The 141,938-nt window shown below is 46.4% G+C and overlaps 3 protein-coding genes and 1 non-coding gene across 5 annotated transcripts; 2 read left to right on the forward strand and 2 right to left on the reverse strand.

The window, feature by feature from the left end:
• The first annotated feature begins 2,420 nt into the window (after positions 1-2,420).
• LOC119925276 (transcription factor A, mitochondrial-like) lies at positions 2,421-23,714 on the forward strand. The gene is made up of 7 exons (XM_038743379.1): positions 2,421-2,521; positions 7,686-7,807; positions 10,417-10,487; positions 11,341-11,490; positions 15,066-15,161; positions 21,512-21,568; positions 22,390-23,714. The coding sequence occupies exons 1-7, from the start codon at positions 2,421-2,423 to the stop codon at positions 22,543-22,545; spliced, it is 753 nt and encodes a 250-aa protein (XP_038599307.1). The 3' UTR covers positions 22,546-23,714.
• Positions 23,715-34,405: 10,691 nt separating this feature from the next.
• TRNAS-UGA lies at positions 34,406-34,497 on the reverse strand. Its single transcript has one exon. It is a non-coding gene; the product is annotated as a tRNA-Ser (tRNA).
• Positions 34,498-50,877: 16,380 nt separating this feature from the next.
• On the forward strand, positions 50,878-86,508 carry HMGCS1 (3-hydroxy-3-methylglutaryl-CoA synthase 1). 2 transcript variants are annotated; one of them, XM_038743749.1, is made up of 10 exons: positions 50,878-50,952; positions 70,754-71,211; positions 71,531-71,656; positions 71,925-72,089; positions 74,997-75,165; positions 75,780-75,950; positions 77,879-77,985; positions 80,588-80,713; positions 81,197-81,360; positions 84,826-86,508. In XM_038743749.1, the coding sequence occupies exons 2-10, from the start codon at positions 70,764-70,766 to the stop codon at positions 84,910-84,912; spliced, it is 1,563 nt and encodes a 520-aa protein (XP_038599677.1). In that variant the 5' UTR covers positions 50,878-50,952; positions 70,754-70,763; the 3' UTR covers positions 84,913-86,508. The 2 variants fall into 2 exon arrangements, with proteins under 2 accessions (XP_038599677.1, XP_038599678.1); XM_038743750.1 differs by lacking the exon at positions 50,878-50,952 and adding an exon at positions 65,371-65,413.
• A 6,654-nt stretch (positions 86,509-93,162) lies between these two features.
• Positions 93,163-104,704, reverse strand: NIM1K (NIM1 serine/threonine protein kinase). The gene is given in 4 exon segments (XM_038744269.1): positions 93,163-93,813; positions 93,815-93,952; positions 99,770-100,038; positions 104,280-104,704. Coding segments are annotated over 4 exon segments (1,311 nt in total). The 5' UTR covers positions 104,572-104,704; the 3' UTR covers positions 93,163-93,201.
• Between the last annotated feature and the right edge of the window lie 37,234 nt (positions 104,705-141,938).

Genomic DNA, 141,938 nt, shown 5'->3' on the forward strand with positions numbered 1-141,938 from the left:
CCTTTGCGCGGGGCCCGTGAGGAGAGGGCGAGGGGCGCCCTCTTCAGCCCCGCCCTATGCACGAGGCCCGTAAGAAGAGAGTGAGGGGCGCCCTCCTCAACCCCGCCCTTTGCGCGAGGCCCGTGAGGAGAGGGCGAGGGGCGCATGCGCCCTCCTCAGCCCCGCCCTTCTCCTGGGGCCCGTGAGGAGAGGGCGAAGGGCGCCCTGTTCAGCCCCGCCTTCTACGCGGGGCCCAGGAGGAGAAAGCGATGGGCGCATGCGCCCTCCTCAGCCCCGCCCTTTCCGCGGGGCCTCTGAGGAGAGAGCGGGGGTCGCCCTCCTCAGCGCCGCCTTCTGCGCGGGGCCCGTGAGGAGAGGGCGCGGGGCGCATGCGCCCTTCTCAGCCCCGCCCCTTGCGCGGGGCCCGTGAGGAGACCGAGGGGCGCATGCGCTCTCCTCAGCTCCGCCCTTTGCGTGGGGCCTGTGAGGAAAGAGCGAGGGGCGTCCTCCTCGGCCCCGCCCTCTGCGCGGGGCCCGTGAAGAGAGAGCGAGTGGCGCATGCGCCCTACTCAGCCCCGCCCTTTGCGCGGGGCCCGTGAGGAGAGAGCGAGGGGCGCCCTCCTCAGCCCCGCCCTTTGCGCGGGGACCGTGAGGAGAGGGCGAGGGGCGCATGCGCCCTTCTCAGCCCCGCTCTTTGCGCGGGGCCTGTGGGGAGAGGGAGAGGGGCGCCCTCCTCAGCCCCGCCCTTTGCGCGGGGCCTGTGAGGCGAGAGCGAGGCGGGGCCTGTGAGGAGAGAGCGAGGGGCGTCCTCCTCAGCCCCGCCCTTTGCGCGGGGCCTGTGGGGAGAGGGCGAGGGGTGCCTGCGCCCTCCTCAGCCCCGCCCTTCTCGTGGGGCCCGTGAGGAGAAAGAGAGGGGCGCATGCGCCCATCTCAGCCCCGCCCTTTGCGCGGGGCCCGTGAGGAGAGATCGAGGGGCGCCCTCCTCAGCCCCGCCCTTTGCGCAGGGCCCGTGAAGACAGGGCAAGGGGCGCATGCGCCCTACTCAGCCCCGCCCTTTGCGCGAGGCCCGTGAGGAGAGGGCGAGGGGCGCATGCGCAGTTCTCAGCCCCGCCCTTCGCGCGGGGCCTGTGAGGAGAAAGACAGGGGCGCATGCGCCCTTCTCAGCCCCGCCGTTCACGCGGGTCCTGCGAGGAGAGAGCGAGGGGCGTCCTCCTCAGCTCCGCCTTCTGCGCGGGGCCCGTGAGGAGAGGACGAGAGGCGCATGCGCCCTCCTCAGCCCCACCCTTCGCACGGGGCCCGTGAGGAGAGAGCGAGGGGCGCCCTCCTCAGCCCCGCCCTTCGCGCGGGGCTTGTGAGGAGAGAGCGAGGAGCGCATGCGCCCTCCTCAGCCCCGCCCTTTGCGCGGGGCCCGTAAGGAGAGAGTGAGGGGCGCCCTCTTCAGCCCCGCCCTATGCACGAGGCCCGTAAGAAGAGAGTGAGGGGCGCCCTCCTCAACCCCGCCCTTTGCGCGAGGCCCGTGAGGAGAGGGCGAGGGGCGCATGCGCCCTCCTCAGCCCCGCCCTTCTCCTGGGGCCCGTGAGGAGAGGGCGAGGGGCGCATGCGCCCTCCTCAGCCCCGCCCTTTGCGCTGGGCCCGTGAGGAGGGAGCGAGGGGCGCCCTCCTCAGCCCCGCCCTTTGCGCGGGGCCCGTGAGAGGGCGAGGGGCGCATGCGCCTTCTTCAGCCCCGCCCTTCTTGTGGGGTCCGTGAGGAGAGGGCGAGGGGCGCATGCGCCCTCCTCAGCCCCGCCCTTAGCGCTGGGCCCTTGAGGAGGGAGCGAGGGGCGTCCTCCTCAGCCCCACCCTTTGCGCGGGGCCCATGAGGAGAGAGCGAGGGGCGTCCTCCTCAGCCCCGCCTTCTGCGCGAGGCCCGTGAGGAGAGAGCGAGGTGCGCATGCGCCCTTCTCAGCCCCGCCCTTTGCGCGGGTCCCGTGAGGAGAGAGCGGGGGCCGCCCTCCTCAGCCCCGCTCTTTGCGCGGGGCCCGTGAGGAGAGAGCGAGGGGCACCGTCCTCAGCCCCGCCCTTCGCGCGGGGCTTGTGAGGAGAGAGCGAGGAGCGCATGCGCCCTCCTCAGCCCCGCCCTTTGCGCGGGGCCCGTAAGGAGAGAGTGAGGGGCGTCCTTCTCAGCCCCGCCCTTTGCGCGAGGCCCGTGAGGAGAAAGCCAGGGGCGCATGCGCTCTCCTCAGCGCCCCCCTCAGCCCCGCCCTTTGCTCGGGGCCAGTGAGGAGGGAGCGAGGGGCGCCCTCAGTCCATTCTTTTGCGCGGGGCCAGTGCGGAGGGGGCGAGGGGCGTCCTCCTCAGCCCCGCCGTGTGCGCGGGGCCCGTGAGGAGAGGGCGAGGGGCGTCCTCCTCAGCCCCGCCGTGTGCGCGGGCCCCGTGAGGAGAGGGCGAGGGTCTGCGCGGCCATGGCGGCCGTGGCGTCGCTGAGCGGCTGGGCCCGGGGAGCCCGAGCCGCCGCCGGGTCCGTCTGGGCCGGACGCCTGTGCCGGCCGCCGCGGGCACTGAGGTGAGGGAGCGGCGCCGGACGAGGGAGGCCCGGGGGGGGCCCTCATCATCTTCATCATCATCATCATCATCAATCGTATTTATTGAGCGCTTACTGTGTGCAGAGCGCCGTACTAAGCGCTTGGGAAGTACACGTTGGCAGCATATAGAGACAGTCCCTACCCAACAGTGGGCTGCTCACAGTCGAAAAGGGGGAGACAGAGAACAAAACCAAACATACTAACAAAGTAAAATAAATAGAATAGATATGTACAAGTAAAATAAATAGAGTAATAAATATGTGCAAACATATATACAGGTATATATATATACCTGTATATATATATATATCGGTATATACATATACCTGTATATATATATATATATATATATATATACCCCTGAGAGGATCACGGTCTTGGGGGTCAGAGGTCATTCGCTCATTCAGCCGTCTTTATTGAGCGCTTACTCTGTGCAGAGCACTGGACTAAGCGCTTGGGAAAAGCGGCCCAGTGGAATGAGCGCGGGCTTTGGAGTCAGAGGTCATGGGTTCTAATAATAATAATAATAATGGCATTTGTTAAGCGCTTACTATGTGCAAAGCACTGTTCTAAGCGCCGGGGAGGTTACAAGGTTGATCGGGTTGTCCCACGGGGGGCTCACAGTCCTCATCCCCATTTTACAGATGAGGAAACTGAGGCCCAGAGAAGTGACTTGCCCAAAGTCTGACACAGCTGACACTTGGCGGAGCCGGGATTCGAACCCATGACCTCTCACTCCAATGCCCGTGCTCTTTCCACTGAGCCACGCTGCTTCTCTATCCCGGCTCCGCCACTTAATAATAAGTGATGGCATTTATTGAGCACTTACTACATGTAAAGCACTGTTCTAAGCACCAGGGAGGTTACAACGTGATCAGGTTGTCCCACCGTGGGCTCACAGCCTTAATCCCCATTTTATAGATGAGGAAACTGAGGCCCAGAAAAGTGAAGTGACTTGCCCAAAGTCTGACACAGCTGACACTTGGCGGAGCCGGGATTCGAACCCATGACCTCTCACTCCAATGCCCGTGCTCTTTCCACTGAGCCACGCTGCTTCTCTATCCCGGCTCCGCCACTTAATAATAATAATGATGATGATGGCATTTATTAAGCGCTTACTACGTGCAAAGCACTGTTCTAAGCGCTGGGGAGGTTACAGGGTGATCAGGTTGTCCCACGGGGGGCTCACAGTCCTCATCCCCATTTTACAGATGCGGAAACTGAGGCCCAGAGAAGTGAAGTGACTTGCCCAAAGTCTGACACAGCTGACACTTGGCGGAGCCGAGATTCGAACCCATGACCTCTCACTCCAATGACCGTGCTCTTTCCACTGAGCCACGCTGCTTCTCTATCCCGGCTCCGCCACTTAATAATAAGTGATGGCATTTATTAAGCGCTTACTATGTGCAAAGCACTGTTCTAAGCGCCGGGGAGGTTACAAGGTGATCGGGTTGTCCCACGGGGGGGGGGGCTCAGTCTTCATCCCCATATTACAGATGAGGGAACTGAGACACAGAGAAGTTAAGTGACTAGCCCAAAGTCACACAGCTGACACTTGGCGGAGCTGGGATTCGAACCCATGACCTCTGACTCCAAAGCCCGGGCTCTTTCCACTGAGCCACGCTGCTTCTCCAAGACCACAGGCTTGGGAGTCGGAGGTCATTCATTCATTCGTTCAATTGTATTTATTGAGCGCTTACTATGTGCAGAGCACTGGACTAAGCGCTTGGGAAGTCCAAGTTGGTAACAGCGAGAGACGGTCCCTACCCAACAACGGGCTCACAGTCTAGAAGGGGGAGACAGACGGCAACACAAAGCATGGAGACAGGTGTCAAAATCGTCCAAACAAATACAATTATAGCTGTATGCACATCATTAACAAAATAAATAGAATAGTAAATATGTACAAGTAAAATGAATAGACTAATAAATCTGTACAAATATATACACAAGTGCTGTGGATAGGGGAAGGAGGTAGGGCAGAACGGGGGATGGGGAGAAGGAGAGGAAAAATGGGGCTCAGTCTGGGAAGGCCTCTAATCCCGCCACCGCCACTTTGTCTCCTGGGTGACCTTGGGCAAGCCGCTTCACTTCTTGGGGCCTCAGTTCCCTCATCTGGAAAACGGGGATGACGACTGTGAGCCCCGCGTGGGACAACCTCATTACCTCGCATCTCCCCCAGCACTTAGTGCTGGACACAGAGTAAGCGCTTAACAAATGCTATCGTTATGATTATTAAGCAGCGTGGCTCAAGAGCCCGGTCTCGGGAGGCAGAGGTCACGGGTTCTACTCCCGGCCCTGCCACTTAGCGGCTGTGTGACTTTGGGCAATTCACTTGACTTCTCTGGGCCTCAGTTACCTCACCTGTAAAATGGGGATTAAGATTGTGAGCCCTACATGGGACAACCTGATTACCTTGTATCTATCCCAGTGCTTAGAACAGTGCTTGGCATGTAGTAAGCGCTTAACAAATACCATAATTATGATTATTATCAGGGCCCAGAGCCCCGCGCGAACCCCGGCTTTGTCAGGGGCCCCTGCCCGTTGAAGCTGCTGGAAGTGATGACGGTATTTGTTAAGCTCTTACTATGTTCAAAGCACTGTAGTAAACGCTGGGGAGATCCAAGGTGATCAGGTTGTCCCACGTGGGGCTCACAATCTTCAACCCCATTTTACAGATGAGGGAACTGAGGCACCGAGAAGTGAAATGCCTTGCCTAAAGTCACCCAGCTGACAATGGTGGAGGAGGGATTAGAACCCACGACCTCTTGGCTGCCAAGCCCGTGCTCTTTCCAATGAGCCACGCTGGATTTCCCCACACCTGGAAAAGCCGCTGCGGAACCCACAGCTCCTTAGCACGATGTGGAAGGGTTCAACTCACCCTTCAGCTGGGCATTGGCATTGGGTGGGCTTATTTGTCTTACCATCCTAACGTTTTGGGGGCCTCTCCTTGAGGACTACTGCAGACCAGACTGGCCCGACAGCTGCACTTGCCCCCTACCAGTCTGCAGTTACGTTGTGAAAAGCATTTTTCCCTGAGTGGCGCCTTTCCGTTCACCGTATACTATCTGCTTGAATATCCTATCATCAGTTTTCCAAGTACCCCTAGCAGAAAAAAGCTACTTAGAGCATTGCCTCCACACTGGTGAGCTGACCGTATTCCAGGATTTTGCTCACAGGGAACTCGACCTTCCCTTGATGTTGAATGTGACTCGTAGACGTTCCCTGAAATAGATAAGCTGGATTGATCATTATTTGCCTGTTGATAGGTCCGGGTCTCAGGCCTTATGAGTTTTATCGACTTTCAGTGTCCTACGTAGCTTGGTGCCCCGTTGTCCCAGCATTTGACTTTCTGCCCCTATAGCTTGTTTCTGGATGCATGCCAGCCTTCATGATTTGACCCAGCTGGTGACAATTTTTGGATGGAGATGGCATCTCTAGTGCATCATCATCAATCGTATTTATTGAGCGCTTACTATGTGCAGAGCACTGTACTAAGCGCTTGGGAAGTACAAATTGGCAACATATAGAGACAGTCCCTACCCAACAGTGGGCTCACAGTCTAAAAGGGGATCATCACCTTGTGCATCACCTTGCTATCTTCTCATACCGTATGGGGTTCCAAAACCATCTTCATCCCTTCCCGTCTGTACTGGTGGCATTTGGCAGGCACACATACTCGCCCACGAGTGACTGGCAACAATAAGCTTGTTTAGATAAAAGAGTTTCTGAGGAATTGAAGCCTAGTCTAATACTAACTTCCAGGCCTTTTGTTAAATCCTTAAGCATTACATCCTGTAATTGACTGGGCAAGACTGAACCTACCACTTAGGTTTACTTTATTTTCTTGATGGTGGGGAGAGGGATGGGTGAAATCACCTTCAACTCTAAAATGACCAGTCACATCGTCGTGGAGTAGTTTGGGGATTTTTGAGAAGAGGTAATGACCAAATCTTAATCAGTAGAATGTACTGAGCACCTGCCAAGTACTTGGGAGAATACAAGTAGGATTAGTAAATAGGGTCCCTACCTTTAAGGATTTTACAATCTAGAATCCAGGAGTGTTATAGAGTCCAAGTGAGATGTTATTAACAGTGTTGGAGATTTGGTTAGTGTTCCCCACACTAATTGACAAACTGGACTGTCCCTGATTGAGGCCAGTATAGCTAATTGCCATGAGTACTGCACTTTTTAGCCTCTACTGCTCCTGCATGAGGTGGCAGGGAGAGCCAAAGTGAGTCAGAAGCCCAGATAATAATAATAATAATAATAATAATGGCATTTATTAAGCGCTTACTATGTGCAAAGCACTGTCCCAAGTGCTGGGGATTTACAAAGTGATCAGGTTGTCCCACGGGGGGCTCACAGTCTTAATCCCCATTTTACAGATGAGGTAACCGAGGCCCGGAGAAGTGAAGTGACTTGCCCAAAGTCACACAGCTGACAAGTGGCGCAGTTGGGATTTGAACCCATGACCTCTGACTCCAAAGCCCGTGCTCTTTCCACGGAGCCATGCTGCTTCGTAACTCTTCTCTGCCGTGCTGTGAAGGAGCGTGGGGTGAGGCAGGAGGAGGGGAGTTAAGAGCACAAGTTAAGCCTTTTAATTTTTCACCATCTCCTGTGAACTAAAGGGGCTACACAACAGACTAATTAATTGCCCTAGGCTGTGCTTTCACCCTTAGATTGACCATATAAGCATGCAGAAAAGATGATATTGACATCTAAATCCTAATGATTCTAGAAGTGTGTAACCACTGGTCCAAAGGGCTTTGGCACGAATTTCAAACAAAGATGCTGTCAGTAGCACCACTGACCAGAAAGAAAGGTGTAAAGGCAAACTCTGGAAATCCATACCATCTCAATGGTCTCCACTGTAGGACGATCCTCAAAGTTAATTTGTTATGCATTGCATATAATGCAACTCTCTGCACTTCAAAATTAAGGCTCCTTATGAGGCCAAGTGTTTCAGTATATTCTGTTTTTTAAAATCCAGACTGAGAATAATGGGGGCTGGGATTATTATTTTTCAAAATCTAAGAACCATGGCTTGCTACACTTAGCCAAGGAATTGTTTGTTAAATTGTCATTTAAAGAACTACATAGTGTAATACAGTTAACGTATCATTAATACTTTGCTTTTACTAGGTGCATATTGTCAAAGTCATTTTCAAAAGGATCCTCTGTGGCAAAACGGCCGCAACGTCCCTTGACTGCGTACCTGCGGTTTTTAGCCCAGCAGCGTTCTATATTTAAAAAGCAAACTCCAGGTAAGCAGTTGTTTTTACAGGTTTACTTTTCACAGAAAAGTTCCACACTGTGGTTCTACATTCACAGGGTGATCTTGTGGCTGTGCCATTGACTATGTAATCAGGGACAAATCATTTATTTCCAGTATGCTTTATCATTCCTTAGCAGGATGTTGTCAGGTTAGATGACATTAAATAAGCATAAGAAGCAGTGACTGTGGCCTAGTGGAAAAAGCACAGGCCCTGGGGTCAGGAGACCTGGATTCAAACCCAGGCTCCGCCTCTTGCCGGCTGGTTGGCTTGGGGCGAGCCACTTAACTTCCCTGTGCCTCAGGTACCTCATCTGCAGAATGGGAATTCGGCGCTTGTTCTCCCCTTCTGTTAGACTGTGAGCTCTGTGTGGGATGGGGCAGTGTCCGATCTGATGATACTGGTATTGTAGTATTGTAGCTATCCCAGCGCTTAATACTGTGCTTGGCATGTAGTAAATGCTTAACGTGCACCATTATTATTATTAGCACTTTCAGCATTGAAGAAAAAATGATGTCGATGAAACATAATAGCCTTGGCAATAAACATTCATCATGGGCTAACTAAAATTGGTCTTAAGTGGGTCAGAGGGACCCACAGAAGGGTTCAGTGCCAGCTGCCTCCTCATTACAAGCATTTAAGTGTCATTTGTGTAGAGCACTGTAAGAAACTCGGAGGATAGCATGAAGAAGGGAAGAAAACATTTTCCCTTGTTCTCAAGGACTGGGAGGAGGATGACTTAGTGAGAAATTCGACAGTTTATAGGATAACAGTTGCTACCTGAAGTTCCAGGCCCAAGTAATCCCCACTACTCTCCCATTCCCACTTCTGCACAAATCAACTAGGAGCCCCTTGTTCTCAATTTTGGCACCCACGGAGGTTGATGGAAGAGGGGAACTGAGGCTCCAGGAGTTCCAGGGGGAAAGGAGCTCCCCTGGGCATTAAGCATTGCAAAGGCAGCGTTCAGCCAAAACTGCTCCAGTTAAGGAGCGTATTCTGCATATTCTTGTAATATTTGATTCTGTGATTGAATGGGGATTGAGGTTTCAGCCAGAAAAGGGAGCAGTGAGTCTGGGATTTGGCTGTAACCTTGGCATAAGTAACTGTAACTAATCCACAGTTTTGATGTTCATAATAATAATAATAATGGTATTTGTTAAGCGCTTATTATGTGCAAAGCACTGTTCTAAGTGCTGGGGAGGTTACAAGGTGATCAGGTTGTCCCGGGGGGCTCACAGTTTCAATCCCCATTTTACAGATGAGGGAACTGAGGCACAGAGAAGTAACTTGCCCAAAGCCACACAGCTGACAGTTGGCGGAGCCGGGATTTGAACCCATGATCTCTGACTCCGAAGCCCGGGCTCTTTCCACTGAGCCACGCTGTTCATATTGCCTTCTCACTTATGCTTAACGTAGCGGTGGCTCTGCCAGAAATCTCAAATCTACAATGCATGTAGGTTAGGAAAATATTAGTTGTAATAGTAGTGGCATTTTTTAAGCACTGTGTACAGAATACTGAATGATGCTACATTCGATTTGTTGCTGAATTGTACCTTCGAAGCCCTCAGTATAGTGTTTTGCACACAGTAAGCACTCAATAAATACGACTGAATGAGTGAATACTACTAGAAATTAAATGCTGGGAAAAAATAATCAGGCAATACATTAAACGTCTCTGGACCTCATGAGGCTCACAATCTAGGAAGAAAGGATGGTTGATAGACATTAGAAAGGATGAGACAATAAGAATAATATAGAAAACAAAGATGCTACATATAAGGAAAGGGATAGGGCACTCTGGTTAGAGGATCAGCGTTTCAGGTTACTTGCTGCTCAGAGTCCAATGTCTGCACCACATTTCTGCCGCTTTGGCATAGTATAAAGAATTCTACTTGTCTTTACCTAATGACAGCTGCTTTTTTTTGGTTGATTTTTATTTCCCATATGTACTGAGGAGCAATCACCTATTTATTTGACTCTATTTATCCTCTATCAGCTAAAGACTACAGGAGTCATTCCAGGCAGGCACCTCAAGAGCTTCATTTCTGATAGTTCAGCCACTCCCCTGTAGAGATCCACCATTTGTTCCTGCAGGGAAGTGGCGGGGCGAGCGCAAACGAAATTCCCTCTGGTCTTCCAAAACTGCCATTTGAGATTTGTGGGGTTGGTAGGTGAGTTTCTGAGTTATATATTTCTAAGATTGAAATGCAAGGTACTTTCTGAATTGGAGAGCCTACTGAGGGCTGGCAATAAAAGTACCAAGGTTCTTTTTGGTATGAGTTTCAGGAGACAGCGATTAATCTTCCTTAAGCCAGCTGTTTGTAATTTTTGGACGGACTATAACTAATGGTTTGTAGGGTTCCCCTGTAGTCCTTGCTAGTAATTGTTTTAAAGTATGGGAGTGATCTCTATAAAGCAAGAGAAGAAGTGGAAGGCATTAAATAAGGAAAGAAATCCATTTTAATTGTAACAAGGAAAAGTTAAACTTGTTCCTTTTATTAGCGTAACGATCTCTATTAGTTAGGTTTTGGTCTTCATAATAAGTTGCAGACTAGTTGGTGATGTATCTTAATAGTCTCCTTAAATTAATCACTCTTCAGATATGAAAAATGAAGAAATAGTAAAAAAATCTGGTGAAATGTGGAGGGAACTTCCTGAAGTAGAGAAGCAGGTAAGCATGGTTTCCCCATTGTGCTATTAAAAATGCATACCTGAAATTGGGGCTATCGTCATGAACTTGTGGTCATGTACATGTGTTATTCTTTGTAACTTTTTGAGCCCCTCTTAGAGTTCCCTGTGCCAAGTAAATTCATTCATTCATTCATTCATTCATATATATTGAGTACTTACTGTGTGCAGAGCATCATCATCATCATCATCAATCGTATTTATTGAGCGCTTACTGTGTGCAGAGCACTGTACTAAGCGCTTGGGAAGTACAAATTGGCAACATATAGAGACAGTCCCTACCCAACAGTGGGCTCACAGTCTAAAAGGGGGCTCACAGTCTAAAAGGGCACTGTACAAAGCGCTTATGTAAATGCTAAGTACAGTTGTGAGAGGATGGTGGCGGGGACCTATGTTTATGATCAGTCCTGCGGTTTATGGGGAAGGACAGAAAAGCCCTGGTAATAGTCAGTAGTTCATAGCACGACTACTTCCTGTTGTATTTGAAACAGACCAGTACAACTTCCATCTCACTCATACTCTTGCGTATGCTGCTGCTTGGCCCAGAGTATGGAGAAATGTAAAACAGTCCTCAGTCCCCTTCTCCTCTTTGGACTCCCTTGATCTGATCTCATGAAACTGATTTGTGCCTTTTATTGTTGGATTTTAGTAGCCAGCGTGACCTTTTTTGGCCACTTTTTGTCTTTCTCGGGGTATACTCCATTCTCCTAAAACACTGACTTTGCACTCTTGCAAAACCTTGCGCTAAAGTGCCGTAGTTCTCACCTGGACGGATACCATGGCACACCATAAGCGAAGTTACTTTATGTCAAAACAGGGTGCATCTGTATTTGTAGGTGTACAAAAACGCTGCAAATGAAGACTGGGAAGCATACAGAGAAGAGATGGCTAAATATCAAGCACAGCTAACTCCACTTCAGAGAAAAGCTATGGAGAGTGAAAAGATAGAAAAACAGGCAAAAAGGCGAGCATCCAAAAAGAAGAGAGTAAGTATTTAAATTTGGTTTCCTCTTCCTCTGCAGGACAAGTGAAGCTTATTGTATATAAATGTAAAGAGATTGGTACTTCCTCTTTAGGCACTCAGTCTATCATTCATTCATTCAATCGTATTTATTGAGCGCTTACTGTGTGCAGAGCACTGTACTAAGCGCTTGGGAAGTACAAGTCGGTAACATATAGAGACGGTACATACCCAACCACAGGCTCACAGTCTAGAAGGGGGAGACAGACAACAAAACAAAACATGTAGACAGGTGTCAAAATCGTCAGAACAAATAGAATTGAAGCTATATGCACATCATTAACAAAATAAATAGTAAATATGTACAATAGAGTAATAAATCTGTACAAATATATATATATACAGGTGCTGTGGGGAGGGGAAGAGGAAAAAGGGGGCTCGGTGTGGGAAGGCCTCCTGGAGGATGTGAGCTCTCAGTAGGGCTTTGAAGGGAGGAAGAGAGCTAGCTTGGTGGATTCTTTTTTTTTTTTTCTTTAAAAAAGGCATCTGTTAAGCACTTATTATGTGCCAGGCACTGTACTAAGCACTGGGGTAGACACAAGCTAATCAGGTTGGCCGCGGTCCCTGTCCCACAGTGGGCTTACAGTCTTACAGATGAGGTAACTAAGGCACTGAAGAAGTGAAGTGACTTGCCCAAGGTCACCCTGCAGACAAGTGACAAACCCAGGTTCTCTGACTCCAGGCCAATGCCACTCTGTTTCTCTGTGTTTCTAAATAAAGGGAATCTGACTGTCTAGATAGCAGTCACTCATTTGGGACTACTCATTGGGATTAAAAGCTATATGATAGGTAGCACTGAAGAGTGCTTATTGGAGATAATGGAACTCCACTGCCCAAACATTTCTATTATATAATATTTACACAAAGATATTTCCTGAGGACATGGGTTCCAGCAGAAATAGGAAGATGTTGCTATTGTCAGTCTCGCCAAGGAACTGACTGAAACTCAAGAATAAGAGACAGATGTCAGGAAGTGTAAAAGTGTAGACATAAATGATGTGTTTCCTATAAGGAAGAACAGCTTCCAGTATTGCTCAGGAATGACACTACTCACCGTTTAAAAGGAAAAAAGAAAAATCCAAATACTGAAATAACACCTCTTGGCAGATGGGATGTCCGTGAATGTGGAACAGGAAATAAAATGGGCAAATGACTTTTCTCAAGGCAAAGTCCTCCCACCCCTGTGCTACTCTAGCTTGTGAAAGTGGATGGGCCACTTAACGAGTTTCAATCAGTGGTATCGAGTGTTTGCTTTATGCAGCGTACTCTACTAAGAACTTGGGGAAGTACAGTACAATAGAGTTGGTAGACATGATCCCTGCCCACAAGGAGTTTATAGTCTACGGGGGAGACAGGCATTAAAATAAATTACAGAGAGGGGAAATAAGTGCTGTGGGCCTGGGATGAGAAAGTGCTTAAGGGGTACACAGTCAAGTGCATGGAAAACCCAGAGGGAAGAGTGGATAGGGGAAATTAGGATATAGTCAGGGAAGACCTCTTGGAGGAGATGTGATTTTAGTAAGGTTTGGAAGGTGAGGGAAGTCGGAGATGAAGGGGGAGGGCATTCCAGGCCCCAGGGAGAAAGTGAGCGAGGGATCAGCTATGGGATAGATAAAATCAGGGATAATAATAATAATGATGATGATGATGGCATTTATTAAGTGCTTACTATGTGCAAAGCACCGTTCTAAGCGCTGGGGAGGTTACAAGGTGATCAGGTTGTTCCACAGGGGGCTCACAGTTCTTCATCCCCATTTTACAGATGAGGGAACTGAGGCACAGAGAAGTGAAGTGACTTGCCCAGAGTCACACAGCTGACATTTGGCGGAGCAGGGATGTTAGAAAGTGCAGAGTCTGCAGGTTGGGTTGTGTGCGGGCTGGGTTGTCCTAGGAAATCTGCGAGGTAAGTTAGGAGGGGGGAGCTGATTGAGTGTTTTAAAGCTGACGGTAAGGAGTTTCTGTGTGATGCAGAGGTGGATGGACACCCTGACTCTTTCGCACCTTCAAAGCCTTATTAAAAGCACATTTCCTCCAAGAGGCCTTCTCTGACTTAAGCCCTCGTTTGCCCTACTCCCTCTCCCTTCTGCATCACCAATGGATCTGTTCTCTTTAAGCACCCCACCCTCAGCACTTTGTACAGATCTGTAATTTATTTTGTCTGTCTCCCACTCTCGACTAAGCTCCTGGTGGGCAAGGAACATGCCGTACTAACACTTTTGTGTTGTACTCTCCCAAGCATTGAGTCCAGTGCTCTCCACGCACTAAGCACTCAATAAATACTTTCAATTGACTGATTATTTGACTCTGACTTAAAACCTCCGAATTCAGAACTCCAGATCAGAGCTGTGTGAACTCCAAATGTATTTAAGACCCCAAAATTTGCTCTGGTCATGTAATTGTATCCAGATGAATTTTAGAACCCTTTATGTAATAATAATAATAACTATTATTATATAATTATTATATAATTATACGATAATAAGTGATAATAATTGTATTTCTTAAATGCTTACTCTGTGGCAAGCACTGTACTGAGTGCTAGGGCTAGATACAAGATAATCAGGTCCCACATAGGGCTCACTGTCTAAGTAGGAGGAAGAAAAGCTCACAGCTTTTAGACTGTGAGCCCACTGTTGGGTAGGGACTGTCGCTATATGTTGCCAATTTGTACTTCCCAAGCGCTTAGTACAGTGCTCTGCACATAGTAAGCGCTCAATAAATACGATTGATGATGAAGAACAGGTAGATGAGGGAGCTGAGACCCAGGGAAGCTAAGTGACTTGCCCAAGGTCACACCACAGCTGAGTGGCAGAGCAGGGATTAGAACCCAGGTCTCCCAGGCCTGTGCTCCTTCCATTAGGCTCTGCTGCTGCATTTGTAATATTAAATGGGAACTGAATTTAAGGTGCATTGCGTATTGAACACAAAAACAGTAATCTCTAAAGGTTTTGGAAATTTAAGTTCAAATTTCACTAGGCAATCCTTTAAGTGAAAACGCATGGCACAACAACAGCGATGGTAATTCATCCACATTAAAATAATAACCTCAGTAATAATAGTATTTATTAAGTGCTTATTGTATGCAGAGCCCTCTACTCAGGAAAAATAATCCTGGATATATTTTTATATACCTATCTCCCTCATTAGATTTCATGTTCCTTATGGTCAGCAAATGTGCATTTCTCATCTGTGGGCCTTTCCCAAGCACTTTAGTATAGCGCTTTGTATTCAGTAGGTGTCCCAAAAATACTGTTGATTGATGAAGTATAGCATTTCTCCGGTGAGAAAATAGGCTCCATCTACAGTGGTTCAAATTAGGATGCGTTTGGCCCTAACTACTCGGGTCAAAGTCCGAAAACTTGTTTAATGGGAAACGTTTTGCAGAGGACGATCTGGCAAGATTTAGCAGTGGATTGCATTTTGTAACCTGGGCGTTGTTTTTCGATTATTGAAGAATGCTTTTAGTTTTGGTTTGCTAATCTTATTTACCAAGTTGATTATAGTAAGTTGGAATCCTTTCTTCTGTTCATCCATCTATAGGAGCTAACCGTGTTTGGAAAACCCAAAGAAACTCGCTTACCTCAGAACATTTTTGTGTCGGAACATTACCAGGGCGCCAAGGGGGATTCTTGGCAGGTAAAACCTCTAGTACTTTGTATTTGGGTCCTTTGATACTATGCCTGTGAGTTACTGTTATATCTTCAGTGGAAGGTGGTTCCGAACCTCTTCTGAAGTTTTCCAGAAATAACTTGGTCACTTCTCAAATAGTGAAGATAAAAGTTGGAGCTTCAGGGACAGGTTCTTTTTGCCTTTTTCCCTTGGAACCTGGGTTCCATCTTCATCTGAGTGTGGGGGTGAACTTGGAGTTGGAGCATTAGAGGTCCTGCTTTGTCCATTCTACCTTCACAACATTTCTAGAGTCAGCTGTTTCCTCTGCATCCAAACTGTAACTGCGCTGGTCCAGTTTATGTTTATGTTTATAACATAACGTATGTTATGTTAACAGTTAACACTATGTTGACAGTTTATGTTGCCAATTTGTACTTCCCAAGTGCTTAGTACAGTGCTCTGCACATAGTAAGCGCTCAATAAATACGATTGATGGTGGTCCAAACACTCATATCTTGCTTTGAGAACTCAGCCTATTTTCTGGCCTTTTCATTCATTCATTCATTCATTCAGTCGTATTTATTGAGCGCTTAATGTGTGCAGAGCACTGTGCTAAGCGTTTGGGAAGTACAAGTCGGCAACATTATAGAGACGGTCCCTACCCAACAATGGGCTCACAGTCTAGAAGGGGGAGGCAGACAACAAAACAAAACATGTGGACAGGTGTCAAGCATCAGAACAAATAGAATTAAAGCTAAATGCACATCATTAACAAAATAAATATGTGCAATAAAAAATAGAGTAATAAATCTGTACAAACATATATACAGGTGCTGTACAGACCTTCCTGTCTCTCCAGGCTATACCTCACTCTGCTGCCCAGATCATTTTTCTAAAAGAAAGTTCAGTCCATAACTTCCAGTGCTTTGCACATAGTAAGCGCTTAATAAATGCCATCATTATTATTATTACTCCTCCAGTAGTTGCCCACCAATCACCCAATCAATCAGTGGTATTTATTGAGCACTCACTATGTGCCGATCGCCGTACTAAGGGCTGTAAGTGTACAATTCAACAGCATTAGCAGGCAGAGACGAGCCAGAGACTCCTTGCCGTCGGCTTCGAGGCAGCCAGTCATTATTATTATCACTCCTCCAGTAGTTGCCCACCAATCACGCAATCAACCAGTGGTATTTATTGAGCACTTACTATGTGCCGATCGCCGTACTAAGGGCTGGAAGTGTACAATTCAACATTATTAGCAGGCAAAGACGAGCCAGAAACTCCTTGCCGTCGGCTTCGAGGCAGCCAGTCAGCTCTCTCCCCATTCCTACTGTACCTCACCAATCTGTTCCTATATCCCAGCCCGCACACTTCAGTCCGCCAGCACCGACCTCCTCACTGTGCCTTGATCTTGTTTTCCTGGCTGCTAACCCCTTGCCACGTCCTCCCCCTGGCCCGGAATTTCCTCCCTCCTCCTTCACAAAGCCTTCCCTTATTAAGCTTTCCCTCCCCACCCCATTCACCCACCCTTCTCCAGTGCCTGTGCCCGTGGATCTCTACCTGTAAAGTATTTCGATATGCATCCCACCTCCATCGCATTTACAGACATATCCCTTTATTCTGCCCCTTCCTCTACCTGTAATCTTAGTGGCTGTCCCTCCCTCTTGACTGCAAATTTGTCAGCAGGGAACATGCCTATCCACTCTGTTGTAATGTACTGTCCGAGCGCTTAGTCCTGTGCTCTGAACACACTAACCACTCAGTAAATACCATCGATTGACTGACTGAAAAGAGAGGAAGAGAAGAGGTTGTGAGCCCCACGTGGGACAACCTGATCACTTTGTATCCCCCCCCAGCACTTAGAACAGTGCTTTGCACATAGTAAGCGCTTAACAAATGCCAACATTATTATTATTAAGAGTGGGACAACCTGATCACTTTGTATCCCCCCCAGCACTTAGAACAGTGCTTTGCACATAGTAAGCACTTAACAAATGCCAACATTATTATTATTATTATTATTATTATTATTAAGAGGGAGGAGGGAGAACTAGGAAGGGGTAGGGGACGAGGGAAAAATTATTACATTTCCATGCCACTGCTCGTCTTCCTCTCCACTCCTGCTTTTCGAATTTTCACTGGGGCCAAGTGAGAGTGGCTTCTCCTGCCCAGCCCCCAAATCGCGCAAGGAGGGGTTTCCCTCTTGCCCCACCAGACAGCCTGGCGACGGGCTGGGCTCGCTGCCGCCCGGGCACCTCACGGGCCCGCTCACGCGCTGCCCGCCGGGGCCAGGATCGGCAGGCTCAGAAACGGAGCTGGGCTCCTTCATTCGGTCGTATTTATTGAGCGCTCACTGTGTGCAGAGCCCTCTACTAAGCGTTTAGCTGTGGCATCCACGGCCACAGTCGTAGATGCCAGCGCAAGAGCGGCAGCCCTGTCACCCTGACGTGCAGGGTGGCCTCAGGGACAAACTGCCTCTTCCCGGAACAGAGGGCATCTGGAACGTGTCAGTGGCGGCATCCTCTTCATCCTCCCGTGGCAAGGGGCCAACGGCGGTGCTGTCGTCAGGCCGCTACCACCGCTGAAGCGGCATGGCTCAGTGGAAAGAGCCCGGGCATTGGAGTCTATCCTATTTATTTTATTTTGTTGGTATGTTTGGTTCTGTTCTCTGTCTCCCCCTTTTAGACTGTGAGCCCACTGTTGGGTAGGGACTGTCTCTATGTGTTGCCAATTTGTACTTCCCAAGCGCTTAGTACAGTGCTCTGCACATAGTAAGCGCTCAATAAATACGATTGATTGATTGATTGATTGGAGTCCGAGGTCTTTTAGACTGTGAGCCCACTGTTGGGTAGGGACCGTCTCTATATGTTGCCAACTTGGACTTCCCAAGCGCCTAGTACAGTGCTCTGCACACAGTAAGCGCTCAATAAATACGATTGATGATGAGGTCATGGGTTCAAATACCGGCTCTGCCAATTGCCAGCCGGGTGACTTCGGGCAAGTCACTTCACTTCTCTGGGCCTCAGTTACCTCATCTGTAAAAGGGGGATTAAGACTGGGAGCCCCCCCGTGGGACAACCTGATCACCTTGTAACCTCCCCAGCACTGAGAACAGTGCTTTGCACATAGTAAGCGCTTAATAAATGCCACCGTCATCACTGCCGCCGCCTCTTACGGTCTCTTCCATCTTGGAGGAATGGGGAGTTAGGGGAGATGTGCTAGTTACAGCTGCCCACCCTGCCCAAAAAACGAATTCCATGGAAGGAACCACTTTTGGTTTTTTGGGGGTTTTTATGGTATTAAGTGCTTACTGTGAGTCAAGCACTGTTCTAAATGCTGGGGTAACTTGAACACAGTCCCTGTCCCCCAGGAGATTCACAGTCCAAGTCGGAGGGAGAAGGATTTAATCCATGTTTTGCAGATGCGGTAACCAAGTGACTTGCCCAAGCTCACACAGAAAGCAGTTGGCAGAGCCGGAATTAGAACCCAGTTCCTCGGACTCCCAAGGCCCCTGCTCTTTCTACTAGGCCCTCCAGACTAGTAATTCATTAGCAGTTAATTAATTAACAGTTAATTAATTAACTCCCAAGCGCTTAGTGCAGTGCTTTGCACACAGCACTCAATAAATGCAATTGATTGAATGAATGAATTCTAAATTCATCCATTTCCCAGCCAGCTGTGAGGTTGTGTTTACCGAGTGTTCCATTCACAGGTATATTTTGAACTTGCTAAAGAAGATAAAATTCGTTATGAACATGAGATGAAGATTTGGGAAAAGCAATTAATTAACAGTTGATTAATTAACTGTGGTATTTGTTAAGCACTTACTCTGTGCCAAGCACTGTTCTAAGCGAACTCGTTATGGGCAGGGAACACATCTGCCAATTCTGTTGTAGTGCCCCAAGCGCTTAGTACAGTTCTCTGCCCACAGTAAGAGCGGCGTGGCTCAGTGGAAAGAGCCCGGGCTTTGGAGTCAGAGGTCATGGGTTCAAATCCCGGCTCCACCACTTGTCAGCTGTGTGACTTTGGGCAAGTCACTTCACTTCTCTGGGCCTCAGTGACCTCACCTGTCAAATGGGGATGAAGACTGTGAGCCCCCCCCCCGCCGTGGGACAACCTGATCACCTTGTAACCTCCCCAGCGCTTAGAACAGTGCTTTGCACATAGTAAGCGCTTAATAAATGTCATTATTATTATTATAAGTGCTCAGTAAATGCCATTGATTGATCGGTCATGTTGCCCCTGGAGTAGGAAGGATCTATAGCCTGAAGGTCCCACTGCCTTGGAATTCCTTTCCAAATCAGTCAACCAATGGTATTTATTGAGCACTTACTATGTGCAGAGCACTGTACTGAGCGCTTGGGAGAGTACAATACAGCAGAATTATCAGACACGTTCCAGAGAACTTAAGGCTAATCTTTTCTCCCTTTACAGGGAGCAGTAGCAACATTGTTGGCAGTCCTTGCTATGTAACTGATTAGTATTCAGAGGTTTAATTTTTGCTGAACTCCCATCGGTATGAGAATATAAAAATGCCAAAAAGTGTGCTCTAGTGCCCATTACTGTACTATCTAAAAGATTTATGAAATACGCTATTTTATAGAGAAGCAAGGGGGAAGGGGGAATAGTATTCTGGGGCTTAAAATCCAGTGCTTGTTGAACCAAAATTAAAGGGGTTCATATAGACTCTTGGAATGACCTGATATTAGGACTTAGCTGAACCTAGAAAGTTTTGGTACCCTTTGTGATGCATTTGCATCTATTGATTCATCATGGTTAAATATTTCAGTCTAAAGTATAATAGTTTCAATAGGAACTTAAATATGGGAATAATAGTAACAGCATTTCTTGATTGCCTGTACATATCTATCCTATTTATTTTATTTTGTTAGTATGTTTGGTTTTGTTCTCTGTCTCCCCCTTTTAGACTGTGAGCCCACTGTTGGGTAGGGACTGTCTCCATGTGTTGCCAATTTGTACTTCCCAAGCGCTTAGTACAGTGCTCTGCACATAGTAAGCGCTCAATAAATACGATTGATGATGATGATGATGCAAAGCACTGTACTTAGCATTTGGGAAGTACGAAACAAAATCAGTCAGTTATTAATTCATTCATTCAACAGTATTTATTGAGCACTTACTGTGTGCAGAGCACTGCACTAAGCGCTTGGAAAGTACAGTTTGGCACTTGAGCGCTTACTGTGTGCAGACCACTGTGCTAAGCACTTGGGAGAGCACAGTATAACAATAAACAAATTCCTTGTCCACAGTGAGCTTACAGTCTAGAGGGGGAGACAGACATTATTAACATAAATAAATGTAAATTTCATTACAGTACACCTCTGCCCACAAAGGTCACAAAAGTACTTACAGAATAATCAACATAAATAATTTGAATAAATGCATGTCATAAGTGCTGGTTGATGGTTTATATGACTTAGGATGTTGGAAATTAATTGAGGAAGGCTTGTTGCAAAAGGTGGGGATTCAAGAGGGCTTTGCGTATGGGGAGGGCTGTAGAGACTGTGAGCCCGTTGTTGGGTAGGGATTGTCTCTGTTGCCGAATTGTACTTCCCAAGCGCTTAGTACAGTGCTCTGCACACAGTAAGCGCTCAATAAGTACTATTGAATGAATGAATGAGATAATTATGATAATTGAGGCATTTAAGCAGTTATTATGTGCCAAGCACAGTACTAAGGGCTGGGGTAGATGCAAGATGATGATGATGATGGCATTTGTTAAGCGCTTACTCTGTTCTAAGCGCTGAGGAGGTTACAAGGTGATCAGGTTGTCCCTCGGGGGGCTCAGGTTCCACATAGGGCTCACAGTCCCCCGTTTGTTAGGTCTTGAATTCCTCTAACGAGGATGATGTGATCAAAACATTACAGACTGTTTTAGGTATTGAATGCCCATTTTGCAGAAGAGGAAGCAGGCACAGAGAAGTTAAGTGACTGGTTCAAGGTAACACAGTAGCTGGGGATAAAACCTAGATCCTCTGATTCCCAGGCCTGTGCTCGTTCCACTAGGCCGTCTTGCTTCCCTGATCGGTTGGCGTTGGGTTGGGAAGGAATTTCAAGCCAGGAACCGTGTGAGCCATGGATCGGGAACAGAGGCAGGAGACTTGAGTGCGATACAATTAAAAGTTAGCGTGGGAGGAACAAGGAGAGTGGGTTGGACGGTAGTGGGTGGAGAGAACACGTATGTAAGGTGGGGTGACTTAGCGGCGTGTCTTAAAGCCAAAGGTTCAGGGTTTTTGCTTGCGGCAGAAGGCTTTTGTTTAAGTAAACACCTGAGTTCTTTGGAAGTGGAAAATAGGCAAAAAAAATTAAATTTGCTTTGCAGTACTGCTAATCTAAAAGATTTTATCTTGTAGGAAAAGATCAAGTCGTTATATGAAGCCTGGAAAAATATGCCTAGTTCTGAAAAGCAGGTATGTGGCAAAGACCTCAAGTGCCCAATTATAGCGTTCAGAGAAGATGGTCGTCAAGACTTATTTCATTATGCCATAAAAACATGCAGGTAAAACTTTCTGCAAGTGCATCTTTTTCTGGTACAGACTGCGATCGCTTCACCGAACTGCTCGATCGACAGTAAATTGTGATTTAAAATAAAAAGTTGGAAATGGTCACAATCTATTCCTCTCGGGCCTGATTCTATTGTATTTATTTTTTTTGAGGGACGACCAAAATTCTAAACTTTAAAACTACATTTTGCCTGCTGATGGAGGGTGTAAAATTTATCGGGTGAGAGTAGAAGAATGTCTTCATTATCTGGGCTCAACAAATACGTCTGAGTGAAAAACTAAGGTTGGGATGACCAATTCTTCTATGTGTGTAATTAGCTACCCAGCAACGGAGGTGATAAGTAATCAGACCAAACACACAAGTCAGAGAGAGGTAGAATTAACCAGTAATATTTGTCTCCTCAAGAAGCCTTCTCTCTTCTTCTTCCACTCCCTTCTGTGTCACCCTGACTTGCTCCCTTCGTTCATCTCCCTCCCTGCCCCAAAGCACTTGCGTATATATCTGTAATTAATTTATTTATGTATATAAATGATTTATTTATATATATTAACATCTGTCTCCCCCTCTAGACTTTGAGCTCAGCGTGGGCAGGGAATGTATCTGTTGTTATAGTCTCCCAAGTGCTTTGCATACAGCACTCAATAAATACGATTGATTGATTGAATGCTAAATTCATCCATTTCCCAGCCAGCTGTGAGGTTGTGTTTACCGAATGTTCCGTTCACAGGTATATTTTGAACTTGCTAAAGAAGATAAAATTCGTTATGAAAATGAGATGAAGATTTGGGAAAAGCAAATGATTGACCTTGGACGGATAGATCTGCTGTGTGTCAAAAGTAGAAGAAGCAAAATCAAAGGTGACAACAAGAAAAGCCCTGCATAACATCCTGCGACGAGTTTTGATCGCGTTGTCCTCGTTAGAGGGATTCGAGAAGCAAATTGGGTGTCACTACCTGGAACTATGACAAAGAGGAGATGATAGGTAAATTTTAAAATCAATAATTTGTCAACAGGTGGGATCCTCCATCTGTGCTTCACTTATCCCAGGGGAGGGGCCGGCACTTCAGAATACCCGCCTTGTTGCCAGTCTGCAGCCAGTGAACTCAATCAATCAATCAATCGTATTTATTGAGCGCTTACTGTGTGCAGAGCACTGTACTAAGCGCTTGGCAACAGATAGAGACGGTCCCTACCCTGCTCACCTGTCCGAAGGTCAGGGGGCAGAAGCCACAAGTTAAAACTCGTCCATTTTCAGGACTGCCGTGCTGTTGTCACAGACCTGGAGGGGATGCTGAGTGTGAAAAATGAGATAAAACCCCTTTCAGCCATTACTGGATTGAACAAATTGAGATCGCTTTGTTTCCCCTCTCTATCATTTGCCCCTAAAAGCTCTTTTACAAGGCTTCTCCCAGTGAGTTTCTACATTTTTAATGAGGACCATACCCTCTGGAGCAAAATTTAGGAGAGACTTTGTGGCAGGGAAGATTTTGATAGCCCCATTGGTAGAGTGTTGACCGACTTTACCTGATGTAAACTTGAACTTTGAATTGTTTTTGTTTCTGCATGTTCGGTAAAAATGACTCCAAAATGAAGCGGGAAGTATTTAGCCTTTTCAGAAACATTTTTTTATTACTAAGCCCCCAAATATCCAAGACATCGGGAAGCATTTCTGAGTGTGGAGAAATTAAAATGTAGTCCGTTTCAAATCAAATCAAAGGTTTTAATTAATACTTGCTAAAATACTTGGAGAAGGTTAGACCTATATGTAATTACTGACTTCAGTAGTTATTAATTCATTTATAATAGGTTGTCAACAGGATTGTGGGCAAACACCAATCTCAGGGGGAATTAAAGTCCTCCATTTCTTATTCTGGAGTCTGACGTGATCCTATTTCTTTTTATTTTTTTACATGGGCATTTGCAAGAGGGCTCCATCCCATCTCCCTTCCCCCCTCCTCAGCCTCCTGACTATATTTTTATTCCCACCCACCCCTAACCACCCCCAAAAGACGGCATATCAAACCTATGCATTCCATTGTTACATCGCATAGAATAAACCATTTTAATAAAGCTTCTTTGGGTATTATTTCTTTAGCTCTTTCGGCATATTTCCCAAATGAGATGCTTTAAGCCATTGTTAACTGTGAGAACTTCCCGTTTTGAATGAAGAAAAGTGTTGGGCATTGTCATCTGGACGTTTTATCCTGAATTTAATTTACACAAAATGGGCTTTGATGCGGTTTCAGAAGTTTATAAAGTGCAAATGTATTGCTTGCTTTAAGAAGTTATTCAGAGGGCTTGAATTGATTATTTTCTACGGTACTTTCTACGAGGGAAACAGTGTGGCCTAGTGAAAAGAGCCCTGGCCTGAGAACCAGAAGACCTGGGTTCTAATCCCAACTCCACCACTTGTCTACTGTGTGACCTTGGGCAAGTCACTTTTAGGTGCCTCAGTTTCCTAATCTAAGCAGCGTGGTTTAGTGGCAAGAGCACGGACTTGGGAGTCAGAGATCGCAGGTTCTAATCCCAGCTCCGCCACCTGTCAGCTGTGTGACCTTGGGCGAGTCCCTTAATTCCTCTGTGCCTCAGTTACCTCATCTGTAAAATGGAAATTAAGACCGTAAGCCGCACGTGGGACAACCTGATTACTTTGTGTCTACCCCAGCGCTTAGAACAGTGCTTAGCACATAAGTGCTTAACAAATACTATTATTATTATTATAAAATAGGGATTAAACACCTCTTTTCCCTCCCCCTTAAACAGTGAGTCCCATGTGGGACAAGGACTGTTTCTGACCTTATCACCGTGGGCTTACCCTAGTGTTTAGTACAGGGTTTGGCACAACACTTAATAAATGCCACTATTATTATTATTATTACCCTATTTCTGTGAGGTGCAAATAGAGTAAGTACTTGTAGTAGTCCAAATAAAGCTTTGATCAATTCCCCCCCGTTATGCTCCCACACTTGAGGGACCTAGGAAAAACATTCTCATGGAATAAAGAAGTATAACTTTGTATCAAGAGTTGATTGACAAACTCCTCCCTGGATGTATGGAACTGTAATCCTGCCGCACACGACCTACAATTTCAGACCGACAGCATGCGCGGATTAACCAGACAACCCTTTTCCAAATACTCAGTGCAGCAAGCAATTGTACCTTCATCATCATCATCATCAATTGTATTTATTGAGCGCTTACTATGTGCAGAGCACTGGACTAAGCGCTTGGGAAGTACAAATTGGCAACACGTTTTTGTATTTATTTATGTTCGAGAGTGGGGAATACCCACAACTAATCAGGAGGCAGAATCATCATCATCATCATCATCAATCGTATTTATTGAGCGCTTACTATGTGCAGAGCACTGTACTAAGCGCTTGGGAAGTGCAAATTGGCAACACGTTTTTGTATTTTTGTTTGAGAGTGGGGAATACCCACAACTAATCAGGAGGCAGAATCAGTGAGAAGCAGCGTGGCTCAGTGGAAAGAGCCTGGGCTTTGGAGTTAGAGGTCATGGGTTCAAATCCTGACTCCGCTAATTGTCAGCTGTGTGACTTTGGGCAGGTCACTTCACTTCTCTGTGCCTCAGTTATCTGTAAAATGGAGATAAAGACTGTGAGCCCCCCGTGGGACAACCTGATCACCTTGTAACCTCCCCAGTGCTTTGCACATAGTAAGCGCTTAATAAATGCCATCATTATTATTATTATTAGCATTGAGTTTGAAAGTGGTATGGCAAATAAGGGGGTTTAGACCTCTTCTGATATCTCACTGCTACACTACAGGCTTGCCATTACAAAAGAAAGGGGAGTGACCTCTGAAGGCATAGGTTGGCTTCAAGGATGCAGGTGTGTTCTACAATCAACTACGAACTATCTGGTGGGAACAGGTTACGGTAGCGGCTGATTGAAAGTATGGCTTAATGAATGAAAAGACAGAAAAAAATGGAAAAATCCTTAAAATAGCTCATCTGGACTGGTCAGAGGTCGTTGGTTTTGTTCTCTGCCTCCCCCTTTTAGACTGTGAGCCCACTGTCGGGTAGGGACTGTCTCTATTTGTTACCAATTTGTACTTCCCAAGCGCTTAGTACAGTGCTCTGCACATAGTAAGCGCTCAATAAATACGATTGATGATGATGATGATGATGATGATGACTGTCCCTATATGTTGCCAACTTGTACTTCCCAAGCGCTTAGTACGGTGCTCTGCACACAGTAAACGCTCAATAAATACGATTGATTTTTGGAGGGGACCTGGAAATCTAATCCTGCCTCTGTCTCTAGGCTCTGTGTGAACTTAGGCAGGCCACTTCTCTGTGCCTCAGTTACCTCATCTGTAAAGTGGGGATTAATGCTGTGAGCCCCATGTGGAACGTGTTCTGTGTCCAACCTAATTAGCCTGCATTTTCCTCAGCATTTAGTTCAGGACCTGACAGGCGGTAAGCAGTTAAATGCAATAACAATTACGGTATTTAAGTACTTACTATGTTTCAGGCAGCTCTCTTCCTCCCTTCAAGGCCCTGCTGAGAGCTCACCTCCTCCAGGAGGCCTTCCCAGACTGAGCCCCTTCCTTCCTCTCCCCCTCGTCCCCCTCTCCATCCCCCCATCTTACCTCCTTCCCTTCCCCACAGCACCTGTATATATGTATATATGGTTGTACATATTTATTACTCTATTTATTTATTTATTTTACTTGTACATTTCTATCCTATTTATTTAATTTTGTTGGTATGTTTGGTTCTGTTCTCTGTCTCCCCCTTTTAGACTGTGAGCCCACTGTTGGGTAGGGACTGTCTCTATGTGTTGCCAATTTGTACTTCCCAAGCGCTTAGTCCAGTGCTCTGCACATAGTAAGCGCTCAATAAATACGATTGATTGATTGATTGATTGATTTCAGGCACTGTACTAAGCACTGGGGTGGATACAAGCAAATGGTACTGGACACAGTCCCTGTCCCGCACAGGGCTCACAGTCTCCATCCCCGTTTTACAGATGAAGTAAGTGAGGCACAGAAAAGTGAAGTGACTCGCCCAAGGCCACACAACAGACAAGTGGCAGAGCTGGGATTAGAATCCATGACCTGACTCTTAGGCCCATGCTTTATCCACTATATGTTACTGCTGCTCAACACCATAAAAAAAAAGTCTTTGGCCTGACTCAGAAGAGAGGAAAGTATCTGGCTGTTGGATGATCATAAATTCCCGTGGGTTTTTATATTGGGTGTACATGAAAATGTACACCATATAGAGAAGCAGCGTGGCTCGGTGGAAAGAGCCTGGGCTTTGGAGTCAGAGGTCATGGGTTCAAATCCCGACTCTGCCACTTATCAGCTGTGTGACTTTGGGCAAGTCCCTTAACTTCTCTGGGCCTCAGTTCCCTCATCTGGAAAATGGGGATTAAGACTGTGAGCCCCCTGAGGGACAACCTGATCGCCTTGTAACCTCCCCAGCACTTAGAACAATGCCTTGCACGTAGTAAGTGCTTAATAAATGCCATTAAAAAAAAAATGCCTGTCAATTTGAAAAAAAAAAAAGCCTGTAATTTGGGTGCTCTTTCTGAGTAGAATCAGTTCGCTTTTCTTCAGGCACCTGTTCAACTCAGTTCGGTCTTTTGGTCAGCAATCAATGATGATGATGATGATGATGGCATTTATTAAGCGCTTACTATGTGCAAGGCACTGTTCTAAGCGCTGGGGAGGTTACAGGGTGATCAGGTTGTCCCACGGGGGGCTCACAGTCTTAATCCCCATTTTACAGATGAGGGAACTGAGGCTCAGAGAAGTGAAGTGACTTGCCCAAAGTCACACAGCTGACAAGTGGTGGAGCCGGGATTTGAACCCATGACCTCTGACTCCAAAGCCCGGGCTCTTTCCACTGAGCCACGCGGCTTCTCCACGTGGCATTTATGGTATTTATTGAGTGCTTACTGTGTACAGAACACTACTAGGTGCTTGGGAAAGCATGATACAAAAAGGGTTGATAGACACGATCACTACCCATAAGGAGCTTGCAGTTTAAAGGGGAAGATAGATATTCCCAAGTGCTTAGTACAGTGCTCTGCACACAGTAAGCGCTCAATAAATACGATTGAAGGAATGAATGAATATTAAATTACAAAGTATAAGGATATGTATGTAAGTACCTGGGGTTAACAGTGGGGTGAATATCAAGTGAGAAGCAGCGTGGCTCAGTGGAAAGAGCCCGGGCTTTGGAGTCAGAGGTCATGGGTTCGAATCCCAGCTCCACCACAAGTCTGCTGTGTGACCTTGGGCAAGTCACTTCACCTCTCAGAGCCTCAGTTACCTCATCTGTAAAATGGGGATTAAAACTATGAACCCCACGTGGGACAACTTGATCACCTTGTATCCCCCCCAGGCACTTAGAACAGTGCTTTGCACATAGTAAGCGCTTAGCAAAAGCCATTATTATTATTGGAGCAAGTCAGCGTGGCTCAGTGGAAAGAGCCCGGGCTTTGGAGTCAGAGGTCATGGGTTCGAATCCCAGCTCCACCACAAGTCTGCTGTGTGACCTTGGGCAAGTCACTTAACTTCTCTGAGCCTCAGTTACCTCATCTGTAAAAATGGGGATGAAGACTGTGAGCCCCACGTGGGACAACTTGATCACATTGTATCCCCCCCCAGCACTTAGAACAGTGTTTTGCACATAGTAAGTGCTTAAATGCCATTATTATTATTATTATCAAGTGCTTAATGGGTACAGATCTGAGTTCATAGGCTTTGCAGAGGGGATGGTGGGTCGGGAAAATGAGGGCCAAATCAGGGAGAAATGATGTGCTTGCCTGTCTGAACTGTGACTAAGTGAAAGGATTATGTGAAGCGCAGAGAAGAGGAAGACTTTGTGGGGGAAAATAAGCAGAATTATTTTAGAGGTGTGAAATGGAAGTGTTTTCACTCCAGTTTTGGATGAGTTCATGAAGGTAAATCACAGCAGCTCCATTTCCCCTCTACCATACTACTCCCTTAACAGTGCTCGGCACATAGTAAGCGCTTAGCAAATACCATCATCATTATTATTATTATTCAATGGGCCCATCCACTGCCTTTAGTCTAATCTTTAAGTGGGATGAGACCAGGGTGAAACCCACAAAAGCCCATCAGATTTACACTTCCGTCTTTTATCACCGGCCCTCCGTGGGGGAAGGAAAAACGTTTAGAAAGCGGCTCTGTCCCTGAAGGTCAGTAGTTAGTAGTGATGGTCAGGTCCTGGGCTGGCGTTGATTAGTGTTCATCATCATCATCATCAATCGTATTTATTGAGCGCTTACTATGTGCAGAGCGCTGTACTAAGCGCTTGGGAAGTACAAATTGGCAATATATGGAGACAGTCCCTACCCAACAGTGGGCTCGCAGTCTAAAAGGGGGAGACAGAGAACAAAACCAAACATACTAACAAAATAAAATAAATAGGATAGATATGTACAAATTAAATAAATAAATAAATAAATAGAGTAATAAATATCAATCAATCAATTGTATTTATTGAGCGCTTACTATGTGCAGAGCACTGTACTAAGCGCTTGGGAAGTACAGATTGGCAACATCTAGAGACAGTCCCTACCCAACAGTGGGCTCGCAGTCTAAAAGGGGGAGACAGAGAACAAAACCAAACATACTAACAAAATAAAATAAATAGGATAGATATGTACAAATTAAATAAATAAATAAATAGAGTAATAAATATCAATCAATCAATCAATCGTATTTATTGAGCGCTTACTATGTGCAGAGCACTGTACTAAGCGCTTGGGAAGTACAGATTGGCAACATCTAGAGACAGTCCCTACCCAACAGTGGGCTCGCAGTCTAAAAGGGGGAGACAGAACAAAACCAAACGTACTAACAAAATAAAATAAATAGGATAGATATGTACAAATTAAATAAATAAAGAGTAATAAATATGTACAAACATATATACAGGTGCTGTGGGGAAGGGATTGGATCGTGGGCCGGATTGCCGTGTAGCACTGTGAGACGGTAAGCTTGTTGTGGGTTGGGGAATGTGTCTGTTTATTGTATTGTACCCTCAATAAATACACACAGTAAGCACTCAGTAAATACAGTTGAATGAATGAATGAATGAATGAATGAATGAATGAATGAGTGCTGCTCTGAAACACTGTTAGAACTTTCTATCTCAATCAGGGTCATGAGTTTTATCACATATCTCCTGCTGTGCAAAGGGCAGGAGCCGTGAAATGAGTGGGGCCCAAAGTAGATGAGTTAGCGCTGTTTAAGATTATGCCACTGGCGATGCGACGGGAACTGGGAAGGGCTGAGTGTGCTTGAAATCATTGAGTTTTAAGGCTTCACCTTTGGGCATAATCTTATATACGTATATATGTTTGTACATCATCATCATCAATCGTATTTATTGAGCGCTTACTGTGTGCAGAGCACTGTACTAAGCGCTTGGGAAGTACAAATTGGCAACATATAGGACAGTCCCTACCCAACAGTGGGCTGCTCACAGTCTAAAAGGGGGAGACAGAGAACAAAACCAAACATACTAACAAAATAAAATAGAATATTTATTCTATTTGGTTTATATGTTTTGTTTTGTTGGCCGCCTCCCCCTTCTAGACTGTGAGCCCGCTGGTGGGTCGGGACAGTCTCTAGGTGTTGCCAACTTGTACTTCCCAAGCGCTTAGTACAGTGCTCTGCACACAGTAAGTGCTCAATAAATAGGATTGAATGAATGATTGAACAAACTGCTTCCTCTCCCCCTCCCCTTACCTCCTTCCCCTCCCCACAGCACCCGTATATACGTATATATGTTTGTACATATTTATTCTATTTGGTTTATATGTTTTGTTGTCTGCCTCCCCCTCCTAGACTGTGAGCCCGCTGTTGGGTAGGGACCGTCTCTAGGTGTTGCCAACTTGTCCTTCCCAAGCGCTTAGTACAGTGCTCTGCACACAGTAAGCGCTCAATAAATACGATTGAATGAATGAATGAATGCCAAGCACTGTTCTAAGCGCTAGAGAGGTTTGTACATATTTATTCTGTTTGGTTTATATGTTTTGTTGTCTGCCTCCCCCTTTTAGACTGTGAGCCCACTGTTGGGTAGGGACTGTCTCTATATGTTGCCAATTTGTACTTCCCAAGTGCTTAGTACAGTGCTCTGCACATAGTAAGCGCTCAATAAATACGATTGATGATGATAGAGGGGTTACAAGGCGATCCAGTTGTCCCACGTGGGGCTCTGGGACTTCATCCCCATTTTACAGATGAGGGAACTGAGGCACAGAGAAGTGACTTGCCCAAAGTCAGCCAGCTGACAACCGGCAGAGCGGGGATTTGAACCCGTGTTGTACTTCCCAAGCGCTTAGTACAGTGCTGTGCACACAGTAAGCGCTCAATAAATACGGTTGATGATGATGATGATGATGATTGAATGAATTTAAAGGAAAACATGGGAATTGATTTGTGTAATAATGATGATGGTATTTGTTCACCGCTTACTATGTGCAAAGCACTGTTCTAAGCACGGGGAGATACAGGGTGATCAGGTTGTCCCACATGGGGCTCACAGTCTTAATCCCCATTTTACAGATGAGGGAACTGAGGCGCAGATAAATTAAGTGGCTTGCCCAAGGGCACACAGCAGGCAAGGGGCGGAGCCGAATTCGAATTCGGGATTTTTTAGACTATGAGCCCACTGTTGGGTAGGGACTGTCTCTATGTGTTGCCAATTTGTACTTCCCAAGCGCTTAGTACAGTGCTCTGCACATAGTAAGCGCTCAATAAATACGATTGATTGATTGATTGAACCCGTGACCTCTGACTCCCAAGCCCTCACTCTGTCCACTGAACCACGTGTGTACCCATGCTATTCATCATTGATAAAGTCCAGTGCACCCTTTTTCCAGTTTATCCCATGTAACTCATCGCACATAATTCTCTGATTTTGAATGCTCACCCTTGCTACCGCAATTAGCACATAATGTCGTTAGCCATTGTATCTGAGTACTTATCTAAGAATACCATTTTCAAAGTTCTTTGAAGCTTAGTTAAGTATTCACAAAGCGCTATTTTTAAAATGCATGAATTGGGGACATTAGTCATTGCCATCTCAACTGAAATCAATATGAACTCACCCCATTCATTCATTCAGTCGTATTTATTGAGCGCTTACTGTGTGCAGAGCACTGTACTAAGCGTTTGGGAAGTACAAGTCGGCAACATATAGAGACGGTCCCTACCCAACAACAGGCTCACAGTCTAGAAGGGGGAGAAAGATAACAAAACACTCAGTTTTGTAACACGGGAATTGCGTTCTTAGCAAAATTTACATTGAAGAAAGTTCACGTTATCGCAAGCAAAGCTTTATTAGTGCTAAACACGCGTGTTAACTCCTTTTTCTGACACGGTATCAGATTGGGAAGAGCCTGGGATTGGTGTCCAGAGTCTTGGGTTCTAAACCCGTCTATTTCCACTGCATATTGTGTGGTTTAGAGAAGCAGTGTGGCTCAGTAGAAAAGATCCCGGGCTTTGGAGTCAGAGGTCGTGGGTTCAAATCCCGGCTCCGCCGGTTGTCAGCTGTGTGACTTTGGGCAAGTCACGTCTCTGTGCCTCAGTTACCTCGTCTGTAAAATGGGGATGAAGACTGTGAGCCCCGCGTGGGACAACCCGATCACCTTGTAACCTTCTTAGCTCTTAGAACAGTGGTTTGCACATAGTAAGCGCTTAATAAATGCCATCATTATGATTAAATGCCATCATTATTATTTAGAGAAAGTCATATAAGTTTTCTGAAAAGTGGGAATCAGTTACCTGTTTCTGTCCCCTTAATATCGTGTGCCTGTGTGTAACAGGGACTGTATTCGATCTGATTATCTTGTATCTAATTCCACTGTCAATTCTTGGCACCAAGTTAGCACTTCGTAATTACCGTTATCGTTACTATCATCATCATCGTCGTGGTTATTATTCCATTCTGTTCCGATAGCCAACCATTGTCATTCCCTGATTCCTGCAAGGAACCATACTCCAAGATTCCCATTCAGAGGTGAATTTTCTTTATTGAAAGCATCCCGCTGACCCTTGAGGATAATGCCCCATTATTAGCCATAATCCATAAGCCAACCAAGAAAATTCCTCTCAAATCCTACAAATTACTGTTATCCCTTCCTCTTATCCTATTTTGCGCCTCCCCACCTCCAACACACCATCCCATCCACCTTGCCTTGACAACCAAGCCCTATTATTTTTGAGGCTAGCCCGAGTTCAGCTTGCGGTTCTCTTTGTACACTTCTCCACTCCCATCCAAGTGGCAGCTTCGGTAAATTATATTTAAATCTCTTCCCACCCAGTGTTTCTCGCGAATGTTTCAGTGTTGCCCACCCAAATTTCCGTTGAGTGCGTCGTTCGCTCTGCCTGGCAGCAAAACTTTGTACAGCCTTTCGTTCAACTTTTTGGAAGCTATCCTGATCTGACTATGCAGGTAAAAGTGCAGGAGGCCAAAGGGACAATCAGTTCAGTGTGACGGTAGCGGGAGCAGGATTTATTGATTTGACTACTGTGCACAAAGCATTGTATTGAGCAATTGGGAACATAAACGTAGAGTTTATAGGCTAATGGGCAGAGGAGTGCGGTGGAACAGGAGAAAGGCGAAATAATTGAAGCCGAAGAACAAATGGAACAAACGTCAGCTCAACGGGGCATGAAGAAACAGGATATTCATTCGTTTCAAAATACTAGGGAGTAATTTTCTAGGATTTCAGTAAGCTGATAGCAGGGGTGGCAGAGGTGATGGCAGGAGGAATTTAGAGCCGCACAAGAAGGGGTGGCAGAGAATGTCACTGTTTATTGTACTTTCCCAAGCGCTTAATACAGTGCTCTGCGCTCAGTAAGTGTGAATGAATGAATGAGTGTGACTGGGTCAAAACAAGCTGATTTGCCACCATCTAGGACAAGGAAGCAGATCTGGGACTCAGTTGTCCGGCTCCCGGGATGTTGGAAACTTGTCATATTTTCTTGCCCCCTTTCTACTGGGAGCAGAGGTGGCGACACCCACCTGGAGTAGAAGATGAAAGACTGCATGGTTAAAATTAAAAAAAAAAAATATTGTGAAGGTGGGTAAGGGGGGAGCCGGGGAGACCGACAGGTTTGGGTTTAGGGTACATGGGGATCAAAAAAGTCCTTAGGAATAATGGAGGAGAAAGGTTGATGGGAGTGAGGCCAGGAGGGAGAGGGTGCACTTGACAGAATGCTTTTTAATTACCTGGAGTTGGTCCTACAACAGGAAACTAACAAGGTTATATTCAGATCTGAGTTGGTCCTACAACAGGAAACTAACAAGGTTATATTCAGATCTATGGGAAAAATATGTTCCGCATTGCTATGACTTACAATAAACCCATATTTTTGAGGAACATACTACATATAATAATAATAATAATAATAATGGCATTTATTAAGCACTTACTATGTGCAAAGCACTGTTCTAAGCGCTGGGGAGGTTACAAGGTGATCAGGTGGTCCCACATGGGGCTCACAGTCTCAATCCCCATTTTCCGGATGAGGTAACTGAGGCCCAGAGAAGTGAAGCGACTTGCCCAAAGTCACACAGCTGACAATTGGCGGAGCCGGGGTTTGAACCCATGAGCTCTGACTCCAAAGCCCGGGCTGTTCTCCACTGAGCCACGCTGCTTCAAAACGAATTAAAATGAAGGGAAATACAGATGAATAAAAGCCTAAAATGAGGGCTGCCCGCCCCGAAGCGCAGAGAGCAGGGTTCGAACCTGCGCGGGGAGACCCCATTGGATTTCAAGTCCAACGCCTTAACCGAGGCGTTATCCTGGGGTATGCCTGCTCTTTACGTAACCTCTACCTTAGGGAATAGACAGCACTTGATTTTAAGCTGAAATAAAAGTTATGAGTATCCAGAAGATTCTTTTCCTAAAGAAAATTTTCCAATTATTTAAAAATAAAAACAAAACCTAGATGTAAAACCTCTAAACCGCTTGTCCGGCTCCAAATTACAATGCCATCTTTGCTCATGTTTTTTCTGCTCTGTGTAATGAACAGCATTACAGTTGAAAAATGGAATATAAAATCATTGTATTAACTAGTTCCTCTTGCATCTTTCTTTGGAGAATAGTTTTGCTTTGTGTCCCTTTTTACTAAAAAATCAAATGATGCTGATCAACTCTGCAGTCTGATAGTTTTTCCTGAGTCCTTTGCCCAAAGGCTGGTCGTGGCAAAAGACATATGCTCTATAACCAAGATAATGAAACCCTCCAGTGAGTTCAAAAGTATTTCTAATTCTGAAATTCACCAATGCCCACCATCATACTGAAAAATAAAAATGTAATGAGCCACATGAGTTCCCTCTTAAGACTGTTGTCTTAGTGTCTTGTTTCTCCTCTTATGTATCTGACCCCAGTCCCCTCTCCCATTTTTATCTTTAGACGAGGACCCCCCTGAGGGATAGGAACCATGTCTTGGTGTCATCCTCGACTCCGCTCTCTCATTCACCCCCGACACCCAAGCCGTCACCAAAACCTGCCGGTCTCAGCTCCGCAACATCGCCAAGATCCGCCCTTTCCTCTCCATCCAAACTGCTACCCTGCTCATTCAAGCTCTCATCCTATCCCGTCTGGACTACTGCACCAGCCTTCTCTCTGATCTCCCATCCTCGTGTCTCTCTCCACTTCAATCCATACTTCATGCTGCTGCCCGGATTATCTTTGTCCAGAAACCCTCTGGACATATTACTCCCCTCCTCAAAAAACTTCAATGGCTACCGATCAATCTGCGCATCAGGCAGAAACTCCTCACCCTGGGCTTCAAGGCTGTCCATCACCTCGCCCCCTCCTCCCTCACCTCCCTTCTCTCCTTCTCCAGCCCAGCCCGCACCCTCCGCTCCTCCGCCGCTAATCTCCTCACCGGGCCTCGTTCTCGCCTGTCCCGCCATCGACCCCCGGCCCACGTCACCCCCCGGGCCTGGAATGGCCTCCCTCTGCCCCTCCGCCAAGCTAGCTCTCTTCCTCCCTTCAAGGCCCTGCTGAGAGCTCACCTCCTCCAGGAGGCCTTCCCAGACTGAGCCCCTTCTTTCCTCTCCCCCTCGTCCCCCTCTCCATCCCCCGCATCTTACCTCCTTCCCTTCCCCACAGCACCTGTATATATGTATATATGTTTGTACATATTTATTACTCTATTTATTTTACTTGTACATATCCTATTTATTTTATTTTGTTAGTGTGTTTGGTTTTGTTCTCTGTCTCCCCCTTTTAGACTGTGAGCCCACTGTTGGGTAGGGACTGTCTCTATATGTTGCCAACTTGTACTTCCCAAGCGCTTAGTACAGTGCTCTGCACACAGTAAGCGCTCAATAAATACGATTGATGAGGAGGAGGAGGAGGAGAGGAAAAAGGGGGCTCAGTCTGGGAAGGCCTCCTGGAGGAGGTGAGCTCTCAGTAGGGCTTTGAAGGGAGGAAGAGAGCTAGCTTGGCGGATGTGCAGAGGCAGGGCATTCCAGGCCAGGGGGAGGACGTGGGCCGGGGGCCGACGGCGGGGCAGGCGAGGACTCAAATCCCATCAACTTTCATAGCAGAAGTAGAAGTGAGAGTATTTATTAAGCACCTACCATGTGCAAAGCAATGTATTACTTGGTAATACAATATTATTGTGACTTTAATCTGAAGATGCTGAAAGATTTCCCGACCAGTATGGTGTAGATGGTTTTCAGAGCTGTCGCGGTTGCCAGCTCTTGGAAATTTGGAATTTAAATTGATGAGATAGTGCCCGATCTCGTTGAAGTGGAGTGATGTTTGGATTGCTCTGAAGGCTGACCTGGGCCAATCGTGTGGGTTCGTTTGAATACAGATGTGAATGAACTCCTGGGAGAGGCTAGAAGGAATGTGTGTATCCGAGGTCTGAGGGGCGAATGGTACTCAATTTTAAACCTGCCAATCGTGTTTTCTCCTCCCTCGATGGTGTGCGTAAGGTGAATCAATCAGTCCGTGGCGTTTATTGAGCATTTACTGTATGCCGAGCACCCTGTGTCCGGTATGGCACATTCTCTGTCCACAAGGAGCTTCCAATCTAGAGGTGGGGCTAGAAGAAGGAGAGGAAGGGTGGAGTGAGCAGGCAGAGAGGAAAGTGGATTTCAGCTGGCTCATTTTGCTCATCAGTGGCATTTCTGGGAGAGCATTTGGCAGAGATGGAGATAGGAGACATTGGAGACATAGGAGACATCTTTTAGACTGCGAGCCCACTGTTGGGTAGGGACTGTCTCTATATGTTGCCAATTTGCACTTCCCAACCGCTTAGTACAGTGCTCTGCACATAGTAAGTGCTCAATAAATACGATTGATGATGATGATGATGATGGTGGGCCAGCCCCGCCTTGGCACTACTGATGGCTGGCACCAATGTCTCCCAGCCCCGTCGCTACCCAGCGTACTCCAGAGAGGTGAAATTGCTAGCCCTGGCTGCGAAGAGAACCATTTTGCTTCAATCAAGCAATCAATCGTATTTATTGAGCGCTTACTGTGTGCAGAGCACTGTACTAAGCACTTGGGAAGTACAAGTTGGCAACATATAGTGACCGAGACTAGAAGCAGTCAGAAAGGACGAGGCTTAGAGTCGACAAGGGGAAACAGGTCAGCCTGCAGATGGCTAGCAGGAAGAGTGTGGTTTTATTTGAAGGTTGAGGTTTAGGGGATACTAAGTAGAATTGAAGAAGCTGGGTGATAATAATAATAATAATGATGGCATTTATTAAGCGCTTACTATGTGCAAAGCACTGTTCTAAGCGCTGGGGAGGTCACAAGGAGATCAGGTTGTCCCACGTGGGGCTCACAGTCTCAATCCCCATTTTACAGATGAGGTAACTGAGGCCCAGAGAAGTTAAGCGACTTGCCCAAAGTCACACAGCTGACAATTGGCGGAGCCGGGGTTTGAACCCATGACCTCTGACTCCAAAGCCCGGGCTCTTCTCCACTGAGCCACGCTGCTTCCCTGATGATGATATGATGATATGGTGATGATATGCAAAAATAGCGAATGTCACAATGCAACAAATGACGATCTTTACATGTGAACAGAAGCGAGGCCTTGTGGCACGGGCCTGAGAGCCAGAGACCCCGCCGTTTGCTTGCTGTGTGTCCTTGGGCAAGTCGCTTAACTTCTCAGTGCCTCAATTTCCTCCATTGCAAAATGGGAATTCAGTGCCTGTTGTCCTTCTAGTTAGACTGTGAGCTCCAGGAGGGGCAGGGATTTTGTATCTACCCCAGTGCTTAGAACAGTGCTTGGCACATAGTAAGCCCGTTGTTGGGTAGGGACCGCCTCTATATGTTGCCAACTTGTGCTTCCCAAGCGCTTAGTACAGTGCTCCGCACACAGTAAGTGCTCAATAAATACAACTGAATGAATGAATGAATGATGATCTGGTATCTACCGTGCCGGGGTTCCCTCCCTCAGGTGCAGTTCTAGGCCCCGGTGCACAGTGTGAGGGTGAGGAAGGGAGCGGTCTTTTCCCTCTGGGCAGTCTTGTACATATTTATTCTATTTATTTTATTTTGTTAATATGTTTTGTTTTGTTGTCTGTCTCCCCCTTCTAGACTGTGAGGCCGCTGTTGGGTGGGGACCGTCTCTATGTGTTGCCGACTTGTACTTCCCAAGCGCTTAGTCCAGTGCTCTGCACACAGTAAGCGCCCAATAAATAAATAAACACGATATGATACTGTATATATGTATATATGTTTGTACGTATTTATTACTCTATTTTATTTGTACATATTTATTCTATTTATTTTATTTTGTTACTATGTTTTGTTTCGTTGTCAGTCTCCCCCTTCTAGACTGTGAGCCCGCTGTTGGGGAGGGACCGTCTCTATGTGTCGCTGACTTGTACTTCCCAAGCGCTTAGTACAGTGCTCTGCACACAGTAAGCGCCCAATAAATAAATAAACACGATATGATACTGTATATATGTATATATGTTTGTACGTATTTATTACTCTGTTTTATTTGTACATATTTATTCTATTTATTTTATTTTGTTACTATGTTTTGTTTCGTTGTCAGTCTCCCCCTTCTAGACTGTGAGCCCGCTGTTGGGTAGGGACCGTCTCTATGTGTCGCCGACTTGTACTTCCCAAGCGCTTAGTACAGTGCTCTGCACACAGTAAGCGCTCAATAAATACGATTGAATGAGTGAATGAATGAATGGGGCTGTCGGGGTGACGACCCTTCCCTTCACCCAGTTTTCAGGCACCCCCATGCAGAGGGCAACCCTTCTCTGAAATTCTCCACAGTGGGGAAAAGGTCGGGGGAGAGAGAGGTGGAGGGGAGATCCTCACCTTGATTCAGTTCTTTCTGTGGCCTCCTTATAATAATAATAATTTTGGTATTTGTTAAGCGCTTACTATGTGCCGAGCACTGTTTTAAGCGCTGGGGTAGACACAAGGTGATCAGGTTGTCCCACGTGGGGCTCACAGTCTTCATCCCCATTTTCCAGAAGAGGCCCAGAGAAGTGAAGTGACTTGCCCGAAGTCACCCAGCTGACAAGTGGCGGAGGTGGGATTTGAACCCATGACCTCTGACTCCCAAGCCCGGGCTCTTTCCACTGAGCCACGCCGCCTCCCTGTTTCTGCTGAGTGGGAGTCAGGCTGGTCATGGCCCTTCGGTGTGGCATGATTCCCAGCCTCCCGGGGGAGGGGAGTGCAGGGGCATCATCATCATCATCAATAATCGTATTTATTGAGCGCTTACTATGTGCAGAGCACTGTACTAAGTGCTTGGGAAGTACAAATTGGCAACATAGAGAGACAGTCCCTACCCAACAGTGGGCTCACAGTCTAAAAGGGGGAGACAGAGAACAAAACCAAACCTACTAACAAAATAAAATAAATAGGATAGCTATGTACAAGTAAAATAAATAAATAAATAGAGTAATAAATATGTACAAACATATATACATATATACAGGGACAGGAGGGCTCAGGGTCCCTTCCTTCCATCTTAGTCCTTGACCCGCAGGTGGGGAAGGTGGGGAAGGGACCTTCTAGACCGTGAGCCCGCTGTTGGGTAGGGACCGTCTCTATGTGTTGCCGACTTGTACTTCCCAAGCGCTCAGTCCAGTGCTCTGCACACAGTAAGCGCTCAATAAATACGATTGATTGATTGATTGATGCAAGGGCAACGACCCTTCCCCTTTGTGTGTGGCTCTGGAGGGGTCGCCCCACCTCAGATCGCTGGCACCATCACTGCTGCCTCTCGGAGCCCTCTCTCAGTCCTGCTACCATCGCTGCCATTTGGGATCGAGGAAGTGGATAGAGTCGGGGCCTGGGAGCCGGAGGACCTGGGTTCTAATCCCAGCTCTATCACTAGCCTGCTGTGTGACCTTAGGTAAGTCACTTACCTTCTCTGTGTCTCAGTTTCCTCAACTGGAATATGGGATTCAATACCTATTGTTGTCCAAGACTGAACTCCTTATCTTCCCTCCCAAACCCTGCCCTCTCCCTGACTTTCCCGTCACTGTTGACGGCACTACCATCCTTCCCGTCTCACAAGCCCGCAACCTTGGTGTCATCCTCAACTCCGCTCTCTCGTTCACCCCTCACATCCAATCCGTCACCAAAACCTGCCGGTCTCACTTCCACAACATCGCCAAGATCCGCCCTTTCCTCTCCATCCAAACCGTTACCCTGCTGGTTCAATCTCCCATCTTATCCCGACTAAATTACTGCATCAGCCTCCTCTCTGATCTCCCATTCTCCTGTCTCTTCCCACTTCAGTCTATACTTCACGCCGCTGCCTGGATCATCTCTGTGCAGAAACTCTCTGGGCATGTTACTCCCCTCCTCAAAAATTTCCAGTGGCTGCCTGTCAACCTAAGCATCAAGCAAAAACTCCTCACTCTCGGCTTCAAGGCTGTCCATCAGTTCACCCCCTCCTACCTCACCTCCCTTCTCTCCTTCATTCATCCATTCAATCGTATTCATTCATTCATTCATTCAATCGTATTTATTGAGTGCTTACTGTGTGCAGAGCACTGTACTAAGTGCTTGGGAAATACAAGTTGGCAACATATAGAGATGGTCCCTACCCAACAGCGGGCTCACAGTCTAGAAGGGGGAGACAGACAACAAAACAAAACATGTTAACAAAATAAAATAAATAGAATAGTAAATATGGACAAGTGAAATAGAGTAATAAATCTGTACAAACATATATACAGGTGCTGTGGGGAGGGGAAGGAGGTACAGCAGGGGGAGGAGGAGGAGAGGAAGGAGGGGGCTCAGTCTGGGAAGGCCTCCTGGAGGAGGTGAGCTCTCAGTAGGGCTTTGAAGGGAAGAAGAGAGCTAGCTTGGCGGATGTGGGGAGGGAGGGCATTCCAGGCCCGGGGGAGGACGTGGACCGGGGGTCGACGGCGGGGCAGGCGAGAACGAGGCCTAACGGTGAGGAGGATAGCGGCAGTGGAGCGGAGGCTGCCCGGGCTGTAGAAGGAGAGAAGGGAGGTGAGGTAGGAGGGGGCGAGGTGATGGACAGACTTGAAGCTGAGAGTGAGGAGTTTTTGCCTGATGCGTAGGTTGATTGGTAGCCACTGGAGATTTTTGAGGAGGGGAGCAACATGCCCAGAGCGTTTCTGGACAAAGACGATCCGGGCAGTGGTGTGAAGTATAGATTGAAGTGGGGAGAGACAGGAGGATGGGAGATCAGAGAGGAGGCTGATGCAGTAATCCAGACGGGATAGGATGAGAGATTGAACGATCAGGGTAGCAGTTTGGATGGAGAGGAAAGGGCGGATCTTGGCGAAGTTGTGGAGGTGAGACCGACAGGTTTTGGTGACGGCTTGGATGTGAGGGGTGAACGAGAGAGCGGAGTCGAGGATGACACCAAGTTTGCGGGCTTGTGAGACGGGAAGGATGGTAGTGCCGTCAACAGAGATGGGAAAGTCAGGGAGAGGGCAGGGTTTGGGAGGGAAGACAAGGAGTTCAATCTTGGACATATTGAGTTTTAGATGGCGGGCAGACATCCAGACGGAGATGTCTTGAAGGCAGGAGGAGACACGAGCCTGAAGGGAGGGAGAGAGAGCAGGGGCAGGGATGTAGATTTGAATAATAATAATAATGATGGCATTTATTAAGTGCTTACTATGTGCAAAGCACTGTTCTAAGCATTGGGATACAAGGCGATCAGGTTGTCCCACGTGGGGCTCGCAGTCTTAATCCCCATTTTCAGATGAGGGAACTGAGGCCCAGAGAAGTTACTTAAGTAACTTACGTTAGTTAAGTAACTTACGTTACTTAGTTAAGTACCTAAGTTACTTAAGTAACCTACGCAACAGACTTGCCCCAAGTCACACAGCTGACAAGTGGCGGAGCTGGGATTTGAGCCTATGACTTCTGCCTCCAAAGCCCGTGCTCTTTCCACTGAGCCATGCTGTTGCTCCTACAGCCCAGCCCGCACCCTCCGCTCCTCTGCCGCTAACCTCCTCACTGTACCTCATTCTCGCCTGTCCTGCTGTCAACCCCCAGCCCACATCCTCCCCCTGGCCTGGAATGCCCTCCCTCCGCACATCCGCCAAGCTAGCTCTCTTCCTCCCTTCAAAGCCCTACTGAGAGCTCACCTCCTTCAGGAGACCTTCCCAGACTGAGCCCCCTTTTTCCTCTCCTCCTCCCCATCCCCCCAGCCCTACCTCCTTCCCCTCCCTACAGCACCTGTAAATATGTTAGTACAGATTTATTACTCTATTTTACTTGTACATAATTACGTTGCTGCTTTGGTTATTATTACTCTTAATTACTCTAATATTGTTACTCTATAATATTATATATTATTATTATTATCACTCTATTTTACTTGTACATATTCTATTTATTTTATTTTGTTAGTATGTTTTGTTCTGTTCTCTGTCTCCCCCTTCTAGACTGTGAGCCCGCTGTTGGGTAGGGACCGTCTCTATATGTTGCCAACTTGGACTTCCCAAGTGCTTAGTACAGTGCTCTGCACACAGTAAGTGCTCAATAAATACAATTGAATGAATGAATGAATGAATGAATACTATTCTATTTATTTTGTTAATGATGTGCATTTAGCTTTAATTCTATTTGTTCTGATGATTTGACACCTGTCCACGTTTCATTTTGTTGTCTATCTCCCCCTTCTAGGCTGTGAGCCCGTTGTTGCGTAGGGACCATCTCTATATGTTGCCAACTTGTTCTTCCCAAGTGCTTAGTACAGTGCTCTGCACACAGTAAGTGCTCAATAAATACAATTGAATGAATGAATGAATGAATACTATTCTATTTATTTTGTTAATGATGTGCATTTAGCTTTAATTCTATTTGTTCTGACGATTTGACACCTGTCCACATGTTTCGTTTTGTTGTCTATCTCCCCCTTCTAGACTGTGAGCCCGTTGTTGGGTAGGGACCATCTCTATATGTTGCCAACTTGTTCTTCCCAAGCGCTTAGTACAGCGCTTTGCACACAGTAAGTGCTCAATAAACACGACTGAATGAATATTCTTCCTCCTACTTAGCCTGTGAGCCTCGTGTGGGACAGGGACAGTCTTTGACCTGATTAACTTGTATATACTCCGGAGCTTAGAACAATGTGTTAAGCCCTCAGAACAGTCCTTGACACATAGTAAGTGCTTAACAAGTGCTTAAGTAACCGCTTAGAGAAGCAGCATGGCCCGGTGGAGAGAGCACAGGTCTGGAGTCATCATCAATCGTATTTATTGAGCGCTTACTATGTGCAGAGCACTGTACTCAGAAGAACCTGGGTTCTAGTCCCGGCCCTGCCGCTCGTCTCCTGTGTGACCTTGGGCAAGTCATTTAACTTCCCCGTGCCTCAGTTACCTCATCTGCAAAATGAGGATTAAAACTGTGAGCCCCACATGGGACTACCCCAGCATTTAGAACAGTGGCTGACACTCAGTAACTGCTTAACAAATACCATAAAAAACAACAACAGAAAATACCATGAAACAAAAAGGAACCTCCAGGGGTTGCCCATCAAACAGAAACTTCCTACCAACTTGTAGACTGTGAGCCCACCGTTGGGTAGGGACCGTCTCTATATGTTGCCAACTTGTACTTCCCAAGCGCTTAGTCCAGTGCTCTGCACACAGTAAGTGCTCAATAAATACGATGGATGATGATCAGCAGCGAGGCACTAAATCGGCCCTCCCCATCCACCTTATTTTATTGACCTACACAATCCATCCACTATCTACTCTCCGTACTTATATCTCGTCTATCTCCGTCAGTCAGTCAATCATACTTATTGAGCACTTACTGTTTGCGGAGGACTGTACTAGGCTCTTAGAAGAGTGCAATATAACAGACACGTCCCCTGTCCACAATGATCTTACGGTCTAGAGCCCCTTCCTTCCTCTCCCCCTCGTCCCCATCTTACCTCCTTCCCTTCCCCACAGCACCTGTACATATGTATATATGTTTGTACATATTTATTACTCTATTTATTTTACTTGTACATATCTATTCTATTGATTTTATTCTGTTAGTATGTTTGCTTTTGTTCTCTGTCTCCCCCTTTTAGACTGTGAGCCCACTGTTGGGTAGGGACCGTCTCTATATGTTGCCAACTTGTCCTTCCCAAGCGCTTAGTACAGTACGCTGCACACAGCAAGCGCTCAATAAATACGATTGATGATGATGATGATAGAGGGGGACGCAGACATTAATATAAATAAAATTACAGATGTGTCCACAAAGTGCTGTGGGGCTGTTGACCCCTTACGCACATCCTCCCTCCAGCCTGAAACTTCCTCTACCTTAATATAGGACAGACTGCCGCTTTCCCTATCTTCAAAGCCTTACTAAGGTGACGTCTCCTCCAAGAAGCCTTCCCCGACTAACCCCTGATTTCCCCTACTCCCTCTCCCTTTCTGCATCACCTATGCACTTGCATCTGTAACCTTTAAACTCTTTGGACTGTAAACCCCCTGTGGGCAGGGCACGTGTCTACCAGCTCTGCCGTATTGTACTCCCCCAATCAATCAATCATCAATCGTATTTATTGAGCGCTTACTGTGTGCAGAGCACTGGACTAAGCGCTTGGGAAGTACAAGTTGGCGACATATAGAGACAGTCCCTACCCAACAGTGGGCTCACAGTCTAAAAGGGGGAGACAGAGAACAAAACCAAACATATTAACAAAATAAATGCACACAGTAAGTGCTCAGTAATTATGATTGAATGAGTGAATGAAATATGATAGAATGATATTCACCTCACCCTCAGCCCCAGAGCATGCAATTACATAACCGTGATTTATTTTAATATCTGTCTCCCCATCTAGCCTTCAAGCTTATTATGGGCAAAGGGAGTGTCTATTTAACTCTGATATACTCTCCCAAGTGGTTAGTACAGTGCTCTGCCCACAGTAAGCATTCAATAATGCCCCTCTCCCCCTCCTCCCCCTCTCCATCCCCCCCACCTTACCTCCTTCCCTTCCCCACAGCACCTGTATATATGTATAAATGTTTGTACGTATTTATTACCCTATTTATTTATTTATTTTACTTGTACATATTTATTCTACTTATTTTATTTTGTTAATATGTTTGGTTTTATTCTCTGTCTCCCCCTTCTAGACTGTGAGCCCACTGTTGGGTAGGGACCGTCTCTATGTGTTGCCGACTTGTACTTTCCAAGCACTTAGTCCAGTGCTCTACACACAGTAAGCGCTCAATAAATATGATTGAATGAATGAATGAATGAATAAATAATAATAATAATGGCATTTATTAAATGCTTACTATGTGCCAAGCACTGCTGTAAGCGCTGGGGGGGGATACAAGGTGATCAGGTTGTCCCACGGGGGGCTCACAGTCTTCATCCCCATTTTACAGATGAGGGAACTGAGGCCCAGAGAAGTGAAGTGACTTGCCCAGAGTCACACAGCTGACAGTTGGCGGAGCCGGGATTTGAACCCATGACCTCTGACTCCAAAGCCCGGGCTCTTTTCCACTGAGCCACACTGCTTCTCTAAAATAAAAATAAATAAATGCCATTGATTATAATAATAATGATGATGGCATTTATTAAGTGCTTACTATGTGCAGAGCACTGTTCTAAGCGCTGGGGAGGTTACAAGGTGATCAGGTTGTCCCTCGTGGGGCTCACAGTCTTCATCCCCCATTTTACAGGTGAGGTAACTGAGGCCCAGAGAAGTGAAGTGACTTGCCCAAAGTCACGCAGCTGACAATTGGCGGAGCCGGGATTCGAACCCGTGACCTCTGACTCCAAAGCCCGGGCTCTTTCCACTGAGCCGCGCTGCTTCTCCACTTTCCACTCTACCGCTTGTCCGCTGTGTGACCTTGGTCGGGTCACTTAGAGAAGCAGCGTGGCTCAGTGGAAAGAGCACGGGCTTGGGAGTCAGAAGTCATGGGTTCAAATCCCGGCTCCTCCAATTGTCAGCTGTGTGACCTTGGGCAAGTCCCTTAGCTTCTCTGTGCCTCAGTTACCGCCTCTGTAAAATGGGGATTAGGACTGTGAGTCCCACGTGGGGCAACCCGATCACCTTGTGTCCTCCCCAGCGCTTAGAACAGTGCTTTGCACATAGTAAGCGCTTAACAAATGCCAATAATGATATAATAATAATGATAATTATTAAAACAATTATTAATAATCATTAATTATTTAAAATATCATTATTATTAATTTCTCTGTGTCTCGGTGACCTCATCCATAAAATGGGAATGTAGACTATGAGCCCCATGTGGGACAGGGACCGCGTCCAACCCGATTAGCTTGTATCTTCCCCTGCGCTTAGTACAGTGCCTGGCACTGTAAGCGCTTAACAAATACTATTTAAAAAAATCTCGCCGGACCATCCTTTTATCATAAAGCATATCCTACTAGTCAGAGCAAGGGGCTGGAAACTAGAGGGTGTGGATTCTCCTTCAGCTGTGCCACAGTCCTGCTGTGCAGTCTTGGGCCTGCTGTGCCTCTCTGGGCCTCAGTTCTAAGCGCATAAAAGAGTACACTATCATCAATCGTATTTATTGAGCGCTTACTGAGCACTATAACAGACACATTCCCTGCCCACAATGACCTTACAGTCTAGAGGGGGACACAGACATTAATATAAATAATGATGTGCATCTAGCTTTACCTGTATTTATTCTGATGACACCTGTCCACCTGTTTTGTTTTGTTGTCCGTCTCCCCCTTCTAGACTGTGAGCCCGCTGTTGGGCAGGGACCGTCTCTATATGTTGCCGACTTGTACTTCCCAAGCGCTTAGTCCAGCGCTCTGCACACGGGAAGCGCTGAATAAATACGATCGAATGAATGAATGAAAATAATATTACAGATATGTCCAAAAAGTGCTGTGGGGACAATAGAACGGAGATAATGGTAAAATAGGGCTAACGGTCCGGCCCACGGAGCCGTGGTATGGGGAAAGAACGAGAGAGCTGATGTTTGGTTTTGTTCTCTGTCTCCCCCTTTTAGACTGTGAGCCCACTGTTGGGTAGGGACCGTCTCTATACGTTGCCAATTTGGACTTCCCAAGCGCTTAGTCCAGTGCTCTGCACACAGTAAGCGCTCAATAAATACGATTGATGATGATGATGATGAAGAGTGTTTGGAGAAGCAGTGTGGCTCAGGGGAAAGAGCCCGGGCTTGGGAGTCAGAGGTTGTGGCTTCTAATCCCGGCTCTGCCACTCGTCAGCTGGGTGACTTTGGGCCAGTCAGTTAACTTCTCTGGGCCTCAGTTCTCTCATCTGTAAAATGGGGGTGAAGACTGGGAGCCCCACGTGGTACAACCTGATTACCTTGTATCCCCCCCCCGCCCCCCCTACCCCAGTGCTTGGCACCTAGTAAGCGCTTAACAAATACCGACATTATTATTTGGGGAAAGAGGGACTGTCTGCTACACGTTCCCGGTGTAAATGAAATGATACCGATGCAAAAGCGTCTAGTAGAATGCAAACGCAACTTGGACTCCATCTCTGGCAGAAAGCAAATACATCTTTGATTCCGTCCTGCCGAGAGCCCCGGGGGGCTCGACCCAGCTGGGGCTGCAGAGGGAATTGGGGAAAAGCTCTAGACTGTGAGTCTTCCAGACTGTGAGCCCGCTGTTGGGTAGGGACCGTCTCTATATGTTGTCAACTTGTACTTCCCAAGCGCTTCGTATTCATTCATTCATTCGGTCAATCGTATTTATTTATTTATTCATTCAATCGTATTTATTGAGCGCTTACTGTGTGCAGAGCACTGGACTAAGCGCTTGGGAACTACAAGTTGGCAACATATAGAGACGGTCCCTACCCAACAGTGGGCTCACAGTCTAGAAGGGGGAGACAGAGAACAAAACATATTAACAAAATAAAATAAATAGAATAAATATGTACAAATAAAATAGAGTAATAAATGCGTACAAACATATATACATATACACAGGTGCTGTGGGGAGGGGAAGGAGGTAAGGCAGGGGGATGGGGAGGGAGAGAGGAAGGAGGGGGCTCAATCTGGGAAGCCTCCTGGAGGAGGTGAGCTCTCAGTAGGGCCTTGAAGGGAGGAAGAGAGCTAGCTTGGCGGATGTGCGGAGGGAGGGCATTCCAGGCCAGGGGGAGGACGTGGGCCGGGGGTCGACGGCAAGACAGGCGAGAATGTGGCACGGTGAGGAGATTAGCAGCACAGGAGCGGAGGGTGTGGGCTGGGCTGGAGAAGGAGAGAAGGGAGGTGAGGTAGGAGGGGGCGAGGTGATGGACAGCCTTGAAGCCCAGGGTGAGGAGTTTCTGCCTGATGTGCAGATTGATTGGTAGCCACTGGAGATTTTTGAGGAGGGGAGCGATATGCCCAGAGCATTTCTGGACAAAGATAATCCGGGCTGCGGCGTGAAGTATGGATTGAAGTGGGGAGAGACACGAGGATGGGAGATCAGAGAGGAGGCTGATGCAGTAATCCAGATGGGGTAGGATGAAAGCTTGAACGAGCAGGGTAGCGGTTTGGATGGAGAGGAAAGGGTGGATCTTGGCTATGTTGCGGAGGTGAGACCGGCAGGTTTTGGTGACGGATTGGATGTGAGGGGTGAACGAGAGAGCGGAGTCGAGGATGACACCAAGGTTGCGGGCTTGTGAGACGGGAAGGATGGTAGCGCCGTCTACAGTGACGGGAAAGTCAGGGAGAGGGCAGGGTTTGGGAGGGAAGACAAGGAGCTCAGTCTCGGACATGTTGAGTTTTAGGTGGCGGGCAGACATCCAGATGGAGATGTCCTGAAGGCAGGAGGAGATGCGAGCCTGGAGGGAGGGAGAGAGAGCAGGGGCGGAGATGTAAATCTGGGTGTCATCAGCGTAGAGATGATAGCTGAAGCCGTGGGAGCGAATGAGGTCATCAAGGGAGTGAGTGTAGATCGAGAACAGAAGGGAACCAAGAACCGACCCTTGAGGAGCCCCCACAGTAAGGGGATGGGAGGGGGAGGAGGAGCCCGCAAAAGAGACCGAGAATGAACGGCCGGAGAGATAAGAGGAGAACCAGGAGAGGACGGAGTCTGCGAAGCCAAGGTCAGAAAGCGTGTTGAGGAGAAGGGGGTGATCCACAGTGTCGAAGGCCGCTGAGAGGTCGAGGAGGATTTGGATACAGTATGAGCCATTGGATTTGGCAAGCTGGAGGTCATTGGTGACCTTTGAGAGGGCAGTTTCCATGGAATGTAGGGGACGGAAGCCAGACTGGAGGGGGTCGAGGAGAGAGTTGGTGCTGAGGAATTTGAGGCAGTGCGTGTAGACAACTCGTTCAAGGAGTTTGGAAAGGAATGGTAGGAGGGAGATGGGGCGATAACTAGAAGGTGAGGTGGGGTCAAGAGAGGGCTTTTTTAAGGATGGGAGAGACGTGGGCACGTTTGAAGGCAGAGGGGAAGGAACCAGTGGAGAGTGAGCGGTTGAAGATGGAAGTTAAAGAGGGGAGAAGGGACGGAGTGAGAGATTTCATAAGATCATCATCATCAATCGTATTTATTGAGCGCTTACTGTGTGCAGAGCACTGTACTAAGCGCTTGGGAAGTACAAGTTGGCAACGTATATCAATCAATCAATCAATCAATCGTATTTATTGAGCACTTACTATGTGCAGAGCACTGTACTAAGCGCTTGGGAAGTACATATTGGCAACACATAGAGACAGTCCCTACCCAACAGTGGGCTCACAGTCTAAAAGAGGGAGACAGAGAACAGAACCAAACATACCAACAAAATAAAATAGGATAGAAATGTACAAGTATAGAGACAGTCCCTACCCAACAGTGGGCTCAGTCTAAAAGGGGGAGACAGAGAACAAAACCAAACATACTAACAAAATAAAATAAATAGATATGTACAAGTAAAATAAATAAATAAGCGGAGTAACAAATATGTACAAATATATATACACATATACAGGTGCTGTGGGGAAGGGAAGGAGGTAAGATGGGGGGATGGAGAGGGGCATGAGGGGGAGAGGAAGGAAGGGGCTCAGTGTGGGAAGGCCTCCTGGAGGAGGTGAGCTCTCAGTAGGGCCTTGAAGGGAGGAAGAGAGCGAGCTGAGAGGGATGAGAGGGAATGGGGTCAGAATAACAGGTGGCCGGAGTAGCACTTGAGGGGAGGGAGGAGAGCTCCTCTGAGGATACTGCTGGGAAGGATGGGAGAGAAGCGCAGAGCCCTGCACACAGTAAGCGCTCAATAAATACGATTGGTTTTGTTCTCTGTCTCCCCCTTCTAGACTGTGAGCCCACTGTTGGGTAGGGACTGTCTCTATATGTTGCCAATTTGTACTTCCCAAGCGCTTAGTCCAGCGCTCTGCACACAGTAAGCGCTCAATAAATACGATTGATGATGATGATTGAATGAGTGAGTGAAAGAAAAGCTCGCCGGCTCCGGTCGCTTAGCAACCGCCGTCCCCGGCCTCCCGCGGCTCTCCTGAGGAGTGTGCCGCCCGGCGGCCATTGGTTCCGGCCGGGCCGCGCCGGGCTCCCATTGGCCGGCTCCCCGGGGCCCTCGGCGCCCGTTGGCAGCCGGCGCCGGCCCGCGGGCTCCCATTGGCGGACGGGCTCTCGGGCCACGCGACGTCACGCGCTCACCCCACTGCCTCGGCGGCGCGGGGCGGGGAAAGGGCGGGCGTCCCGCGCCGCGATTGGCGGAGGCGGGGAGGGGGGCGGGGCCGGGCGGCGGGCTCCGGGGCTGCGATTGGCGGGCGGGGGTCCGAGGACGCCTATAAAAGGCGCGCGGGCGGGCGCCGCCCCTCACTCGCTTCCTGGCCGCCTGTCGTGCGGTCGTGCCGCGCCGCTCCGCTCCGCACCCGCCTCTGGTGAGTGACCGCGCCCGCGGGGGGACGCCCAGAAACCTGCAGCAGCACCGGGGCCCTGCAGTCAATCAATCGATCAATCGTATTTATTGGGCGCTTATTGAGTGCAGAGCACTGGACTGATCATCATTATTAGGATTCTTCTCTGGCCCTCAGTTCCCTCACCCGGAAAATGGGGATTAGGATGGTGTGAGCCGCACGTGGGACCCCCTGATGACCTTGTATCGCCCCCAGCGCTTAGAACAGTGCTTGGCACGTCGTAAGCGCTTACCGAATGGCATCATCATCACCGGCCTGCCTCCCCCGACACCGTTCGGGGCCTAGTGTGAGCATCATCACCGGCCTGCCTCCCCCGACACAGTTCGGGGCCTAGTGTGAGCCTTTTAGACAGTGAGCAGCCCACTGGTGGTTGGGTAGGGACCGTCTCTATCTGTTGCCAATTTGGCCTTCCCAAGCGCATAGTCCAGTGCTGTGCACACGGTAAGCGCTCAACGAATACGATTTGATCGATAAATGACACTTCCTAAGCGCTTACTATGTGCCAAGCACCGCTCTAAGCGCTGGGGGCGATACAAGGTGATCAGGTTTTCCCACGTGCGGCTCCCAATCCTAATCCCCATTTTCCAGATGAGGGAACTGAGGGCCAGAGAAGAATCGTAATAATGACGTATTTGTACATATTTATTACTCTATTTTACTCGTACATATCTATTCTATTTATCTTATTTTGTTACTATGCTTTGTTTTGTTCTCCGTCTCCCCCTTCTAGACTGTGAGCCCACTGTTGGGCAGGGATCGTCTCTATATGTTGCCAATTTGGCCTTCCCAAGCGCATAGTCCAGTGCTGTGCACACGGTAAGCGGTCAACGAATACGATTTGATCGATAAATGACACTTCCTGAGCGCTTACTATGTGCCAAGCACTGCTGTAAGCGCTGGGGGCGATACAAGGTGATCAGGTTGTCCCACGTGCGGCTCCCAATCCTAATCCCCATTTTCCAGATGAGGGAACTGAGGGCCAGAGAAGAATCATAATAATGACATATTTGTACATATTTATTACTCTATTTTACTCGTGCATATCTATTCCATTTATCTTATTTTGTTACTATGCTTTGTTTTGTTCTCTGTCTCCCCCTTCTAGACTGTGAGCCCACTGTTGGGCAGGGATCGTCTCTATATGTTGCCAATTTGTCCTTCCCAAGCGCTTAGTCCAGTGCTCTGCACACAGTAAGCGCTCAACAAATACGATTTGATTGATAAATGACACTTCCTAAGCGCTTACTATGTGCCAAGCACTGCTCTAAGCGCTGGGGGCGATACAAGGTGATCAGGTTGTCCCACGTACGGCTCACAATCCTAATCCCCATTTTCCAGATGAGGGAACTGAGGGCCAGAGAATAATCATAATAATGACATATTGATTTGTTCTCTGTCTCCCCCTTCTAGACTGTGAGCCCACTGTTGGGTAGGGACTGTCTCTATATGTTGCCAATTTGGACTTCCCAAGCGCTTAGTCCAGTGCTCTGCACACAGTAAGCGCTCAATAAATACGATTGATGATGATGATGATGATTTATTACTCTGTTTTACTCGCACATATCTATTCTATTTATCTTATTTTGTTACTATGCTTTGTTTTGTTCTCCGTCTCCCCCTTCTAGACTGTGAGCAGCCCACTGTTGGGCAGGGACTGTCTATATGTTGCCAGTTTGTCCTTCCCAAGCGCTTAGTCCAGTGCTCTGCACACAGTAAGCGCTCAATAAATACGATTGATTGATTAATGACACTTCCTAAGCGCTTACTATGTGCCAAGCACTGCTCTAAGCGCTGGGGGCGATACAAGGTGATCAGGGTGTCCCACGTGCGGCTCACAATCCTAATCCCCATTTTCCAGATGAGGGAACTGAGGGCCAGAAAATAATCATAGTAATGACATATTGATTTGTTCTCTGTCTCCCCCTCTTAGACTGTGAGCCCACTGTTGGGTAGGGACTGTCTCTATATGTTGCCAACTTGGACTTCCCAAGCGCTTAGTCCAGTGCTTTGCACACAGTAAGCGCTCAATAAATACGATTGATGATGATGATGATGATTTATTACTCTGTTTTACTCGCACATATCTATTCTATTTATCTTATTTTGTTACTATGCTTTGTTTTGTTCTCCGTCTACCCCTTCTAGACTGTGAGCAGCCCACTGTTGGGCAGGGACTGTCTATATGTTGCCAGTTTGTCCTTCCCAAGCGCTCAGTCCAGTGCTCTGCACACAGTAAGCGCTCAATAAATACGATTGATTGATTAATGACACTTCCTAAGCGCTTACTATGTGCCAAGCACTGCTCTAAGCGCTGGGGGCGATACAAGGTCATCAGGGGGTCCCACGTGCGGCTCACAATCCTGATCCCCATTTTCCAGTTGAGGGCACTGAGGCCCAGAGAATAATGACATTTGTTAAGCGCTTACTATGTGCCAAGCACTGTTCTAAGACCGTGAGCCCACAGTTGGGTAGGGGCCGTCTCTATATGTTGCCAACTTGTACTTCCCAAGCGCTTTGTACAGTGCTCTGCACACAGTAAGCGCTCAATAAATACGATTGAGGGATTGATTCTAAGCGCTGGGGGCGATACAAGGTGATCAGGGTGTCCCACGTGCGGCTCACAATCTTAATCCCCATTTTCCAGATGAGGGAACTGAGGGCCAGAGAAGAATCATAATAATGACATATTTGTACATATTTATTACTCTATTTTACTCGTACATATCTATTCTATTTATCTTATTTTGTTACTATGTTTTGTTTTGTTCTCTGTCTCCCCCTTCTAGACTGTGAGCCCACTGTTGGGTAGGGATCATCTCTATATGTTGCCAATTTTCCCTTCCCAAGTGCTTAGTCCAGTGCTCTGCACACAGTAAGCGCTCAATAAATATGATTGATTGATTAATGACACTTCCTAAGCACTTACTATGTGTCAAGCACTGTTCTAAGCGCTGGGGGGTATACAAGGTGATCAGGTTGTCCCTCATGCGGCTCACAGTCCTAATCCCCATTTTCCAGATGAGGGAACTGAGGCCCAGAGAATAATAATGACATTTGTTAAGCGCTTACTATGTGCCAAGCACTGTTCTAAGCGCTGAGGGGGGATACAAGGTGATCAGGTTGCCCCACGTGCGGCTCACAGTCTTAATCCCCATTTTCCAGATGAGGGAACTGAGGCACAGAGAATAATAATAATAATGATGGCATTTGTTAAGCGCTTACTATGTACCAAGCACTGTTCTAAGCTCTGGGCGGATACAAGGTGATCAGGTTGTCCCACGTGTGGCTCACAATCTTAATCCCCATTTTCCAGATGAGGGAACTGAGGGCCAGAGAAGAAGAATAATAAGGACATTTGTTAAGCGCTTACTATGTGCCAAGCACTGTTCTAAGCGCTGGCGGGGGCGGAGGGATACAAGGTGATCAGGTTGTCCCACATGGGACTCCCAATCTTAATCCCCATTTGTCTTCTAGACGGAGCCCACTGTTGGGTAGGGACCCTCTCTATGTGTTGCCGACTTGGACTTCCCAAGCGCTTAGTACAGTGCTCTGCACACAGTAAGCGCTCAATAAATACAATTGAATGAATGAATGAATTTGACAGATGAGGGAACTGAGGCCCTGAGAAGTGAAGTGACTTGCCCAAGGTCCCACAGCTACTGTGAACCTGCTGTTGGGTAGGGACCGTTTCTATATGTTGCAGACTTGTACTTCCCAAGCGCTTAGTGTACAGTGCTCTGCACACCGTAAGTGCTCAATAAATACGATTGAATGAATGAATGACAGGTGGCGGAGGCGGGATTAGAACCCATGACCGCTGACTCCCAAGCCTTTGGTCTTTCCACTAAGCCACGCAGCTTCTCTCGTGGGGACTGTGTTCTCACTCTCCCCTGATACTGTTTAGAAGAAAATAATGTATTCTCAGTGGTTTATTTTTTTAGGATAGGGTGTGCAGAGCACTGTACTAAGCATTTGGGAGACTAATAACAATAATGGCATTTGTTAAGTGCTTACTATGTGCCAAGCACTGTTCTAAGCGCTGAGGGAATACAAGGTGATCAGGTTGTCCCACGTGGGACTCACAAGCTTAATCCCCATTGTACAGATGAGGGAACCGAGGCCCAGAGAAGTTAAGTGACTTGCCCAAGGTCCCTGTGCCAAGCACTGTTCTAAGCGCTGGGGGAATACAAGGTGATCAGGTTGTCCCACGTGGGACTCACAATCTTAATCCCCATTTTACAGATGAGGGAACCGAGGCCTAGGGAAGTTAAGTGACTTGCCCAAGGTCCCACAGCTGACAAGTGGTGGAGCCGGGATTCGAACCCGTGACCTGTGACTCCAAAGCCCGGCCTCTTTTCACTGAGCCACTCTGTTTCTCCAAGGGAACGAGCCAGGACCGGGAGGAGGAGGAGGCCCGAGCCTTCTCCCCGCTTCAGGCTGTAAACCCGTTGTGGACAGGGAATGCCCCTCCTTATTGCTGCGTTGCATTTCCCCCAGCGCTTAGTACAGTGCTCTGCACACAGAAAGCGCTCAATAAATACCATCACTTGTCAGCTGCGGGACTTTGGGCAAGTCACTTCGCTTCTCCGGGCCTCGGTTCCCTCATCTGGAAAATGGGGGTAAGGATTGTGAGCCCCACGTGGGACAACCTGCTGACCTTGTGTCTCCCCCAGCGCTAAGAACAGTGCTTGGCACATAGCAAGCCCGTTGTTGGATAGGGACCGTCTCTATAAATTGCCGATTTTATATTTCCCAAGCGCTTAGTACAGTGCTCTGCACACAGTAAGCGCTCAACAGATACGATTGAATGAATGAATAATAAGCGCTTAACAAATATTATTATTATTACCACTGAAGGAATGAAAGGCGCCCCCCCCCCCCCCCCCCCGTCCCTCCGCACAGCGTCCCAGGCCAAGTAATGATGGTGGCATTTGTTAAGCGCTTAGTATGTGCCGAGCACTGTTCTAGGCGCTGGGGGAGATACAAGGTAATCAGGCAGTCCCACGTGGGGCTCACAGGCTTAATCCCCATTTTACAGATGAGGTAACTCAGGCACAGAGAAGTCAAGTGACTGGCCCAAAGTCACACAAGTGATCAGTCGCGGAGCGGGATTAGAACCCAGGACTTCTGACTCCCAAGCCCGGGCTCTTTCCACTGAGCCAAAATGCTCCCAGCCTCTAGAAACCCCGGGTCCTCCAGAAGTAATTCGTCAGCCTCGTAGACTGTAAGCTCATTTTGGGCAGGGAATGTGTCCGCTAATTCTGTCGTAGTTTCTCAAGCGCTTCTTACAGTGCCCAGCACGGAGTAAGCGCCCAGGAAGTGTCATTGATTCTGCGCGTTTCCCTCTCCACCTCCCCAAAAAAACTCCCTTCCTGACGACGACATTGCAATCCCCGGGGTTTCTAGAGGCTGGGAGCATTTTAGTTTAGTGGAAAGAGCCCAGGCTTGGGAGTCGGAGGTGGTGGGTTCTAATCCTGCCTCCGCCAACGAGCAGCTGAGTGACTTTGGGCCAGTCACTTGACTTGTCTGGGTCTCAGTTCCCTCATTTGTAACATGGCGATTAAGACTGTGAGCCCCACGTGGGGCAACCTGAGTAATAATAATGGCATTTATTAAGCGCTTACTATGTGCAAAGCACTGTTCTAAGCGCTGTAGCGCCCAGTAAGGGTCACTGATTCTGTGCCTTCCCCTTTCCACCCCCCCAAAAAACTCCCTTCTTGACGACGACGACATCCCAACCCTCCACGCTTTTAACCTCAGGTGTTAGTCCGTTCTTTTTTCCACTTTTATCAGTTGTAGTTAGGTTGTTACTCTTGTCTCTTCTGTGTCTGCAAACTCACCGTCAGGTACTTATTGGCCGCTCGGCGAACTAGGTTCCTGAAAGCGTACAGTGAAGAATCTGAGGTCACACGGAGCTGACAAGCACCGTGTTTTCTGCGGGGGTACCTGGAAGAAAAACACAGAACGCGATTCGTTTGTAAAGGGCCGAGACGATGTGTCTATCCAAGTGTTAGTGAGGGGTCCTGCAGTATAGGCACTTGGGCTCGTTGTGGGCAGGGACGTCTCTCCTTATTGCTGTATTGTACTTTCCCAAGCGCGTAGTACAGCGTTCTGCGCTCAGTAAATATGATTGAATGAAAAAATACCGGCCTGGAGGGGAGCAGAGCCGGTGTCTCTGACCTGCTCGTTCAGTCTCTCATCCCATCCCGACTGGATTACTGCATCAGGCTCCTCTCTGATCTCCCATCCTCCTGTCTCTCCCCACTTCAGCCTATACTTCACGCCGCTGCCCGGATCATCTTTGGGCAGAAACGCCCTGGGCATGTTACTCCCCTCCTCAAATCTCCGGTGGCTACCAGTCAATTTACGCATCAGGCAGAAACTCCCCACCCTGGGCTTCCAGGCTGTCCATCCCCTCGCCCCCTCCTACCTCACCTCCCTTCTCTCCTTCTCCAGCCCAGCCCGCACCCTCCGCTCCTCTGCTGCTAACCTCCTCACTGGGCCTCATTCTTGCCTGTCCCACCGTCGACCCCCAGCCCACATCCTCCCCCTGGCCCTCCCTCCACACATCCACCAAACTAGCTCTCTTCCTCCCTTCAAAGCCCTACTGAGAGCTCACCTCCTCCAGGAGGCCTTCCCAGAGTGAGCCCCCTCCTTCCTCTCCCCCTCCCCATCCCCCCACCCTACCTCCTTCCCCTCCCTACAGCTCCTGTATATATGTTTGTACAGATTTATTACTCTATTTATTTTACTTGTACATATGTACTATTCTATTTTATTTTGTTAATATGTTTTGTTGTCTGTCTCCCCCTTCTAGACTGTGAGCCCGCTGTTGGGTAGGGACTGTCTCTATATGTTGCCAACTTGTACTTCTCGATCGCTTAGTACAGTGCTCTGCACACAGTAAACGCTCAATAAATACGATTCAATGAATGAATGCCCATCGCGGTTGAGGCATGAGGTGGGGAAGAAGGTGCTCCTTACTTGTTCTGGTGCCCTGAGAGACAGGGGAGAAGGAAAGAGGTATTGGGAGCTGGTGTTCTTGGGGGAGGGCTGTTGACTGATGGAGAAATAGGGTGGAGATGATATGGTTGTGGTCTGCTCATCCTGAAGAGAGGGAAGGAGGCGGGCGGGGGGATATATTCTGCCCAACCAGAAAATAAGAGGGAGGGAGACCATTAGTTGCTTAGGCCTTGTGAGAAAACTACATGCGGAGATGCTCCTGGGATCTGGTGCCTCTGATTCTTCTGATGGAGGGAGTTGGGGAAAGCTGGCAGTTTGACTCCTCTTGCGGTAATCTGGCTCCCCAAATTCTGTACACCTACAGAGCTTGTTTTTTCTGCTTTAACACGGTGCACTGTTAACGTCTTTTCCTCCACCTCCTGCTTTGCCAACACGCTGCAGTGCTGGTGTTTTCGGAATGTCCCTCTAATATTTCCTTTAGAGGTGAATAATCAGCTGTGCCTTCAGATTGATTCCAACAAGCCTGCTGGATTGGGGTGGGTAGAGAAGCGGCGTGGCTCAGTGGAGAGAGCCCGGGCTTGGGAGTCAGTGGTCATGGGTCCCGGCTCTACCACACAGTCAGCTGTGTGACTTTGGACAAGTTACTTAACTTCTCTGTGCCTGTTTCCTCATCTGTAAAATGGGGATTAAGATTTTGAGCCCCACGTGGGACAACCTGATCACCTTGTATCCTCCCGGGCGCTTAGAACAGTGCTTTGCACATAGTAAGAGCTTAACAAATGCCCTCATCATCATCTGGCCTGAACCAATGCACTTTCTAACTGTATTAACAAAACCGCCGTTTCCTCAACTTGACCTGCCTTACAGCACTGAACACATTAAATGCTGGGAAAATACCAGGATTTAGTCTTGATAAATTTTTCCTCTGAATATCAGGTATATGCCTCTGATTAAGTGCAAGCATGCACACAGTGCTCCTAGGAACTGCTCACGTTTTAGATCATTTAGTTACGTGTTTCAGATGGGGATAAGATAGATGAAAGTGCCAATTTCAGTGGAAGTTCGTATGGTCTCTTAATTTTTGAGTAATGCTGTAAAAAGGGATAAGCTTGGGAGGACCAATAGCCTGAGTGAAGAGAAAGGAAAACCTTCGTTCGTACTACTAACTAGTGGAATGGTCCTGCTCTGTTCTTCCCCCTCCCATCCCAAGCACCTTGAGGACAAGGCTGTGCGACAATACTCCTTCCCCCTCCGTCCTCAAGACTGAGCAAACCCCAAAAGGGCTAGTCCTAATAGGGCTAGACTTACCTGCTCCTTTTCAGATTGCCTGTCTGTCATCCTCTCCCTGATTATCTTGAGGCTTTTCTGGGGATTTGGCTCTGTTCTTGGGATGCCAAGGGCTTTTGTTTTGTCTCAAGGATGCAAACTCTCAGATTGGACCGGGAGTTGACTCAAATATTCTGGGTGACCGTAGCAGAAACTTGGGGCCACCTCCCAGAACAGGTTGGAACCAGTTTGGTTTTTCTGATTTAAGGGGTGGAATGTTTATCCTACGCATTTGGAACTTTTATTGGCTATTGGAGCCCTTCATCCTCCGAGGCATACACAGCATAATAGTCAAATTATTGCTGTAACTGCCGAAAGGGTACCGAGCAGATCATAAGAATCAGAAACCGTACTATTTATATCTTAGTTCGGAACCTAAAGCAGTTCAATTTTGATCTGGGTTTCTTGGCCTAACTCAGTGAATGCCCCTTCGTATTTCTGTTTTCTTAATTGGTAGTCCAGGAAAAAGTAGCGCTATTTAGCCACCTACATGTCCCACAGCATTTGAAATCGTGTTTAAGAATAAGTAACAGTGTACTCTTTCCAGTCTTCACCAGCCAACTGTATTAACAATACCGTGTTTCCTTAACTTGTTGGAGACCGAGCTCTTAAATGTCCTAATTGTTCAAAACACCTTTCTGCAACTCAATGTCACTTGGCACGGACTTTACAAGGGTGCATTGATGTGCGTGCCTAAATTTGAGTGGCAAATTGCCCTTGGGTGTTTTGTGTAACATGTCTGTAGTAGGACAACCTATGTTGCAGAAGGGAACAGATTATATGGGTGTGGGCAGTGCTTTCTTATCTGCAGAATTGTACTCCCTTGGCAGGATCTCAGGGGAATCTTCTCTTTGGACCAGTCTGGTTACTCCTGTTCGGTTGATCCTTCTGCTGCTGTTTGTTGGATTGCTCGTGGAGAGAGAGAATAATGATGATGGTATTTGTTTAGCGCTTACTATGTGCCGAGCACTGTTCTGCCTTCCAAAGACTGCTTGAGACTATTAGAGGGGCCCATCTTTAACAGCTAGATTTAATTACCTTTTTAAGGGCTACGAGAAGTGGGCAAAGCATTTCAAAAGAGTCAGAATCTCAAGAACCAGGTTAAAAAGAGACCAGGAGGTAGGTGGCTCTGGGGAAAGGCTCATGGAGATGAATCAGCTGGCTCTTTACGGGCAGCCCAAGGGGTGCACCAGCCTTGTGACTGTACACTCCCACCAAGGAAATCACACGGTATTCGTAGGAATTAAACTAGGCCAGCTCAGCCACAACCAAATGTGCTGCTTCAGTAGCTTAAACTGACTGGGGTTAATGACGTGGTCATTGCTGTAGCGAAGGACTACGTTTACTGAAGAACCCCACGTTAAGGAAATGTTGTGTTGCAGTTCTCATGTATTAGGCTGTAAACTATTGTCTTGCATTTGGTTGTACTTTTCCAATTGCTGGACGGTGCTTCCCACAATTACTCGTACTGATCTGATGCTGTGAGCGTGGGCACGACCATTTCTTCTGGCATTATGTACAGATGCTCTCAGAAGAACGCTCCCTAATTACACAATAACATTCTATCCGCACACAGACCGGGAACACTGTATGCAGTTGCTGACAGAGGCTTACCAAAGTAGGCCAAACTGGATTGGGGAGAAACAGATGCATATGCAGATGTAATGAATGTGCAAAGGGACTAAAACAATTTAGAGCGAAATGACACCTCAGTTTTAACCCCACGTGCAGTTTGGCAATTTTAAGTTTACATTCAGTTCTCCTTTAACAAGGAAGTTTCTTTCCTGGTGGGCCCTACTGTAGTAGGCATTGGCTAGTCCCGGACAGAGCCATTTCTTTGCACAGCCAGGTGCATGTTGTCAGAAGTGATTGTGTACTGCTTTGTTTGGATCAAGTCCTTATTTACGTTCAGGAGGATTCAGTCTGATATAAACAGGAGAGGGCATCATGTTGGACAAGCCCCCTCTTTGTGAGGTCTTTGGACAAGACCTTTATACCCTTACCTTGGCCCAGGAAAGGTCTGATGAGGTGCAGCGTGGGGGAAGGTTGGGAGAGCGCCTAAGAAAGCTCATCCTTTCCCATGCCTCTTGGTTAGTATGGAGTAGTTTGGGTTCCACTGATAAAGCCACTACGGTCTGTGGGATGAAGACATGGCTCTGGCTTCATAAGGGAAAAGAAGCCCTCCATGAACCTAGATCTAGTGACAGACAGCCTCAGGATAAGCCATCTCTGTCTTTATGATTTGTTTGAGAAGCAGCATGACCCTGGGAGTCAGAAAGATCTGGGTTCTAATTCTGGCTCTGCCACTTGTCTACTCTGTGACCTTGGGCAAATCACTTAACTTCTGGGCCTCAGTTACCTCACCTGCAATATGGGGATAAAGATTGTGAGCCTCATGTAGGTCCCTGTATTCAATCTCATTACCTGTATTCAATCTGGGGTACCTGATTATCTACCCCAGAGCTTGGTACAGTGCCTGGCACATAGTAAATGCTTAACAAATACCAGGATTTATTAGTAGTAGTAGTAGTAGTAGTAGTATTCCTCTGCCTACACAGGGGTTGGCAGTAAAACATGAGATTGGGATTCAGAGAGGAGTTTGGCTTTAGAGGAGAAAAATGAACAGGCTGAGTTGTAGTAGACACCTTATCTTCTCACCCAAACCCTGTCCTCTCCATGTCTGTTCAGTCACTGTAGACTGTACCACTGTCCTCCCTATCTCACAAGCCCGTAACCTTGGTGTTGTGCTCGACTCCTCTCTCATTCAACCCATATATCCGATCTGTCACCTGATTCTGTCACTTCTATCTTCCCAACATTGCTATAATCCATCCTCTCCCCTCTCCCTAAACTACCACGCTGATTCAAGCACTTTAACCTATCCCACCTTGACTGCTGCATCTACTTCCTTGCTGCCCTCCCTGCCTCCTGTCTGTCCTCACTCCAGGTCACACTGCATTCTGCTGCACGGATCATTTTTCTAAAGAAAGTTCAGACTGTGGTTTTTCTCCAATCCTCAAGAACCTCCAGTGGTTGCCCACCCAACTCCACACCAAACAGAAACTCCTTACCGTTGGCTTTAAAGCACTCAACCAGCTCATCTCGCTGATCTCTTGCTAAAGTGCAGCCTTAGGGCCAGCTTACCCATTCTACCCCAATCTCTTCTCTCTTGCCAGCCCCTTTCTTAGGTTCTTTCCCTAGCTTGGAATTCCCTCCCCCTCCAAATACACCAGACCACCGTCTCCCCACATTCAAAGCCTTATTAAGGCCTCCCGCGATTAGGCCCTCTTTTCCCCCCGCTCCCTCTCCTTACTGCGTTTTCTATGCTCTTGGATCTGTGACCTTTGGGCATTTGGTAGTAGCCCCACCCTGAACTTTACAGGACTTACACACATATCTTTAAATTATTTATTACAAATTATTATAATATCTACCTCCCCCTCTAGATTGTAAGTTCACTGTGGGCAGGGAACAGATCTGCCAGCTCTGTTGTATCTCCCAAGCGCACGTTGCCAACTTGTACTTCCCAAGTGCGTAGTACGGTGCTCTGCACACAGTAAGTGCTCAGTAAATATGAAGAATGAGTGAATGAATACCACAGTGCTCTGCACACAGTCGGAGAAGCATCGTGGCTCAGTGGAAAGAGCCCGGGCTTGGGAGTCCGAGGTCATGGGTTCGAATCCCGCCTCCACCACTTCTCATCTGTGTGACTTTGGGCAAGTCACTTCCCTTCTCTGGGCCTCAGTTCCCTCATCTGTCAAATGGGGGTGAAGACCGTGAGCCCCCCGGGGGACAACCTGATCACCTTGTAACCTCCCCAGCGCTTAGAATAGTGCTTTGCACATAGTAAGCGCTTAATAAATGCCATTATTATTATTCGGGCCTGGAATGCCCTCCCTCTGCCCATCCGCCAAGCTAGTTCTCTTCCTCCCTTCAAGGCCCTACTGAGAGCTCACCTCCTCCAGGAGGCCTTCCCAGACTGAGCCCCTTCCTTCCTCTCCCCCTCGTCCCCCTCTCCATCCCCCATCTTACCTCCTTCCCTTCCCCACTGCACCTGTATATATGTATATATGTTTGTACATATTTGTTACTCTATTTTACTTGTACATGTCTATTCTATTTATTTTATTTTGTTAGTGTGTTTGGTTTTGTTCTCTGTCTCCCTCTTTTAGATTGCGAGCCCATTGTTGGGTAGGGACTGTCTCTATATGTTGCCAACTTGTACTTCCCAAGTGCTTAGTACAGTGCTCTGCACACAGTAAGCGCTCAATAAATACAATTGATGTTGATGATGACAGTCAGCACTCAATAAATACCATTGTTGATGAGAGATCAGCAAAGTGTAAGGTAAGAGGGGGAGAACTGATTGAATTGACCAAACTGCACTGAATGTGATTGTATAATCTGATGAAGAATGGCTCAAAGGTTCGGGATGCACCTTGTTGAGGGGAGTGTGGGCAGGGATTGTCTCTTGCTGAATTGTACTTTCCAAGCACTTAGTATAGTGCTCTGCACACAATAAGCACTCAAATACGATTGAATGGTCTTTTCTCACCAGGCCAGTACCTGCCAAAGAATGATTTCTATTTTTTATATATATTTTTTTTGCTGAGATCAGGCCTCCCAAGTCTGTCCAGAGGCAGAAGTGTGACGCACACTTCCCTTGAAGCAGCCACGCTTACCCGAATACGCTTCTGCTGTTTTCCAAATCTGGTCTAAACAGCAGAGCTGAGGACCACTGAAAATACAACTTTTTTTGGTTTGTTTTTGCAAGATAGAGAAAAAGACTCCCCTGATTCTTATTAAGCCACCTTTTGATAGACTCAAAGGGATAATACCTCAGTATAATATAAGGCTGTGAGTATGAGAGTTAGAGGACCTAGGTTCTAATCCCAGCTACCCGTGTTGCCTGCTGTGTGACCTGGGCAAGTCACTTAACTTCTCTATGCCACAGTTTCCTCATCTCTAAAATGGGGATCCAGTACCTTTTCCTCCTATTTAGCCTGTGAGCTGTGGGACGGGGGCCAGCGGCCTCATGTCCTACTTGACTGTCTTGTACCTACCCCCGTGCGTAGTTCAGGGCTTAGCACGTAGTAAGCACGTAATGTACCATTATTATCATTAACAGATTGCTTAATCAGTTGCTGATCTTAGAACAGCAGATGTTTATTTACCTTTTTCTCAGTAAACCAGATTGCCGCAGATACTGTTGGTCAACTCATGGGGACTATGGTGATTTTACTGTGATGCTGTGACAAAATCAGGCCAGAGATTAACTTATTTTGGCTGCACCTTTAGCAAAATACCAGTTATTTAATTTTGCTCAGTTTTGATATGAAACAGGGATTATGTCCAATCTGATTATTTTCCATTTACATCAACTCACAGCACAGTGGTTGGCCCATATTAAGCCCTTAACAAATATTAGTTATCATTAAATCCAAATGTCTGTCAAGTTTGAGTCACGTGTCTTAAGAACATCTATAATTTTTTTGGGGGAAAGGGAAAGTTGTTTAATGTGGAAGCCACACTAAGCTTGGCAATAGAAAGGGAAGAAAAGGCAAGTTAATTGTCTGGCAATTCTCTGCCATAAACTCCAACAGATTGTATTTTTAGAGTACTAGTATATTTTAGGGGAGAAACTGAGCGCAAATCCAGAGGTTGAAATCATAAACAGGTAGAAAGATTAAAAGGATTTAAGGCAGCTTTTTAAACAGTAAAACCATTTGAATTTTCAGACTTGGAGCTGTCGGTCGTATATTTGCCAGATTCCCAGTTCATCCAGTTTTCCATATATTCGTGAAAAACTGAATTTCCATTTAGTTGTTCAGTCAAGTATTTTACTGTTTAACCCAGTCATTGAGATCAGCATTGAGGTTAAGTTTTGATTTTGGTCGAGATGGAGCACTGGGGCCTCATGGATTGTTTGAGGTTTGCGATTAGGCCAGTTAATGACTTTTTTTTTTCCCTTGAATCTGAAAGAAGGGCATGTAGCCAAGTGTTGTTTGTTCTGTGGACTTTAGTTTAATGATTTGAGATATTTTTGAAAATATCTTATATGAAATTCCTAGTGCTTGGAAAAGGAGCCATACTGATTGACAGACCTGGAGACTGAAGTCCTCCCTCCCTCCAACAGGTATGGCATCCCCAGTAATTGCCATGTCTTGCAGCTTTTTAAACAACATCGCAAAAACTGCTTGCTGGGGTGAAAAGATGGATTTTCTTTAAGGAGTTTAGTTCTCTGGGCGCTTCTTGCAGAATCAGTGCGTTAATTTTGGATACTTTTGCCGGCATGTGAATAAATAACCTCAGTAGCATATACCATAATGGATTGTGTATAAAGTCATTGTTAAGGCTCACCTGAGAACCAGAACAAACTTCAGCCTCCCACATAGAGGTAAAGGTCAAAAAAAATATCAGCAATAGGGGAGTGGGATTGGCTCAATTGGCTGCATTAGCCAGGCCTTGAATTCGACTTTTTGTCTTTGATGATTTGTCCCTGCAACCCTTTCTCTTTACAAATGCATTTCATTTTAAGTTGGGCTTTTGGCATGCTTAAAGTTACTAGGCTATGGTTTGTCAAGTTTTATGAAATGTCAAGGGATATTGGTGCTTGTGTGTGCATGATGACCCTCGTAGTACTATTTTTTTTTTCCTTCCATAACTAAAGTGCATGGTGAAATTAGTTCCGGAAATAGTCCTGTATCACAGAGGTGTGTTCCAGAAAAATGTACTGGCTCTGCTCATACATGCAAAATAGTTTCTAATTCCAGACAGACACATTGTGGGAAGAATGTTTCCTAATTCCATAACAGTGTTTTATCCAAAATTTGCAGTGAAGATGTGTTCTAGAACTGATGGTTCTGTATTACAATAATGTCTGTTTTATGACCTTGTCTCTTCTGGTTGCTTTTTCTTGATTTTTTTTTTTTTGTTACTACTACTACTACTACTACTACTAATAATAATAATAATAATGGTATTTGTTAAGCATTTACTATGTGCCAAGCACTGTTCTAAGCGCTGGAATAGATACAGGGTAATCAGGCTGCCCCACATGGGGCTCACAGTCTTAATCCCCATTTTACAGATGAGGTAACTGGGGCACAGAGAAGTGGCTTGCCCGAGGTCACATAGCAGACAAGTCGCAGAGCCGGGATTAGAACCCACATCGTCTGACTCCCAAGCCCGTGCTCTTTCCACTAAGCCATGCTGCTTCTCTGTTGTCCGCCAAGACTGCCACATGCTCACATCTTAAATACACTTCTATAACATGTCTTAATAGTGGTATTAAGAGCTTACTGTATTTGGCAAGCACCCTACTAATCGTTGGGGTAGGTACAATGACAGCAGATCAGACTCAGAGCTTTCTGACTCATAGGTGATTCAGAGGCTCATTTCTCCAAGATATAGTTTGATGGTGAGTCCACTAGTCAGCGAGTCACCCACCTGACTGAAAATAGCAATAATAATAATGGCATTTATTAAGCGCTTACTATGTGCAAAGCACTGTCAGAAGCAATGGGAACCCATTGTCAAACTGGATCTGAGTTTGTTGTTCCATCCTGGGCTGCGCCCTCCCCAAGAGACTCTAGAAGACTCTTTCCACTCCATAAAGGATGGAATACACAGGAAGCCAGTGTTCATCTGAGATGTGTAATTCAGGAGATGGTGGTGAACAGGGCTTTCTTCAAGGAGTACAAGTATCTCTGACTTAAAAACTTCAGGGTATCACAAGGCTTCTGTTGCTTCTCTCTGGGTTCCCTGACCAAGTTAGAAGTCGTGCGAACCCCTCAAGAAGTTGAGCAGAAACGGGTAAGAAAACCACTGGCCTGGTGCTGCCACTCTTGCTGACCGTCTGAAGGAGGATAGCAAAGAGGGCCTCCATCATCATCATCATCAATCGTATTTATTGAGCGCTTACTGTGTGCAGAGCACTGTACCAAGCGCTTGGGAAGTACAAGTTGGCAACATATAGAGACAGTCCCTACCCAACAGTGGGCTCACACTCCATTACACGGCTGCTCACTGGAGAGGCTTTCTGGGTGGGTGAGAGGGTATTGGCAACATGCTTCAGGTGGAAGTTTGTTCAAAGTGAGTGATGTCTTCTTATAAAGGTTGGAGACCCTCTAGGTGCTTTTGTGATCAAATTAATCCTGGCTCTTAAAGTGCTCCAAATTCCAGGTAGAAAAAACACAGGGTGATTTACACTGCATTTTCTGGGAAAGAGGAGATTAGGATCTTCAATCTGGACTTCTGCATGACGCTAGAGAAAATGTTGCATGAAACCTGCTAGTGTTTCTCCGAAATAATTTACCTATCAGATTATGGTAAAGGTTATGGTAAAGGTATAGGTATGGTATAGGTATGGTAAAGGTAAACCTCTGCTAAGGTTTCTGGTTCACCTGTCAAAAACATCCCTTTTATGTCTCGACAGATTTATTACATACTTCTCCCTTTTTATGTAGACTGAATGAATATGTTTAGATTGTAGGCTCCTGAAGAGCGGGAACCATGATGCTATTGCCAGCTTGCATAGTGCCATGTGCTTCTGGGCAGGAAATACAGCGTTTGTTGATTTGATGATTTGACCGTCCCTATCTGTTGCCGACTTGTCCTTCCCAAGCGCTTAGTACAGTGCTCTGCACGCAGTAAGCGCTCAATAAATACGATTGAATGAATGAATGAATGATGCTGGTTGGAAAGGGCTTGTTGATGATTTAGTCATTACCTATGACAATCATTACACTGAACCCAGAATCCAATAAATGGATGGCTTTTTGATTAATGTTTCCTAAAATCACTGCTTGCCATACTCTGCAGAGCACTTCAAAATTTCTGTTCATTTTTTTTTCTTCTTCTTCTTCAAGGCTAATCATTCAGAAGCCTTCCTGGAAGCACAATTTTCACTTGATTCAAATCCATCATTACCAGTATAGATTTTTGTGCTAGTTTAACCTAACATGGGAAAATGTTGGGCTTTTTACACTTAAATGCACTTGACTTTGACTTTCGATGCAGGATTTTATCATCTCAGAGTTTTAAATCTGTATTAAAACATATGTTCTGAAACAGGACTCAAAATTGGTATTTTCTCCAAATCAATTTTTGGTCTTCAAGATCCAATTCTTTTATTGCAGTGGTGAGAATAGCAGAGGTGGGGTGTGGAGTGGTGAGACTCAAACCATGATTTAAAAAAAAAAAAAAGGCAACGAGTGGTAGAGCCAGTTTTCACACATCCAGCCGGGCAGTGAGTTGCTCTGTGTTTCGACTCAGGGCCAAGTTAAATTGCTGGGAAGTGGGATCTAAAATGCACCATTGTGGTGTCCTCCTCTTTCAGAATGACCACCAAATCCTTTCTCGCTATCAGGCCAATTTACCACCCAATCTCTCTCCCAGATCCAATTTTGGGGTGTTCGCAGTGAACTAGCAGAGGGCCTACTTCAAAGCATTTTGGAGGTGTAGAGCCGTTATAATAACAGTGGACAGAAGCAGCAGATAAGTTTCTTATTAAATCCCGGCTGTTTTTGAGTATTTTGGGGTGGGGTGGGGTGTCAAGGAGCACTTTCAAAGGAAGTTTTTTGGGGATATTTTGTGTTGAGGATTGTTAAAACCCATTTCTATAGTATTATAGAGGTTATTCTTTGCAATAAAACTGATATCGTATGGCTGACATCTTCAACAGAGTCAAGATTTTTAAAGTGGCTTTCCCAAAATAGATGAGAGGTAGAACATCTTATTGAGTCCCCGAGTCCCATCGGCTTGTTTGGTAACTGAATAGATCCCACTTCAACTTTATCCAAATGCAAGTAAACATTCCTAATTTTAGGAATGTGGAAGAGATTGATCAACCCTGAGTGGTGTTAGCAGCTTGGAAGATACCCCAGCACTTCCATTTCCTTTAAGTGACTCACTGTCCTCTTTTTTTTTGGGGGGGGTGGGGGGTGGTAATGTATCTTGATATTTCATCATTTCCTTGTGTCTAATAATAATTATAGTATTTGATAAGTGCTTAATATTTGCCAAACACTCTTCTTAGCACTGGGGTACATACAAGGTAATCAGGTTGTCCTACGTGGAACTCAGTCTTAATCCCCATTTTATAGGTGAAGTAACTGAGGCCCAGAGAAGTTAAGCAGTTTGCAGAGAGGGCAGGTGGCGGAGCCAGGATTAGAACCCACGTCCTCTGACTCCCAAGCACGTGCTCTTTCCACTAAGCCACGCTGCTTTTCTAATCTGTAATTTATTTTAGTGTATGGCTTCTCTGGTAGATTGTAAACTCCTTGAGAGCAGGAGTCATGTCTAGTACTTCTGTTGTGCTCTCCCAAGTACTTAGTACAAGCCCTGAATGGAGTAGACTTGTAGTAAATGCTATTCACTAATTGGCTGGCTGAAGACTTGTCCTTCCATTCTAAAAGATTCTCCTGTAGGTGAGATTATATCCATAGGGTTGAATTACACAGAGGATCTGACACTTTTTTGCTTCTTGTGGCAATGGAAATACAGTAGACTGCGGTGAACGTTACATCTGGGCTTGGATTGCGCCCTCCTGGGATTCACTGCTGAAAGCAACATTCAAGCCATAATCTTTTGCCATAAATAGAACATGTCTTTAGTGTAGGCCAAGGATATGTGCCCAAGACCGTTGATATTTTTTTAAATAGCATATACTATTTACTTAGCTGAACTTTGCCTCTAACAAGAACTTTGTTTACGTGTAACTGTTTTGATTTTGTGATAACGATAAAGATTAAATTATTGATTTGTGGCTGAGAAGACTGATGGTGACTAGTCCCTTCCACATTGAATTATTAATATAAAAATTTACTGAGCTTGGAGTCTTGACTGCCTGGTTTTGGGGTGGGGCTTATTTGTTTTTAGTTTATTTCCCCGCCGCCCCCCCCAAGACAGCATAAATGTACAGAGTAAAGAGATCCCAAGATCCTATGATTTTATAACTCTCTAAATATATATGTATATTCGGTAGATGGACAGACCTACTGAAGATATGTATATATCTATATATAGATATAGATATATAGATATATAGATATATAGATGTATCTCTCTCTCTCTATATATATATTTTTTTTAGAGAGTTATAAAATCACAGGATCTTGGGATCTCTCATGTGAGTGTGTTCATGCTCTCCTTATTACTCACCCACCTGACCAATGCAGTGTGGAAAGAAACTAATGTATCAAAACCCTGAGCTTGCTTCTGTTGTGCCAGGTTGCAGTTTAGCCATTTTGTGGTTCTGGGAGAAACTGATTTAGAAGCATTCTCTGCCTCCTTCCTAACTTTGCATGCGATAGACAGATTGGTATTTAAAAGAAGCAGTATTAATGTAAACTCCATAAACACTTAGAAAAACTATCGAAATTTTATTGCAGATTTCTCCATTTCTTAGAAAATGACCGAGTTGTGCCTTAAGCCAAACGGCTCTGTCTTGTCTTTCTTTGTTTTGTTTCTGAAGTTCCCTCACCATGCCGGGGTCTCTTCCTCTGAATGCCGAAGCCTGCTGGCCTAAAGATGTGGGAATTGTTGCCCTCGAGATCTATTTTCCTTCTCAATATGTCGATCAAGTGGAGCTGGAGAAATTCGATGGAGTCGACGCCGGAAAATACACCGTTGGTTTGGGCCAGGCCAAGATGGGTTTCTGCTCGGACAGGGAAGACATTAACTCGCTGTGCTTGACTGTGGTTCAGAATCTGATGGAGAGGAGCAACCTTTCCTACGACTGCATTGGCCGATTAGAGGTCGGCACGGAGACGATCATCGACAAGTCCAAGTCCGTGAAGACAGTGCTGATGCAGCTGTTTGAAGATTCTGGGAACACAGATATCGAAGGCGTCGATACCACAAACGCCTGCTATGGCGGCACTGCTGCCGTCTTCAATGCGATTAACTGGGTTGAATCCAGTTCTTGGGATGGTGAGTTAGGATGTCCCTTTAAAAGCAGTTGTCAGCTTAGCTGGAATGCTTGGATGATTGATCTCTTGCCACATCTTAAAATGAAAGCCATTCTGGAATGTGTTGAATAATGATGGTATTTGTTAAGCGCTTACTACGTGCCAAGCAGTTTCACGGACTACTCACGAAACGGTTTTCCAGGTTGGCGGCCACGGGGATGGTCAGGGTTTGCCCCTAGAAATTGCCTCATGCTGACATCAGTTTTGTTGACGTATATGTTGTGAAGTCGTCTTGTTTACCCTTGAACGGTCAGTTAAGTCTGGAAAATTGTCTTTTGCAGGCCGCTACGCTCTGGTTGTTGCAGGAGATATTGCCGTGTACGCCACGGGAAACGCTAGGCCAACAGGTGGAGCAGGAGCGGTTGCTATCCTTATTGGCCCAAATGCCCCGTTAATTTTTGAACGAGGTGAGTCACAGGTTTTTGTGGAAGATTAGTTGCTAAAGAATATAGATATTTAAATGAGTTTGTTCTTTTTATTACTACTGGGATGAAGCCATACCATTATTTCCCCTGTGCCCACATCACACTTGCATGGGACTATTACAGTGTATGCTCTAGGCTGTTGGCACTTCGTGACCACGTTGGGGCTCATGTTGAAATCGACATGCCTACTAGCTAAGACGGCAGGGGACTGAAAGCTTTTTTGTTTTTATTCTTTGTTGGGGGGGACTAGGGCTGCGTGGGACACACATGCAACATGCCTATGACTTTTACAAACCCGATATGATGTCTGAGTATCCCGTGGTTGATGGTAAACTGTCCATTCAGTGCTACCTCAGTGCCTTGGATCGCTGCTATTCCGTCTACCGCAACAAGATTCGTGCTCGTTGGCAAAAGGGTACGTATCTTTGTAAAATCTTATTGGGAGAATGTGTCTGCCCTCACAGATGTCGGACGCTTTCTGTTCTCCAACTCCATTGGGCTCTTTGCAGTTCCAAGCTTGGCAACGTTGTGCACATTGTCTGCAAATCGAGCCGGGGTTTATAGGTTTATGCCAGGTTCAAGAGTGGCAAGTACATTCACGCTCATTATCTCGCTTTCAAATTTAACCCTTACCCTAAATCGATTTGTCAGAAATCCTTTTTCTAGAGCCAAAGGGGAAAGAAATTTGAAAAAGCTAGACTCTGGAACTAAAGTTGGATTTACTAGCAAACTGAAGCAGGTAAGTATTAAAATGAGGAATTTGCCTGGATGAATAATATCATCATCATCATCAATCGTATTTATTGAGCGCTTACTATGTGCAGAGCACTGTACCAAGCGCTTGGGAAGTACAAATTGGCAACATATAGAGACAGTCCCTACCCAACAGTGGGCTCACAGTCTAAAAGGGGGAGACAGAGAACAAAACCAAACATACTAACAAAATAAAATAAATAGAATAGAAATGTACAAGTAAAATAAATAAATAAGTAGATAAATAGAGTAATAAATATGTACAAACATATATACATATATACAATATGGACCATATTGGAAAAGAATGAAACTAGTGAAACAAAACTCCAACCCTTTTAAAGACTAAAGTGATTTGAGTGGGACTCCTGAACTGAAATGGAATTCCCCATTAGGATTTTTAAAATGCATGTTCCGGATGGTCACTTTTTTTCTATTTGTCAAGCACTGTCCTAAGTGCTGAGGTAGATATAAGATAATCAGGTTGGACACAGTCCCTGTCTCACATGGGACTTGCAGTCTTAATCTGTATTTTAGAGATGAAGTAGCTGAGGCATAGAATGGTTAAGTGACTTGCCCAGAGTCACATAGCAGACAAGTGGCAGAGTTGGGATTAGAACCCAGGTCCTTCTGACTCCCTGGGCCAAGCTCTATCCACTAGGCCATGCTGCTTTTATGGTAGAAAGAGCATGGTCCTGGGCCTCAGAGAACCTATATTTTAGTCCCAGTTCTGTCACTAGCCCGCTGTCTGACTTTGGGCAAGTCACTGCTCTGTGCCTGATTGCTCATTTGTAAATTGGGGATTAAGACTATGGGATGTAGACTGTGTTCAACATAATTGTATCCACTCCAGCATTTAGTACAGTACAGTGCCTAGCACACAGTAAGTGCCTAACAAATACCATTCTTTTTTTTTTTTTTCTTAAGAAGGCGATTCAAGCCCTATGTGAACCAGGAACTGTCAGTCCTGATTAACTTATATCTACCCAGGGCTTAGTACAGTACTTGGCATATAATAAGCACTTTTTAACAAATATTGTTGTTTGTATTATGTTTTAATTCATGTAGGGCATAACATTTAGGTAGTTTTTTTTTTTAATGGCCCATTTCCATTCACCCTAAACTCTGCCATTCAAGGTGAATCACTAGTGCTGATAAGCAGCTTTTGTGTATAAGAAACAGTGTGGGATTGAGGAGGATCTTCAGTATTTACACACTAGCCCTGTATTAGGGAAAAGAAATGCCCCCTAGATCTTTAAACTAGGAACCAAATGTACAGTTTCCAAGGAGCCAACCGACTTGATACTTATCTGAGCACTCCTGGTACTATAAAATCCCTGTACTACTTGGGCAAGAAAAGGGGAGGAAAATAGAGGTGATTATGTCTTTTTAAAAAGTCCCATTTCATTGAGTCTTTACCAGCTAAGTCAAGGGCATCTACCACGCAGATCTAATGCAGTCCATTCCATTCACTTGGAAAATCCAAAGGCTTTGAAGAGCCGTGTAAAATAAGGCTACTTGTAACTGGGTGAGCTATAATTAAAGCCTAGATGACCAAGTCCCTTTTCCAACATTCATTTGGTGATTATTTTTGTCCAGAAGTTGAACTGTTGTGCTGCAAATAATCTAAGCAAGAGGTACTTCTCTTTTTGAACAGCATACCCTCACTTGAAGATCACAGAGCTAATGTAAAAGTTATTTTTACGCCCCCCAGTTCCTCATGTTTATTTCCGCTCCTAAGGCTTGTCATGTAAGAAACATTTTCCCAGGCTGTCAGCTACAGCTGGAGAGGAAGCACCCGCTTTTAAATCGAGAGTCCTATAATAATAATGATGATAATAATAATAATAAAAATGGCATTTATTAAGCACTTACTAGATGCAGAGCACTGTTCTAAATGCTGGGGAGGTAACAGGGTGATCAGGTTGTCCCACGGGGGGCTCACAGTCTTCATCCCCATTTTACAGATGAGGTAACTGAGGCACAGAGAAGTTAAGTGACTTGCCCAAAGTCACATACATGACAATTAGCAGAGCTGGGATTTGAACCCATGACCTCTGACTCCAAAGCCCAGGCTCTTTCCACTGAGCTACGCTGCTTCTCCTATCACATCAGACAAGCCTTACCTAGAATTTCAAATGACTGGGAGGAAATCTTATCCAAAATAATTAGTTTTTAACAAAAAGCTTTGGAGGGATTACCCAAGGTTTTCAAAGTGCAGAAGAATGAGTGGTAACCATTTAAGAAGACCCTGGAATTTGGAAAGAAAATAAATTTGAATTACAGAGTATATGGTAACATGCAGAAAATGCACAACTCCCTCCTTAACCCTTCTAGTATAATTTGTTTGTCCTTCAAAAAGCTTGTGTTTTCTAGAAATCCTCTTTGGCAGGAGCTAGGGAAATGACAAGTTACGTTATTATTATTATTATTATTATTATTGTTAGATCTTGAAAAATTGTTGTTACTGCCTTTTTTTCCTAAGATGAGTTTTTAAGTAAGTTAAAAAGAATGCCCTCCATTGAAGACTTATGCCTAAATGCCATAATTTCTTGGTTTTCTGTTTCAGAGGGAAATGATAGCGATTTTACCTTGAATGATTTTGGCTTTGTGATCTTTCATTCACCCTACTGTAAACTTGTTCAGAAATCTCTAGCACGTTTATTGCTGAATGATTTCCTAAGTAGCCAAAATAAGGACATGAAGACTGAACTCTTTAATGGCCTGGAAGCCTTTGGGTAAGAGTTATTGTAGCTTTTGTTTGTTTTAAGTATGGTACTACCTTTCCAGTAAACCAGCCTTGTTAGACTTCAGTGAGGTAACTTCAACCTGTTACATTTGAATTCTTACGTCCTTCAATGACAATCAGGGTCTCCTGGCCCTTATCCTGCTGCTTCCGCTGTTAAAGGGGAGAGAAAACACTATCCCCAGCTTTAATTCTATTTGTTCTGACGACTTTGATACCTGTCTACATGTTTTTTTGTTTTTTTGTCTGTCTCCCCCTTCTAGACCATGAGCCCGTTGTTGGGTAGGGACCATCTCTGTATGTTGCCAACATGTACTTCCCAAGCGCTTAGTACAGTGCTCTGCACACAGTAAGCGCTCAATAAATACGATTGAATGAATGAATGAACCTGCCCTTTCCAGACAGTCACAAAAATAATTTATTGGCACTTCCAAACAATTCAAGCAATTATTCAATTAATTATTCAATTAATTATTCAAGCAACAATTCAAGCATTAAATCAAGTCCCCACCCCCTGAGCAGTAGGGTTTCTGAAGGAGATTAGCGACCTTCTAAGGCTTTGCATTGAATAGTGGCTTACCGTCTTTCTAAATCTTGCTTTTTTAGGGATGTTAAATTGGAAGACACATACTTCGATCGCGATGTGGAAAAGGCGTTTATGAAGGCTAGTGCCGAGCTCTTTAATCAGAAAACTAAAGCTTCTCTTCTCATGTCTAATCAAAATGGAAACATGTACACTCCTTCAGTGTATGGCTCCCTTGCTTCTGTTTTAGCACAGTAAGTACTGTAGATTTGGTCTCAGATCACTTCCTTGGAGGGTGTAGAATTTCAAAGTCTGAAAATCAGAAGGGAACCATTATTTGGCTTGAGGGTCACCCCAATAACCAGCCTCTACTGCTCCCCTCAAATCCTCCCAAAACCTTCAAACTCACTTACCAATTTAGATGAGGAGGATGGAAAGGCAGGGACCTAATAGAGTTGAGTTGGGGGCATATTTTTTTTCCTTTGCGTTTTTCACATAAGACTTTTTCTTAATCTGAGTGTAACTTATTAGCAAAGTGCAAAATTCCTTCTGCTGGCCTTGGATCAAAATGCCACAGTAATATTTCTAAAGATGAAATCTCCTTTAGCAGGAGCAGTGAAACTGAACAATGTACAACTGAAGCAGCGTGGCCTAGTGAATAGAGCACAGGCCTGGGGGTCGGAAGGACCTGTGTTCTAATGCTGGCTTTGCTGTGTGGCCCTTAACTTTTCTGGGCCTCAGTTACCTCATCCATAAAATGGGGATTAAAACCGTCTGGGCTGTGTCCAACTGATTAGCTTGTATCTACCCCGTCCTTAGCACCCGATTTGCTTGTATCCACCCCAGGACTTAATACAGTTCCTGGCACACAGTAAGTGCTTCACAAATACCACAGTTATTATTATTATTACAGTGCCTGGCACATAGGAAGCACTTAACAAATACCCTAAAAAAAAAACCCTGCCCCAAAGAACTTCAATTGCTATAAATGTAAAGATCAATAGTCTCTGCACCATAGTCTTCTTGCAAGGTGATGTAAATTGTTGAACTTAGATTGGTATGAAAAAAATCCCTGTACTACTGGGGCAAGAAAAGGGGAGGAAAGTAGAGGTGATTATGTATTTTTTTTTTTTATATAAGTCCCATTTCATTGAATCTTTACTAGCTAAATCAGGGACATCTACCATGCAGATCTAGTGCAGTCCATTCCATTCACTGTGCAGTGTCCTCCTTTCCCATCTCTCCTGCCCCTATCCTCCCAACCCCCCATGATTTATTTATTTTTTCCCTAATTATCCCACATTAACTACTAGGCCAGTAGTGCTTATTCTAAATTGAGATGTGCCTCAGCTGGATACTTCCTAGAGTTCTCTAGTAGTTAAGTAATAGTAATAATAAGAAGAAGAAGATTGTGGTATTTAAGCACTTACTATGTGCCAGGCACTGTTCTAAGCACTGGGGTGGATACAAGCAAATCAGGTTGGACACAGTCCCTGTTCTGCGTGGGGCTCACAGTCTTTATCCCCATTTTACAGGTGAGGTAACTGAGGCACAGAGAACTGAAGTGACTCGCCCAAGGCCACACAGCAGACAAGTGGCAGAGCTAGGATTAGAACCCGTGACCTTGTGATTCCCAGGCCCGTGCTGTATCCACTACACCATGCTGCTACTCTCATTGACTTGATTAAAATTGATCAATGATTTGCACTAGGCTGGTAACTTCCTATTGCTGCTAAGAAATTCATAGTTTTCCAACATAACTATACTTCACTGTTGTCGATTAATAATAATAATAATAAAAATGGTACTTGTTATGTGCTTACTATGTGCCAAGCACTGAAGTAGATACAAGTTAGGTTGGATGCAGTCCTTGTCCCACTTGGGCTCACACTCTTAACGCCCATTTTACAGATGAGGTAACTGAAGACCAGTGAAGTGACTTGCCCAGGGTCATGCAGCAGACACGTGGCGGAGCCAGGATTAGAACCCATGACCTTCGGACTCCCGGGCCCATGTTCTATCCACTAAGCCACAGCTTCACGCTGCTTAAAAAATTCATGTGGTCTGTTATTGATACATCTTAGATGGCCCCGATCTAAGCCTTTAGCTAACCACTTTATCTGCACACAGTAAGCGCTCAATAAATGCGATTGATTGATTGATTGATTGATCTGCTACACAGGTACTCTCCTCAACAGCTGGCAGGACAGAGGATTGGTGTTTTCTCCTATGGGTCTGGTTTTGCTGCTACTCTGTACTCTCTCAAAGTTACTCAAGATGCCACACCAGGTGAGTTAGAGTTTTGGGGAGTTTCCTAGGCTGGTCATGAAACTGGCTTCACTTTCATCACCACAAGTAACTTGTCATTACGACATTTCTTTCCCTCTAATATAGTAGAGAAGTGGGTTTATCATGAGTGCATGTAGGGGAGAGCAGTCAGAATTGGGGACGCACCAAAAGCCGGGCCTGGGTGTCACTTCTATGGAATATTTTCTGATACCGAGTTATTTTTCTTAAAAACTGAAGGTAGAGAGAATAATTTGGCAGTTGTAAAGTGCTTACTATGTTCCAAGCACTGTGGTAGATACAAAATAGGTTGGACACAGTCCCTGGCCCACATGAGCCTCACAATCTGGAAGTAGGAGAGAGAACTGACAGTGAATCCCTATTTTATAATTGAGGAAACCCAGCAGTTAGTGACCTGCCCAGGGTCACACACAAAGCAAATGATGGTGCCAGGATTAGAACCCAGAATTCCCAAGTCGGTGCTCTTTATTGAGCACTTACTGGGTGCAGAGCACTGTACTAAGCACTTGGGAAGTACTAGTTGGCAACATATAGAGACAGTCCCTACCCAACAGTGGGCTTACAGTCTAGAAGGGGGAGACAGAACAAAACATATTGACAAAATAAAATAATTAGAATAAATGTGTACAAATAAAATAGAGTAATAAATTTGTACAAACATATATACATATATACAGATGCTGTGGGGAAGGGAAGGAGGTAAGGCGGGGGGATGAGGAGGGGGAGAGGAAGGAGGGGGCTCAGTCTGGGAAGGCCTCCTGGAGGAGGTGAGCTCGCAGTAGGGCTTTGAAGGGAGGAAGAGAGCTAGCTTGGCGGATGGGCAGAGGGAGGGCATTCCAGGCCTGGGGGATGACGTGGGCCGGGGGTCGACGGCGGGACAGGTGAGAACGAGGCACGGTGAGGAGATTAGCGGCGGAGGAACGGAGGGTGCGGGCTGGGCTGGAGAAGGAGAGAAGGGAGGTGAGGTAGGAGGCGGTGAGGTGATGGACAGCCTTGAAGCCCAGGGTGAGGAGTTTTTGCCTAATAGTTTTTCCACCAGGTCATACTGCTTCTGAGAGAATTAGAGAATGCTAATTAGTTTTATTAAGCATCCTTGGAAAAGGTTGACTGGTTTGGTCAGGCTTCTCCCTACTGTTTTGTTATTGATGTACTTTGCCTGCAGTAGTTTTATATCTATTCGTGACATTTTGTCCACCTGCTTTTTTGTGCTGGCCCTTTCCAAGTCCATAGTGAAGTAATGGCCCTAAAAGGCCACTACTGTGTACAGAACACTGTACTGAGAATCCATGTGTGGGGAAATTAGACACAACCCCTGTTGCTCAAGGGGCTCACAGTTTAAAAATTGGGAGAAGGGACTGGCGACAGACACTTAAGGAGAGATGAACCAAAAAATACTGACAGAAATAAAGCTCATTGGGGTCTGTAGCAGGAGGAGTGGAATTTTGGGCTCCTGGTGGCTCAGTGTCCACATTCATTCAATCAGATTTATTGAGCGCTTACTGTATGCAGGACACTGTACTAAATGCTTGGAAAGTACAACTCGGCAACAGATATACAAGCCCTACCTAACAACGGGCTCACAGTCTAGAAGTGGGGAGACAGACAACAAAACAAAATAAGAGGCATCGATAGTATCAAAATAAATAGAACTATAGATATATACACATTAATAAAATATAATAAGTATGTACAAATATGCACAAGTGCTATGGGGCGGGGAGTGGGGTTGGGCAGAGGGAGGGAGTAGTAGCAATGGGGAGGAGAATCAATCAATCTATCAATTGTATTTATTGAGCGCTTACTGTGTGCAGAGCACTTGGGAAGTACAAGTTGGCAACATATAGAGACGGTCCCTACACAACAATGGGCTCACAGTCTAAAAGGGGGAGACAGAGAACAAAGCCAAGCATACTAACAAAATAAATAGAATAGATATGTACAAGTAAAATAAACAGAGTAATAAATATGTACAAACATAAATACATATACAGGTGCTGTGGGGAAGGGAAGGAGGTAAGATGAGGGGGATGGAGCAGAGGAAAAAGGCTCAGTCTGGGAAGGCCTTCTGGAGGAGGTGAGCTCTCAGTAGGGCTTTGAAGGGAGGAAGAGAGCTAGCTTGGCAGATGTGCGGAGGGAGGGCATTCCAGGCCAGGGAGAGGACGTGGGCCGGGGGTCGACGGCGGGACGGGGGAGAACGAGGCACAGTGAGGAGTTTTTCGGCAGCGGAGCGGAGGGTGCGGGCTGGGCTGGAGAAGGAAAGAAGGGAGGTGAGGTAGCAGGGGGCGAGGGGATGGAATCCATAGTCACAACTGCAGCCACACTGAGTGCTCCAGCAGCTGGCTTGGCTTCCCAAGCTTCTGCAGAGGTGACACCAGGCTGCAGCTGCTTCTCTCTGACCCCTGGAGTGGTGAGAATCGGGTTGGGATGGAGGTTACTTGGTGATGTGAACTAGAGACAGTGCAGGATCCCGGGGTGGCAGTGTGGCAGTCTGCTAGAGGCTTAATTTTTTCTTGCACATATTCCAGATTGGGTGGTGCTTTCTCAGTCTGTTCCTGTGACTTATCTCTGGGCATATCTGTTGCAGGTTCTTCCTTGGATAAAATAACTTCTAGTCTGTGTGATCTTGAGTCAAGACTTGACTCAAGAACCTGTATCTCACCAGAAGTCTTTGCTGAAAATATGAAGCTAAGAGAGGAAACTCATCACTTGGGTAAGCATTTGGAGTTTTTATGCTTTCATTAAAGAACCTATTTGGAGTTACACTCAGTTCTTCTGTAAAAGTGTGTTTCCACTACACTTTTTAAATAGGGCTTTATCAGGGAATTAAAGACTGTACGTACGTCTATCTGGATAGAACGTGACATAAGAATGTGGTGCATTTGCACTCTAATGTGAGTTTTCCTTCCAGTGGGATTTGTCAAGAACACAGTTCCTTGTTCTAGGAGGACCGAGTGTATTACAGTTTTCATGTTGCATGTGCCTTAAATCTGTCCTTTTTTGTGAGACCTCATTCATTCAATCATATTTACTGAGCGCTTACTGTGTGCAGAACACTGTACTAAGTGCTTGGAAAGTTCAATTTGGTAACAGAGACAATCCCTACCCAATAACGGGCTCACAGTCTAGAAAGGGGAGCAGAGAAACTTGCACTGTCTTTAATTTTGCATAATTTCAACTTTTTTTTTTTTTTAAGTCAATTACATTCCCCAGAGTTCAGTGGATGGGCTCTTTGAGGGGACGTGGTACCTTGTAAGAGTGGATGAAAAGCACAGAAGGACATATGCTCGGCGTCCCTTGCCAAATGATGGTGCTTTAGATGCAGGAGTAGGGCTTGCGCACGCCAGCAAGACTAATGAGGTAAGCTGAATATTTTCTTGTGCATTCTATAGGTCGAAACTTGCATGAACAACAGTCAGGTCACTAAAATGGATGCCTCTGCCAATACTAAGGCTTAGTAATACTAGAATTATTGCCAAAATAAAGATAAAATCAAATGAACTTCACAAATTTTTCTCACAAGACTCAAACCGTTCACTTCCCACTGGTAATGTGCCTAGTCTTTAGTAGCGATTTTGGTTCTGTCCCGACAAGAGTCCCCCGACCAGGTGGGAAAGTGACCGTTCTGTTATCAGGAGAGAGGTAAATGTTGAGTTCCACCAGCAGCATAATCATCAGTGGTGAGGTGCTGTAGGGATTGGCCCTGGAAGGCTCATTTAGACGGAGCCTTGGCCGGGCTCCTCAACCTTGTTAAACAATGCTAAATTGGGCAAGGTCGCTTACACGTTGGAAGAGAGGTATAGCGTTTAAAAGAACTTCAGCAAATTAGGAGCAAATAGAGGTGGGTACAAAGCAGAATGAAATTCAAGATAGGGCAGAAACAAAGTCTGCAAATAACAGAATGGAGAGGAGGACAGGATAGGCACCTGTACCTATTCCGTTTCTTGTCAGCTATCAAGTCACTCTTATGTATAGTTATCCATGTGAAAGACCTGGGAAGTAAATCCTCCTATGGTGAGACCTGTCCCCTGCACCGTATATAATATGTGTATATTATATGTGTATATTATATGTATATTATATATATAATATGTGTTGTGGAGGTGGGGTTGAGGTGAATACCAAATGCCGAAAGGATACAGATCCAAGTGCACAGATGGAATGTATATAGATTCTTTGAGGTTATCTCTAAAGTTTTGAGGGGACTTCAGAAAATTTGTGGTGGGAGGGAGGGATGGATTTAAAAGTATCCTGTAAGACCTTCGAGGGGAAGAGAAATGACCAGAGAACCACGGAATAGGAAGTGACTAAAATGACAGAAGAGATGTTGTCGGAAATAAGGGAGAGCACTTTGACTTTTAGGGGCTATGAAACACTGAAATAAGTCTGTGGGGTGTATCTATCAATCAATCAATCGTATTTATTGAGCGCTTACTGTGTGCAGAGCACTGTACTAAGAGCTTGGGAAGTACAAGTTGGCAACATATAGAGACGGTCCCTCCCCAACAGTGGGCTCACAGTCTAGAAGGGGGAGACAGAGAACAAAACCAAACAGATTAACAAAATAAAATAAATAGAATAGATATGTACAAGTAAAATAGAGTAATAAATATGTACAAACATATATACAGGTGCTGTGGGGAAGGGAAGGAGGTACGACGGGGGGGGATGGAGAGGGGGATGAGGGGGCAAAGAAGGAGGGGGCTCAGTCTGGGAAGGCCTACTGGAGGAGGTGAGCTCTCAGTAGGGCCTTGAAGGGAATATACCTGGAGACTCTTACCCTGGTCCCACCTTCACCTTCCCGCAAGCAGGAAGCTAGCCCACATGACTTCTTTTTCCTTCCAGATGTAGGAGTCCCAATTTTGATTTAACAATGAATTCCTACCAAAAGTGGGTTTGTGTTGCTATGTGTTTCTGTTGCTCCTTCCAAATCTAATCCCCAGTGGTAGGAAAAAGTATTAAGCGCTTCCTGTACGGTACTCTGAACACTGAGGCCTGGGAGAGAATACACAGGCGAGAATTAGATAGGGTCTCTGTCCCTCAGGGGGTTTGTTGTCCCCTTGGGCACATAGAGACTTAACGTCTCCTGCTCATTTGATGCTGGGGCCCAGAAGGAGAACTCTCTGGTTCCCACTAGTCAAGACTGCCATTATGGCCCCACTGTGTCTCCCCCTTTTTGACTGTGAGCCCACTGCTGGGTAGGGACTGTCTCTATATGTTACCAACTTGTACTTCCCAAGCGCTTAGTCCAGTGCTCTGCACACAGTAAGCGCTCAATAAATACGATTGATGATGATGATGATAGGGCTAGGGTGAAGGGCACTGAGCTTGATGGGTAATCCTAAGTAGAAGGTAACTGTTAGCTCCTGGCAGCCATTCATATAATAATAATAATAAATGCATTTATCAAACGCTTACTATGTGCAAAGCACTGTTCTCAGCGCTGGGGAGGGTACAAGGTGATAAGGCTGTCCCACGGGGGGCTCACAGTCTTCATCCCCATTTTACAGATGAGGTAACTGGGGCCCGGAGAAGTGAAGTGACTTGCCCAAAGTCACACAGCCGACAAGTGGCAGAGCTGGGATTTGAACCCATGACCTCCGCCTCCAAAGCCCAGGCTCTTTCCACTGAGCCACGCTGCTTCTCTGACACAAACTCCTCCTTGCTATGTGGCCATCACTTTCAGCATAGGAAAAACAGAAGGTCTAAACAGCATCGCAGGCCTGCTGCTTGGGAAGCCAGGGGTTCCTAGCAAACTCCAGAAGGTTCCAGAACCGTGGAAAGGCCAAACTGGGAAACTTATTTCCTTTGTTTTTATTGCCTTGAAGTTCATCATAGACTCCTCCCCTGTGCTCAGAAGTCTTTCATCCTCAGAAACCCCCTAATTCTTTAGGAGTATGCAGTTTTAAGGAGAGGTGAGAGCTTTACACTGAATATATAGCCTAATTGGCTTGTAGTGAGCTATTTAGGAAACTTGTTAATAAATGTAATTGGGTAAACGTTGTCTCCAGCCTTGAGGAGAGATGCACTTCCAGCCAGTGGGGCTTACTAGGTAAGAAAGCTAGCCCATTCTGGGCCCATTAGCAATCCCTCCCACCTGCCCTCCAAGGCACATGTGGAAAATGCTATCCTCCAGGGCTGATTCACTATTTCTTTTGCTGGCCCAGCACTTTATTGTCAATAGCATGTATTGTTGTATTGTCAATAGCATGTATTGTTGGCAGAGCTCTGTAATAGCTAGGTATTGGGAAAATTCACAGAGAGGGTGGCCCATTGGAGTTCTACAGCATTTCATCTCCTTATAGTAGTAATAATCAGAGCGGTATTTAAGTGCTTGCTTTTTGCCAAGCACTGTACTTATTGCTGGAGGTAGGTAGAAGATAATCAGGTTTCCCATAGGGCTTACAGTCTAAGTAGAAGTGGGAACAGGTATTGACTCCCATTTTGCAAATGAGGGAACTGAGCCCACTGTTGGGTAGGGACTGTCTCTATATGTTGCCAATTTGTACTTCCCAAGCGCTCAATAAATATGATTGATGATGATTGGTGATGATGATGATGAACTGAGGCCCAGAGAAGTTAAGTGACTTGCCCATGGTCACGCTGCAGGTAAGTGAGAGTCTGGATTAGAACCCAGGTCCTCTGACTCCCGGGCCTGTGCTCTTCCCTTTAGGCCATGCTGCTTCCTTGGGGTCATCTAATTTTCAGCTCCACTCTACTTAATTACATTGAAAATTTAGAAACTTCGGTACAGTGATTATTGTGGCTGAAAAGGCAAACAAATTAGAAGGCTTATATAACAGTATTTTCCCTCCCTCTTTGTAGCACATCCCAAGCCCTGCTAAGAAAGTGCCAAGACTCCCTGCAACAGCAGACCCAGAAGCAGCTGCCATTAGCAACGGAGAGCACTAAAACACCTCTGTGAGGTGGAAAATTTTCCTGGGGGTGGAGGGGAAGGGAGCAAAAGGAGACAGGGTGGGGTATGTTGGGAAAACTTAAAGGGTTTACCTATGCTGAAGTTTTTGATGTGACTTAGAGCTTGATGAGCTATCGTATCTGAGAGGCTTTCTGTTCAGTTTGCTGACACATTTCCTGTTGTGGTTATGTAACACTAAAGCATGAAAATTGGAAAGATGTTAAGGGCTCTGTATAAACCTTCATACCTCTGGCTCTGGCTATTTGTAAAATGAGGTTTGGCATTTTAGCGTGATAAAATGAACTGGGCTCCTAGCAGAAGAAGGGCGGTACTAGTTTTCTCCCTCTTCCACTTTTTTTTATATGAGAAGATATTTAAACTGCTAAAAACTTGGCATAGGTTTCCTCGCCCAGGAAATATGTACCTTTAGACGTTGTTTATAGAGGATAAAACTTGAAAATGGTGGGGCCAGAAATGTCCTGACTCTGCTATTCCCTTTTAAAGGAAGAGTTGAGCAGTTTGGACAAGATCCAGCTCAGTAGTGACCAGAAGTTCTAATAGCCTATGTGAACTGAGTTGATCTGTCTTGATCGGATTCCTTAGAGGCATAAAAATAATATCACCCTATTTCTTCCCTATCGTAGAAGTCGTGTGTGTGTCTGTCTGTACGTCTGTCTGTGCCTGTCCTTGCTCTACTGCTCCTTGATTATTATTCCTTAATGGTTTATTTGGTGGCACGGCTGAGACTGGAAGGCTGGGCCGCTGCGGTTCTTTTTTTGCACCTTATTTTGAGTGAAGGAGGTGGGGTTTTCAACACCTTTTCATTAGCATGAAGTCCTTTACTCCTGGGGGTTTTTGTTTTGTTTTGCATAAAACACTTTCAAGATCCAGGCATATTTTAATGCTGATATTGTAGTGTTCGAGACCCAACCTAAACTGATAATCTGCACCCATCTTGAATTGAAACAGGAAGTATCCAACGATATGGGTAAAAGATGGTTATGTTATCCTTTGTTCTATTTCCCACTGCAAATACTTGAGAACTATGAGGAGCTAGGTTTGGCAGTTTTTCAGGCCCAGTTTGTGCTGAATTATGACATGAGCCTTGTGAGTCTGTAAAAAAAAAAAATACTCATAGGTAGTGGAACTAATGTACAGAACTAATGTTTTTAACTTTATTTTACGGTTAAATTCTGTGAAGTTTTAGTTATCTAATACTTGCACAAATGACATGAAATGTAATATGTTACAAATAGCAAGGTATTGTGTAATGTAGTGTTTGTAAAATACTCTAGTCTAACTGGTAGCTATAGCTTGATTTGTACAGTCAGCATGTTAAAATGGCTTCATTTTAACATTTGTAGATGAATAATGTATGTTCTGATTTGAAGACTGATGGAAAATGGTGCATGAAATGCATTTGCAAGCATCATGGACTCAAAAAACGGTATGAGTAAATTAACATGTGTGCCGGGAGGTGGTTGAGTCCGTGGCCACCAACGGGCAGCCCTTAGATCCGCTGGGCACAGAATATTAACCCCATCCGTCTCATTAATCGTAAGAGTAACTTTGAAATAAAAGTTTTAGAAATATTTCTGCCACTTGTGTAGTTTGTTCAGATCTTTGTGAATCTTGAGTACAAGTATCTTGTCCCAAAAGGAGCTGAAATGGGGAACATGATGGGCTTCCCCTATTGTTCAACTAATAAAGAGCTCACTGAATCAAATGCTTGCTAATCTCTCTCACTTCTTCCTGACATGGTGTCTATTGGCACCTTTTAAATCCAGGATATAAATGTACATACTTGTGGTAAGACGTGCACCCATCGTGTAGCTGCTTTTCCATTTGGAATTTCAATTTTAAATACACAAATCAGACATTCTGCCTAATTTGTAATTTGTCAGATTTGCCAGGAGAAACACTTTCTATCAGGTTCAAGTTTGGTCTGGTTTTTGTTTTGTGTACTTTGTGTGTCCCTGACCTACTTATGCTTTGAAAACTTTCCCAGTGAGAAGTGATAAGCACACAGTAATCAAAGGAAGGAATGCGGAAAGTGAACAACTAAAGGAGTGAGGTATCCCATCTCTTACATATCCCGTGCTGTAGCCTATAAGCTTGTTATAGGCAAGGAATGTCTACCAATTCTAAGAGCTTAGTACAGTGCCCTGCACCTGTAAAACCTTAATACGATTGAGTACAGGGGGTTGTTTGTGCCAGATCACTGCTGTTCAGAGCCTCCCAGTTGTAGCTTGGAGCCACCATTATTGAAGAATCTCATTGCTTTTCACATCCAGCCTCTAGCTAGAAGTCAGTAGTTCCTGATAAGGGGGGAAAAAACACCTTAAATGTATCTAAAGTGATTTGTAAGCAAATGCTTTCTAAGTCTAGCCTAGGCTTTTTCAACTCAATCGTATTGAGCACTTACTGTGTGCAGAGCACTGTACTAAGCGCTTGGGAAGTACAAGTTGGCAACATATAGAGACAGTCCCTACCCAATAGTGGGCTCACAGTCTAGAAGGGGGAGACAGAGAACAAAACCAAACGTATTAACAAAATAAAATAGACTAGATATGTACAAGTAAAATAGAGTAATAAATATGTACAAACATATAGGTGCTGTGGGGAAGGGAAGGAGGGAAAACTCTTACCCTCATATAGAAAAGTCATCCATGTTGTAAGTTGCTGGTTCTCCAGTTGTCTTGTTGTATTAGGTTTTGTTGTAAATCTCTGGTTCCTTAGTTAATGAAGAGACTCTGGGGTTTTAAGAAACCTTTCTCTCCCTTCCAGGTAACCCCACTGTCCTTCCCTTGTATCTGAACCTTTCTCACTGTGGTGTCAGGCTAGACTGTAAGCTCCTTGTGGGCAGGGATTAAAAAATATCTACCTACTCTCTCAAGCACTCTCTCAAGTAGTTCACTACTCTGCACACAGTAAGTGCTCCGTAAATTTGATCAACTGATATGCTAGACCAATGGTTCATCTACTGGAAGCATATTCTGATGTCTACACTTGGAAAGCAACAGAGGACACAAAGGCAGTGATAGTTTCTTCCATGACAATGAGAATTTTTAAAAAAGCAGGATGCTGTCTAATATCCCCACCTCGTCACTCTAATATACTGTTGAGAGGAAGGTTAAATAGATAATCTTTCTCAAGCCTTCTAACGGCCATAACTTTCCCTCTGGTCACTTACCGTCAACCTGACTTGAACTATGGTGTTCAGCCCGCACAGCTCCTGGGGCAGCAGATTCCTTATTGGACTGCACTTGGTCATCATCAATTGTATTTATTGAGCGCTTACTGTGTGCAGAGCACTGTACTAAGTGCTTAGCACTGTACTAAGCGCTTATCCGTTATGTATAAATAATGGTTAAAGGTGCCAATGACTCTCCCAACAGCTCTGCTACAAATGGTCACCACACTGCCCAAGTGGAGAAGAGTCTAGTTATCCAGATGATCTGCTAAATATACACACCTCAAAGGAATACTTCAGGCCCATGGTGACTTCCCCTGCCTCCCTACCCTCAAATTAGGGTGCAGCCTATCTATGCCACTTTATTTGGGTTTTGCAGACCTAGACAGTATTTATCTTGGTATAGGGTAAAACAACCATCCCTCTGGAGAGGAAAGAATAGACTGGGGTGAGTCTAGGAGCCATCATTATATACATACTGTACATATCTTTAAATTATAATTTATAATTATAATGTAACAAATCATTCCAATAACATCTATCTCCTCTTCTAGACTGTTATGGGGTGGGAAAGTGTCTTCTAATTATGTTTTGTATGCTTAGTACAGTGCTCTACACATAGTAAGCCCTCAATAAATACCATTGACTAAAAGCATTTGAAACGTGTGTAGTATCCTAAATGCCAAGCTTTCTTTTTTTTTTCCTCTCTTTTTTGTTTTGGCTGTCCCCTGCTTGGTTCAGAAAGCCCTTCCAAAGTGAGAAGTGGAACATGGCAGATCCCACATAAACAGGGAATAAAGCAGACCAAAGGAGTCTGAGAAGGGATTCCAAAACGTTTTACAGCATGAGGAATGCCAAGCCTAATAATCAGACAAAATTATTCAACTACATTGAGGAGGTTGATGACATTTACCTCTGGGACATAGTACAAAGAGGCTGAGGTTCTCTCCCTTCAGGTCCCAGAGTTGTCTACTGAGTGGAGAAACGAGGTGTGAATCTAAGGGGCTTGCGCCACTAAGGTGGGAATCCCCCCACTCTAGACTGCGAGGTCGCTGTGGGCAGGGAATGGCATGGTTTATTATTGTACTTTCCCAAGTGCTTAGTACAGTGCTCTGCATACAGTAAGCACTCAGTACAATTGAATGAATGGATCTGGAGCATAACAAGGGTAAATGCCAAGGTGGGAGTTGAACAGATGGTCTTGTGTGTGTGTGTGTGTTGGGCTCGGGGGTGTCTCACTGTGAAGCTGCTGGTTCCAGAAGCCTGGTTTCCTCCTGAAGAGCCAGTCAACGTTTCTGAACCATATCTGACGCTCACCTGCCAAATGGGGATTTATTATTGGTGACTGAGGAATTTTTTAATCTGCACACGATGGGTACCCAGTACAGAGACCTCACCCACAAACCGCTTGTTCTTCCTCCTGCTTCTAATCCACCATGCTGCAGCTCTTTGCATCTTCAAAAACCCTCCTAAAAATCCCAACACCTCCAAAAAACTTCCCCGATAGTATCTATCACCCAATACAGACATCTGTAGTTCTTAAGTATTTTATCGATTCTCAATACTGTCTCTAGGTATATTCAGTTATACATTCAGTGATTAAGCCATTTGGTTTTGATTCCCTTACAGTACTGCCTCAATCCTTCACCCTCTGTTTAAAAATATTTGTGCCCACCTTCCTCCCCGAGCCACACACACCAGATTGTAAACTCTTAGAGGGCAGGGACTGTGCCTTATGTTGCTGGTATACTTTGCCAAGAGCTTTCTCTGGAACTCAGTAGAAATGGCATTAATTAATTCATTGATTCCAAAGATAATTCCGGCTCCCTGAACTGTAGCTGAAAGGTGCTCCAGGCAGAGTCAAACCATCAACCTTCTACAAAAAATATCTTGTGATTTGAGAGGCACAGCTACTGAATGAAAACATATGAAGAAACTTTTAGGGAAACTCACTTTAAACGGCCATAGCTGGACTTTGGACTTGAAGACTAAACTATTGACTCTTGAGATTTATCAGCAGGAGCAAGAGAGGCTGATAAGACCAATGTGAGGTCCACACTCCTTTCCAGTAACAGAATTTATTGAGCACTCTCTAGGTGCAAATCACTACTAAGCAGTTGGGAAGTACAAAGCAGTCATGTGACCCACTTCCTGCTCCCAAGGAGTTTAACACACCAAAGGGAAGACAGACAAGTTATTTACAGAGTAGTCAAAATGTATAATCAAATATGCAATTGAACAAGCATATGTACATAATAATGCATAGGTACATCACTGTTAGAGATGGCTGATGGCTTTATATGAGGTTCTGAGGAGAATTAACAATAATAATAATGGCATTTGTTAAGCGCTTACTATGTGCAGAGCACTGTTCTAAGCGCTGGGGGGGGGTACAAGGTGATCAAGTTGTCCCACGTGGGGCTTACAGTCTTAATCCCCATTTTACAGATGAGGTAACTGAGGCTCAGAGAAGTTAAGTGACTTGCCCAAGGTCACAAAGCAGACATGTGGCAGAGTCGGGATTCAAACCCATGACCTCAGACTCCAAAGCCCGGGCTCTTTCCACTGAGCCACGCTGCTTCTCCCAGTTCCTTCTCGAAAAACCTAAAAAAAAAAACTGGCAAGTACCCTACTTGATTCCTCTACTTTCTTTTCTAAGTTGTTTCCAATACACTTCCAAGAACCCTGGGAGGCTGAGCTCTTCCAAGCGTTTAGTATAGTGTTCTGAACAAAGTAAGTGTTCAATAAATAGCACTGAATGAATGGGATCAACTAACATTACATCTTGTGATCCAGGTCTAAAGAACCTCTGGCTAGTTGTGAAGCTTTCACCAACCGGGTTAGTCAATCCGACTCACTCACTTGCCAGTGGCTACTAACAGTCTTTAGACAAAGGGCACCAGAATAATGTTGTTGGAGGAAGTAGGGTTTCAGATTGGCTTTGAATAATAATTGATTCATTTCATCGTATTTAGCGCTTACTGTGTGCAGAGCACTATACTAAGCGCTTGGAAAGTACAATACTTGTGCTATTAAGTGCTTACCCTGTGCCAAGTACTGTACCAAGCATTGGGGTAGATGCAAGATAATCAAGTCAGATACACTGTCCCACACAGAGCTCACAGTCAATCAATCAATCAATCAATCAATCGTATTTATTGAGCGCTGACTGTGTGCAGAGCACTGTACTAAGCGCTTGGGAAGTACAAATTGGCAACACATAGAGACAGTCCCTACCCAACAGTGGGCTCACAGTCTAAAAGGGGGAGACAGAGAACAGAACCAAACATACCAACAAAATAAAATAAATAGGATAGAAATGTCAAAGGGAGAGAGAGAACAGGTACCTAATTCTCATTTTACAGATTGAGGAAACTGAAGCAGAGAGAAGGTCGCAAAACAGGCAAGAGGCAGAGCAGAAATCAGAATCCAGATCCCCCAGATCCCAGGCCCATCCTCTTACCACTAGGCCACACTGCTTCTTAATTGAACATGAGCATCAAAAGACAGCACGGAGTCGAGGGTTGATACCAAGGTGGCAGGCTGCTGGGATAGGGAGGATGGTAGTGTTATTCATTGAGACGGGAAGGGGAGGAGGAGGAGGAAATGCAGGAGGGAAGATGAATAGTCCAGTATTAACCATTCTGTTTGAAATGCTGGTGGAACTGGTGGTGTCCAGGGGGCAAGAGAAATTCCAGGACTGAGTTTAGAGGAGAGGTGGAGGCTAGAGAGGTAGATACTGTCCCACATAGAGACAGTAGCTGGAGCCATGGGAGCAGATGGGCTTCCTGAGAGAGGGTGTAGAGAGGGACCAGGAGCGGAGCAGGAATCCAGCCTAGCGGGACATCCACAGTCACAGGCGGAGAGGTGGAAAGGGAGCCAGCCCTCAAGACTGCTCAGGGAAAGGCGAGCTACGTTAGCACCGTGTCAGGGCAACCCAGAAGCAGCATGACCTAGTGGAAAGAGCCCAGTCCTGTGAGTCAGAGGACCTAGGATTTAATCCTGGCACTGCCAGTTGTCACCTGTGTGACCTTGGGCAAGTCACGTCATTCCTTTGTGCCTCAGTGACCTCATCTGTAAAATGGGGATTAAGACCGTGAGCCCCAGGTGGGACATAATAATAATAATGATGGCATTCGTTAAGCACTTACTGTGGGCAGAGCACTGTTCTAAGCACTGGAAAACACTGTTCTAAGTGCTGGGGAGGAGACAAAGTGATCAGGTTGTCCCACGTGGGGCCCATTTTTACAGATGAGGGAGCTGAGGCACAGAAAAGTTAAGTGACTTGCCCAAAGTCACACAGCTGACAATTGGCGGAGTCAGGATTTGAACCCATGACCTCTGCCTCCCAAGCCTGTGCTCCTTCCACTGAGCCACTCTGCTTCTCTAATGGACTGTTCAACCTGATTAGCTTACATTTACCCTAGTGCTCAATACAGTGCTTGGCACAGAGTATGCACTAAACAAATCCCGTGGGGAAAAAAAAAAGCCCAACATAAAACCGAGGCCTGGAAGTGTTTCAAGAGGGGTGGGGGGGGAATCAGAGGCAGCTGTGAGATCCAGGAGGATTAGGACAGAGTAGGGCCCGTTGGATTTGGATATAAGGAAGACACTGGTGATGATGAGAGTGGTCTGGGCAGGGGGAAGGGGTTTAAAGCCTGATTATGTGGGTCAAGGAGAGAGTACCTGGAGAAAACGTGAAGACAGTGGGCATAAGTGATCCATTCCAGGAGTTCGGAGAGTAACGGGAGCAGAGAAGACTGGGGGGTGATGCCTGAATGGGGCTGTGGGGGCAAGGAGGACTTCCTCTACCTCATAAGCAGCTCTCCCGTGGCTGAGTTTTGAGTCGGGGAAGAGTGGGCAGGCCCAGTTACTAGCGGCAGGTTCAGCCTCCCTCACAGGCCAGCTTCTGGACAGCCGCTGGTTCCCCCATTATGCCAGACTCCTGCAGGGCAGAAATGCATTTTCCACGCTAAGAGGCAGTGTGTTCAATTTATTTAAAAATTACAAAAGTCTCTCCCAAATGACTAGGAAAAATGAAAACCCTGTGAAAAAGAAGCTGGGGGGACGGCCCCAGCCACCCGACGCCCGTTCATAGGATTGCACAGAATTTGGAGGTGTGCCTCATGGCCCGGCAGAGCCTGGGCCCTCTCTTCGCGTTTCCCGCCCCGGAGTCCGGGCGGGTGACGACGGGGACGCTGTCCAGGGCCCGCTTCCTCTGGACTCTGTGCAAAACGATCCTGTAGGCCCCAGTGATGGGACTGCGGGCGTCTCGCCCCCGGTTGTTCCGGATGTGCTCTTCAGTAATCCCCAGCGCTTCCAACGCGGCCTTGACCTCGCGGTCCTCCTCCCGGAGCACGCCGGCCTCTGCCAGATGGCGGGGATCCAGCTGGAAAGGCTCCAGGGGCCGAGGGTACCGCGCCCCCCGCATCCAGGCGTCGCTCATGATGGCGTCGACGCCCGATCGCTCGGCGGGTGCCGGCCGGAGCACGCCACGGATCAGCCGCTGACAGGGGAGGGAGACGTGGGCGGGCAGGCCGAAGGCGCCTTCCAGGATACACTCCTTCAGCTTGGCCACCGTGTCGGCCCGGAACGGCATGGTGCCCGTCACCATGAAGTACAGGAGCACCCCCAGAGCCCAGACGTCCACGGACGTCCCCACGTAGCGCTCGTCGCGGAAGAGTTCGGGGGCCGCGTAGGGGGGGGGACCCGCAGAAAGTGTTCAGCATCTCCCCTCGGTGGCTCACCGTGCTGAACCCAAAATCCCCTACCTTCACACAGGTGTTGCTGGCGTAGAACACGTTTTCCGCCTTCAGGTCGCGGTGGATAATTTGGTTTTCGTGCTGAGGGACAAGGAAGGAGAAAGGGGCTTTACTTTCAACTTCAGGCTGAAAATAAGAAGGGGGTGGAGTTCGTGCTGAGCCTGAGAAGAAACGAAGGCCCCAATAAGCACGTGGACCTCAAGCATCTGGATATCAATCAATCAATCAATCGTATTTATTGAGCACTGTGTGCAGGGCACTGACCTAAGCGCTTGGGAAGTACAAGCTGGCAACATATAGAGACAGTCCCTACCCAACAGTGGGCTCACAGTCTAGAAGGGGGAGACAGAGAACAATCAATCAATCAATCGTATTTATTGAGCGCTTACTGTGTGCAGAGCACTGAACTAAGCGCTTGGGAAGTACAAGCTGGCAACATACAGAGACAGTCCCTACCCAACAGCGGGCTCACAGTATAGAAGGGGGAGACAGAGAACAATCAATCAATCAATCAATCGTATTTATTGAGCGCTTACTGTGTGCAGGGCACTGAACTAAGCGCTTGGGAAGTACAAGCTGGCAACATATAGAGACAGTCCCTACCAAACAGTGGGCTCACAGTCTAAACAAAACCAAACATACTAACAAAATAAAATAAATAGAATAGATAGGTACAAGTAAAATAAATGAATGAATAAATAGAGTAATAAATACGTACAAACATATATACATATATACATATATATTTAAGGAGAAGGTTGTTTCAACCTGAAATTTTCAGATAGTCGAGGCCAGCGTGTATCTTGGGGGTCAAATTATCCAGGAATCATTCATTCATTCATTCAATCATATTTATTGAGCACTTACTGTGTGCAGAGCACTGCATTAAGCGCTTGGGAAGAACAAGTCGGAATCTGCTATTGTAGACCTTCGCTTTGACAGCTAGGTAGTCAAGGTTGTTTTATTTGGCTTAGGAGTGAAGGGAACCAAACTTCCACTCCCAAGTTGTTTTTCAAAGTGGATCTCATGCTACTCTCTAATTCCCAGAGCATGAGAGTCAGTCAGTCAATCATATTTATGAAGTGTTTATTGTGTTAAGAGCACTGTACTAAGCAATTGGGAGAGTACAATATAACAATGTAGTAGATATACTCCCCACCCACAACAAGCTTACAGAGAGCCAGGACTTCCCTCTGTGGGGAATTATTTCTATTTGATTGCTCTTTGTGCCATTCTAGAAATGTACCGTATTCTCATAAGCACTTAGTTCAGTGCTCTGTACAGAATAAACGCTCAATAAATCCCACTGATTGATTCCTCTAGGAAGGGCAACAGAAAAGGAACAGGATGTGCCCACTTCCCGCTTTAGCTCATTGTGGTCAGGGAACATGTCTACCGACTCCGTTGTATTGCACTCTCCCAAGCGCTCAGTACAGTGCTCTGCCTACAGTAAGTGCTCAATAAAAATGATTGATTGATTGATTTCACCCCCTTCAAACTCTGGTCCTTCCTCTAATGCTGCAATACCCTATGTGGGGAAGGGGACAGGGAGACTGAAGTTGGATTTTCCAGCTTCCCAGACAAAAATACCTATAGGCATTGCTAGTTCTTCCCCGAGGGCAGCTGGAATACTAAAGGAAATTGGGTTCAGCTTCTCTCCTCTCCAATTCCCTTTCCTTCTCTGTAGAGGCCACAAAGTGAGGAGAAAACAAAGAGGAGGTAGCAGTCCACACACACTCAGGCCCCCCACACAATCATCTCCCTTCACCACTCTCACAGCCTTTCACGGCCACGGGGCTTTCACACATTCTCTTCCCCTTCCCCTCTCTAAAAAGTTTTTGTAGTTCATTCATTCATTCTTATTTATTGAGCGCTTACTGTGTGCAGAGCACTGTACTACGCGCTTGGGAAGTACAAGTTGGCAACATATAAAGACGGTCCCTCCCCCAAAACGGGCTCACGGTCTAGAAGGGGGAGACAGACAACAAAACAAAACATGGAGACAGGTGTCAAAGTCGTCAGAACAAATAGAATTAAAGCTATACGCACATCATTAACAAAATAAATAGAATAATAAATATGTACAAGTAAAATAGAGTAATAAATCTGTACAAATATATATACAAGTGCTGTAAGTGAGCTGAAGGGTAAGAATTGGGTAAGAATCCCCTTCCTTCCTCTCCCCCTCGTCCCCCTCTCCATCCCCCCCATCTTACCTCCTTCCCTTCCCCACAGCACCTGTATATATGTATATATGTTTGTACATATTTATTACTCTATTTATCTATTTATTTTACTTGTACATATCTATTCTATTTATTTTATTTTGTTAGTATGGTTTTGTTCTCTGTCTCCCCCTTTTAGACTGTGAGCCCACTGTTGGGTAGGGACTGTCTCTATATGTTGCCAAATTGTACTTCCCAAGCGCTTCACAGTAAGCGCTCAATAAGTACGATTGATGATGATGATGATGTTGAAGAAGAACTGGGGTCCAAGCCACCTCTTTCTTTTTGTCTTCCAACCCACCTTTCTCTTTTTGACTTCCAACCCACTTCTCTCTTTCTGTCTCCTCTCCGTATTCAATCTAAGTTCCCGTGCCTGAGGCTTCTTGCTTGGTTTGGGAATGGCTGCAGCCAGCAGGAATTGCCCCCCATGGTGACTCCAGGCAACCTCCTTTCACGTAGAATCCTGGGGTTCAGGGTGTGGGTCTGGGATTTTGAGAAGATTTGGGAATTTTACCACGGAGTGGTGTCACAGCGAGCGGACAAAGCTGGGCCCATCCCGAGGAAGCCTGTCCGTGCGCCTGCTCTGGCCGGTTTGCGCAGTTTGCAAAGGAAGGAAAGGCTGCCCTCAGCTCAGAGAACTGCAGCAGCAATAGCAAAATGGCCCCTCGAAACGCAAAGCCGCCACTTTGCACAGCCTTCCTCACCTCCTGGACCTGGGACGCGACAGGCCAAGGGCCCTGAACAGCCCTGAGAAGCAAGCAGCACAGACTAGTAGAAAGACCGTGGACCTGGGAATCAGAGGACCCGGGTCCTCATCCCACCTCTGCCACTTGCCTGCTGTGTGAACGTGGGCAGCTCATTTAGCTGCTCTGTGCCTCAGTTTCCTCATCTTAAAATGTGGATGTAATACCTGTTCTCCCTCAATCAGTGGTATTTACTCTGAGCTTACTGTGTGCAGAGCACTTTACTAAGTGCTTGGGAGAGTAGAATAGAGTTGGTAGACAACCCCTGCCCACAAGGAGTTTACGGACTAGAGGGGCAGATGGAGAGACATTAAAATAAATTACAGATGGTCACCAGTCATGGCTCATCCAAGAGGCCTTTTCTGATTAAGCCTGGCTCCCTCTCCCTTCTGGATCATCTATGCACTTAGATCTGTGACCTCCGGGCATTTGACACATCTTTCTACAGAAACGCTCTGGGTATGTCACCCCCCTTCCTCAAAAATCTCCAGTGGTTGCCTCTCAACCTTCGCATGAAGCAAAAACTCCTCACTAGTACAGTGCTCTTCGCACAATAGTCTTCAAAGCTCTCCATCACCTCGCCCCCTCCTACCTCACCTCCCTTCTCTCCTTCTACAGCCCACCCCACACACTCCACTCTTCTGCCGCTAACCTCCTCACTGCGCCTTGTTCTCACCCGTGCCACCGTCAACCCCCGGCCCACGTCCTACCTCTGGCCTGGAATGCCCTCCCTCCTCACATCTGCCAAACTAGCACACTTCCCCCCCTTCAAAGCCCTACTGAAAGCTCACCTCCTCCAGGAGGCCTTCCCAGACTGAGCCACTCTTTTCCTTTGGTCCTCCTCCCCTCCCCATTGCCCCTACTCCCTCTCTCTGCTCTACCCCCCTTCCCGCCCCACAGCACTTGTGTACATTTGTAAATATTTATTATTCTATTGATTTTATTAATGATGTGTATATATCTATAATTCTATTTATCTATTCTGATGCTATTAATGCCTGTCAAATTGTTTTGTTGTCTGTCTCCCCCTTCTAGACTGTGAGCCCGTTTTTGGGTTGTGCTTAGTACAGTGCTCTGCACACAGTAAGTGCTCAATAAATACGATTGAATGAATGAATGAATACTTGCCCCACCCTCCACCCCACAGCACTTATGTACATATCTTTAATTACGTATAATTATTTATTTATATTAATGTCTGTCTCTCCCTCTAGACTGCAATCTCATTACAGGCATGGCACGTGTCTGCTAAATCTGTTGCATAACACTCTCTCCAGCACTTAGTACAGTTATTTATTTATCTTACTTGTACATATCTATTCTATTTATTTTATTTTGTTAGTATGTTTGGTTTTGTTCTCTGTCTCCCCCTTCTAGACTGTGAGCCCACTGTTGGGTAGGGACTGTCTCTATGTGTTGCCGACTTGTACTTCCCAAGCGCTTAGTACAGTGCTCTGCACACAGTAAGCGCTCAATAAATACGACTGATTGATTGCTCTGCACATAGTAAGCATTCAGTAAATATCACTGATGATGGTGATGATGATAATAAGTATATAAGTGCTATGGGGCTGGGGAAGAGGTGAATATCATAGTCCTTATGCGGTACAGACCCAAATGTATAGGCAATGTAGAAGGAAGGGCTTAGACAGGGAAGGGAGGGCTTAGATAGGGACGGCCACTTGGTAGGAAATATGATGTTAGTAGGGTTTTGAAGATGAGGAGATTGGTGGTCTGTCCATTATGAAGGTGAAGGGAATTGCAGGCCATAGGGCAAGGGGTTGGTGGTGAGATAAATAAGATCGAGGTATAAGTGAGTGGTTCGGTGTTAGAGGAGCAAAGTGTGTGGACAGGGTTGTAGTGGGAGAAGTAGGGAAACAGGAGGAGAGCCAATTAAATGCTTTAAAGCCAAGAGTAAAGACTTTCTGTTCGATGTGGAGATGGATGAACAACAACTGGAGGTTCTTGAGGAGTGGGGAAATGAAGACTGAGCATTTTTTTTTTTAAGAAAAATGATTTGGGAAGTAAAGTGAAGACTGAAGTGGACAGTGACAGAAGGCAGAGGAGCCAGTGAGAAGGTTGATGCAGTAATCAAGGTGGGATATAAGTACTTAGATCAGCATGGTAGCAGTTGGGTGGACAGGAAGGAATGGATTTTAGTGACAGGTTGAATATGTGGACTGAATGAAACAGATGAATCGGAGATATGGGCCTGTGAGACAGGGAAGAAAGGCAGTTGTGGAATGGGGTTGAGAAGGAGTTCTGTTTAGGTCATTTGAAGTTTGAGGTATTGGTGGGACATCCAAATAGAGATGCCATGGAAGCAGGAAGAAATGTGAGACCGCAGCGGAGTGAGGTCGGGGCTGGAGAGGTATATTTGGGAATCATCAGCTTTGACAGACGACTCATCAGGATAGGTGAAGCCATGGGAGAGAGTGAGCTCTAAGGTGCCAAAGGCTGGGTTGAATGCACAGGTGAAGCTAATTGTGGGCAGGGAATGTGTCCGTTATATTGTTATACTGTACTCCCCCAAGCACTTGGTCTAGTGCTCTGCAAAGAGTAAGTGCTCAATAATTACGACAGATCTCTTGCAATACTGCTGGGTAGGCTGGAATTGACCGTTAGATTGACAGAATACAAGAGGAAGCAGGAGGAGGATGCGACTAGGGAAGTGCAGGTGGATATTTGGGGCTGATCATGCCTGGTGGTTTCAATTCTTTTGATGAAATAGGCGGTAAGATCATTGGCGGCAAGTGATAGGGAGGGTGGAGGGACACAGGATTTGAGCAGGGAGTGAAAATAGGAAACTCGTGGGCGTGAGCACTTCATGGGGCAGGGACTCTGTCCTGATTAGCTTATCTCTATCCCAATGCTTGGCACACAGTAAACGCTTAACCAACACCCCAGTTATTCATGCCCCTCTCTCTCACCATGTGCTTCACCGCGGACACGATCTGGGAGAAGATGAGTTTGCTTTCCGCCTCGGAGAGCTTCCCCTCGGCGCTGATCTTCCCGAAGAGCTCCCCGCCGCCGGCGTACTCCGTGACCAGGTGCACCTTGGACAGCGTCTCCACCACCTCGTAGAGGCGGATGAGGTTGGGGTGGTGCAGCTTCTCCATGCTGGAAATCTCCCGGGAGAGCAGCCTTTGGGTTTTCTGGTCTAACTTGGTCTTGTCCAGGATCTTAATAGCCACTTTCTCTGAAAGTCCAAAAGGAGCCTGGGATTAATGGTGTGCTACACAAACATCGGTCACCTCACGATACTATTCTAAACCTTAGGAGAGTTCTTGACACGTGGTACGTGGTTAATAACGACTATAATGGTAGTAATTATTATTATTATAATCCACCAGGCGCCACCTTAGCTTTCCACTCTCTTCTCCTACTATCCCCCAGTTCAGAACCAGCCCAATCTAACGCATGCTTTCCTTGCTCTTTACAGTCCTGTCTGCTATTCTTTGCTTAGGCCTCTCCCTGTTCCTGGAGCTCCCCTCCCTTTCAAGTCTGTCAAACCACTTTCCTCCCTCTCTCCAGAGCCTCCCAAACAGTCATCTCCCCAAGAAAGCACCCTCCAACTAACCCAACATCCCTGGTGAGGCCACATCTCCTCAACCTCCTAAACACACATCAATCCATCAATCAATCATATTTATTGAGCACTTACTGTGTGCAGAGCACTGTACTAAGCGCTTGGGAAGTACAAGTACATGTATATATCAGATTATTTCTTCCACATTCATCCATTTATCCCGTTTTGTTTTACTTTGGTCGTTACCAGTTGTAGGTATGATTTCCTTATTCCCACTGAATTTCTTATCCATTATCTGTGTCTTTCTGTCCACCTCCTACACTAGATTGAAAGGTCTTTGAGATCAAGAACGAAGACTTCTACTTTTACTGAAGGCTCCCAAGGTCCTAGTACAGTGCTCCGCTCACGGGAAGTCCCAGTATAATGCTCCGCTGACAATAGGTGCTCAATAAACACTGATGATGGATCCCTAAAGGGACTTTAGTGGGATCAATTTTAAATACCGTACCTAAAAAAAAATCCACCAAACCTGTGCCTCATCTTTTCTCAGGTGTCCACTTCAAGCACGATCAAGAATTTAGGGAAAGGAATCAATAATCTGGGGTTGGGCTCATTTAGGGAAAGGGATCGGTAATCTGGGATTGTGCTACTCTTTCGTCAGGAAAAATTATTGTCCTTGAATCCTCAATGGTTTGATTCCTCTAGCCAAGAACCGGGAAATGAGCGACACGAGGTCCCGGGCCAGAGGCCACCCGCAGTGCTGGGGGTGGTTCCAGATAGAATTGGGTGCATAACACTCGGGGAGCTTGGCCAGGGCAAACGCCAGACGGAGAAATTCGGGATTGGTCATGCAATTAGAAGCAGCGGGGCCTAGTAGAAAGAGCATGGGCCTGGGATTCCCGAGGACCTGGATTCTCATCCCAACTCCACCCCTTTTCTGCTGTGTGACCTAGGACAAGTCACAAGTTCTCTGTGCTCTAGTTTCCTCAACTGTAAAATGGGGACTAAATACCTGTTCTCCCTCCTACTTAGACTGTGAGCCCCTTGAGGGACGGGGACTGTGCCCAACCTAATTAACTTATAGAGAAGCAGTGTGGCTTAGTGGGAAGAGCACGGGCTTGGAAGGCAGAGGTTGTGGGTTCTAATCCTGGCTCTCCACTTGCCTGCTGTGTGGCTTTGGGTAAGTCACTTAAGTTCTTTGTGCCTCAGTTACCTCATCTGTAAAATGGGGGTTAAAACTGTGAGCCCCACGTGGGACAACCTGATTACCTTGTATCTAACCCCAGCACTCTGATCAGTGCTCGGCACACAGTAAGCACTTAACAAATACCATCGTTATCATTGTTATTGTACCTACCCTAGTGCTTAGAATAGTGTTTGGCTCATAATAAGTGCTTAACAGATACCATTAAAAGAATTTAAAAACCATAAAAAAATGAAATTGGACTGCAGATGAGTTAGGATAACTTGTGGACAAACCCACAGGGGCACACATGCGGATGTTCTCTCCACTGCGATCCTCCAGTGGACTCTTAAATCGTGACTGTGCCCCCACCCGTCTCCCCACCCAGCTCTCTGCTGGGGCTTTCCTTCCTTGCTTAGTACAGTGCTTGGCACAGAGTAAGCGTTTAACGGGTGCCATTATTATTGTTCTTATTCTCATCATCTCTCTCTCTCACACACACACACACACACACACACACACACACACGCACAAGCAGCACTATCAACTGGCAGGAGACAGAAGCCAGCATTAGCAACAGTTGAGCCCAGCCACCGCCTTCCTGCTGCCCCTGCCCTGGCTGCCAGGTGCCAGGTTTGAGGGCAGCCCTCCCCCGGCATCCCAAGAGATGGGCCTCAGTTGTGCGAGTCCGGGAAACTGGGAACAAGGATGCCCTGTGCCGCCTCCAGCTGCAGGAGTTCAGGCCACCCTGACCGACTTGGCACCGCTCACCTCACGGGCTTTCTGGGAGAGGCTTCTCCATGCCCTCCTGCCAAACCTCCCTCAAAGCCTGTCTCCCACAAGAGCCCTGCCTGCATTCACTAACTCCCCTCTTCCCAGGCACCTCAGCACATGTTCATTTGCTTATTTAACATGTGTCTGCTACTGATATATTTGGTCCCCATTACACCTCTGGGATATTCACCAATTGATGTCTCCTGTCACCTGCGGTAAATTCTAAGTTCCTCAAGGACGAGGACTGAATCTTTTACTGCTTTTGTATACTCTCCACACGGCATTCTGCACGTAGCAATGGCCCAGTACAGTTCTCTGTGAGAGCTGTGTTTTCAGCACCAACAGTAATGATTGAGCATCTTCTGTGGGCAGTTTGCTGTCCTACACTGTGTAGAGTCTTGAACTGCGGCTTCTATTATGTGAGAAGCCGCGTAACAATACTGCATCCAACCTGATTACCTTCTATCTACGCCAGTGCTTACTACAGTGCTTGGCACAGAGTAAGCATTTAACAGGTGCCATTATTATTGTTCTTATTCTCTTCATCTCACAGATAGGACGTGTAGACCCACAGGGGTTCTCAGCTGGCCCCCAGGTCAGCTGGCAGACCAGCAGCAGAGGTGGGCCTGCCTGAATTCTGCTTCCCAGACTCTTGTGGAGTTCAGCTGAGCCCCAGCCTCTCCAATATTCCCAGGAGAGAATGCAAGGAAAGCCCCAAAAGAGAACTGGGTGGGGAAACGGGAGTGGGGGGCGGGCACGACTTAAGAGGCCACTGGAGGATCGCAGCCAGCAACTGTTCAAAAAGACACCGGGATTGTCACTCCCTTGGGCCGCCCTCACAGCCACACCTGGAGATGTCATCACTCCTGCGATTGACTTTCCTGTCACTGTAGACAGCACCACCTTCCATTCTGTCTCACAACCCCATAACCTTGGCGTTATCCTTGGCTCATCTTTCTCATTCAACCTGTCACTAAATCCTGTCAGTTCAACCTTCACAACACTGTTAAAATCCCTCCTTTCCTCCTTTGATTGAATCGTTATTTTTAATGAATCTGCCTGGTTAAATTATTCCTAACATCCCTTCTGCCCTACTGAGGCAGAGCCCCGCTGACAGTGCCTGATGCTATGTCCTGTAGACTTCCCCAGCTCTTTGATGATGATGAGGATGGCATTTATTAAGCACTTACTATGTGCAAAGCACTGTTCTAAGAGCTGGGGAGGTTACAAGGTGATTAGGTTGTCCCACGTGGGGCTCACAGTCTTAATCCCCATTTTAAAGATGGGGTAACTGAGGCCCAGAGAAGCGAAGTGACTTGCCCAAAGTCACACAGCTAAGTGGCAGAGGTGGGATTTGAACCCATGACCTCTGGCTCCCAAGCCCATGCTCTTCCCACTGAGCCACGCTGCTTCTTTGTAGAGCGCTTTGCACAGAGCTAGTGTTTGAGAAATGCAGTAATAATAATAATAATAATAATAATAATAAATTGTTGCAATATAATTTGGCCAGACAGTCCCATCCCGCATGGTCCTCTCAGTCTAAGTAGGAGGGAGAACAGATAGTGAACCCCCATTTTAAAGATGAGAAAACTGAGGCAAGGAAATGTTAGGTGATTTTTCCAATACTCTTAATAATAATGATAATAATAATGACATTTATTAAGCGCTTACCATGTGCAAAGCACGGTTCTAAGCGCTGAAAAATTTTATTTCAGCACTCCTAGGTGACTTATTCTAAACCCTCCTGTGTATTTAAATTTTTTTTTAACTCTCATACCAGAGAGGGGATTAGAACCCAGGTTTCCAGCCTTCCAAGGCCATTACCTTTCCTCTAGGCCACAGCAGGCAAAGACCTGGTCTTGCCCCTTGAGGAATTTAAACTGGGTGGGAACGCACTCAATAAAAACTATCGATTGACTCCATAGGTAGCAGACCACTAAAAGCTGAATTTTACCTTTGGTTAGGGAGTGAATTCCAAGCTTCACCCGAGAGAAGTTCCCGCTGCCAATCTGGCCCCGGATCCGGTAGAAGCCGATCTGTTTCCCCAGGGTGATCTCCCTCACCACCTTCTCGTCCTGAGACATGTCCCGCGTCAGCTTCTCCAACGGGGTCAGCCGAGGCTGCGGCCCCTCGGACTCCTCTGCGGGGAGCGAGCCCCGGCCGCGGTCCTCGGCGCCGTCCCGGTGCGGCCAATGTGGGCGGCGGGGCGGCCCCTCGCCCCTCCCACTCACGGGGACTGTGGTCATCGTCCTGACCGCTCAAGGCTTCATGGTGTGGGTCGATTGGGGCAGAGAGGAGCGGACCAGGCGTTGATTCGAAGCCTTGAGGAAAGCGGGGTCCGCAGGAGGTCCAGATGCAGGTGGCTTGCCCAGCCCAGAGCCAATGGGCAACTTCCAAGAGGGAGCTGGAGGATGGCCAGGACAGGACACACACCCCCTACTTTCCCGTGGGCCAGTGTCCCCCGCTGCCCCTCTGGCCCCCAGCTCCCACACTTTCAAAAATTCCCTGCGCAGCCTGGACGGGATCAAGGGAGCCACTTAATGCCCTGGGACGGATGCCGCACTCCTTCGGTCCAGTCTGGTCCACTTAGGGCCAGAAGCCACAGAGGGCTGCCCTGTGCTGCTCGTGGTACAGGCCCCTGGGATGGATGCCGCACTCCTTCGGTCCACTCTAGTCTGATCCACTTAGGGCCAGAAGCCACAGAGGGCTGCCCTGTGCTGCTCGTGGTACAGGCCCCTGGACGGATGCCGCACTCCTTCGGTCCACTCTGGTCTGATCCACTTAGGGCCAGAAGCCACAGAGGGCTGCCCACTGCTGCGCGTGGTACGGGCCTCCCCTCACCCCATTCACTCCGCTCACTCTCCGCCTCCGTTCTGTCGGTTCTTCACCCCAGGTGCCCACACTGAGGGGGCCCAGAGCCAGACTGCAAACTCCGCGAAGGCAGCAATCGTGATTAACAAGTCTACTGTACCGTTCTCTCCCAAGCGTTCAGTACTGCGCTCTGCACACAGTAAGCGCTCAATAAATCCACTGATTGACTGAGGTGGGCCCACTGAAAATAGGCCACGTCCCTCCTCACGGGGCAGCTAACGGAGGTGATTTAGGCCATTGCCTGACCCTTTTAAACTGCCTTCATTTAAATGAGTCGTCTTCCATTCCTGATGTCTTCTAAGCCTTCAGCCTTCTCAAACTTTTGGCAGGTCTTCCTATAGGCAGAATGAAAGAAAACCATTAACCTATTCAATCATAATCGGATCTACAACTCTGGTGTATTGTACTCTCCCAAGCCCTTAGTACGATACTCTGTGCATAGTAAACGCTAAATAATAATAATAATAATAATAATAATAATAATAATGGCATTTGTTAAGCGCTTACTATGTGCAAAGCACTGTTCTAAGCGCTGGGGGGGATACAGTGTGATCAAGTTGTCCCACGTGGGGCTCACAGTCTTAATCCCCATTTTTACAGATGAGGTAACTGAGGCTCAGAGAAGTTAAGTGACTTGCCCAAGGTCACACAGCAGACTTGTGGTGGAGCTGGGATGCGAACCCATGACCTCAGACTCCAAAGCCCGTGCTCTTTCCACTGAGCCACGCTGCTTCTCTAAATACCCTTGATTGATTATTTGGAATAATCTGTGGAATAGATTTGGAATATAATTCGGAATAATAATAACTGTATTAGAAGAGAATGTTATTGAGATACATTTGATTGAGGACTTACTTTTTAGACTTTTGTATGTGCCTACACAAACACGCAGAGTTGGTAAGTAGCCCCAGTTGGTGAATATCCTGATATTATGCATTTATTTAATCTGGCCTCTGCATTTATATATAATAATAATAATAATGATGGCATTTGTTAAGTGCTTACTATGTGCAAAGCACTGTTCTAAGCGCTGGGAAGGTTACAAGGTGATCAGGTTGTCCCACATGGGGCTCACAGTTTTAATCTCCATTTTACAGATGAGGTAACTGAGGCACAGATAAGTTGTGACTTGCCCAAAGTCACATAGCTGACAGTTGGCAGAGCCGGGATTTGAACCCATGACCTCTGACTCCAAAGCCCGTGCTCTTTCCACTGAGCCACGCTGCTTCTCCATATGCTTATATATATATATATATATACACATATATATATACACATATATATATACACATATATATACATATATATGTAGATAAATTTGATTGTACATGTTTATTCTATTTACTTGATTTTGTTAATATGTTTTGTTTTGTTCTCTGTCTCCCCCTTCTAGACTGTGAGCCTGCTGTTGGGTAGGGACCAACTCTATATGTTGCCAACTTGTACTTCCCAAGCGCTTAGTACAGTGCTCTGCACACCGTAAGCGCTCAATAAATACGGTTGAATGAATGAATGAAACTGGGGAAGGGGAGACAGCAAACAACCAGGAAAATTTGGTAAAAATCATTCACCAATAATAGTGGCAACAAGAGAAGCAGCACTAAGCGCTTGGGAGAGTACAATACAACAGAGTTAGTAGACACGTTCCCTGCCCACAGCGAGCTCACGGTCTAGAGGGGGAGACAGACATCAATACTAATAAATTATGGATATGCACGTATGTTCTGTGGGGCCACTGTGGGTCTGCTCTGGCCAGAATAGTTGGAACTTCCCCCAAGGTTGGACGGGTGTTTCTGGGGAGTTGGTCTTGTTCCCACTGAATGGAGATTCCTCCAGGGAGGGCTGGGGATGGCGGATGGGGAGGGGGCCTCTGTGATCGGATAAGACTCTTAATGGGTCCAAACCTGGGCCAAGGATGTGTAGATGGCCCCTTTGCCCCCTGACAAGGAGATACCACACCGTCACGTGTGTGTTTCACCGAGCACAAGGCACAACATGACGATGTCACTCATACCATTTTGCAGAAGACAGACTTTGCACCTTCCAAAAGTTTATCTCTGGTTGTTGGGGGCCGGGTGCCCTATTTGCTCCAGCGTCTTTGCAGTCCCTCCTGGGCCAGTGTGAAGTCTGCAGCGGCAGCGGAGGGAGGCTTGGGGCCCAAAATCTAAAATCGGACATAAAGGGATCCGGTACCACTTTAGATCCCACAGGCCACCTGAAAGTGGGACTGTAATAGGGAGCTTTGGGTCTGGCCATCCTATCCTGGCCCCTCGCTCAGGCTAAGCTGAGCTCTGAGCAGCTTATGAGCAGTCTTTCCCCCTGGCAAGTAGCGGGATGAGGAGGGAGACAAGATACCTCACACATGCTCTCCCCACATATTTCTCCACTCCTCAAGAAATTCCAGTGGTTGCCCACTCATCTACATCCAACAAAACTCCTCACCATTAGCATTAAAGCATTTAATCACCTTGTCCCCTCCTACCTCACCTCACTACTCTCCTATTACAACCCAGCCCACACCCTTCGTTCCTCTAATGCTAACCTTCTCATTACACCTCCATCTCGTCTATCTCACCACCGACCTCTCGTCCACCCCCTGCTTCTGGCCTGGAACGCCCTCCCTCCTCATATCACCCAGATAATTGCTCCCCCCACACTTCAAAACCTTATTGAAGGCACAACTTCTCCAAGAAGCCTTCTCTGACTAAGCCCTCCTCTCCTCTTCTCCCATTCCCTTCTGTGCCACTCTTACTTGCTCCTTCATTCACCCTCCCTCCCATCCCCACAGCACATATGTAAATGTACTTGTAATTTATGTATTTATTTATTTACATTAATGTCTGTCTCCCCCACTAGACTGTGAGCTCATTATGCGCAGGAATGTGTCTGTTTGTTATTATACTGTACTCTCCCAAGTGCTTTGCACACAGTAAGCGCTCAATCAATACAACTGAATGAATGAATGCTCCCCTGCTATCTAACTCAAACCCCAGGATGGGACTGGGCTGAGATGGGCCAGACCTAGGCTGGGTCCATGCAGTTTCCACTTGCCATGTCCCGGCAGAAGAGAATCCAAAACAGAAAAGTCCTAGTGGGCCTACTAGCCCATCACCCCTTGTGAGTCTGCTTCAGCTTCAAAGTCAGGCAGCGAAGGGCAGAGAGGGGGCTTACTGCGAAAGATTCAAATATGTACAAGACTTTGTGTCTCAGCTCTGCAACCCCTCACCTATACCACGTCTTTCCTCACCAACCTCCATACTCTCCTCTCAAACTGGATTCTCATTTGGGTCAAGTGAGAACCAGAGCCACTCAAACAGCTTGCTCAGACCTGCTGGACAAGGGTCAAACATCTCCTCCCCAGAATCAAATGCTCCCTAAAGCCCTCCTCCTGGAGGAGAGCTTTTTCCTAAATAATTCCTACCTCCCTGATCAGATCATCTCATCAGTCACCCTTAGTGTTCATATGTATATGAATAGAGAGAAAGGTAGTCATTTTTTTACTTACCTTTGTTGTTACCGGTTGCTTCTGTGGTTTTCCTCTTGTTCCCATTATTCCCACTTAACATTACAGCGTTTTTCATTGCTCTCTCTGCTTTCCTGAAGCGAAACCTTCTAACTGAACGTCTCCCACTCACTTCTCCCCACTTCAAGAGAAGCAGCGTGGCTCAGTGGAAAGGGCACGGGTTTGGGAGTCAGAGGTCATGGGTTCTACTCAGGACTCCACCGCCTGTCAGCTGTGTGACTTTGGTCAAGTCATTTAACTTCTCTGTGCCTCAGTTACCTCATCTATAAAATGGGGATTAAGATTGTGAGCCCCACATGGGACAACCTGATCACCTTGTATCCCCACAGCATTTAGAACAGTGCTTTGCACAATGTAAGTGCTCAACAAATACCATCATTACTACTATTATTTCAATCCATCGCCCATGCTGCTTCCCGACTCTGGAACTCCCTCCCTCGATAAATCCAAAGAACACGACAGGACTGACCTTCAAATGACTGCCTTCTCCGTGGGCCAGTTGGTTGAAAGCCTTAAAGCCAAGAGTGAGGAGATTTTGTTGGATGTGGACGGAAAAGGAAGCTAATGGAGAGTTTTGAGGAGAGAAGAGGAGAGGCGTGGGCTGAGAAGTGCTCCAAAATGACCCATGGAGCATCATCATATATAGATTGGAATGGGGACAGGCTGAGTCAGGGAGACCAGCAAGGAGTCTGGAACAATAGTCCATTCATTCAGTTGCATTTATTGAGCGCTTACTGTTTGCTGAGCACCACACTAAGTGCTTGGGAAAATACAACAAAGTCTAGCTGCAGTACGATTAGATATTGAACCAGAAGAGCAACTGTTTGAGTGGAGAGGAAAGTGTAGATCCAGAAAATGTTGTAGAGGAAGAACCAGTGAGCTCTGATGGTAGATTGAATGTGAGAATTAAAAGACATCAAGGAGTTCAAGATAATCCATTGGTGGTATTTACTGAGCATTTACCTGTGTGCAGGGTACTGTTCTACGCTCTTTTTTATGGTATTTGTTTAGCGCTTACTAGGTGCCAGGCATTATACTAAGCACTGGGGTAGATACAAGCTAATCAGGTTGGACAAAGTCCCTGTCCCGCTTAGGGATCACAGTGTTAATCCCCATTTTACAGATGAGGTAACTGAGGCACAGAGAAGTGAAGTGACTTGCACGAGGTCACACAGAAGACAAGTGGCAGAGCCAGTATTAGAACCCAGGTCATCATCATCATCATCAATCGTATTTATTGAGCGCTTTATGTGCAGAGCACTGTACTAAGCGCTTGGGAAGTACAAATTGGCAACATATAGAGACGGTCCCTACCCAACAGTGGGCTCACAGTCTAAAAGGGGAAGACAGAGAACAAAACCAAACATACTAACAAAATAAAATAAATAAATAGAATAGGTCCTTCTGACTCCCAAGCCCGTGCTCTATCCACTAGACCATGCTGTTTTTCCAACTCTTAGGAGAGTACAACAGAGTTGGTACATATGATCTCTGCCCTCAAGGATCTTACCATCTAGTGGATAACACCAAGGTGGGGGGAGGAAAGTGTTAGTGTCTGGAGTGGGTTTTGGTCAGGGAAGATGACTGGCAAAAGTGGTGGGAGCAGGACAGATATTTCTGGAGGTAAAGGCAGGCAGAAAACTCGCTAATCCTCTTAGCCCCAGGCCAATCCACCCATCAACCACAGCTTCCCATTAATCAACCAGAAGCAGAAAGATGATCCAGTACACTGATCCCCTCAAAGCCGGCTTCCTGGCTAATTGCTCCCTGTTCTCCCTCCTACTTCTCCCTAACCCCTCAAAGCTGGCTTCCTGGCTAACTGCTCCCTGTTCTCCCTCCTACTGAGAAGCAGCGTGGCTCAGTGGGAAGAGCCTGGGCTTTGGAGTCAGAGGTCACGGGTTCAGATCCCAGCTCCACCAACGGTCAGCTGTGTGACTTTGGGCTAGTCACTTAACTTCTCTGTGCCTCAGTTCTCTCATCTGTAAAATGGGAGTTAAGACTGTGAGCCCCCCGTGGGACAACCTGATCACCTTGTAACCTCCCCAGCGCTTAGAACAGTGCTTTGCACATAGTAAGTGCTTAATAAATGCCATTATTATTATTACTTAGACTGTGAGCTCTGTGTGGGACCTGATCACACTAATCCCCCATCCTCTGAGCTGTGGGGTCCAGGTGTTTCCTCAAGAGGAGGTCTCCCGCCAACTCTCTAAATCCACCCCCTTACCCCAACCCCACACTTCTGACCCCCCTCTCCTATCACCACCTATCACCACTCTCCTTCTTGCCCCTCACTGCCACCTTCAACCTCTCCCTCCCTTTTCGATCCCTCCTCTCTGCCTTCCAACACGTTCAAGTGACCTCCATACTCTGAAAGACTTCTTTCGACCCTCTGGTCTCCTCCAGCTAGGACCCCAGCTCCCAGCTCCCATTCCTATCCAAACTCCTGGAGCCCCCCCCACTGTCATTTCTCCACCTACACTCTTCTCCACCTCTTCACTCCAGTGAGCCTTCACTCTCTAGGCTCTCCACTCACTCCCCGAAGGCCAAGCTCAAGGGGCTACACACTATCCTGATCCTCCTCGACCTCTCGGAGGCTTTCATCACTGTACACCCCACTCCCTTCTCCTTGAAGCACTACCTGGCCTTGCTTTTGATGACCCATTATTAACCTGCTTCTCCTTCTATCTCTCTGTCTTTGAAGCCCCTAAGGGGCAGGGACCGTGTCTAATGATAATAATAACAAGAATCGTGGTATTAAGTGCTTACTATGTTCTAAGCGCTGGGGTAGATACAAGGTTGTCCCACGTGGGGCTCACAGTCTTGCTCCCCATTTTACAGATGAGGTAACAGGCACAGAGAAGTTAAGTGGTCACAGAGCAGACAAGTGGATGCTCTCCTAGCGCTCAGTACAGTGTTTAGCACTCAGTAAGCACTTGATAAATAGTACTGCTCCCCCTGACTGCTCCTTCTCAGTTTCGCTCACTGACTTTCATCCTCTTACTATGGGCATCCTGCAAGGTTCTGTTCTGGCTCTGCTCCTGTCTGGCTCCTGGGGAGTTTATCCAAACCACTTGGAGAAGCAGCGTGGCACAGTGGAAAGAGCCCGGGCTTTGGAGTCAGAGGTCATGGGTTCAAATCCTGACTCCACCAACTGTCAGCTGTGTGACTTTGGGCAAGTCACTTAACTTTTCTGTGCCTCAGGGACCTCATCTGTAAAATGGGGATTAAAACTGTGAGCCCCCCGTAGGACAACCTGATCACCTTGTAATCTCCCCAGCACTTAGAACAGTGCTTTGCACATAGTAAGTGCTTAACAAAGGCCATTATTATTATTCAGCTACCACCTCCACCTGGATGACCCCCTAGACTGTGAGCCCACCTTTTAGACTGTGAGCCCACTGTTGGGTAGGGACTGTCTCTATATGTTGCCAGTTTGTACTTCCCAAGCGCTTAGTACAGTGCTCTGCACATAGTAAGCGCTCAATAAATACGATTGATGATGATGATGATGACCGCTCTTAACATATAAACCTGCACCTCCTCTTGCCTTCAGCACAAACAGTCTCTACCTGGAGAGGCACCTCAAACTCAGTATGTAGAAAACAGAATGACTCCCAGAGGTCTTCCCTCACTAAGCCCTTTATGTGACTGTGCACCCTTTAACCACTTTGACACTCACCCCAGCCCCACAGCACTTATGTAAATAATAATAATAATGGCACTTATTAAGAGCTATGTGCAAAGCACTGTTCTAAGCGCTGGGGAGGTTACAAGGTGATCAGGTTGTCCCACGGGGGGCTTACAGTCTCAATCCCCATTTTACGATGAGGTAACAGGCACAGAGAAGTTAAGGGACTTGCCCAAGGTCACACAGTAGACAGTGCTCTGCATACAGAAAGCGCTCAATAAATATCACTGATTCATTCATTCAATCGTATTCATTGAGCGCTTACTGTGTGCAGAGCACTGTACTAAGCGCTTGGGAAGTACAAGTTGGCACTGATTGATTGACTGAACAGGGACTGTGTCTGAACTGGTTATCTAATCATTCATTCTTTCAATCATATTTATGAAGTGCTTACTGTGTGCAGAGCACTGTATTAAGCACTTGGGAAAGTACAATGCAACAATAAATAGTGGCATTCCCTGACCACAATGAGCTCACAGTCTAGAGCGGGGGAGAGAGACATCAACACAAATAAATAAAATTACAGATATGTACATAAGTGCTGTGGGGCTGGGAGGGAGGAAGAGTAAAGGGAGGAAGTCAGGGCAATGCAGAAGGGAGCGGAAGATGAGGGAAAATGGGGTTTAGTCTGGGAAGGCCTCTTGGAGGAGATGGGCCTTCAATAAGGCTTTAAAGAGGGGGAGAGTAATTGTCTGTGAGGTTTGAGGAGGTGGGCATTCCAGGCCAGAAGCAGAACATGGGCTAGGGGTTGGTGGTGAGATAGACAAGATCGAGGCACAGTATGAAGGTAAGCACTAGAGGAGCAAAGTGTGTGGGCTCGGTTGTAGGAGAGAAGGAGATGAGGTAGGAGAGGGCACTGATGGGGGAGTGCTTTAAAGTCAATGGTGAGGAGTTTTTGTTTGATATGGAGGTGGATGGGCAACCACTGGAGTTTTCTGAGGAGGTGTGTGACAGTGCTTAATACAGTGCTTGACACGCAGTAAGCACTTAAGGGATACCGCCATTATTATCGTAACACGTGTATACCCAAACAGCTGAAACTGCGGAAATAAAAGCGAGGAAACGACTGAAGGGAGCAGTAAAACCAAACCTTGGCCAAGGACAGAGGAAGCACAGTGTACTGCCAGCAAGGAAGGAGTGGTTCTTTGGGAGCAGCAGCTTCAAGAAGATCACGAAACAGAGTGGAGCCCCAAACCCACACAACGCTACAGGAAAGTCTGTTTGCATGGCCCTGACTGTGGATTCAGCATTTGCCTTTCCAGCTACACAGACACTCGTGGGTGAACTTCATTATTAGTGGTAATCATAAATAAATGTGGTATCTGTTAAGCGCTTACTATGTCCCAAGCACTGCACTAAGCATTGGGGTAGATACAAGATAATCCAGTCACACACAGTTCCTGTCCTGCATGAGTCCTCACAATCCAAGTGGGAGGGAGAATAGATATTGAATCCCCATTTTACAGGTGAGGAAATTGAGACACAGAGAAGTGAAGTGACTTGCCCAGGGTCACACGGCAGGCAAGCGGCAGAGTTGAGATTAAAACCCTGGTCCTCCTACTCCCAGGTCTGTATTCTTTCCCGTGGTGTCTTCTAACCTGCCCAGCAGAAAGGAATGGCTCTGCAATAACCTGCTTACACTTGAGACTAATTCAGTTCACCTAGTAACCACTTTTCTCCAGGCTAAACCAACACAATTCCTTTAACCATCCTTCTAAATTCCTTTTCTCCTCCCCTTTAATCATTTGTGTTGTTCTGCTCTGAATCCAGCACCATAATCATATCTATGATCTAAAATCAATTAATGGTATTTATTGAGAGCTTTCTGAGTGCAGAACACTGTACTAAGAACTTGGTAGAAATGTTCCTATCCATAAGGAGCTTACAGTCTAGAGGAGACAGATGCTAAAATAAATTTGGGGTATGCACTTCCCAAGCGCTTAGTACAGTGCTCTGCACACAGTAAGCGCTCAATAAATACGATTGAATGAATGTATGGACGAGAATACTGTGGGGCTGAGGGTGCGGTGAATATCAACAGTTTAATCAATCGTATTTATTGAGCGCTTACTGTGTGCAGAGCACTGTACTAAGCGCTTGGGAAGTACAAGTTGGCAACATATAGAGACAGTCCCTACCCAACAGTGGGCTCACAGTCTAAAGTCTAAAGGATTAGAGATCCAAGGGCAGGTAACACAAAAGGGACAGGGAGGGGAGGAAATGAAGGCTTAATCAGGGAAGGCCTCTTGATTTTAATAAGACTTTGAAGGTCTGGAGAGTGGTCTGTGGTATGAATGGGGAGGGAGAACTAAACAGGGCCCAGGGGCTGAACAGAGATAGTAATGAGAAAATGGCTCACAAAGGAAGGAAATGGGAGAAAATGGAAGAAGAGATCCAAACACCTGACTTTGACTCATCATCATCCGCCAGCATCAATACGGTAATCACAATATTCTAAATTACTATGTCTCGAGGGCCCTTTGAAGGAGGTGTTTGATGTGTGATTGGACACAGCTTGTTTGTACAGGCTGGGTTGGCCGCTGAGGGCCATGCCGCTCACTCTCCGGGTCTGGAACATTCAGATGCCCTGCCGGTGGGCTTAATGACCTTGGGTTTCAATGGAGACTTCTAAAAACCAACAGGAGATCCTAGTCCGGGGTCTTAGCTTTCCAGTGGTTGGCCACAAAAGGAATGACAGGCAAAGGTTTGCTATATCTTTCAAATCAGTCAACAGGAAGGAACAGAAAGAATCTTTCAGGATGATGCTATTTTACATGATAAAACCAACTGGGAACAAACAGCCTTTAATGAGTGCTCTGAATGGCTCCCACATTTCCATTAAAAATGATCTTCCTGCCTCTGCCTTTGTCCCCAATCCCCCTTCTCGTCCTCAGACCTGCACTCACATTCATTTTATTATAGAAGAGGAGAAACCTCTCCGCTGCAAGTCCACACCCACCCGTGTGATGTTTCACTCTGAGTTGGTCAAACCTTCAAATTGGGTTTACTCCTCGAAGTGCCCAGGAACCGACTTCATCATCATCATCATCAATCGTATTTATTGAGCGCTTACTATGTGCAGAGCACTGTACTAAGCGCTTGGGAAGTACAAATTGGCAATATATAGAGACAGTTCCTACCCAACAGTGGGCTCACAGTCTACAAAACCAAACATACTAACAAAATAAAATAAATAGAATAGATATGTACAAGTAAAATAAATGGAGTAATAAATATGTACAAACATATATACATATATACAGGTGCTGTGGGGAAGGGAAGGAGGTAAGATGCGGGGGATGGAGAGGGGGACGAGGGGGAGAGGAAGGAAGGGGCTCAGTCTGGGAAGGCCTCCTGGAGGAGGTGAGCTCTCAATAGGGCCTTGAAGGGAGGAAGAGAGCTAGCTTGGCGGATGGGCAGAGGGAGGCCATTCCAGGCCCGGGGGATGACGTGGGCCGGGGGTCGATGGCGGGACAGGCGAGAACGAGGTACGGTGAGTACAGTGCAAAGTAAAACCTTTGGAGACGTTAAGAATTTTTGTTTAAAAAGTTACAATAAAGATTTCAGAAGCCGCATGACCTAGAAGAGCAGGGTCCAGGGTGCCTGGTGACCTAGGTTTTAATTCGGGCTCCACCCTTCCCCTTAACTTTACCTATTACAACCCAGCACTCACACTTAGCTTCCCTAAAGCCGGCCTACTTTCTGTACCTGTCTCATCTATCTTGCCTCTAACCTCTTGTTCTCCTCCTGTCTCTAGCCTGGAACTCTTTCCGCCTTCATATCAGACAGACCACCACTCTCCCCATCATCAAAGTCCTTCTAAAATTGTATTTCTTCCAAGAGACCTTCCCTGATCCCTCATTTCCCCATGCTATTCACCCTCCCCTCTGTATCGTCTATACAGTTGGGTCTTTACCCTTTAATAGTGAGGGTATTTGTTAAGCGCTTACTATATGCCAAGCACAGTAATAAGCGCATGGGTAGATATAAGCAAACTGAGTTGGACACCGTTCCTGTCCAATGTTGAGCTCACAGTTTCAACCCCCATTTTACAGACGAAAAGCAGCGTGGCTCAGTGGAAAGAGCCCGGGCTTTGGAGTCAGGGGTCATGGGTTCAAATCCCAGCTCCGCCAATTGTCAGCTGTGTGACTTTGGGCAAGTCACTTAACTTCTCTGTGCCTCAGTTACCTAATCTGTAAAATGGGGATTAAGACTGTGAGCTCCCCATGGGACAACCTGATCACCTTGTAACCTCCCCAGTGCTTAGAACAGTGCTTTGCACATAGTAAGCACTTAATACATGTCATAATAATAATAATAATTATTATTATTATTATTATATGAGATAACCGAGGCACAGAGAAGTGACTACCCAAAAGTCACATAGCAGACAAGGGGCAAAACTGGGATTAGAACTCATGACCTTCCAACTCCCAGGCCCATGCTCTAACCACTTCACCATGAAGCACTTTGATACTCATCCCACCCCCAGCTCCACCACACTTATGTAAACATCCTTATTCTTTGGAGCCTCAATCAATCATATAAGTACGTATCTATAATTCTATTTATATTAATATCTGTTTACTTGTTTTGATGTGTATATATCTATAATTCTATTTATTTATATTGATGCTATTGATGCCTGTTTACTTGTTTTGATGTCTGTCCTCACCCTTCTAGACTCAAAATCCCATTGTGGGCAGGGATTGTCTCTCTTTATTGCTGAATTGTACTTTCCAAGCATTTAGTACAGTGCTCTGCACACAGTAAGCACTCAATAAATATGACTGAATGAATCAATGGTATTTATTAAACACTTACTGTGTGCAAAGCCCCGACTGTACTAAGTACTTGGAAGGGTACAATATAAAAAAGTTGGTAGGCATGTTCCCTGCCCTTAAGGACTTCGGTTGGCAGCGAACGTCCACCCCTGGAGCGACTCTGGTTGGAACATTACTGAAGCCTGCGGGCTCGCATTCGCGAGAACATGAACTATTTCTGTTTCCCGGCCCCCAAGGACACGTTTCCAGCGAGACACCACGAATGCGGGCAGACGTTCAGAAAGCGGCTGTTTCAGTTGGCATCTCCCCTGACAGACACTAAAAGCCATCAAATGACAGTTTCAGCCCGGATGGGCTGCTTTAGTTGAAGTGCTCCCTCTCCGAGAGCATAAAGCCTACACTTTGCTGGTGCCTTATTTTTAGGTGGTCAGCATTTGCTCTGCAAACACTAGGCACCTTATTTGAAGGTTTGAGAAACTCATAAGGCCCTGTTTTTGTGACCTTTACTGCACTTTTCCCTTCCCTAAATGGCCAGGAAAACACATCCACCCACCCAGAGACCTTTCTTCCTCATGTTGACAGTGGAGGGGGGAAGCCAAGCCAACGCTGGTTAGTGGTGAGTGAGGTGGAGCCTCTAGGATTCTGGCCACCCTGGGCTGAAGGTGTGGGTAAGCTGGGGTTTGCACAGACATCTCACACCATGCTGAATCCCTCTCTCAAAGATCTCCAAAATGCAGAATCTAGCTCAGACTGGAAATTCACTGCCGTCCTATGCCGTGGGTACCGGAGCAAGCGCGAAGACGGCTGTTCGGACAGCCCATATTTTCACTGACGGGAGCACCCAGCCAACCCAGGCCCTAGTTTGGGCTAAAGCTTCGTTCCTGCTCAGCAGGCTGGGAATACTGCAGCTTGGACAGGGAATAGGGTGAAGGCTGCAGCGAGAGGTGAGGAAAGTCAGGGACCGGGGCCCTCAAATTTCCGACTTAGAAATGACAGAATCGAATGAGCTCGTCTTTGGCCAAGTTCTTGATTCTGCAGGGGTACAGAGAGCCTTTGTTAAACAAGGGAGGCCAAAATGACCTAGTGGCAAGAGCACGGACTTGGGAGTCAGAGGGGGTTCTACTCCCGGCTCCGCCACGTGTATGCTGTGTGACCTTGGGCAAGTCATTTTCCTTCTCAATGACTCAGTAACCTCATCTGTGAAATGGGGATTGAGACTGTGAGTCCCACGTAGGACAACCTGTTTGCCTTGTATCTACCCCGGAGCTTAAAACAGTGCATGGCACGTAGTAAGTGCTTAATACCATTATTATTATTATTATTAATAAAACCAGGCGTGGCAATCTGCTGTGGAAACCACAACAGGAGGTTCTTTTAAAGAAGCTCCCCAATCGCTATCCTCTGGGACTGGCGTCAATGACGGCCTCGCTACCTTTCCGTCAGACACAAGAGGGGCATTGACATCAAGTTGAGGTAATAAATAGCTAGAGACAACAGCTGGACAGACACACACACATATGCATGCACACACACACACAACTGCCCCTCTCTGCAGTGCTAAATTAGAAACAGGAAAGCCAGAGGCACGAGCCGAAGCCCAGGCTGGGGTAACGGAGACCACAGCTCAGAGCAACTATGAATAGAAGAGCTGTTGAGAGTTCAGCCGCCCGCAGCTCCGGGCTTAGAGCAACAGTGAGGGCGAGAGGCACTGCGGGGGAAATACAGCCACTAAGGCTATCATCAACAAACCAAACCTCGGTTCAAGGCAGGTCTCAGCCAGGCTGAAAGAAACGGAGGAATGCCGCAGGCTCAGACGCGGCCGTGGGCACCTGGTACATCCCAGGGGCAGGCAGACTAGGCTGGCACGCGGTGATCAGAAATGAAGCAACTCTCTGGGAGCGGGGATTTTCTGGAAGGTCATCAATCGTATTTACTGAGCGCTTACCGCGTGCAGAGCTCTGTGCTAAGCGCTTGGGAGAGTACGACAGAATTAGCAGACATGTTCCCTGCTAATAATAATAATAGTGGTATTTGTTAAGCACTTACCATGTGCAAAGCGTTGGGGGGGATACAAGGATATTGAATATGTTGCCAATTTGTACTTCCCAAGCGCTTAGTACAGTGCTCTGCACATAGTAAGCGCTCAATAAATACGATTGATGATGATGATACAAGGTGATCAGGTTGTCCCACGGGGGGCTCACAGTCTTAATCGCCATTTGACAGATGAGGTGACAGGCACAGAGCAGTTAAGTGACTTGCCCAAAGTCACACAGCTGACAAGTGGCGGAGTTGGGATTAGAACCCTCAACCTCTGACTCCCAAGCTTAGGCTCATTCCACTGAGCCATGCTGAGTTTACAGTCTAGAAGGATGTGATTAAAAGTGTGCTCTGCACACAGTGAGCGCTCAATAAATACGATTGATGAAAAGGAAGTTTAAGCTCCTTCTCTAGAATGAAGGCTCCTTGTGAGCAGGGAAACATGTCTACCAACTCTGCAATACTGCACTCTCCCAAGCACTTAGTTCAGTGCTCTGTTCACAGTGAGCACTCAAATGCCACTGATTGAAACATCAAAAGTAGCCACCAAGCCCTGTAAAACAGTGTATTTATCAGTCAGTGGAATTAATTGAGTGTCTGCTGCGGGCACCGTACCAAGAGTTAAAATACCTAATCCTGTGGTAGGGGAGAGGGAAACAGAATAAAGATAGACTAAAGGAGAGAGTGGAAAGACGGAAATGCACCATCAGCAGCCTCTACAATTGCTCAGTTAGTCGGTCACTTGGAAAGAAGCATCAACTCTCTTCTGCAACCGGGCCAGTTTAGTGCATGTTGCCCACACTATCCCCCCACCGTCCACCCCTGCTTCAAGGAACAGAAAAGGCTGCTCGGGTTAAGGGCATTTCTACCTACTCCAACAGCCGGGTCCCAGGCTTGGTACTCAGGAGGGCAGGGATTTTGTCTACCTACTCTATTGTTTTGCCCAAGTACTTAGTACTGTGTCCTGCATAGAGTAAATGCTCAAAAATTCCATTGTTTGTTGACTAGAGCCTAGAAGGTTTGTTTCTTGATGCTAGAATGAGGGTTACTTTTGGTCTACTTTTTGATACTTGAGTAGGAGCTGGAGGGAACGGCAGGGTTTAAAACAATTCACTATACTCGTGCTGGGATTGAAAAGGGGAATGGAGGAAAGGAATCCTTCAGCCACAAAGTCAGCAATCTCCACTAAGCTCTTAAAAAAAGTTTTTAAATGACTGATAGTTTTCTGGATACCCTGCATTGCCTAAAGACTCCGCCCCCTCAGTTATAAAAGCCTGGGAATGAACTCAAAAATTAAACCTTGCTGCTGACAAGCGCAACCCTCCCTCTTCTTACTCCTTCTTCCCCCGCACGGTTTGTGGTCCCATAGAGCAGGCTTGGATTTTTCAGTGTTAGCGTCCCAATCTGCTGTGAGATCCCCAATCTCCCCCTTTTAGACTGTGAGCCCACCGTTGGGTAGGGACTGTCTCTATATGTTGCCAACTTGTACAGTGCTCTGCACACAGTAAGCACTCAATAAATACAATTGATTGATTGATTGATTGTGAGTGAATCACTTAATCAGCCCTGCCTCTGTCCACCCACCTGTGTTTCCGGCAGGTCATCGCACTTGTCCTTTCTAGAAGCGCTGCTGTTCGCAAGGGGCTTTTGGATCCCCCGAGGCCAGGGCTTCTCGTGCTAAGTCGCCATCATGGGGAAGACACTCAAGGATGGGTTTCCGTTTCACGTTCCCGATGAGGCTGGTCAGGGAGAGCTCTTCTCCGTCGGTGGGCATTAGATCTTGGCATCAGGAGAACTGGAAGACAGCAGGAGAAGCATCGCGATCTAGTGGAAACAGCACGGGCCTGGGTTCTAATCTCTGCTATAATAATAATGATGGCATTTATTAAGTGCTTACTACGTGCAAACTAGTGTTCTAAGAGCTGGGGAGGTTACAAGGTGATCAGGTTGTCCCAAGGGGGGCTCACAGTTTTAATCCCCATTTTACAGATGAGGTAACTGAGGTATAGAGAGGTTAAGTGACTTGCCCAAAGTCACATAGCTGACAGTTGGTGGAGCCTGGATTTGAACCCATGACCTCTGACTCCAAAGCCCATGCTCTTTCCACTAAGCCACACTGCTTCTCTGCTTCTTATTGAGCACTCACTGTGTGGGAGCACTATACTAAACGCTGGGGAAAATGCAATGCAGGAATAAGGAGAGGCATTCCCTGCCCACAGTGGGCTTACAGCCTGAAGGGGGGAAAAGGCTCCGAGCTGCCTCCTCCTCCTCCTCCTCCAGGTCCTGCTCGTTCCCTTGGAGAAGCAGCGTGGCTCAGTGGAAAGAGCCTGGGCTTTGGAGTCAGAGGTCATGGGTTCGAATCCCGGCTCCGCCACTTGTCAGCTGTGTGACTTTGGGCAAGTCACCTAACTTCTCTGTACCTCAGTTTCCTCATCTGTAAAATGGGAATTAAGGCTGTGAGCCCCATGTGGGACAACCTAATTACCTTGTATTCCCCCCCGCCCAGTGCTTAGAACAGTGCTTGGCACATTGTAAGCACTTAAACGCCATCATCATTATTATTGTTATTATTCTCCCAAATGCTTAGTACAGCGCTCTGCACACCCTACCCTAAAAATCAACCACTGAGAATACAGTGCTGCTTCTCATTTGTATCACTTCCATCAATGAATGGTATTTATTGGAGCGCTTACTATGTGAGCACTGTACACAGTGCTTGGGAGAGTAATTTATAATCGAGGTGGAAGACACATTACCTGCCCACAAGGTGTTTGCAATCTAGAGAACACAACCTCTCTGTGCCTCAATTTCCTCATCTGTAAAATAGGGATTAAATACCTTTTCTCTCTTCCCCTTAGACTGTGAGCCCCACTTGGGACAGGGACTGTGTCCAATCTGATTATATTGTATGTACCGCAGCCTTAGTACAGTGCTTGGCACAAACAGAGCACTTAATAAGCATCACTTTTAGTTAAGCAGAGGGGGCTGTGGGTAGGTCTGTCTGCCTGTCTCTCTGCACCCCGCCAGCCCCGGGCTCTGCATTAGCCCTTTATACTAGCAAGGCAGCAGGGTTTTGGAAAGGGCTTCTGGCAGCTCATGAAGGAAATGATCATGGGATGCTGCCAGATAGAACCTGGACTAGAAAAAAAGCAACTGCCATTCTTTAGCTGTTCTCGCTCTCTAAACCACAGTTCATGAAGTCTGTGTATGAAGAAGTCTTGTTCTCTTTCTTCATCAGCATTTGTTGGGTCCATACTGGGGCCTGTTCTTAGGCACCTGGGAGGGTATCATAAACATAGAAGCCACTGTCTCTTTTCTCAAGAAACTTGCAGTCGAATGGGGGAGAGGAGTAGACCATATTCATATAATGGGAACGAGTAAGAAAATACATACACTTGACAGCAAAAGCATGACTAAATACTTGAAGATAACTGAATTACATACACACACACTCTAAGCACTCCTTTCCTCTTCTTTCATTCCCTTCTGTCACCCTGACTTGCTTCCTTTATTCACACACCCCCACCCCAAGCCCCACAGCACATGATGATGATGGCATTTGTTAAGCGCTTACTATGTGCGAAGCACTGTTCTAAGCGCTGGGGGGGGATACAAGGTGATCAGATTGTCCCACGTGGGGCTCACAGTCTAAATCCCCATTTTACAGATGAGGTAACAGGCTCCGAGAAGTTGACTTGCCCAAGGTCACACAGCAGACACGTGGCGGAGCCAGGATTAGAACCCAGGACCTCTGACTCCCAAGCCCGTGCCCTTTCCACTGAGCCACGCTGCTTCTCTTCACTTATGTACAGACTGTGAGCCCACTGTTGGGTAGGGACTGTCTCTGTATGTTGCCACTTTGTACTTCCCAAGCGCTTAGTACAGTGCTCTGCACACAGTAAGCGCTCAATAAATACGATTGATGATATCTGTAATTTATTTATTTCTCTTAATGTCTGTATCCCCTCTAGCCTGTAAGCTCATTGTGGGCAGGGAATGGGTCTGTTTATAGTTATATTGTACTCTCCCAAACTCTTAGTACAGTGCTCTACACACAGTAAGCGCTCAATAAATACGATTAAATGAATGAACACACACACCCCAAGTGCTAAGGGGATGACCTGGTCAAGGAAGGCCTCCTGGAGAAAGTGGCTGTCCAGGAGGGCTTTGAAGGTGCAGAGGACACTGTTCACCTCTGAAAGGTTTACTTTATTTAATCTTAAAAACAAAGTGTTTTTCAGACTATAGGGAAGGACCCTTTTTCCTAACTCTCTGGGGCGCTCAGCGCCTGGTAACGTGACCTGTTCTTCTGGCTGATGGTGGACCCAGGACTGCTTTGCTGGGCTCCACAGGGCTAATTGACACTAAGTGGTGTCCCAACACATAATCGCCCAGGCAATTAGACCCTCTCGAGGGGCTCTCTCCGACCTTACCCGGCACCTTCCCTATTCCAGAGGTCAAGAGGCAACGGGGAGAGCGTAATCACAACGGGTTGCATTTCAGGAAGCTGAGATTTTAAATAGTAGGAACATGTTACTGAGACAGGAAAGAAAATGAGGGGGCTCAGCACTATCTGTCCCCAAGCGTTTCATGAATCATTCATCACAGCCAACTGGCAACACTGGATTTTAAAAGGCAATGTCCATTTTCCTGGCAACCTACCCTTTATAAGCCCCTGAGTTTGTCTAAAAAAAACCTTTCACTGAAAGCAGCTGCTTATGGGATTCTGATATTTGCACCCTTAATAGCAAATGAAAATGTTTCTAACCAGACTTAGGGCATACGCTCTGAGTTCTGCATTTGGGCATCCGCTGGCAGAAGCCAGCCTTTGCCATCTCAGGTTCAAGCCATCAACTGCCAAAATTAGCTCACTTCTGCCTCACCCAAAACTAGATACTTTTCAAAACTATTAAAAACGAGACACCCAGAAGTGAACAGGATGAGGGGCAGTGGAAAGAGAACAGGCCTCAGAGTCAGAAGATCTGGGTTCTAACCCCGGCTCTGCCACATTTCTGCTGCGTGACCTTGAGCGAGTTACTTCTCTTCTTTGTGCCTCAGTTACCTCAACTGTGAAATGGGGATTCAATACCTGTTCTCCTTCCTATTTAGGGCAGGCTGGATCTGATCCGAATATCTTGTATCTTCCCCAGTGCTTTATGCATAGTAAGCACTTTACAAATACCACAGTTATTAATTACGAACAATTTAAGTGGCTTTCGCCGACTCAATTTTTGCTTTCATCAAATTAGGTAACTATGCAACTCTTGCCACAACACTTCTGTCAAGAAAAAGCACTGTTTTTTTTTTTTAATGGCATTTATTAAGCGCTTACTATGTGCAAAGCACTGTTCTAAGCACTGAGCACTGTTCTAAGCACTGTTCTAAAAGCTTGGGAGCATGCATAAAAGTAAAAGACAGTCTCTACCAGGAACCTACAACAACAATAATAAGAAGAAGAATGATAGTGACATTTAATGGCTTATTATGTGCCAAGCACTGTACTAAGCACTGGGGTCAATAAGACATAAGTATATCAGATGCAGTCCCTGTCCCACATGCGGTTCACAGTCAGAGGGAAGGAGAACAAGTAATTGACCCCTATTTTTGCAGATGAGATAACCGAGGCCCAGAGAAGTTAAGTGACTTAAGTGAGAGTACAGTAAGAGCAATCAAATCTATTGAGCACTTGTGTGCAGAGCACTGTACTAAACACTTGGGCTATGACAACATACAGAGTTGGCAGACACATTCCCTGCCCACAGCAAGCTTACACAGATTTGGTAGACATAATCTCTGCCCATAAGGAGGGGGATTAACATAACAGACATTATGTTACGTTAACAGACATTAACATAAATTAGATAGGAGAAATGGCAGAGAGTAAAGATATGTATGCAAATGAAGTGAGGGGAATATAAAGTGTCTAAGGGCACTTAAATCCGAGGCATAGGTGTACAGATCTGAGCACATAGAAGACAAAAGGGAAGGCAAATGGGAAAGTGGCTTAGTCTGAGAAGGCCTCTTGGAGATGCATTTTAGAAGGACTTTGAAGGTGGTGAGAGTGGTGGTCTGTTTAAAATGAATGGAGAGAGAATTCTAGGCCAGAAGGAGGATGTGGGCCAGGGATCGGTGGGAATAATAATGATGGCATTTGTTAAGCGCTTACTATATACCAAGCACTGTTCTAAGCGCTGGGGTTGATACAAGGTAATCAGGTTGTCCCACGTGGGGCTCACAGTTTTAATCCCCATTTTACAGATGAGGTAACTGAGGCACAGAGAAGAGATCGAGTTAGAGCGAGCAGGTTGCCATTAAAACAGTGACGTTTATGAGCCGGACTGTATTAAGAGCTCAGCAAGGTGAGATGAGATAGGAAAGGAAAAGCTGCTTGAACATTTAGTTGTCTTGACAGTTTGGAAGCTCCTTTTTGATGTAATGGCTGGAGAGTCAGCATGAGCTTAGAGTGTATCAGACAGTGGACCACTCAGCCCTCTGCTCCATGCAAGGCTGCTGTGATCCTTTTAAGTTCTGCTGCGGCACTCTGATCTAGTCTGGTTTAGGTTGTGAATATTTTTCTTTCGCTTGGTAGGCGGAGGATGGTGTTTGGCACATTTGCTCAGGTAAAATAGGCAAGTGATACTGAACTTGCCAACGCCTCTAAACCTGATGACTTTCTTCCTTACGGTGGCATCGCTACTAACTGTAGTGTTAAAATTGCCATTATCATTAAATTTTCCGATATTGGCACTCCTGTGATGAGTTTGCTTAACTTTTCGTAGACATGCTTTTTCTTCATTGCAGTTCATCATTGGGAAACAGCAAGGCCTAGTGGAAAGAGCATGGGCTCAGGGGAGTCAGGGACCTGGGTTCTAATCCTTATAATAATAATAATGGTATTTGTTAAGTGTTTACTATGTACAAAGCACTGTTCTAAGTGCTGGGACGTGAGCCCGTTGTTGGGCAGGGACCATCTCTATATGTTGCCGACTTGTCCTTCCCAAGCGCTTAGTACAGTGCTCTGCACACAGTAAGCTCTCAATAAATACGATTGAATGAATGAATGAATAATCCTGGCTCTGCCACTTACCTGCTGTGTTACCTTGGGCAAGTTGCTTTGACTTCTCTGTGCCTCAGTTTCCTCATCTGCAAAATGGAGAATACTGTTCTCTCTCTCCCATAGACTACTGTGATCTTCATGAAGAACAAGGACTGGGTCTAACACGATCACCTCACATCTACCCCAGCACTAAGTACAATCATTACTATTAATACTATCATTATCATCACTGTGGAACCTATATGCTCATGATGGTGGTAAAGCACTTTTGTTTACGAGATGTCACTTCTCTGGCCTTCCAAATTTTCCCTGAGGTATATCGGTGGCTGTCTGACTGTAAATCCAGCTCCTACAGCTATTGTTCTGAAGTGGGAAAGCCCCCTAAAATGAGATATGCTCTGGCCCAGGTGGGCTGTCCTACATCCCGTCATCCATCAGGACCAGGTGAACTGTTCTACATCTGGTCATCCAGCAGGATTGACTCTGAACCTGGTCAGTTGATGCATAATTCAGTAATTATGCATGATTCACAATAATTCATGCATGATTCAATAAATGCGATTGAATAAATGAATGATTAGACTTCATTTTATAGGCCAATGGCTTTTCATTGTCACAGAGTGTGCTGCAGGTCAATGATGCAATGTTTTCTTTCTTACTATACACTTTTTTCCCCCCACTGTTTCACACTATAAATGTTTAGTTCACCAGTCAGAGTCGAACATCTTGGGCCTTACCTCTTCACCGGCTATTCCTCAACTTGCTGTCTTTGCTCTTCCCCAGCCAACTTTCTGGCCGGACCTCATTCCCAACTTTCCTATCTGTCCCCTGGCTCATACTGACTCGGAACTCTCTCTCTCCCCCCACATCAGACAGACCACAACTCCCCCCATGGCTTCTCCTCAAAGCCCACCTCTTTTGACAAGCTTTCCCAGAATAATTTCCCAGTACCCTGAGTCACATTAATCAATACTACCAGCCAACTCTAGCACTTATGAATTTTTATACCCTTGTTGGCACTCAAAAAAAAATAAGTGTACATTATTTCTGAACTACACACCTTTTTAAAAAGTTAGGGTGAAGATAGACTTTAGAAAGGAAAAAACTGAGGCATGAATTCAGAATTTGGTAGGAGAGGGGTTATTAAAAACCTGAAATCTGTTCCATAATTCATGTCTGACAGATGTCACCAGAACGGACCCACAGAACTCAAAGATTAGGAATTAGCAGGGAAAGGGAAAGGGAGCTTGCATTTATTAAACAACATTTCCAATGAAAAACGGTGAGTTCTTTCAAAATTATAGCACTGATTACTGAGAAACTGATTTCAGGCACACAGGTCAAACCAACCACATGCTAAAGATAAAATCTTACAAGTTAAAAAAAAACCCTTCTATGGCCTAGTGGAATGAGCATTCATTCATTCAATCATATTTATTAAGCGATTACTGTGTGCAAAGCACTATATTAAGCACTTGGGAAGTACAAGTCAAGTACAATTGGAAAGTACAATTCAGAGCACATGCCTGGGAGTCAGAGGACCTGGGTCTTCATCCCAGCTGACCTTGCGCCCGTTACTTAGCTTCTCTGTGCCTCAATCTCCTCATCTGTAAAATGGGGATTAATACTAATAACGATGGTACTAAGTGCTGGGGTGAATACAAGCAAATCTAGTAAGACACAGTCTCTGTCCCATGTGGGGCTCATAGCCTGAGTCCCCATTTTACAGATGAGGTAACTGAGGCACAGAGAAGTGAATTGCCCACGGTCACACAGCAGACAAGTGGCAGAGATGGGATTAGAACCCATGACCTTCTGTGTCCCAGGCCCGTGCTCTATCCACTACGCCATGCTGTTTCTCTTAAGACTGTGAGGCCCTTGTGGCACAGGGACTGTGTCCAATAATAATTGAATAATAATAATAAAAACCCAACACGTCCTTGAGTTTAACAGGCAAAAACGGATCCCTATCCTTCCCCATGGCTTGTCATTCATTCATTCACATTTATTGGGTACTTTCTGTGTGCAGAGCACTGTACTAAGCACTTGGGAAGTACAAGTCGGCAACAGATAGAAACGGTCTCTACCCAACAACGGGCTCACAGTCTAGAAGGGGGAGACAGACAACACAACAAAACATGTAGACAGGTGTCAAAACCGTCAGAATAAATAGAATTATAGCTATATGCACATCAACCAATCAATCGTATTTATTGAGCGCTTACTGTGTGCAGAGCACTGTACTAAGCGCTTGGGAAGTACAAGGTGGCAACATATAGAGACAGTCCCTACCCAACAGTGGGCTCACAGTCTAGAAGGAGGAGACAGAGAACAAAACATACTAACAAAATAAAATAAATAGAATAGATAGGTACAAGTAAAATAAATAAATAAATAGAGTAATAAATATGTACAAACATATATACAGGTGCTGTGGGGAAGGGAAGGAGGTAAGATGGGGGGAAGAGAGGGGGACAAAGGGGAGAGGAAGGAAGGGGCTCAGTCTGGGAAGGCCTCCACATCATTAACAAAACAGAATAGTAAATATGTACAAGTAAAATAGAGTAATAAACCTGTACAAATATATACAAGGGCTGTGGGGAGGGGAAGGAGGAGTTGGGTAGGGATCGTCTCTGTTGCTGAATTGTCCTCTCCCAAGCGCTTAGTTCAGCACTCTGCACATTCATTCATTCAATCGTATTTATTGAGCGCTTACTGTGGGCAGAGCACTATACTAAGCGCTTGGGAAGTACAAGTTGGCAACAAACATTAGAGAAGCAGTGTGGCTCAGTGGAAAGAGCCCGGGCTTTGGAGTCACAGGTCATGGGTTCGAATCCTGGCTCCGCCCCATGTCTGCTGTGTGACCTTAAGCAAGTCTATTTATTTTATTTTGTTAGTATGTTTGGTTTTGTTCTCTGTCTCCCCCTTTTAGACTGTGAGCCCACTGTTGGGTAGGGACTGTCTCTATATGTTGCCAACTTGTACTTCCCAAGCGCTTAGTACAGTGCTCTGCACACAGTAAGCGCTCAATAAATACGATTGATGATGATGATGACCACTTCTCTGAGCCCCAGTTACCTCATCTGGAAAATGGGGATGATGACTGTGAGCCCCACGAGGGACTGCCTGATCACCCTGTATCCCCCCCCAGCGCTTAGAACAGTGCTTTGCACATAGTAAGCGCTTAACAAATGCCATCATTTTTATTATTACATAGAGGCGGTCCCTCAATAAATATGACAATGAATGAATGAATGGAGGAGAACTCGGAGTTGCCATGGAAACCGAGAAGCAGCAGAGCGAGCTCCGGCCTGGGACTTGGTGATGGAGGGGTGGGGTGGGGGACCCCTCTTTGGGGAGACACCAACCCTGCCCCCAAACCATCGCTGGCCAGGGGAGATGGGGACGGACCGGGCGAGGGGTGGGGGAGTAGTGACACAGTGTGTGTGTTAGTGTATGTGCAACCCCGTGGAGCCCCAGGAAGGCCTTCGGCATCCCGGTCATTCATTCATTCAATCCTATTTATTGAGCGCTTACTGTGTGCACAGCACTGTACTGAGCGCTTGGGAAGGACAAGTCAGCAACACCTAGAGACGGTCCTTACCCAACAGCGGGCTCACAGTCTAGAAGGGGGAGACAGACAACAAAACAAAACATATTAACAAAATACAATAAATAGAATAAATATGTAGAAGTAAAATAGAGTAATAAATCTGCACAAACATATATACAGGTGCTGTGGGGAGGGGAGGGAGGGGACTCAGTCTGGGAAGGCCTCCTGAGCGGTCGGGCCGCTCATTCATTCATTCAATCGTATTTACTGAGCGCTTACTATGTGCAGAGCACTGGACTAAGCACTTGGGAAGGACAAGACGGCAACATAGAGAGATGGTTCCTACCCAACAGCGGGCTCACAGTCTAGAAGGGGGAGACAGGCAACAAAACAAAGCATATTAACAAGGTCAAATAAATAGAATAGTAAACATGTACAAGTAAAATAAATAGAGTAATAAATCTGTACAAACACATATACAGGTGCTGTGGGGAGGGGAAGGAGGGGGCTCAGTCTGGGAAGGCCTCCTGAGTGGTCGGGCCGCTCATTCATTCACTCTATCGTATTTACTGAGCGCTTACTGTGTGCAGAGCACTGGACTGAGCGCTTGGGAAGGACAAATCGGCAACATATACAGACGGTCCCTACCCAGTGGCGGTCTCACAGGCTAGAAGGGGGAGACAGACAACAAAACAAAGCATATTAACATGATAAAATAAATAGAATAGTAAATATGTACAAGTAAAATACCGTGATAAATCTGTACAAACACATATACAGGTGCTGTGGGGAGGGGAGGGAGGGGGCTCAGTCTGGGAAGGCCTCCTGAGCGGTCGGGCCGCTCATTCACTCAGTCAATCGTATTTACTGAGCGCTTACTGTGTGCAGAGCACTGTACTAAGCGCTTGGGAAGGACAAGTCGGCAACATATAGAGACGGTCCCTACCCAACAGCGGGCACTCCCGCCCAGAGGGGCCGCGGAGGGGGCGCTCCCCCAACCCCCCCCGCCCAAAACCGGGCCCTCCGAGAAGGTCCCCCCGCCACACACACACACACACAAACACACACACACACACATATCAATCAATCAATCGTCTTTATTGAGCGCTTACTGTGTGCAGAGCACTGTACTAAGCGCTTGGGAAGTCCAAGTTGGCAACATATAGAGACAGTCCCTACCCAACAGCGGGCTCACAGTCTAGAAGGGGGGGAACGGAGAACAAAACCAAACATATTCACAAAATAAGATAAATAGAATAGATATGTACAAGTAAAATAGAGTAATAAATATGTACAAATATGTATGCACACACACACAACCACACACATACACACATATATCAATCAATCAATCAATCGTCTTTATTGAGTGCTTACTGTGTGCAGAGCACTGTACTAAGCGCTTGGGAAGTCCAAGTTGGCAACATACGGAGACGGTCCCTACCCAACAGCGGGCTCACAGTCTAGAAGGGGGAGACAGAGAACAAAACCAAACATATTCACAAAATAAGATAAATAGAATAGATATGTACAAGTAAAATAGAGTAGTAAATATGTACAAATATGCATACACACACACACATATACACACACACACAAATGTCAATCAATCAATCGTCTTTATTGAGCGCTTACCGTGTGCAGAGCACTGGACTAAGCGCTTGGGAAGTCCAAGTTGGCAACGTCTAGAGGCAGTCCCTACCCCACAGCGGGCTCACAGTCTAGAAGGGGGAGACAGACCACAAAACAAAACATATTAACAAAAGAAGATAAACAGAATAGAGACGTACAAGTAAAATAAATAAATAAACAGAGTAATAAGACAGTGTGAGCCCGCTGTTGGGTAGGGACTGTCTCTACGTGTTGCCAAGTTGTACCTCCCAGGCGCTTGGTCCAGTGCTCTGCACACAGTAAGCGCTTAATAAAGACGATTGACTGAGCGCTTAGTCCAGTGCTCCGCACACAGTAAGCGCTCAATAAATGCGATTGATTGATGTACAAATATGTATACACCCACATCCACACACACACACACACACACACACAGAGACACAGAGACAGTACTTTCTCTCTCCCTCTCTCTGTCTGTCTCTGTCTCTCTGGGCCCCCTGCGGCGTCCCCCCTTCCCCGCGGGAGAGAAGGAGGGGAGCCCCCCAAACCCTGCCCGTCCTGCCCGGTCCCGGGGAGCCCCCCCAGGCCCCCCCGAGGCCCCCCTACCTGTGCCTCCCCCCGGCCGGTCCTTAGCCCCGGGGCCCAGCCGCCTTTCTTTGCCTTGCCGTGGAAAGGCGGGCCCGGGGGGCGGGCCCGAGCGGCCCCCCGGGGGTCCACAACGCTTTCACTTACCTCGGTGGAAAAAGCCCGGGCTTCGGAGTCACAGGTCACGGGTTCAAATCCCGCCTCCGCCACTTGGCAGCCGGGTGACTTGGGGCGAGTCACTTCACTTCTGCCCACTGTTGGGGAGGGACTGTCTCTATTTGTTGCCAACTTGGACTTCCCAAGCGCTTAGTCCAGTGCTGTGCACACAGTAAGCGCTCAATAAATACGATTGATTGATTCTCTGGGCCTCAGTGACCTCCTCTGGAAAATGGGGATGCAGACTGGGAGCCCCTCCCGTAGGACAACCTGATCACCTTGTGAGAAGCAGCGTGGCTCGGTGGAAAGAGCCCGGGCTTTGGAGTCAGAGGTCACGGGTTCAAATCCCTGCCAGTTGTCAGCCGGGTGACTTGGGGCAAGTCACTTAACTTCTCTGGGCCTCAGTTCCCTCATCTGTAAAATGGGGATGAAGACTGGGAGCCCCCCCCCCCCCCCCCCCCGCCGTGGGACAACCTGATCACCTTGTGAGAAGCAGCGTGGCTCGGTGGAAAGAGCCCGGGCTTTGGAGTCAGAGGTCATGGGTTCAAATCCCGGCTTCAGCAACTGTCAGCTGTGTGACTTGGGGCAAGTCACTTAACTTCTCTGTGCCTCAGTTCCCTCATCTGTAAAATGGGGATTGACTGTGAGCCCCCCGTGGGACAACTTGATCACCTTGTAACCTCCCCAGCGCTTAGAACAGTGTTTTGCACATAGTGAGCGCTTAACAAATGCCATTATTATTATTATTCTCTGTGCCTCAGTTACCTCACCTGTAAAATGGGGATTAAAACTGTGAGCCCCCCGCGGGACAACCTGATCACCTTGTAACTTCCCCAGCGCTTAGAACAGTGCTTTGCACATAGTAAGCACTTAACAAATGCTATTATTATTATTATTATTATTCTCTGTGCCTCAGTTACCACATCTGTAAAATGGGGATTAAAACTGTGAGCCCCCCGTGGGACAACCTGATCACCTTGTAACCTCCCTAGCACTTAGAACATTGCTTTGCACATAGTAAGTGCTTAAAAAATATCATTATTATTATTACTACCTTGTAAACTCCCCAGCGCTTAGAACAGTGCTTTACACATTGTAAGCGCTTAAAAAATGCCATCACTATTATTAACGAATACCATGAAAAAGGACCTTCCTACTTAGGCTGTGAGCCTGGGCCAGGGACTGTGTCTAACCTGAATAACTTGTATCTACCCCAGTGTTTAGAGCCCTGGGGTAAAGCCCGGGCGTGGGTTCTAATCCTGCTCCGCTGCCACTCTGCTGGGTGACCTTGGGCAAGCCGCTTCACTTCTCCGTTCCCTCATCTGGAACACGGGGATGACGACAGTGAGCCCAGCATGGGACAGCCTCATTTACCTTGCATCTGCCCCAGCGCTTAGAACAGTGCTGGGCACATAGCTTGGCACGCTATGTGGAGAGGCAGTGTGGCTCAGTGGAAAGAGCTTGTGGAGTCAGAGGCCATGAGTTCTAATCCCGACTCCGCCACCCATTGGCTGTGTGACTTTGGGCAAATCACTTAACTTTTCTGGGCCTCAGTTACCTCATCCGTAAAATGGGAATTAAAACTGTGAGCCCCATGTGGGACAACTTGATTACCCTGTATCTACCCCAGCGCGTGCTTGGCACAGAGTAAGCGCTTAACAAATGCCATCATTATTATTCTTATTAGTAAGCACTTAATACCATTATTATTATTATTATTATTCTCCCTGGGCTACCGCTGTTGCTCACAGGCCAGCGACTGAATAATGATGGTATTCGTTAAGCACTTACTATGTGCAAAGCACTGTTCTAAGCGCTGGGGAGGTTACAAGGTGATCAGGTTGTTCCACGTGGGGCTCAGAGTCTTAATCCCCATTTTACAGATGAGGGAACTGAGGCACAGAGAAGTGAAGTGACTTGCCCAAAGTCACACAGCTGACAATTGGCAGAGGTGGGGTTTGAACCCATGACCTCTGACTCCAAAGCCCGTGCTCTTTCCACTGAGCCACGCTGCTTCTCTAACTTCCACCCCTCGTCGCTCCTCTGCCCTAGCTGTCTACACAATTGTACATCCAATTCTTTAGACTACTCCTGGGAGGATTTTCACATTTACCTCCCCCATTAGCATGTACACTTCTTGTGGCCAGCGAATGTGACTCATTTTTGGACCTCCCATGTGCCAGTCTACTACTAATGATGGCATTTATTAAGCACTTATTATGTGCAAAGCAGTGCTACTATTTGGCTCTCATGCATGAGCTACAGAACCCTACTGACAGAAAACTAGGTATCAAGCCAACCTCATCTACTTCAAGCTTTTCCTTAAATGCTCTAAATCTGCCCTCTCACCCTGCAAAATTATTTCTCCTTCCTTACTGACACCCATGCTCATTGCCCTCAACAGCTGTTCGTGACGTTTAACTCCCTCAAGCCCCCTGCCCCTCCACTCCCCCATCCCTTGCCCCTAACGACCTGGCCACCTACTTTGAGAAAATTGAAACTATCAGGTGTGATCTTCCTAAAATCTCTCCACCCCTTCTTCAACATTCTCATCTTTCTCAGCGGTATCTCAATAGATCTCCTGCCTTCTCTCAAAATCCACCCTCTCCACCTGCACATCCAACCCCATCTCTTCACACTTTATCAACGCACCTGCCCACACCCTTCTCCCCTCCCTAACCGCCACCTTCAACTGAGATTTTAGGGTGATCATGCCTGGTGGTTTCAATTTTCTCACTAATGTAGGCAGCCAGGTCATTAGGGGCAAAGGATTGGGGAGGCCGGGGTTAGGGCATTTGAGGAGGTAGTTAAACATCTGGAACAACTGGTGAAGGCAATGACCACGGGTGTCAATAAGGATGGAGAAATCATTTTGCCAGGCAGAGTTAAAGTGCCCAAGGAAGAACCTGAGGTGGACGAGGTTGGCCTGATACCAGCAGCACTCCATAGCTCGTGCGTGGGAGCGGAGGAAGCAGACTGTGGAAGTGATCCAGGGTTGTGGGTTAGTAATACCAGATCGACGAAGGGGAGGGGAGTGAGAGAGTTGAGCTCAGTAGAAAAGGTGGCGTTGAGGGTGTCAACTTGGTTATCGAGGGAAAATAATTTGGGTATGAAGGCTAAATGGGGCATGAGGAAGAGGAGGAGACTGCGTCCTCTCAAATGCCACCCCCTCCACCTGCACATCCGACACCATTCCTTCACACCTTGTCAAAACTCTTGCCTCCTTCTTCCTTCCCTCCCTCCATCCTTCCCAGCCATCTCCAACACTTCACTCTCCAATGGCTTCTTCCCCACTGCCTTCAAACATGCCCACGTCTTCCCATCCTAAAAAAGCCCTCCCTTGACCCCACAGCTTCCTCCAGTTATCACCCCATCTCCCTCCTACCATTCCTTTCCAAACTCCTCGAGTGAGTCATCTACACCCACTGTCTCAAATTCCTCACTTCCAATTCTCTCCTGGACCCCCTCCAATCTGGCTTCTGCCCCTTCACTCCACAGAAACCCCCCTCTCAAAGGTCACCAACGACCTCCTTCTTGCCAAATCCAATGGCCTCTACCCCATCCTAATCCTCCTCAATCTCTCAGCTGCCTTCGACACTGTGGATCACCCCCTTCTCCTGGAAACGTTATAATAATAATAGTAATAATGATTATGGTGTTTGTTAAGCGCTTACTATGTGCCAAGTACTGGTCTAAGTGCTGGGGTAGATATAAGGTAATCACATTGTCCCACGTGGGGCTTTCAGTCAATCCCCATTTTACAGATGAGGTAATTGAAGCACAGAGAAGTTAAGTGGCTTGTCCAAGGTCACACAGCAGACAAGTGGCGGAGCTGGGATTAGAACCCGAGTCCGCTGGCTCCCAAGCTCATGCTCTTTCCACTGAGCCACACTGCTTCTCTAACCAACCTTGGCTTCACTGACTGGCCTCTCCTGGTTCTCCTATCTCTTTGGCCATTCATTCTCAGTGTCCTTCATGGGCTCCTTCTCTGCCTCCCACCCCGTAACTGTGGGGATCCCTCAAGGTTCAGTTCTGGATCCCCTTCTATTCTCCATCTACACTCACACCCTTGGAGGGCTCATTCGCTCCCATGGCTTCAACTACCATCTCTATGAAGATTATAACCAAATCTGCATCTCCTCCTGATCTCTCTCTCTCGGCTCGCATCTCCTCTTGCCTTCAAGACATCTCTACTTGGATGTCCTCCCATCTCCTCAAATTTAACATGTCCAAAACAGAGCTCCTTATTTTCCCACCCAAACTCCGTCCTCTTTCTGACTTTCCCATCACTATAATAGTTATAGTATTTGTTAAGCACTATGTGCCAGGCACTGTACTATAGATGACACCACCATCCTTCCTGTCTCACAAGCCTGTTACCTTAACGTTATCCTAGACCCTCTCTCTCATTCAACCCACATATTCAGTGTCACCAAATCTTGTTGGTCCCACCTTCACAACCTCGCTAAAATCCAACCTTTCCGCTCCATCCAAACTACCATGAGAAGCAGCATGGCTTAATGGAAAGAGCACAGGCTTGGGAGTCAGAGGCTGTGGGTTCTAATCCCGGCTCCACCACTTGTCTGCTGTGTGAACTTGGGTGAATCACTTAACTTCTCTGTGCCTCAGTCACCTCATATGGAAAATGGGGATAATAATAATAATAATAATAATAATAATGGCATTTATTAAGTGCTATGTGCCAAGCACTATTCTAAGCACTGGTGAAGACTGTGAGCCCCACATGGGGCAAACTGATTATCTTGTATCTACCCCAGTGCTTAGAACAGAGCTTCGCATATAGTAAGCACTTAAATACCATAATTATTATTATGAATATGTTCACGCATTCTGTCCCACCTAGATTACAGCATCAGCCTCCTTGCTGACCTCCCAACCTCCTGTCTCTCCCCATTCCAGTCTATCCTTCACTCTGCTGCCCGGATCATCTTTCTATAAAAACGTTCAGGACGTCACCGCCCCTCCTCAAAAATCTCCAGTGGTTATCAGCCCACCTCCGTACCAAACAAAAACTCCTCACCATTGGTTTGAAAGCACTCCATCACCTTTCTCCCTCCTACCTCACTTCTCTCTTACAACCCAGCCCGCAAGCTCCACTCCTCTGGTGCTAACCTTCTCACTGTGCCTTGATAATAATGATGGCATTTAATAAGCGCTTACTATGTGCAAAGCACTGTTCTAAACGCTGGGGAGGTTACAAGGTGATCAGGTTGTCCCACGGGGGGCTCACAGTCTTAATCCCCATTTTACAGATGAGGTAACTGCGGCACAGAGAAGGTAAGTGACTTGCCCAAAGTCACACAGCTGACAATTGGCAGAGCTGGGATTTGAACCCCTGACCTCTGACTCCAAAGCCCGGGCTCTTTCCACTGAGCCACGCTGCTTACCCAGCTTGAGACAGGCTTGATCATGCCTGTCTCACCTGCCAGGCCCTAGGCCATGTCCTGCCTCCTCAAATCTGGCAGACAATTACTCTCCCCCACCCTTCAAAGCCTTTCTGAAGGAAGGCACATCTCCAAGAAGGGTTCCCAGACTAAGCCCCACTTTTCCTCGGCTCCCACTCCCTTCCGTGTCTGACTCACTCCCTTTGCTCTTCCCCCCTCTCCCCGCCTCACAGCACTACTTATATATATATATATATATATATATATATATATATAATTCTGTTTATATTGACGCCCGGTTACTTGTATTAATGTCTGTCTCCCCCTTTCTAGACTGTGAGCCCATTGCAGGCAGGGATTGTCTATTTGCTGTATTGTACTTTCCAAGTGCTTAATAATAATAATAATAATAATAATAATAATAATAATAATAATAATAGCATTTGTTAAGCACTTACTATGTGCCAAGCACTGTTTTAAGCGCTGGCGGGGGGGGATACAAGGTGATCAGGTTGTCCCACATGGGGCTCACAGTCTTCATCCCCATTTTACAGATAGGGAACTGAGGCCCAGAAAAGTAAAGTGGCTTGCCCAAGGTCACACAGCTAAGTGGCGGAGAAAGGATTCGAACCCATGACCTCTGACTCCCAAGCCTGTGCTCTTTCCACTGAGCCACGCTGCTTCTCTGCTTCTTAGTACAGTGCTGTGTACACAGTAAGTGCTCAATAAACACAACTGAATTGAATTTATGTGAAAAAACCCCAAGCAATGCCCATAACTGAATTATTACAGCCAGGACTCTGCCTTTCATTCATTCATTCATTCAGTAGTATTTATTAAGCGCTTACTGTGTGCAGAGCATTGTATTAAGCTCTTGGGAAAGTACAATATAGCAATAAAGAGTGACAGTCCCTGCTCGCAAGGAGCTCACAGTCTGGGGCGGGGCACAGGCTCCTTGTACAGGGGCTCCAGGATGTTTGGAGGAACTGAGTGAATATTGCCCTCCTCAATACACTTATGGTTAGGGCTGGACCACCCAATGCCCACAGCCCTTCCCTCTCCAACCCAATTTCCTCTAGTAACCCCTCTGGTACCTGCTGATATTTCCTAACTAGAGATTTCCATCAGGAAAGTCCGTGATACTTACTCTCTGCAGTAGGTTCTTTGAGGTTTTTTTTGTAAATATGGTATTTGTTAAATGCTTATACTATGTGCCAGGCATTGTACTAAGCGCTGGGGTAGACATGAGCTAATCAGATTGGACGCAGTCCCCGGGCCACATGGGGCTCACATTCCTAATCTCCATTTTGCAGATGGGGAACTGAGGCACAGAGAAGTCAAGTGACTTGCCCAAGGTGGCACAGCAGGCAGAACAGGAATTCAAACTCAGGTCTTCTGACTCTGTCCTCTTTCCACTAGGCCATGCTGCTTTCACCTTGCCACCTTCAAACTCCAATGGGAACCTCTTGTCCTGGTGGGGTGGATTTGGAGTATAACATATAATAATAATGATGGTATTTGTTAAGTGCTTACTATGTGCCAAGAACTGTTCTAAGCGCTGGGGAGGTACAAGGTAATCAGGTTGTCCCACTTGGGGCTCACAGTCTTAATCCCTATTTTACAGATGAGGTAGCAGGCACGGAGAAGTTAAGTGACTTGCCCAAAGTCACACAGCTGACAAGTGACGGAGTTGGGATTAGAACCCACGACCTCCGACTCCCAAGCCTGGGCTCTTTCCACTGAGCCATGCGGCTTCTCTAGCCTTGTGCAGTACTTCCATGGTTCTGTAAACTCCAAATCCCGTCCCTTCTCTTACTGACCATCATGGTTGCCCTTACCCCCAACTCTTCGCTTCCATTATATCCCCCTTAAAATGGGGGGGGCCAGGGAGGAGGTTTAGAACTGAACATACTATTCCAGGTACGGGTATCCCATGGTTTCCATAATAGCAAATCATGGCCTTTTGTTTTCTATCCCCTTCCCGATCCTGGCATTCAGTTGGCCTTGCTGGCTGCTGCCACACAAAGGCCTGATGATTTCAAAAACAGTCAACAATGGCTCGGATCTCTTTGAGTCGTGTCTGCTGGCTCCGAGCCCATTGCCAAGTAGCTATAATTTGGATGATTTTTTTCCCAGATGCGCTACTTTGCTCTTCTTCACACTGACGCTCACCAGCCATTTTTCTGCCCACTCACTCAGATACACTTTGGCAGAGAAGGTAAGTAAGTCGGTGGGTGGGGAGTAATTTTTAGACTGTGAGCCTACTGTTGGGTAGGGACTGTCTCTATATGTTGTCAATTTGTACTTCCCAAGCGCTTAGTACAGTGCTCTGCACATAGTAAGTGCTCAATAAATACGATTGATGATGATGATGATGATCTGAAATTAACAAAAAGCTCTACTTCGTGGTACTAGGAATGAACAGCAGAAATCAAAGTGATAGAGCCAGGTTGACAATAAAGACTACAAAGAGAGAGAAATGAGAAACAAGTTTCTCCAAGAGACATTCCCCAACCTATAAAGTCAGGTGAGACAAACTTTCAAAATGCTGAACCCCTCTTGCTAGTTACACCTACTGCAACAAACGTACAAACTCCTGCTCAAGTTCACAAAACCCACTGCAGAAACAGAAAACACAATTTTGGGAGGCAGTTGGGGCCTCTGGAAAGAGCAAGGGAGTCTTGGCTCTGCCACTTTGCTGCTTGTGTGATCTCAGGCAAGTCAAACAAAACCTTCTCACAGTCCACTTCAAAGCTCTCTCCAACACCTGGCCTCCTCTTTCTTACCTGCTTTCTTTCCCCACTACTCCCCAACTCACTCTCTTCGTTCCTCCGACAGCAAGCCTTCTGGCTCTCAAATCTCCTGCCTTGCCACCCCACTACCATCCCCCAGCCAGATCTTGGATCGTTCCACCTTCAAATCGCTACTCAAATCCCACCTCTTCCAACAAAATTTTTCTAATTAATTTTGCAACGCCCTGCAGCCACCTCTACAATTTATGAATTTACCCTCTCCTTAGCACTGAGGTATGTGTACCCGTTATTTTTGACCTCTTCAGGAGTAAATGTTTTCATTTGCCTCTTCTAGAGTGTATGCTTCTTGTGGGGAGGGAATGTGTCAATTGGTTGTTTTATACTTTTCAAATGCCTAGTACAATATACCACACCAAGTGGGCACTCAAATACTACTACTACTACTACTTCCCTGTGCCTCACTTTCCCTGGAAAATGGGGATAAAATACCTTATGGAATAGGGATAGGATATGAATCAAATACCTTGTCTATTCAATCTTCGCACTTTAGCACAGTGCTTGACAGTAAGCACTTAATACCATTATTAATCCCCCTTCATTATTAATCTGCCCCTTCTAGACTGTGAGCCCGTTGTTGGGTAGGGACTGTCTCTATATGTTGCCGACAAGTGCTTAGTACAGTGCTCTGCACACAGTAAGCGCTCAATAAATACGATTGAATGAATGAATAATCCAAGCTTTAAAATTGTTGGTTAAAAAATAAGACTTTCAATAAGACTGAGAAACAATATTGTACTCTGGCTAAAATGTTTGAGAATATTATTTGAAAGTATTCTTTTTATAACTGTGAGAGTGGATCCTGGGTGCTGCATGTGGCGGGAAAATGTTCTTGGTTAAGTTTTTAGCTCACCATCCCCTTCTGCAAACACGATCACTGTAGGCTAGGGAATAAGGTACTGAGCACGAATCTGTGTGTTCCAGGCCTCACCAGGTCAGCAACAGAATTGGGGAATTAACAGCCGTTTAGAAAGATTTTTGAACGCATTGGCCTATAAAGTCTTTGCCTATCAGCTCACACTACTATCACAGAAATGAAGCACCCAATAGGAATAAAAAGATCTATATATGTATATAGGTTCGTACATATTTGTTACTCTATTTATTTATTTTACTTGTACATATCTATTCTATTTATTTTATTTTGTTAGTATGTTTGGTTTTGTTCTCTGTCACCCCCTTTTAGACTGTGAGCCCACTGTTGGGTAGGGACTGTCTCTATATGTCGCCAACTTGTACTTCCCAAGCGCTTAGTACAGTGCTCTGCACACAGTAAGCGCTCAATAAATACGATTGATGATGATGATATAGGAAATGCCAGTCCTGGGTCAGACCAAAGGTTCACCTAGCCCAGGAGTCCAGCCTCTGACAACAGGATTCATGGGAACGGTGGGAGTCTGAAGTAACGGCTCGAAGTACAATCCCAGGGCGGGAAAACAGGGACCACATTTTCAACACTAATTCTAACTTTCACATTCTACTTCAGTAGCTCCCACTACCTCCTTCCATTTGGAATAAAATCCCAATATA

The sequence above is a fragment of the Tachyglossus aculeatus genome, chromosome 3, assembly GCF_015852505.1.
Source record: "Tachyglossus aculeatus isolate mTacAcu1 chromosome 3, mTacAcu1.pri, whole genome shotgun sequence".
Taxonomy (NCBI): domain Eukaryota; kingdom Metazoa; phylum Chordata; class Mammalia; order Monotremata; family Tachyglossidae; genus Tachyglossus; species Tachyglossus aculeatus.

Excerpts from the sequence above, each read along its gene's own strand:
- LOC119925276 (XM_038743379.1), top strand. The coding sequence starts at position 2,421 with ATGGCGGCCGTGGCGTCGCTGAGCGGCTGGGCCCGGGGAGCCCGAGCC. Across the intron at positions 10,488-11,340 it reads TTCCTGAAGTAGAGAAGCAG|GTGTACAAAAACGCTGCAAA; the intron begins GTAAGCATGGTT and ends CTGTATTTGTAG. Across the intron at positions 21,569-22,389 it reads TGCCTAGTTCTGAAAAGCAG|GTATATTTTGAACTTGCTAA; the intron begins GTATGTGGCAAA and ends TTCCGTTCACAG.
- HMGCS1 (XM_038743749.1), top strand. The coding sequence starts at position 70,764 with ATGCCGGGGTCTCTTCCTCTGAATGCCGAAGCCTGCTGGCCTAAAGAT. Across the intron at positions 75,166-75,779 it reads AATGGCCTGGAAGCCTTTGG|GGATGTTAAATTGGAAGACA; the intron begins GTAAGAGTTATT and ends TTGCTTTTTTAG. Across the intron at positions 80,714-81,196 it reads AGAGGAAACTCATCACTTGG|TCAATTACATTCCCCAGAGT; the intron begins GTAAGCATTTGG and ends TTTTTTTTTAAG.